The following is a 144,179-nucleotide window of genomic DNA, read 5'->3' on the forward strand; positions in this document are numbered from 1 at the left end:
TTTACAAAAGATTGCAATTGAATTTGGTTAGGTATGTTTTTGTAATTTAGCCATGGCTCGGTCGCAGTAAGAAAGCTCCTTCACGTATACTTTTATTCGTCTGCGTGTATAACACTATATAAACACTGTCCATAGGTTTTTATTCCGATTTTACACACATTCACTCGGCCAGATCAACACAATCCCACGAATCATGTGGAAGTATACAACACACATAATATATTATATTGTATTATTATTACTTATTAGCAGTACCTAATCAAATAATGTAATGTAATGTAATCCTTGATTTGTTTTTTCCACGTATGTGCATACTTTCTCGTTAAGTTAAACAAGACCTTAAAGCACTAAGTAGTCACTAGTCACCCACCTATACCCACCCACCACCTACAAAAATTATGGCGGCGCCACTGAGCTAGGCCTTGGCTAACGCACCGTCTCTGCTCAGAATCGTTTTTCGTATCCAATGATTTATCATTGAATTCAAATATAATACACAATCATTACAATGACATACTCGGCAACTACTGTACAGCAGACCCACTTGTCCACCTTTTTAATAATTTTGTTTATTTACAGTTGTCTTTAACAGAAAGAAGTATTGGTACAGTTAATGATATAAACGGCAAAATAATAGAAGATGAATATTCTATTATTGTCGTACCACTTTCACAGGTAAATTATCTAGAATTATTTAAACCAAAAGTTTATTTATATTTATTAAGTAATTGTCCGTAGAAACTGAGGATGACGTATTTACTATTTATGTTAAATAAAATATAACTTTATCTATAAAAAAAAAGGTGAAGAAGTATTTATAGATATATCATAATATAGGTGATCATATTATTATTCAAAATCAGAACTTGTTTTCTCATTCCCATAAACTCGTTATGAAATTTTTCTTATAAAGTTAGTTGCTTAGGAGTACTTTTTTTGTTGTATTAGTCAAAAAGCTAAGCTTCTCATTAGAATAAAAATAATTAAAATTTGCTTATTAGATCGAAAGTATGTCAAAAGAATATGCTAATTTTACTATTCGTAAGAAAAAAGTAAAAGAAAATTATAAGTACCTATACTGTTGTCAGAGATAGGTACTTATAGATTATTTTAGTTTGAATATGACAACTATTGATGTATTTTTTTTAACCACAAATAAGAATGAAGGATTAAATATAAACTGTTGGACACAGATAAAGTTTTTGTGGAATTTTGGTAATTCTCCTATAAATATTGAGGGAGTATTATAGTTGTCCCGTGCAAAACAGTTTTTGCTATGTTATACTTTGTAAGACAAAGACAACACATGTGGATGTAGTGTCCTCTTAAGAGGACGCCACACGGATATTTGTTGATTCCGTCTTACAAATCCGTATATAACATAGTAAATTTACGCTCAGCAGATCACGTTTAGCTACGTTAGTTTAAAAATTAGAGTGAACTAACCTATTATGAAACTTGATGATATAAGAGAATTATCTGTGTTCATATGTTGGTTTTTTACGATACTTCGATTCTTTAGCAAGTTATGCGTATATAATATTATAATATAGCGTAAATTAAAAATGCTTATAAGTTATAACTCACCTAAAAACTGAATAATCATAAAAAAACAACAAACGAACATAGATAATGTTCTTACCATCAAGTTTTATAATAGGTTGATTCACTCTAGTTTTTAATCTAACGTAGCTAAACGTGATCTGCTGAACGTAAATTTGTTATGTTACGCACTTGTAAGACGGAGACATAAGTATAGATTCAAAAACAAAAAACAAAAAAATAAATATTAATAATTATTATGAATATACTAAACTGAAAATACCTACTTTCTCATAATATATACCTACTTATTAATCTCCATTATATTTATAAAATATAATTTGTAGAAATTCTTACATATATTTATCTGCTTCTTGTCCGTCACATGCAAATGGCACCTCGCCCCCCAACGTACATCTGTGAAATATAGTCGTATATCCGTATAATATAGCCAACTGATATCAGCTCACTGCACAATGACGGCATTCTAATTTTATCGTGCCTTCGGTAATACAGCGCTGCTAACATTTTGGTTAACACCTTCCTAAATATAAGATTCAGCCAATCATAATACCATAGGTATATTTTTTTTTGGAGGGGGGGAATCACGGACTTATTGTTTTTTGGGAGTGTGAACTGTGAAGGTTATTTTAATAGTGTAGTAATTATTATTAAACATACTAGTATAATAATGTTTTTAATATTTAAAAATATATTAATTTATATTTTACGGGCGTCGGGGTGTGAAGTCGGATGACTGTTTTTCGTAAGACAAGTGGTTAAAAGCCTTGTATGTTAGGTTGCATTACAATTCATATTGGGCGCATAAATTATAATGCAACGTAGCTTACACCTAACCACAAGATGGCGTCATGAAATCCATAGTCACTAAGTACGTCATAACCGTGGTTTCACATGGACAAAGAACCATCATGGCCAATCTCAGTTTTCCCAACTTTTCATGGTGAACAAAAAACTGTTTTTTTGTTAGGAATTTTGAATGTTGGTATTATACCTTTTGACATTAGTTAACTCTAAAATGTTTCATCTTATTGTCAATAATAATTATAATATTAGTAATACTAATTTCATCGAATTGTTGGCTGCTGACGGCTCTCTAATATTGGTCGCAGTTCCAATATTTTTAGATTGGCCATGATAACATAACATACCACTGATAACAATTTTAGATAGGCCATGTACCACTAATAACAAACGATATAAGATAGACCATGATTTGGAATTTTCACAGTGAACCTAACGGTCAAACTTCAAAACTAATCACCTGGTCTCACGCGTCTCGAAAATACTAATCTATTGATATATAAAACGCATATTTGAATTTTTTTGAGATTGGCCATGATGGTTCTTAGGCGACGAAATACTATTTTAAGGGCGAGTTCCGCTTTACTTTGCGTTTACCTCGTCGCGGAGTTCTGCATAATATCGCAAGTATACAATATACATATATCGAAGTATATTATATACTTGCTTAAGTTTTTGGCAAGGCTGGGCAAGTTATCGATTTTTTTTAACTCGTTAAGTTAAGTTATTTTTAAGTAATTAAGCTAAGGTAAGTTAAAAGTTACTCATATTTTTTTTGTTAACTCGTGAAGTTAAAAGTTAACTTTGAAAAAAAAGTAACTTAACTTAGTGTAAAATTAAAATTTGCTAATTTGCAAAAATAAAAAATTCCAGACCCATAATATGATTTATTAGTGTTAGAAAATTACTGGGGAAATTTAAAATGATACATCAAGATCAAAGTAAAAACACATTAAAAAATTTGAATTATTCTTCGGACAAAAATTAACTTAATTTAGATATTTTTGAAATAAAATTAACTTGAAGTTAACATGTTAATCTTGAAAAAAGTAACTTATGAAGTTAAAAGTTAATTTGTAAAAAAGTAACGAGTTAATAACTTAATTAAAATTGACTTAACGTTTCAACTTAATTTTAACTTTTAACTCGTTAATGCCCAGCCTTGGACTTCTTGGTGATATTCTGAAAAGTACCAAACCACTCAACTCAGATACTTGGAAGGCCAGGAAAATTTACAGCCGTCGCAACGAAGTACTTAAGAAGGTCGCCAGCCTCCCCGTGGTAAAAATTAACATATTTCAATTATTTATATTCTAATATTAATTAGCAGTTAGCACACAATAATTCGTATGGGTTTTTTCAAGAATGATATATTCCAAAAGTTGCTTGATAAGTATTTATTTTTTATTAATAAATATATTGCTTAAGACACATTTTGCATGGTTGTATTTTGTTGGAAATGTGGTGGAAATGTTGTTACCCCCGTTTATTATTTTTATTTCTGGTGAAGGAGTGTTTAGATTTAAAAACTATGTTTGATAATATTAAACTTAGGGACTTGAAAAGTTTCACAATTACTTACATATACTATTTATAATAAATATTATAATCATTATTATTAATAACTAATAAGTATCTTTAAGAACCTATGCGTTTTGTTTTTGGCAAAGATTTGTCCAACACTCCAACCTAATAAATAAATAAATTACTAATAGTATAATATGAATAAATTATAAAATATCTTTAGAAATATAAAAGCTAACACACCGTTTCAGTATCGTTTTTTCATAATATGTAATAACTAATAACTATCATTTATCTATGATTGAATTCAAATTTAACACATCTATTAAACTATAAGTACTGTCTTATACTCAATGACGAGGTACTCTGGAGGTACCTACATTTGAAACCTACTATATCGCAGAGCGACTACCGCGGTTTATTTTTAATTGATTTTTACCTATTACATAACTTGCAAGATGAATGATTTAATATTCATTTGAGCATATTATTATAATATAGATTGTGTCCATCGGCCATCGTCACGTGCTGCCACATACACACGATTATAGTATTACATTTTGATGTTAATAAGCGCCACCAATCACTCAATTTATATACATACAAAATAAATAATCCTATTTTATGTCAACTTAGCTACGTTTTACTGTGTTATTTAGTGTTAATACGTATTATCCAAGTAACTGCAGATAGATAAATATTATGATTTCTTTATTTTAAGATTTCTATTTGTATAGTACCTTTGAACTACGTTGTACCTACATATATACGGTATCTATACTTAATGTCCTAATATAATGATAGCGATGGGTCTTACCTAAGTATTAAGAATTAAGATTATCAAGTTATTTTATTTATAATCCTTTTATAATATATATCAACTACTTTTAATTATGTTAATTACTTAAGAATTGAATGTACCTAGGCAGTAATTTAAATTTGTCGATCCTCGTGGATTTCAAAATTATGTCTTCTTAGAATAATATTATATTGAAAGAAATATTCCACACTACACTTAATCATATACTGAAAATTATAAAAATGTTTCTAATGAAGGCATGAGATTACTGAGTTTAACATTTTATAAATGTAAAATTGAAACTAAAGTATATGGATAGAAATAAAGTGATATTATGTTTAAAATTTTACACTCGTCCAACGAAATATAATTAAATTTAACACAAATAATGATAAAACTAATTTGTAGGTATACTATTATACGTATAATTAGTAATTACCTATGGTAAGTGCATTGTGATTTATTTATGCCAATTTACAATGCAGCTTATTATAATATTACTAACGAATAATGATATAATTAAAAATGAAAATGAAGTGTATTTTGTTGACCGTTCTATAAAAGGTTTTAATAAGTTATATAGGTACCTAGGGTACATTTAGTTTTGTTCCAACTATCAACGTCATATCTTCTAGTCGGTTCTTTAACATAACTGTAATTGAAAAACAACTACTGTCCCTAATTAAATAGGTACCTATATAGTATATATACAATATACTGTCAAAAAAAACCGTATATTGTAATCATTTGGTACTTTAATAGTAGGACTTCGTCAACATGATTATAACATTACCTATGTAATTTTTTATAGAGATCCCCTATATATAGGTAATCGTGAAATAATTATGATAATAACATTATTAAAATATTGCTCCAGGCTCTTTATCTGGAATCTTTTTTGAACACTTGAATTAACATGGGACCACCTGCTTGTGATTTGTGAATGCATCATAATTAATATACGTAGAGGTGCCTCAATGATTTTCGAATAAAAATGTAAATGATACTTGTTATCTCATATATTATAATATTTTATTGTTTCGACATTAATAAACAGCTAAATAAATATATTGGAAATCTGAAATCATTAATTAAGTAATATTATTCAAATAATTATCAGTACCTAAATGATAAAAGAGGGTAAATATGTATAGTTTTTGTAACAAGGTTAAAAAAAGGATTGATCTGTGTTATTATAATTGCATTTAACTAGAACGGTATAGAACTATAGATAGATACCTATACTTGATTTTTTTATAAAAAATATAGATATTTTTAGATATAAATATACGTACTATATGTACTAAAATGACGAGTAGTTTTTGTTATGTATATTTCCTATTTTGTAACGTAGTCTAGTTACAAAATGTATATAAAATGTTTACCTTATATTTTCATTACATATAAATTATAATATAGGAAACAGAAAAACTAGCATTTTAATATGTATTTGTATTAAATACCAAAAATTGGTATAAATAGGTACCTATATTATAGCAGAATAAGATAGATACCTATATTTGTTTTGGTTATCACTTATCTTTATTGATTATCAATCGTCGATTTATTTTAGTATATTATATATAGTATATTAGTATATTGGGGAAACAGATTAACAAAATGCGCTCTGGTGGAAACAATTTGTGCCTTCCGATTCGGGATGTATGGCTGATATAGTTTTATATTGGTTATTTTACTTTTTATAATAAATGAATTTTGGTATAGAAACTTTATACGCTTTTATAGCTAACTGTATACGTTGGTAATAAGTATAATTTCTACTAATATTATCAAATACATTCAAATACAAGGAAAATATATGCGAAATGTCGGGAAAATACATACAATCTCCCAACTCCACGTAGGGAGGAACCCGCCTAACCATCAGTACGATAGGCGTCGACAACGCTCTCAGTGTTAATCTGTCTTCCCAATACACTAAAAAGTTAAATGTCTACAGTTAATATAATTTGCCGGTCGAAAATTGTTAATGTAGGTACAGTGTACACGATGTTATAGGCGCTATATTATACTTACGTTTTTAAGACGTGCTGTATAAATATAAATTCTATTAAGTTAAGTGCACTAACTATTGAGTAACCAAAGAAATATTATTTTAATTTTAATTTTATTTAGGATATATTTTACACATATTGTAAATGCAACACTCAAACTATTAGAATATAATATATGTGTATTGTGTATAAATAATTGAATGGCTCTAAATTATCGAAACACAAATGTCAAATTCTTATAAAACTATAAATTTATACTTCAAACGTTAAGATTAAACTACTAAAGAGTTCGAGAATTGTTCTAATTATTTAATAAACGTTGGCTGGTATACTAATACCCAATAGAAAAATTGCAGATCGCATTATTTTGCATTCGATGCACTGCTGCAGCTGCAGCGGAGATCGCAACATCATGCTTGTAACACATATTTTCGTAGAGTATAAAACGTCGCCTAGACTGGACGGATTGGCGTATTTTTAATTCAATTGGCGACTGTGCCGGAAACGTTTATAGTTTTTCTCTGGTCTGGGAGAGGATTTTCTAATCTAAATATTATATATCAGTCATATTTAATATAGTTATAATATGACACATATAGAATAACACAGCAATGATTTAAACTTTTTATTATAATATGTCTATTGCTGTAGCACAAGTTAATATAACGCACATTGATAGTAAAGGACGCGCCAAGTGTAATTTTTTTATTGTTTCCTGCGAGCTCGTATAATTTATCCTGAATGTCATTTTCAACGTTCGCATATTGCCGCATATAGAATATGATTAAATGTCCGTTTAATGTACTTTTAGCGTTTAAATGCCTGCAGTATAATGAGGTTTAAATAGATAACAATAAGCTTTTAAGTTGTAATGACATTATTATTTTGTCAATATCTGAAAAAATTACGAACATGATAATATTATTATAATTTATGAAATATAGATACTCAATGTATTACTATTGTGTCTATAAAAAGGTTCAGACGCGTTGATCAATAATATACTATATAATATATAAAAAAAGGAAACTTTAAAATTGTTAAATACTTTCTTTAAAAGAAAATCATTTGGCATTATTTAATTTTGAGGTTTTTAAGAGATTCTCGACATTAATTCTAAAACGCGTACCAACCTATAGGCAGCACAATATACCTAAAATTATGTTGTATAAGTGACACGACTAATATAAATCACAAACCATCGGTGATGGTATCATACAATAGTACTATATTAGGTATACAGGTATACTACGCGGGTACCTGTTTGAGTGATTCTCATAAAGTTTAGTGAAGTGTATAACAGGAATAGTAAAAGTAAAATCGTTTAATAAAATACCAGTTCATTGTAAAATGTGAAGTTTTAATATGGCTCGAAAATATTTGTATTTAATTCAAAACAATAATATTGTGAATGTTGCTTACAAAACTGAGCCCCTTAAATTATAATTTGCTATCTATATTTACTGTTCTAATTAGTATTAATAAATAGATAAATAGTTATAATTATTAGGTAATAGTAGTTATATTATTTTGTTGTATACCTATATAGTTAAAATGTAAAATGTTTAATTACCTTATATACCTATTTATTGTTAGAATTTAAATAAACCGTCTACCTATGTATACATTTAATCATAATTGTATCATTAAACTCACAATGTTTTAATAATGATTTCAAATTCCTATATTTAAACTTGAATACAAATGAATTTTGCTATTCTAACTTATGAATATATATTTTATAATTTATATTATTTATTTATTAGGCGAAAAATATAATTACAAAAATACAAGATCTTTTTTTACTATTTATATAATATTTATAATGTATAGGCATATATTGTAAGATCCTATATAGGTGTTAATTTTATTTGATGCGCTAACCATCTTACCTATATATATAAGTATATAAGTTATATGAATTAAATGTAAAATAATATATTGTACCGTAATATTAACTGTATTACCTTTTTGAATTTTATACAAGGTACTTATTAGGATAAAATACCTATATATGGCTAATGGCTATATTATATTTATTATGTAATTAAATAGAAATATAATAGTGAAAATTAAAACATATTTCTACTATATAGCTTTTTATATTTGTTAATAATGGAAATTAGATGCTTGAAACCGATACACAATTCGGCAATGATATCAATGTAATTTTGAATGTTATGGAATTGAAGATTCATTTATTAACTTATTGTACGCAATTTTGTTTTAACATTGAAAAATTATGTTCTTCATATCTCACATAATATTATAATACACCGAACTACTTTTATACGTTTCTTATTTTGAGGCAGATGGGATTGGAGCGACGGCTATACCTATAACAATTTTTCTTACATACATTTTATTAGAAACATTTTTATTTTATATTCTCACAAGTGCTTTTTAAATACACATTACGGCATTTTATATATTCTTTTCAGTATTCCGTTTTCAATCACACTTTTAATTCACATTTTTATGTTTATTTGGTACCTATACATATTATAATATAATTATATAATACTGTTTTAAAAATGCCTTGTGGTTATTTATATAAAGGTAGATGTAGTTTCTTGTTTAATAAACTATTACTATTTACCGTTATAAATTGTTTTTAGTAATTTTAATCAAATTTAAAATTAATGTGGTAGTATACCTACTTAATTATTTTTTACTATTTTGTTATTTTAATAGGAATTATTTTAGTATTTTTGCGCAATCGTTTTTGGGAACATTATAAACATTTTCGGAATTAATTCGTATAGTATGTACTAGGTATACATACTTTTACCAATAATGCTCTGTTAGGTACACGTGTTTTAAAATTATTACTAAAGCACATCATGTTGCTTATCATTAACGAACAGTGCCCGTGACAAGTGACTCCGGTAAAATCGCATCACTGTATATCGGAAGGTCAAAATGGCAATAATTATTAAATAACGCAAAAAATGTAAATATTCGAGCGGGGTAACACAAACTGGTTTAAAAGAAGACTTACGAACTGGTTGATATTCAAATAAGTAAAAACAATTTGTAGGAATGTATTCGTTAAAATGTTTTTTCTAATTAAAAAAATAAATATATATTTTAGTGTTTGTGAATTGAAATGTAACCTATACAACGCCTACGCATATGGAAACTTGGGAGTATATCTTATTTATAAAAGTATTTTATATCAATACAATATATAATAATATTATATATATTATAATCATTACATAAAATATACTGATGGCAATTGCGTACCTACAGCCTATAGGTATCTATTGATTTATCCGTTTTCTAGGTACAATATTGTACAGGCACGGCCATAGCTAAACAGTTTTGCTATAATATTATAATATTATTATCAACTGAACCATTTTATGAAACAATAACTACCCATTTATAATAAAGTATAATGATTACTTAATTAATTGTAATAATTATAATACATTATAACATACATATTATTATGTTTTTAAATAGTGGTGCGACGTCTTTCGCATGTTTCATATATTATATGTAATAGGTATATAGTTTAAATGTTTAATATAATTTATCTAATCATAAACACATTTAGTAATTCGTTAGAAAAGTTAACGATTTATTCATTATTGTACCTACCTATATAATTTTATAACATGTGAACTATTGATCTGGTAGGTTGCAGTACAGTAAGTAAATTGATTAATCTCGTTAAATTCCTTTAGACTTGAGTACCTATACCTATCCATTACGTACAGACACAAGTATCATTTTCCAGAATCCCAGACATTTTTCAAATGCAAATACAAGCATTATTCACAGTTGTGTTCTTTTTTAGTTTATTTACCTATTTGATCTCGAATTTTTGACTTCTCTACTACAGTTTAATATTATACAATTTTATTACACAACGATATTTCGTGTAATTACTATGTAATTTTGTCTAATTGACAAACTCAAATACAAAACAATACCTACTGCAGTACAGCTGTATAATAATAAGTAAGTACTTACTTACCTAATAACTATAGGTGAACAATGTTTTTATTCGAAAACCGCGTTCATCACAACTTATTAAGTATAATTTATAAAAATCAATTTAAAAGCACTTCGATTTGTATAATTTAATATACATAATTGCAGAACATAATGCAATTATCGTATTGTTCTTATTTCGAAGACTACGCCATGGTGTAACAATATATTATTGTCGTTTTAAAAAATTAAATTATAAGTAAATACACCTCAGTAGTAAAGAATATTTAAAAATAATTGAATCGTTAAATCTAAGAATAAATGTAAATTTAACCGGCCATTGCGTACCTATTTAATATGACTCACGACGCACGTAATACTATATAGGTAACTAATAGTATATTAGTATAGGTATTATGTAAAACACGGACACCATAAAGTATATTATAATAATACTATTTTTATTTCGGTATCTATTTATAAGAATAATGATTGACTTGAAAAATTAATCAACAGTCGAATTGGAAATATTATAGCAGTATAATATTATAATATAGTAAGTTGTTCGTTTATTCGATTTCGTAAATCGAATACGATCGCGTCGATAGTCGGTCCGACGAACGAGCAGTGTATCCGCTCTGTGCGTGTGTGAGTGTGTGTGCATAAAGCGCACCTGAAAATATAAAATGTATATGGAAAAAACAACGAATTTTTATTAGAAATCGTCACGTGTGCATCGGGTGTTGGTGGGGTGTCGACCGGGTAGCCGGCACTCGGCGCCGGGATCCTGCCGCTCATTCTGGCTTCATGCGCCGCAGTTCAAAAATCCAGTGCGAATCCGTATATTATCTCCGTACCTCGCTCGCGTCTCGGATAATTCGATATATTTTTTTTCGACGTTTTTCAGTGCGCGTTTATTAAATATACGACGATATATTAAAGTGTTTTTTTATTATTTTTTTATTATATTATCGGTTAATTATATTTTATTTTAATATATTATTGTATTATGTTTCGATGGTTTTTCATACCTAACCTACCTACGTTTCGAATACGTAAAATACTATTCTAATTTTTTATAGGTTAATGTTAATTTTTAATTGTTTTGGAAAAGTGTGATAACAGTTTTTCTGAGACGATGACGAACGTTTAAACGTAAGTTAAATATTAAAAATATATTTAAATTCAAGCAAATTATATTTCATGACGACAAAATAAAATTATTAAATATATATATATATATATATATATAATAAAATAATAACTTACTCGGTGGTCAATATTGAAATTATGAATGATATTTTTATTTTTTAACCAGAAAAATTACATGTGCGTTTGCTATATTTTATGGTAGGTAGGTACAAAAAAATAAAATTAGGAGAACATTTTTTATTGACATAAATATGTATTTTTTTTTCGTAATATTCTGTTTTTATCGGGTGTTCACAGTCGTACAAGATCGTATTCCCTATTTAACCATTAGGTTCCTATACATTGTATTTTAATAATAGGACGCCTGTGTACGTGTTTGAGCAGTAAAATCGGCAGGTATATACGTTTGTATAAAAGGTCTCTTCTCGGAAAAACGGAGTAATACTGAGAGGATCAATTATTATTGTTGTGTTGGAAACGAACGAAACCCAGTTGTAAAATATGGCAAAATTCTTTACGCATCACGTATAGGACCACAGCACCCGTATTTATCTACAATCGCTGCCTATTATACTTGCTTTCATACACTATAGCTACGCGCCATTAGATCTAAAATACAAACAACTGAAAAATGCTAACGTGTTTTATTAAAAGATATTTTCTTGGTATAATATTGCACTTGTATTTGTTAAAAAAACAGATGCTTATTCATCAATTCATTCAATTGAACAGTCAATATAAAAAATAATATTTAAAAAAAAATAGAAAAAACCAGGTTTTAGTAATAGCTTTAATAAGTGACGTCAAAACGAAAAGCGTCGGAAATAATCACGAAAATTCGTAATATTTTATAGTCTGACTTTATTAGAACAGTATTATTTTTGAGAAAGTCTTAGGTCCTATTTTTAAAATTATCTATATGGAAAAAACGGAGCAGTACCGTACAGAGTTTTTTTTATATGACAAAAGCTTGAAAGCATGAAATCTAATAGCTTGAGATTTGCAAAGTTAATTACAGCAGTATCATGTTTTTAAAGTTATAATGTTAGGCGAAATAATTTTGGTACCTACTAAAGTACTAATAAATTATTGTATATTATTGTATACAATATAGTCCTTTTAATTATTATTTGAGAATTTTTTGGTTTTGTGTGACTGACTATATGAAATTTTAAATTATTTAATTTTAAATTTGGGTATTTACTGATACTGTTTTAAACAAAAAATATGGCTTATAAATTTATAATCAATGACAAGAGTAATATATGATCCAAACGCAACCCATAAGCGTAAAAATAAAATTACCTTTTTAACAACCCAAATACCCAAATAAATAATTATATATATATAAATGTTTATTGAATTGAGTCAAACACTTAAACAATTTTTCAAAATAATAATAATAAAAAAATCTTAACTATTATCGACGATATTTTTGAATTTTTCTTAGAAGTAATAGTATTTTGTAGCTAAAAAATGTAACATATTATAGCGCTTATGAATTTTATAGAATCATTAAAACATATTAGTTAAAAAAACTGTTGCTTATTTTAAAAGTATTATAATATAAAATTTAGTTTTATTAATACCAATTATAAAACTAGTTTATTGTGTATATGTTTATACGAAATATATTATATAGATATTAGGTATAATTATTTACGTCGTTAATCTCCTATTGAATACATTTTAAAATCAAAATTATATGTACAATGAATTCCCTTCCTAAAAATCAAATTTAAAATTTAAAACTGAAAGTATATAATGAGTATTTTAATTATACCAGATACCTACCTAACTAAATTAAATTTTTGCTTTTGTAGTGATTTGTACCTTTTCAGGAGGATAAAAGCGAAAGTAAATGTTGGTTTAAAATCTGTAAAAAATCATGAATTTCACGCTTTTAAAAGGCATTACTAAAAAATATCAATAAATATGCGCAAATCCGTTTTTTTGTACCTATTTTAAATTGCAACTCTAAATTACAACCATACAAATTATAATCTACTTTTTAAATATTATTGAGTTAATCTAAAATCTAAATAATATTATAATATCTTATAATTTTTTAAATCCATTATACGCTATACTCACTTGAAAATTAAAATAATAATATTTTGCTTGTTTGATGTATCGTCATTTTTAAATAATTACGAATAATTCATAACTGGATAACAATTATAAATAAAATAATTGATAAAACAATAATAAATCAGTATTGTGGTTATTTATATAAGTATAGGTAGGTCAGTTAAATAAAATTGAAAGTTACGTTATGGCTTTCCGCATATTTAAATTGAAAACAATTAATTATACAAGGAAGTGTTCCAAATGTATAAACGTATTTACGAGCGGTACTCAATCTGACATAAAATAATTCCTTATTCCATATAGAGGACTGACGAACCTTGAATTTATCCAATATATCCTAAATGAAATTATCGTCCCGAATGTCGACGCAATAACATAACACTAATTTAATCATTAATCGAAACGAATTGCATAATCAATGGTACCTATTTATAATAAGTTTATAATAAGTAATACAATTCTAAGCAGCTTGCAAGTTTGAATATTAATATCATCTCTCTATCAAATTTTCCTCTTAAATCCTATTATTATGTATATCTGCCATTTTATTTTCTCGAAGTTGAATGGCCAAACTTTATTCTTCAGCAATAATAAAAATATAAACGTATTTAACTTTCTTATCAGCAGAGAGTTCATCGTCGGCCTCAAAAGATTCACTGTCATCCACAATATTATTCCAATCCGTTATATAAAAATGAAGTCAAGATATTATTTTATTAAAGGTTCGTTTTATCTAAGATTTATATACCTAGGTTTAGTGAAAGTTATAATGTTTACGAGGTTTATATAATTAAAATGTTTAAAATTTAATAGTATAATACGTGTAAATAATATTACTAAACATTTAAAAAAAAATGGTTTTTGCATATAGCAATATAATTTATGTAAATAGACATAGTGAATTTTTGAAACCGTTTTGATCATTATATTAGGTAGGTAGGTACAATATAATACGCCTGTTTATAATAATGATCGACGAAAACATAACGTCGACGTCATAAATCCAAAGAGTCATAATATAAATGATATACACATATTAAAGCGAAATAAAAATCATTTCCCAGACGACTCGAAACTGGTTTTCTGTTATTTTCGCATGTGTTAAGTTTAATAACCTCATTTCATAAGTAGCTGGTACCTATATACCTACAATATAACCAGCTCATTCGGTAAACGCGCGGTTGCCTTTGAATATTGTGCTTGCCGTCAAGTTGGACCACATGCTGTTATCAGCCGTGGATCTATTCAAACATTATAATAAAACCCTACTAATTTTTTCCTCGTTTTCCTTCTTTTTTTTTGACCGATGCTGTACTATTATTACTATTGTACCTATACGTGACTCGAATTATTCTGTAAACGTGTAAAAATAAAATGATATGATATAGTTAGGTATACTCTATAATATATATCATTAGGATCATTATATATATCATTAGGATACACATTAGGTACACATACACCGAAATATTTGTTAGTGTTTATATTATTATAATAAAAGTACACGGCTCACGTGGTGGGTATAGGTTTAATATTATGCTTATTTCGTAACAACCGGCGACTACAGTGGTACATCAAATAGATACATAGGCCAACTTGGCTTAGCCCCCCATGGACATTTTTTAGCCTCTCTGGTTAAATTCAAATCATTGCATAAAAAAACTGTCATGTTTTCAGTGTGTAAAATATTTAATAATTATATAATTATTATATATGTATCTATATAAGGCTATACCTTAATACCTATATAGTAAATTAGTATTGTAGATGTATACCTTGTACGAGCTTATATTGTATACATAGAATCAAAACAGATTTAGTGATCTGGCCGTATAATAAATACATAGAAAGAGAATTACCTAATAACATAATCAATAATGATTTATTATTATACTAAACTTATTTTATTTTTACAATTTATTTTTAAAGACAGGAGGAGGGGGTACTTTTACTCTATGGTTCATTTTCAACTTTTGTTTTACAGCACCCCTATATAGCTATAGTCTCTGTTACACTAAACTCTAGTGACGTATTCATGATGGGCTTTGAACCACGCGGGTTATTTTGAACTTTGCTTTTCTAGACCCTGTAACTATTAGATCCTATATAGTTACGTCCATGAATAGATAAGACCTTTATATAATAGGTACCTATAAATTTATTTTGTCGACTGCAATTGGACTTGAGTTTTGCCAATGCATACTTATGTAGGTATATATATTATAGACTACAGTAGGTAATAGATGTATATTATATTATTATAGTTATAGCCAGTTAGGTATACTACTTCTGTAATCAAATCGACGTTTATATGATTTAGGACCGAAATTGCTTTTTTAAATTTGAAGTGTTAATTTTAAAAATTTTACTAAAATATTAGGTACCTACCTATATTTACAATAGGTGCCCTGCAGGTCTTACAAACCAATTTCAGTTTTAAGCCAAAAACCTCTAGTTGCACCTAACAAACGATTGTAGCAGTACGCCTAACGAAGTTGATTGCCCTCGGTTTATATTTAGACTATATCTATGATCAACCTATATAATATATTATATCTTATGTAAATTCTATATAAACTTGGTCACTTTTCGCTTAACTGTATAAATATGATTATACAGATACACGTGAAAAAAAATTAGGTAGGTAGGTACTCGTATGCTCGTATCACTATACTATATTAATCGTTGTGTCAGTATCTGTTATCAGTTATTTTTTTTAACGCTCACCTTATAATATAATATGTACCTTTGACCTAAAAAAAATTAAAACATTAATATACCACACTGGCGAGCTGCGATTTATTTCTAAACACAGTATAATATATGAGTACAGGGTGTAACAGAAAAAACTAGTAAATGTTTATAAGTTCCTAACTACACCGTTTATTATATCTAACCACTTTTTTGTTTTCAAGTTTGGATTAGAACTGTGAAACTCAATCATATTTGCAGTCAAATTATTTATTATATGATGAATCTCAATCATGCTCACTCTTATTTTTTACTTAATTATTTCAATAAGTAATTTATTCAAGTTCTGCAGATATTTTGAATTCTTTATTTTTTTTTTTATTGATCCTCAAGCCCGGCATCAGGGTCATTAGCTGTTAGTAGGGTTGTATTGTGGTGGTGGTAGGGTTTTGAAGTGGTAGGTTTTTACACGTGAGTGTTTGTGTTTGGCAGAATTTTTGATTGGACACCCGTAGGTATCTGCCATGCCCGGGTGGGACTTGTTCTCCGGACACCGTGACTTGCCCGAAGAAAAATGCCGCCCGTGACCAAGGAATCGAACTGACTTAGACCGCTCGGCCACTCTGTCCCCCAGAATTCTTTATTGTAGGTCTGTATAATATACTATTTTACTATACCGGTGTAGTACAGCGTATTGCCGTTTCCGTATTCCTATATAGTTATTAGTTATATATACATAAAAACTAAAAAAAATACTTAAATTTAAATACTTCCTCAATATTTAAGGAATGTATCTGAAAAGGATCTGTCTTGACATAAATCTTTATTTTCAAATGAGAACCATCCTTTATTTCTTGTAAATTGCTAAGCAAATTATTTTTATATAAATTGTTGAGATAGGTGCCTATATATAATATATACCTACGTCGAAATTCGAACGAGTTAATTTTAAGTTTAGTTAACTATATAAAGCTGATATATGTATAATAATTGTATATATAGGTAGGTACTAGGTTTATATACTAATATAGGGGTAATATATATAGTACACGATAATATAGGCTTTGGTACATATTATGGATATGGGGGTTATAATGATTTGAAAATAATAGTAACTATAAGGAGATATTTAGGTATAGGTACTTATATTAGCATTGTATGTTTGTAAGAATTATCTAAATATTACATCCATTTTATGTTTGTTTTAAAACCATTACCTATTATTATTATTACCCTGCAGTCAGCACCTATACATAATATTATAATGTATAATAATTCAAAAACTTGTCGTTCGAATTTATTGATTTACCTATACCTATAATCAAATCAATATTTTCAAAAGAAACACGTGCTTATAACAATTCTAAACTCACAGCAAAAAAAGGTGATTCTCGTTTGGAAAAAAGTCCACATTACATTGTCATTCCTTATAAAAAATAATGTTACACAAAAAAATCCAAGTGTCTGCAATAATTGTGGTATTTAAGTGCATAACTATACGTCTATACGAACTACTTTAAAATTCCAAAACTTAGAATTTATAATAAAAAACTCATTTAAGAATAAAAACTTGAAGGGGATTTGGTGAATCAACCTGTAAACCTATGTGTGGATGCGTTTTTCCTATTGAATTGATAGATATAGGTGTGAAGGTTAGGTTACCCGATTTTATATAAAGATATTATATTATTAAGTGCAATATTTTTTATTACACAATGATGGACATTTGAGTGACGAGTAAGGCGGATTCGCTTAATGCTTATCATAATCGACGATTTTTTCGCCGCGTAAACTGCGAAGTCAACATGAACCGCGACGACGACAGAGAGCCGCCGAACACGCGACGGCCGCGCGTAATGGCAATCAGCAAACCGGCCGTATAATAACGGACGAACAGCCGCAGCCGTTCATTGGTACCCCACCTGGGCCCGGTGGGTATTCGCGACCAATCCTTCTCCTCCGGCGGCGGCGGCAGTGGTGGTGGCTGCGGTAAGAAGGGGTGAGGGCATCATATCTAGTGCGCGTTTATAATAATAATAATATGTGTTACAATATTATTATTATGATTATTATTATTTATTATTGCCATCGACTTTTACTTTCGGCGACGCGGGACCTCAAGGGCGCCGCAAGATGCGATTTTCGAGACGACGACGACGACGACAACGGACGAACCGCGCGCGCGGGTTGACTCGTTGCCAAAACGAGAGACGACACCATCATAATAATAATATTATACCGTTGCAGTATACGATGCTGCTCTCGCGCTGAACATCAATATATCAAATCGTCGGGGAAAGAAAACGAAAACCGTAATTCCCGCACACGCGCGACGATAATAATAAAATATTATTTTTATATACTTTTGTTGTCGTGTATAGCGGTCAAATTTAAAACCGCGTGATCATAAATATAGGAGAGATTTCGCTCGCGATTTTTGGCGGGTCGCCCGAGACGATCGTTATCACGCCGTCGCGCGGACAACAATATACGGCGTGTGTTTGTATATTATTATAACATAATATTATATATATACAACTACAACTGCAGCAACTGTCGTGTATAGGCACAATAGGCGAAACACAATGCTTGTGATAATAATAATAATAATAATATAGGCGCGTACAAAATATAAAACCTTCCTACTTCCTGGTTATACTATAGTACTATACGCATATTATATAATATAATATAATATGCAGTTCCGTTTTTGCGGCGATTTCGACGACATTACCTCTATACATAATATTATATATTATTATTGTTATTATTACGATACGACGTGCGACTGCAACATGCACCGCGCTGCAGCCGGTTCACGCGCGGTCCATTTGCACCAGACATTTCGACCTCCGGTTCTTATTCAGGGACGATTATTGGTTACTGTAGACGTGCTCGCGAACCGTTTATATGCAATTTATATAAATATATATACCAATAATACATCTGTAACCAGTGAAGCAAATCATTTTTTTTACGGGGGCAAACCTAGAAATATACCAGCTGGCACCCACCCACCCACCTTCATTATATATTATATTATGAGCTAGATACTTTATAAGTTAATCATACAATACCTATATTACATTTAGGTACAGTACCTAATACCTATAATTGTACAAATATAAAACTTTTATATAGGATCCACCATACACACATACCTACCACTATATGATTTTTATTTGGTGGGGGGGCAAGTGCACCCCCTGTTACCAGGGATCTGCTCTGTATCCTCTGCATGGGTAGGTATTATAATTTATATATACGGTGTATAAGTTCTGCGGCGATATACATATAGTTCGTTATGCATCTATATAATAATAGACCTATTATATACTGTACACAGTACACTAGTCACTAATCTATACAATATCTATACAGGTCAAATTTTATACATCGAAAGTGAGTAGGTAGTAGGTATACCTAACTACAAAAATATTCTTCTTTAAAATTTGGAATAAGGAATTAAAAATGCATGTTGCCATTAAAAAAGTATCTAATATAATTAAGAAATTATAACGATAAAAAAGTAAAAATATATTTTTTTAGAAAGACTGGTTTTAACAAGTCAAAAGTACCTATGTAAAAAATATTTTCAAAAATAGTTGTGGAATACGTGATTGTCTTACGTTAAATGAATCACTATCGTAATATCTTTGTATTTTACTGCAGTTGGCCGCTGTTTCGTTTTGCCACTCGTCCCGGTATATATACATAAGTATAAGCAATATATACCGTACGTATACGTATATAAGACCGGAGGGAGATTTTTTTCGCGACGGTTTCATAACGTATTGGCGTTGCCTTCCGGGGCTTTTTCCAAAAGCGTTTCCGTTAACATTAAATCCCATCCGTGCGAGGAAAGAAAGAAATCGCCAGTTAATCGGACCGAAAAACAATAATCATATATTCGTTTATATTATATACATATTACAAACAGTATAGATTTAAACCGCTGGCCATAATAATTTAGTGTAAACACTTATAGTAAAAGTCGTCCTGTCTGCATCGGAAATTGCACTATACCCATACTTTTTCGGTTTACAATCTAAAAATGTCCCAAGGGTAGAATCCGAATGGGTTTTTTTTAGGAATAATATAATATATTTTGATTTAATAAACTATTGAGAAGGCATTGAGATTTTATTGAAGTTGTTTAATATATTTAATGTTTTTTAAACATTTATATCCTTGCTCTTATATATAATAAAATTTAATATATATATATATATATAATATGTATGTATATTATATAAATGTTCCTAATACCTATATATTTACCAAAATCATAAAGATACAATAAGTTGTTCTTATATTTATATAATACATATATTATATATACATATTTTGTCGAAACCGGTTCACGTGTTTTACATAGCCGACTAATTAAAAAGTGTTTGAAATATTTATTGTAATTATAATTTATATCGACCTTAAGTGGCAAAAATATTCGTTGTAATTAATGAAGTAAATATATATACATTTTGTATCGTTATTATTATTATTGTTATTCCTTATAGGTATATATATTGGACGTAGAATAGTTGTGTATATATTTTCATAAATGATAATTTAATTGATTTTAGCACCTTGTTATACACCCGTGATGGATTATATTTTAAGAATGAAATATTATTTATGAAAAAATACACTGCGATTTGCCCCCTGGGCATGCCCATTATAAGTAGGTACCTATATATGAATATATAAACATTAAACATGCAACCTGTATATTGTTGTATTATATATGCAACGTTATAGCGGCTTTTATACAAAGTTCTATGCCTGATAATAGATTGTTTATTTTTTCTCGACATTTAATGTGTTGGTAGATACTGTAGATAGGTTCGCATCATCATATTGTATACATTATAATGCGTATCCGTATTTTTAAAACAATAATTAATAATATTCTCTAAACACATAACACTGCACGTTGCGGGCCTCATATAAAATATGAATGCACTTAAAAAATTGCAAATCGATAAATCTGACGCCAAGAGAAAAAATACCTTGTGGCTGCGTATTATTAAATGGACTCTTTACTATTATCTTTACCCTGTGAATCATACAGTAAAAAATATAATTGCAATTAAAATACACATGGAATAAATAATAAGTATAAGGATTATTATATTATTAACGCTTACACGCGGTGACATAACTATGTATATGTGCAAGAATAAACAGGTGAGTCCGCTGCAGGAATTTTTAAGGGGGTAAACCCGCATTTTCCATTATACATACCTATACGTTTTTCGTGTACATCCATTGATTCATCTACTAATATTATAAATTTTTTTTTAGATATATCTATATTGTATATTGGTAATTAGAGTTCCATCAAAAACCAAAATCGATTTTCTCGAAAACGGATTTTACGTAAAAATTTCCGTTTTCCCTTAAATTGTCTTTTGTTTTTCACGTCGCTTTTGAAAACTACTGGGAAATTTGACCCCCCAAAGTACAAACTAGATTCACTTTCCTATCAGAAAAGATACTGTTGAAGAAAATCTAAGTATTTTTACTGTCCTAAAAGGTGATGACACAAAAAAAAAACACACATCATTGTAAAATCAATACATTCATCGCTCTGCTCAGAATCTAAAAATTTAAATCAAATACTTATGAACACAATTTATTATAGTTAGTATCTTATGATTTGATTTCTTAATTCTGGATCTATTTTTTATTAAACAGTAAACATCACGGATAAAGACGATAACCAATCTTAACGATATTTAATTTACGTCAGATTTGTCAGAATTCGTTGAATCTGTCTCCATTTTTTTGAGTTTACATCAAAAATATGACTTCCAAAATTAAGAAGTGGAAATCATAAAATTAATGATTGTAATATTGTGTTTGTAATTTGTATTAGGTACATGTATTTATTATGTATAAACTGTAGCAAAATGAAAACGATAGAATGATAGATTAATTATAACTTGTGTGAATAGTTGGGTTATACTGCAGCTAGTATAATGTATCTATGTATTATTATAATATAGAAATATTGAATATTATGTAGGTACCTAATAGTAGGTAAAGTACCACCTATATAATATAAAAGTGGTAGCAAATTTAACGAATTATTTATTCAGTGCATAAATACACGTCATATGCATAAATTCAGTGCATATTATATACGTCTTTTACAACGTATATAATATTATGAAGTAGATATAGGTACTCATTTGGGTGTGGTGAAACAATCTAAATCGAATAGTTGCAGAGTCTTATGCAGCATAATACACTTTATATCAAACAGCCATTCATCGATATTTCCGCGTTGGATTCGTACATGTATGTAGTATATATTATTTAAGTATAAAGTCTGTATACACATGTTTTTTTTTATTTGGTCATGTACAAACTATAATACAAAATAAATCATTTTGGAAGTTTTCGACTAAAATTTATACTATCTAATAGATCCGCCCTGATCTATTGTTCCACACCACTGCTGCAGTACATGTATATGGTATAATATGTATATTCTTAGTACAAAAGTTCACTATTTATGGAGACATATCGTCCGCATTAGTTTTATTATCACATGTGGTTAGTCTGATGATAAAATATTGCGCGTATACACCATCGAAATAGACTAATGTTGTCGCGTTATATACTTAATATATGTACCAAATACTGTTATATATACTACTATACACATTACACACAATCTATAAAACATTCAAAACGTATGCGTTTTGATGGCGCGCTGTGTTAAGTGATTAAAATATTGTTAAAAATCTTCTTTAAGCTAACACGGGAGCGGCAGTAGGTACCTGTGTACTTATATATACTTATACCTGTATAATGTATCGTGTTGTGCAGTTTACCTGCTGCGGCCCACCCACTAATACGACTTAAATATACCGGCTATAATTTTACCGACAGATGATCGTCTCCTGTAAATGGTCAAGAAATATAAAAATTATTGAATCTGTTAAACTCCTGTAGGCATACCATAATAGTTGCACACAAATTATAAAATATTTTAACGTTTTTTTATTTAAATTTTTTTAGTAGGTAAACGATGAAGATCAAATTCAGTTTGTTGTAAATAAAACGTGTGAAATGTGGTAAAATAATGATAAAAAAAATATTTTGGAACAAGTTAATTTTTAAATAAAATCGTCTTCTCTACAATGTCGATTTTTATTTTTAAAAATAAAATAGTAAATGCCTTAAATATAGTAATACAATATGCAGGGCATGTTATTATTACCTTGAATACTCATTAATTTTAAATCAGAAAAAATGCAAGTCGTTTGAAAGTTTTTACCTTGAATAATATGACTTTTTATGACTATCCATTCATTTATCTAAATATTTTTACAACGGCTTTACACATACGAAGCACATAGCACATAATTCCGTGCTAAACTAATTCATATTTAGGACAAAACATTTTTGGTGGTATTATTGAATATTCAAAACCAAAAACGTAATTTTGTATACATTTTTTTTTAATTATAAATAATGATATTGTATTGAACATACATATAGATATACATTCCATATATTAAATATTTGATTATATAAATATGACGTATTAATTAATTTGGAATAAATTACAATAATTATTGACTGGATAAATATATTTAACAACAAAAACATATTTTTATATTTTCATAATAAGAATTTGAAGCGTGTTACCAATAATGGATAATTTCCTCACGTGGTCATCTCGATTAATATCAATAATGATTTTATTCATTGTAAATACATTTGTAAAAATTATGAATAGATAAAAACAAATTTAATCATTTTATTCCTGAAACTATAAAATGTATAACTGTTAAGTATCTCCAATAAATGAAATGTTTATGATTTTATATTATTGCATCAATTAAATATAATAATATATTAATATAATACAATATTATTATTTATGTTCATCGCTTTTATAATTTTGTAGAAATCTTTCGGAATAATATAAAATGTTGTACTATATAATATATATTCTATATTATTATATATTATTTGATAAATTTTAAAAGTTGCAAAAGTCGGTAAGTATAGTATACCTAATAATTATGTCAAATATTGTTTTTTTCCACATGTACGATGTACCTATAGTTGTTAAACATTTTCAGCCAGTCAGGCTAAGTGACTGGTGAGGCTATATAGTTCCAGTCTGACCCTCGTAATTTAGTTCTGAAAGTAAACTAATTGTACGACATAAAAATGTTGATTAATGCATGTTATTAGCACGGAGCTCAATATAGCCAGGCGACACTATAGCTATATAATAGGTAGGTAATCTATAGGGATATAATTTTGGGTACTTATTAGTTATTTGTGAGTATACTTATAGTATTTTTATTTTTAAACGACACGGACGAATAATATTTCTTTTACCAGCCCCTTGTTAGGTATTTCCATGTATTATGTTTCTTTTCTTTTACAATACACCTTCTCATTATATACATGATGTGAACACTGAACATATATAAATAAATCGTCGGCGGAAAGGAATAAATATTGCCTTTGTTTGGCCCGATAACAACTTCATTGCCTCAGTACTTAATACGCATTATTTAGGACAGTTATACAAGGATAATATAGTATAGAGGAATATAACTAGGTATTCATTTGGGGAAAGTCCTGAGGCTAATTGTTTTATAATTCATAATATACATATTATAACGAAAGGTGTATTATTATCGGCCGATTTTTATTATTATTATTATTACTTTTTTATAACAAATATTTTCTTCTATATGCTGTCGATCTCGAATCACTGTGAAATACAAGTGAACGTGCGAGACAATTTACATGATAATTGCATTAGTGGTACAGAGGGTCTTAATATTTATGTAGTACATAGGTATATTATTAATAAAAAATGGGAATTCTCTGCACTGATGGAGTCGTTATTTAAATATATCATCTAGAAAAGGTTTATACTTACCAATAAAAAAACATAATATTATATTATATTACTCTGACATTTTGAGGAATTATACTATAAATAATAGTGAACTCTCCCCGATTTGTATGATCCACTAAACTTAGTATTAATTACGATTGTATCAATGACATATTAAAACACACGAAAATTATTAGGTATCAACATTTATAAGACCTATCTATAAAAAGTAAATTATTTTTTTCTTCGTAGTTCATATAATCATATTATACCAAGTTGGTTAGGTTAACCTAACCTGGTATTACCAACGAGTTTATGATATAAAAATCTAACCTAATCTACCCACCTATTTATTGATAAACTTTTATTATTTTCCATTGGATTATTATTATCACCAAATCGGTTAGGTTGAAATTCAAGAATTAAAAAAATCGAGATTTTTAATTATTGATTAGTTAAATTTAATCAAATTATTAATTGTACACCTAAACCTAATTTATATACCGTTTGGCGTTTGATTATTATAATATATATGTAGGTATAATATATCACTATATATTACTCTTCTTCGTAAAAAACTGAAACTATTAACGTTTGAAAAATTAGTTTTCATAAGTTTATCAATCAATCAATCAATGATTTTTATTTACTTTATAATTTACCGTACATATATTTTTTAATTTATTGGTTCTCATTTATATGTAATATGTTATATATTTATTATAGTATACAGTATATATTATATTGTATGTATAATGTATGGTTTAATAATAATTATTAATTATAGGTAGTTATAGAATTAAAAATATAACACACAATCGATTATTTGTGTATTAAATATTTTATTATTTTTGTTACAGATGGACCGGTATTTTTTCAACAAGACGAATTACGAACATATATAACCAGGTAATATTTCTCGTAAATCATTTTAGGACATTAAGACATTAAGTTCAAAAATAGTATGTATTTTTATTTGCGTGAACTGTTGGTTCTTAGCCAATAGAGTGAAACTTTTAGAATAAATCTTAATCTTAAATGATGTTGGTTAACAAGAAGTTATAGAAGTATAGCAGGTCCCTTTTTGAATTTTTTTTATGGGCGTGAAGTATTTTTAATGAATTCTCTTCTGTTACATATGTTTGGCTTAGCTGGTGTGGAAATGTTAACAACATTAAAATAATGGTTTTCGAGAGAAAATTTATGTAACCATGATTGATATTAATTTATTGTTGTATATTACCATTATTAGTGACAGTGTATATGTACTGTATTAGTGAAGGGTGTGATGGGACTTTGATTTATTATTATACTTCGTTATAGCTAACTGATTAAAATAGTGTAAATAAAATCAAATTTGAGAAACTAGAGGCATTATTAATAATTGTATATAATTATAATGGCGATTATATAAGTTAAAAACAAAATAAAATAATAAATAACGAAACATTTTTAAAAAACAAATAATATCATTATCATCATCATTAATTTATTTAAACATGTGATTATTTCGTAAGTTTTTATGCAAATGAATTATTTTGTAATACAAGGTTATTAAGAAAAATAAGAACTTTAAATGTCCAACATTTATATTATAAATGTATAGTAGTATGTGATAATTAATTAACTTTAATGATATTGGATATAATCAATAGTTACTATAGGAACCTTACCTATATATAATATTATTGTCACATTATAAATTATTAATATTCTTAAATGTTAATGTTTGTTCCAAGTGTGTCTGCAGAAATTTATCGAGAGGGGGGCAATGCAAATATTTTATTAAAGTATAATGATGATAACATTAAACTTATCATGTTTCTGGAATGCAATAAACAATTATATATTTATTTAATAACTATATTATATGCTAGAATTATATACTATCGATTGTAATTCAAACCATTTTTTTTGGCGAAGTGTGTTAAGTGATGGTGGCAATAACTCTTCGAGTAATGCTATAGACCTATAAATAAATATATTAATACGTTTTTTAGTCATGCTAGTAGAGGAAGAAGATCTTATATCTATATGAACGTACAGTATGGGCCAATGATCAGTAGTTTTTAACTGGGACTTACACTAATCATGGTAGAAAAACTGTGGCCCATGGACCACAACACGTTCATTCCGGTGGTCCACGGCGCTATCAGTGTTTCCGGTCATGGATGATTGGTTACTATTTTTAATACTTCCGAATTATCATTACTTTTTTATTTTATAATATCTTTAAACGGTAGAATGTACAATGAATACTAGGCTGAAAACCTGGCGATGACAATAAACTGCAGATTTGTAGGTATAGACCAGTGTTTCTTAAACTGCGTTATTAATCCTGGGGTTCCGTGGAGTTCACTTCAGGGTTCCGCTAAACTTAAGTGATTTTTAGATTCTGAGCGAAGCGATGAATGCATTGATTTTACAATGATGTGTGTTGTTTTTTATTTTTTTTAAAATTTTTTATTTTTGTGTCTGTCATCACCTTTTAGGACAGTAAAAGTGCTTGGATTTTCTTCAACAGTAACTTTTCTGATAGGAAAGTGAATCTAGTTGGTACTTTGGGGGGGTCAAAAGTAAAAATTTCCCAGTAGTTATCAAAAGCGACGTGAAAAACAAAAGAAAAATTAAGGAAAAACGGAAATTTTTACGCAAAATCTGTTTTCGAGAAAATCGATTTTGGTTTTTGGTTAGGTGACCGTAGGGACATGAAATTTTGACTGAATGTTTATATTAGCATTTTCTATACACCATAAAATTTTGAAAATATTTTGACTCTTTTTGAGCTGTTTACGGACATTGTCAGTTTTCAATTTTTTTCTATAAATATCAATAAAATGTTATCTGTTGAGTAAAAAAGCTTGAAAATTTAATAGAAAGCTCCTAAGTTATTGTTTCAAAGGCAGATGAAAAAAATTAAAAACCCTTAGTCACAGTTTTTATTTATAAGCATTTAAAGTTCAAATTTTGACAAAATACGGAAAAATCACGAAAATTAGCAAGTTATTTTGAGTTGATAATTCATAAAAATTTTTCTTTTAAAATCTAAGATTTTAAAATGTAATATAAGATTACTCATAAATTTGTCTACCTTTATCAAAAAAAAAATGTCTACAAGAAACTTAAATTAAATTTTTATGAGCGTCTGAAATTTATATTTTTACAACATTTGATATTCACTCGATGTCTCATGTAACAATTTTCTTATTATATTGTAATTAAAAAACGAATGACTGTAGATACTTGATACTATTTCGCTGAATGTTTATATTAGCATTTTCTATACATCATAAAATTTTTAAAATATTTTGACTCTTTTTGAGCGGTTTACGGACATTGTCAGTTTTCAATTTTTTTAGTTTTTTTTTCTATAAATATCAATAAAAAATTTTTTGTTAGGTAAAAAGCGTGAAAATTTAATATAAGGCTCCTGATATATTGTTCTAATAGCAGTTGAAAAATATTAAAAATACATAGGCACAATTTTTTTTATAAGCATTTAATGTTCAAATTTTGAAAACATTTATCAAATTTATAATTTATTAATTATTTTGTAGTTAAAAATGTATAAAATGTTTAACTTTTATGGCTAAGGATTGAAAATTTAAAACAATGCTCCACGTAAATATGTTATATATAAATTACTTTATTCACAATAATATCATCAAATATACTTGGTAATATCATAGGCTGACTGATCGTTTTCGCTCAGATTCGTTTTTCTTATACAATGATATTATATCATTGAATTCAAATCTAACACCATCCATTACAGTGACCCACTTGTAAACTACTGTACAGCAGAGCGACATCCACTTACCCACCTTTTTCAGTGAAGGATTTATATTTGTGAAGTTCTGTTTGTCTGTTAACTAAAATATTTTTTGACAAACATTATTATTATATAAAATTATTATTATTTTTATTTTTAATGCAAATAATCCTTAAATAAAATGTCACATTGAAACTATTGAAACAAAGTAGGGATTTTAATTGTCGAGCTGTAATAAATTTGGGGTTCCACGATAAAAGTGGACATAAAAAAGAGTTCCACGGATAAAAAAGTTTAAGAAACGCTGGTCTAGACAAGTAACCACGTCGTTGTTCGAAAAACAAATATCTACAAATAATAGTTATTATTAAAAAAAATTTAAAAAAAACAGTACCTAAATTAATTTTCATGATATTTTTAAATCTACATTTATTAATTTATTATAGTTTTTTATGTTACTTTTTAATTGATATAAAAACACTAACTATAGATAGAACATCATAGCTCTACTTGGGGCTTTATATTATACTATATTACTATAATAATATAATAAGTATACGTATTTTTACTGATATCGATTTTTGTGGTTATTATTTTTCATGAATACAATCGCACTATCATTGTCATCATAATTCATTAACAACATAATTTTTTTGTCAAAAAATTCAAAAACAAAATAAAATGTAATAAATAAGTAATGGTACTATAATAATGTATATTATATATATTTTATTTAAGAATTAATATGGAATAGTTATAAAAATATCGATTTATATAATTTATTTGTATATATATACATATATTTTAGATTTTTTGGTTACAGTAGATATGAATTACTTATGAGAAACTTTGTTTCAAAACAATTAAAATTTTAAATTCTTAGCTATGAAAAATGAACATTTTATACAATTTTAACTACAAAATAGTTTACACATTTTCGTGATTTTGATGAATTTTGTTAAAATTTGAGGTCCTGACGGAGTCTGGCACCGAGAATCTTTCATTTGGAATAAGTTAGCTGCAGATTAGTCGTTAGGCGATGGCCGATGGACTAATAGCCAGAAACATCTGCGAGAAGCGTAAGGCCGTATATATAGGCGAATATGTACTCACGAAGAGTTTCTTATTAGTTATTACGAATTAAATTATAAGACGAAGTAAACGATTCCTATTATAAACAAGCTGCCATTAGTATAATATTATTATTCAACGGTAATAATTGTTTATCTTCAAACAAATCGCTTTTTATTCTTATGTCAAACATGACGGTTTGATTTAGCGGAAAAACTTAAAACGATAAGGCGCAAAAGTTTATATATATACTACTGCGAGATTATTTTTGTATGCTCTCAAAGTTGCGCACAATATACGTGGTTAGTCGTGTTGCCAGACGTGTAATTATTCAGTTTGATAGGTTGGAGTACATGGTAGACGAGTCTCGACAGCGCGTCTGCACATGTATTACGTGTCCGGTGAATTAACCGAATGATGTTATTTTTTTCATTTATGATAGATTTCTATGCGCAAAACTTCCAAGAAATCGGTTAATTTATTTATTCTGTTAAAATACTAAAGAAAACACAACAGTGTTCTATGTAGTTTAATACTTAACATACGCAGGGTGACATAATAATAACACGTAATTTATGTATCTATACCTGTACAGCTATAATGCTATATATAGGTACCTACAGTGCGATTCACCAAGCTTATTCTTCACACCATTTTATGTCATTTAATACTAAATGTATTCAAATTATGATTTTTGGAATTTTGAAATATACTTTAAGACCATATTTTTAATTTATTGAGATTTTTTATACTACTTATAAGTCCTGTGTCCTGTGGCAATACATAAACTTCTGTATTTCAAATTAGAATCCCTCAATTTTAGTGTAAATTATTCAGTCGATCATTTTTTTTGAAAGTTTTGATAAATGTCATTAAAAATTCGAACGAGTAATTTTTCAGTTATTGAAATATTTATATCAAAGGTAATAGTCTTTAATAATGGTTTTACAAAAAATATAAAATACATAGATGTACCTAACATCGGATCTATAAAGTAGATATTTAGTATTTACTATTCTCAAATAGTTGGATAATTTTTATAAATTATATAGTGATGGATATATATAAACTACTGAAATTGTCAGATTATCATATCCCCGATATCTTCCAAACCCATTATCATAATGGACCTATATTATCCTTAATACACAAAGTTAAATAACTTAAAACGACTAGGTATTCTTTTGAATTTTTATTTTGATACAACATTGTCAGAAAAATTATTCACTAAATATAATTTACACTAGAAAAAGGAGGTTTTCAAATGAAAAATAGAAGTTTGTGTCGCTAAAAGATACTCCTGTAGAACTATAAAAATCTTAAGAATTTGAAAATATTGTCTTAAGTATATTTTAAATGTCCAAAAATCAGATTTTGAATAACTGCATTATTGAAGAAGAAAAAAGGGGTGAGCATGCTTGGCGAACCACCGCCTATTTGTACGTGTAAATTTATGTATAAACGTTCGTAAAAAAATTTCTAACCGCGGAATGTGATCGAATTGTCCCATTATTGGGGAACAAAAGACATAAATCCGGTGGTTGTGCGTACACCATAAGTTTTGCTGCACGAAGACAAATTTTGTTGGCGCGTGTCCAGTTGATATAGGCTCAACCCTATTCATTATGGACCTCATCTAAATACACGTCGTAAATTAAGCAGGGGTGTATAATAATATAATGCGCATTATACAGCTGAGCAGTTCAGAGTAGTATATAATAATCATTACACCAAGTACCAATATGCCAATATTATTGTGTCGTCAACGCTAACTTTTTAAGAATTCAAAACGTTTTTATAAAAATGGTATTTGAGAATACCTAATTATAGTATTTTGGAATATATTTTTTTTAACTATTAACTATTTTCTCAAAATATTCTTTTTAAAAGTACCTATCTTTTACAATACTGTTGTTGAGTATGTGATTTGGCGTCTCTCTTATTCTAAAATCTGTAAAAAAAGAAACGTCCTTAAAATACGAATTTATTTTATTTTTTTATTATTATATTCCGCAGACAGAATTCGTAATAATAATAATGTATATAATGTATATATCATATTATAAATGTTTTACGACGTGTTCTCTGCAACTTTTTGGCGTCACGGTATATGTGCAATGTGCATACAGTTGTTATTTTCAATTTAAATATATTATCGTTTTGGTTGCGATATTGTAGATATAGAGCTATATAGTGTATAAAGTACTATAAACAAAATTTATAATTTTACAAATGCTTTAGACATTTTGATATATGCGAACACATAATAATAATATATAATATTGAATTATTTGAAAAAATATAAACCATGTGATTAATTCATCGATGTAATAATATCATTCAAGAAAACACTGCGCTGCCACCATGCTCGATCATCTCATGTTTGTATTACATATTATATTGAAAGAAATTAACGGGGTTACAATTATATTATTAAAATTTACGAGTTCTATAGTAATATAGTACCTATATCATACACTTAAACTGGTGATACGAAAAAAAAAAATGACATATCATGGATATACAGTCGGGTGTCAGGTGTCGGGTGATTCACCTATACAATCATGCATTCAGCTGAGCTAGACTGCTATCCCAATTTTTTAATTTAATAAAAAATGCATTAAAATTCTGATTTTTGGAATTTTAAAAATACTTAAGACCATATTTTTACTTTAGAAATTTTTTGTGGTGATACAAACTTCTATTTTTCAAATGAGAACCCCCCCCCCTCCCCCCACTTTTTACTATAAATTATGTAGCTGATATTTTTTGAAAATGTTAGATGTATCAAACTGATTCGAAATTAGAACCATTGGTTTCTTAGTTATTAAAATGTTATAGTTGCATAGTTTAAATAAAGGATAATAGTCTTTAAAAATGGTTTTCCGAAAATATAAAATATAATAATTTGTAAAATCAGAACTAGTATATGGGCCATTTTTAATCACGTATATGCAATATGCATAGATTATTATAAATTACTTAAGTTTTCAAAATATAAAATCAATAACTTAAAAACGCTTTTGAATTTTTACTTTTTACTATTTTCAATATGTTCAGAAAAATTATCCGTTAAATAATTTACAGCACAAAAGAAGGAATTCTCATTTGAAAAATAAAAGTTTGTATCCCAAAAGAACTTCCTAAGTAGTATGAAAAAATTTTAAAATATTATGATCTTTATATAGGCGTAAGTATAGCTAATATATTTAAAAATTCCAAAAAATCAGATATTGAAGAAAAATGGCGGTTGCTTCATGCTTGATGAGTCACTACATGTGTATATTATATGTGTGGTGTTTGTAATTTTCAAAATCTCAGCTGAACTGCAGCGAGCGCTATATAATTGAAATCACAGTTTAACCCGGTTTTATTTACCTCTTTTGTGATCAAACAACAACAATGTACCTATACGTCTGGTTTGTATTGTTGGTGTTTGCTCGGCGCGTTCCATTAGCGCCAGTATGAGAATCCATTTTCGACCATTTACCATATTTTCTCTTAAACCTATTGTCAAAAATGTGCGTTAGGTATTTTATTTTCTCGGGACAGTCTAATATAATATGGTACACGTCTCGTAAAAATATATTTGTCCGTGTGCGATTGCATTTTATACTATTATAAACTATAATAGAGGTTGTCGAGGACGTCCGGGACGTATATATGGAGCACGGGCTCCGGTACACACATGTTGCATATTATAATATATATATATATAGCTGCAGATGATAATTATTTTTCATACATTATAATAAACAATAAAAATATAATATCGTACCATAGGCATACAAGAATAATGTCTAATATATTGTGTGGTTATAACCAATTTTAAACTAATCGAAGGTTAAAACGGTCGGTTAACAAATCATGTAATTGGATGGAAATGGAATTAACTGTGAAATTCCCGTCACAGTAGTGCAGGCCTCTTGTAATATAATCCAATATCGTATATTCGTATACATATCTATATAGAATGTAAATTATCCCCGGGCGCTTTAATACTACACACATGGCGCCTCAATCATTTTTTTATTGACGGTATAATCATTATTATTATTATTTTTTTTTATATATATTCACAAACTACGTAGGTACACAGGTAGGTTATACCTTATATTATTTGGTCAATATTAGCATTATGAATACGTATCACGTTCGTCATAACACATGTGTCTTCGATTGCGTATACAACACACTTTATTAACAATGACGTTATCTAATATATAATAACTACTCGAAAATACATGTCGACTATAATAAGCTTGGTAAAAAATGTATTTTTTTCCGTTGTTTGAAATGGCATTTTTTTTAAATAGGTACATTGATTGTATTGAGTAGTCGTGTTGCCTAATAATATTTTAATATTATCATCGTTGGTAGAAAAACTATATAATATACCTATCTTAGTAGTATAGTTATATATTACACACCCACTAAAAGAAAAACACTAATCAAAGATTTGTTCGCAATAGTCTGTTTTTTATATTATAATAATATCCTCAACGGTATTTCGATCATAAACTATGTCGAACAAAATGTGAAAACTGACATGGAACACTCAACTGTTGCATCTATAGCTAGTTGTACCCATGCACAAGTTTTAATCGCATTTCGATCAGATAACGTTAAGGAATCAGCCCCATAGGCATAATATAACGCGTAAATTACACGTATCCGATTAATATAAAAAGTATAGTATCGTCCGAGTTTATTTTAGATTATTTCTTATAGGCAGGCATACCTGAGATTGGAAGTCCGACCTCCACGCGATCGGGAATATGATTTCTTATAATAATTCCCGACTGCAATATTGTTACTACGACACGGTGAATAGGTGCGTGATACAATAATAATGTTCAATAAAAAATTATAACATCAGTTAATATGTATTATAAGTATATCGACAAGGTTTTTATCGGAGATGCGAGTGAAATGTAGTCGCGGATAAGAGAATATATTACACCCACATTGTATTATTATATCCTATATAAGCAGATTTACCTAATTGACTCCGTATCAAGCGTATAATACAAGTGACTGGTATTAAATTATATTATGTGTACGTAAACACTAATTTATTTCAATTATATATAAATTGCCGACCATTTTAAAGATAATTGCAGGTTATATCAGTACCGGTTTCAGTAGCAAAATATTACCGCGGTTATAATATTAGACTGTATAGATTTACACGCTAATATAATATGCAATAATCTGTAAGCATATATTATACATTTTAAGGCATCACGTTATTTATGCAATTTGAATCTATATAATATATGGTTAGTTGGAAATTGGCGTACAAATTGGTTTACCTACTTTCGGAGTCATCTCTTGGAGGTATTATGGTTGTCACCAATAATTATGGACTGAAATATAGTCTTCCGTTATTATAGTTAACCGATCCGTATCAAACTTAAATTAGAACCATTTCGCGCACGAATACTATATCTGTCTGTATCTCTTGATTGTAAATTGTAATAACTATTATATATTATTATCATTTATAATAATGTTAATATTTTTTTTTTAGTACTACGACTACGGGAAATTAAAAACCAATAACAGTATTGCAAGTATAGATACCTTGTATAATGTATATACCTTATAATTACATCGTGGTATTTTATGTAGGTACATATAGTATACATATTAGTCACATCAGTCGTACATCTATGCAGATGTCTATCACGTGTTGTCGTGTTGTGTTGTGAATTGTGCGTCAAAACTCAAATCTAAACTAAAAAATAACATTATTATATATTTATATCCTATAATATGTATCGCAGTGTCATATTATTATATTGAGTTATACAATTGTAGCACTAAAACTAAACCATATAGGCTCTGCAGACTTGGGTAGTATTACGAATATACAGTATTCAGAATACTGATATTTATAATACTTTTTAAATACTTTTAGTATTCAGTACGGTATTTTGAATACTTTTTATGAGTATTCTGAGTACAGTATTTGGAATACTTTTTTTCTTATATAGTTATAGAGGTATACCTACTCTTATACATTACTAATTATTACTCATTAATTATATTAATTTGAATATAATTCATAACTAATAGTTAGTCAGATAGGTGTGTATTATCGAGATTATAATAATGTTCATTTTGAAACACAGAATTGAAAAAATAATATTTTTGCTATTGAAATCTAAATCTAATAAAAAAAAGTATTCGAAAAATATTTGGAATATTTTTATCATAAAGTATTCGAATACATATTCTGAATACTTTTTTTAAGTATTCGGGATATGTATTTGAAATACTTTTAAAAAGTAATTTACCCAAGTCTGAGGCTCTGTGTGATTTTAAATACTTGTGTCTATTGACATTTCCAAAGTTTATCTTTAAGTTGATTGCACGTCATATCAATTATAAAACTGTTTACAAACTTTAAAAATAAGAGAACATCCCTAAACAATAACCGAGCTAGAAAGATTAGTTTTTTCAGTGCTTCCTATGCTTGCGTTTTTTATACGGTAACGACGATGATTAAGAAGGTTTTCTAGTCAAATTAAATTTATACTATTATTACGTTATTACCCGGGAGTATATCCGGGTAAACTTCTCAATCTGACATTTTGCTCGATTTTGTATGATGTGTACAACCTATACGGCCATACATACTAGCATCATGTTAGAAACATATACCTAATTGAAATATATAAATTATAAAATAGATAAACCACTATTAAATATTAATAAATAATAACTGTTAAACAGAACGGCCTGTATTTTGTAAATATAGTCAAATTCGCGTATAACGATGCCGTATATAACGATATTCCGGGTAAAACGATTCCAAGCAATGTATTTGGTTGGTTTTATATGTTATGTGTAGTACTTTTATTCGTATATAACGATATCGATTATAACGATAATCCGGATATAGCGTTATTATTTTAAAACGAAAATTAGTTTTTATAATCACCTATAGCGATTAATAATATTTGTATATTGTGTAGTAAATTCGATATATTATAGGCATAGTTTAACTGCCGTCGAAAGGTCACACGGCACGATGCAGGTTATTACGGGCGACCGCCAAGTTACCCCTTTTAATATTATTATGTGACCCTCGGCAGATTATCGTTCTCCACCACGTCCAATGCGGTTGTTAGTATATGATATATAATAATATGTATATTGTAAAATGTAGTGTCCACGTGGAATGTGGTGAAAACATTTCACACCTCAAACTAGTCTTCCTTATAATTACTATATTATCTAATAAAACGAAAAAAGAAATTACACACACACACAAATACGTATAGGGTTACAAAAAAATATAAAAAATGTGACCCTTCGAGCGCCGCAGCGATGGACGGTTGGATAACGTCGGCCCAGTTATTATAACTATGTAGGACGAATACCATAAAACGAGATCGGATTCGAAAACAACAGTGCATGTGTATATTATTAATAGGTAGGCTAATGCGAGGGGAATAGGAAATGCAGGTTGTGTCTCAATATACACTTGAAAAGTTGAAACAAAAAAAATAAAACTAAACCGGGTCCTGTCAGTAGACAAAACCGCGCCGACTTTGTATGATCGATTGTGGAGATCTTGTGTACTGATGCAAAACATATTTTTGATGATAAAACCGTGACCGAATCAGAGAAATATCATTTTTATGTGTGTTTTGTGACGCGCGTTGATATAATATTAATAACAATTATTATTGAATAGGATCGTTCCTTTTTTTTATCGTCTCCTATATTATTAGGCACACCTATATAATATTATGAATTATGATATGACATACCTACCTAATATATTTTCTTTGATCGAGGGGTGATTCCATAATATTCATAATATTTGTTCTCTTTGACTTACTGAAACGATTGTTTATTTATAGTGACAAATATCTGAAACACAATGTGATATTCATCATCTGTATACCTATTTTAAAGTTTGGTATCTATATTAACTTATTTTTATACTTATACTCCAGCTATTAACAGTTAGGTAGGTATTTTATTGGAAACGAAAGTATCACATACCTAACTATCATACCAGTTTTTATCAAACGTGTAATACCTATTTTAATTTTAAATTATATACGCATTAAAATCGTATTTTTAACAATTGAAAACGTTTGATGATAAAAAAATATGAAAAAATTAAAATGAACATGATTCATTACAGTAGTAAATTATATTTGTGAAATATATACATTATAATAAAGTGCAAATGTGTTTAATAAATCTTTTAAGTATCTTGTTATGCAATAAAAATGCTGTATGTTAATAGATAAATGAAAGATTAAATGTCTGGAATGTATTATTTATTTATGTTTTTGTACACAAATTTTTAAATATATGTATAAAAAATATAAATAAATATTTTATAACTCAAGCATTTTTATTGCTTAAAATTATTAACTGTAAATTTGCGACGAAAAAATGAATGGAAAAATTACAAAATATTAAGTTGAATATTAATGTAGGTACCTATAATAGGTATGCAAATGTAATAATAATCAAATGATAAAAATGTAATAGGTATTAAATTTGTCTGATTTATTTAAAATGTATTTTTTTTATTCAACTTTATAATATTTTTAACGTCACCCATGCATCGTTGTAACAAGACATCATCATAGACATAATATTATAAGAATAAAGAATAGACAATATAGACTACATAAAGTAAATATTTTGAACATTACTGTATCATTTTGTCCATCAATAATTCCGTTCGTATAATTTAAAATATTGTTTAATGTTTATAACCAAACAATTCGTCTTAAGACGCCGTCTTCTCCTGCAAACTCGTATCAAAATAATTTTCTGGTGTGTTGAAGAAAAAAGTAAATAATTGTTGCTCTGCACTGTCGGGACATATAATTTATGAGTTTTAAAAAAGTGCAATCGACAAAACAATACGGTTTTTGAACTGAAAGTCGTAAAATTGTAGGTAAAAATATAAAGATGTTAAAACACTTAGTAAATCAAACTCCATGGATTTTATTATAACGTATTATGTCGGCAATAAAACAAGATATACCTATAGTGCATCATTCTTCTTTCGTTTTTTAACGACAAGAAAACGGCCAATTTGGATTTATTACATATATATTATTACAGGCATCGTAATATACATATAAAATCTATACTGTAAATAAGTGTTCGGTTGGCCAACCTGTGCAGTAAGCTAGAGTATATATATACATGTATTTGGATACTAAACGTGTTAAGTGCCAAAAAATAGTATTAAATAGATTATTTAGATGACAATCTTAATGTTCACATTTAATGCTTTCCTAGAAAGTGTTAGCAAAATATTACTCTTGAAGGAAAATAGGATGAATAATCATAAAAAATAATGTTCTTATACTTACATAGTACCTATAGGTAGGTATAGGTAACTAAAACTATGCATAATATAATATTATGAGATTACTCGTGTAGTTACTATATTTATTTCCATAGTTCCATAGAAATATAGACAGATATTATAGGTAGATCGCATAAAAATAATTTTTACTCTATTTATCTAAATACTTCATTAAATCATTTTTAATAGATATTTTTTAATCTATTTTTATAACATTATGGTATACCTACTTACGAGTAATTTCAATAAAATCAGTAATATAAGTTTATAATAGTTGTAATTTTATTTATTATACCTACTGCAGGTATGGTAAATTGTTTTAATAGGTATATATTTTTAAACTAAATAATTAAGTAAAAATATAATTTTCAGATACCTGTTTAAAATTAACCAATGTTCTAAATTGTTAAGTACCATAAAGAAAGTTGCTAATTTTAATATTTATAAATTACATTTTATCTTGTCCCAGTATGATTACGTTCTATAGATTTAAATTTTTGATGTATTAGTAATTATAATTATTATTAATATTTACTAGTGCTTACTGCTCACATATATTGTAAACGAATTAATTATATAAAAATTAACTTTATAAGAAGATCCCATTATTATAAAAATACTTATTTTTTTTTGTAAAAGTATACAATTTGAATATGACTATTATTTTGGTTATAATTTTGTTTGTTTAATTTAATAGATATTGAATGTTGAATAACTTCGTAATCAAACCCATTAAACCTAGGTACTAATATTATTGACTATACAGAGTATCTAATACATGTCTATCATTTTATTTCAATACAATAGCATAACGTAATATAAATTATAATAAGAATACATATCTAATATCTATATTAAATGTATTGTTTGTAATTTGAATTGTAGAATATAAAAGTTCTTAAAAAACAACCATTAAAATATTACAACGCAACGTTTACTTACCTATGCATGTGAATAAATTAGAATATTAAACATTTATAAACAAATATTTTTTTTTGAAAATTATTTTAAATTTTGGTATGTATAAAATGCCTAGGTATTACACTTATTTAACTTTAATAAGACAAAAAAAGAATTATGAAAAATATTTATCTTCCCCTTTGTGACTTTGTCAATTGCATTGGAGTCGCATACATACATACATAAATACATATATATATATATATATATCCCTGCACTATCACAATATTTTAATATGGTGTTTTTTTTAACTATATGAAAGGTCTAGTCAGTATTATAAATATTTATTTTTAGCGCATAATTATTAAGCAAATGCAGTAGTTATGTGTTGACACCACAACGGTGTCAAAATAACATACAACGTCACTTCTTTATACTATAGGATAATAATAATTATCCCGTACAATAATTCTATCAGCTTTATAAAACCAAGTCTGGTTTCCATTAAACCATATCCGATAGTTGGCACATTAAACTATAATATTTTTATATTGTTTTATGTTTAATTTCTCCTAACACCTTATCCACCGCGACACCTGTATAATATAATTATATACTTTTTTGAATACTTGAAACGCTCCCCTAAAACTTTATCAATTCAAAACCTATAATGCAGTGTTATTTTAATCGTCGAAGATGCCTGAAAAGTATAATATATTTGATAGAAAAAAAAAAAATTACTTTTAACACTTTGTATATAGCTGTTATATTTATTATTTTATTACATTCATACATACATTAGTTCTATAACATAATTTTCTATTTAAACATTGTGGAGCAGAATGTAACAAACAGTATTGTACATTAAAACATTTAATATTACTTGCAATATTAAATTTAAAAAAATTAGATAAACTTAAAATGAAATATATATCATACAATACATATTAAGACAATAGAGAACTATTAAGTATTAAATGTATAGTTAAAAACATAATATGTTTTAGGCACCAATAACCATTGGGATTATAATTTATAATAATATAATTTGTATTTAAAAATATTGAATAAAATGGTATTTGTCTCTTTTTGTTTATAATCTCTTATATTAAGATAATTAATTTTCAAACTAATTAAAGTCTAAAGACAACATATCAATACAAATGTACAATCAATGAAACCTAATATAAGCAAGGCCGGATTAAGAACTTATTGGGCCCCGGGGCTGAAATTTCATATTGGCCCTTTCGACAAAAAATGCTTTACAAAGACGCTCACTACGCTCGCAGGAACATACATTTTTCTAACTATTTCACAAATTGACAATTGCATTATAAAATTATAAAATTAATAGGTAAATTTAATTTATGTCTATAAAGCTACTAATTTTACTGTAGTATATGTAATAAAAGTTAATACTTCGTATTTCATTAATTTAAGTTCAAATTTTCATAATAACTTTTAAATTTATTAACAGTATACTAATTTTCAACAAATATCAAATTAAAGTTAATACATAAAACAAAAACCAGTTTATCAAATATTTTTTTTTTGTTGCTTTACTAGAAGCCAACTCTCTTATACTTAATTTAAGTCTAATGATTTTAACAAATCGTTCTCAGAATATAAAATCATTTGCGTATGTCTAAGTTTTCTTGGGTTTGACTATGGTTATATACTTATTTTTAATTTTCACTATAGTTATTTTGGAATGATATTATTGATATCAATGAAAATATTAAATAACATCAGTGACGCAACTAGGGCTGAAATGTTGAGGGGGCTGTAGCCCCCACCTGACATTACATGAAAAGTAACCCGTGGGGGCGATGCCCCCACACCACCATATATGTTCACTTAAAAAATCATATAAACAAAATCAATTATTTATTTACTCAAATATTTAATTATGCCTTATTTTTTAATATTTATATTATAATTTTCAAACATTAACAATAATATTTTTTGCTTAATACCTTTATATTATATATTATAATATATCCCCGAAAATATTACGTATCCTAATAATATTTTAAACGATAATAATTATTATTAGAAGTAGATTTTACAAGTTTTACTTAAATATTTCGAATGATCAAATATATACGTATATATAAAATACATCAAATATAATAAATTATTATTAAACAAACAGTTAATGAATGTAGGTACCTAATCAGTAGTCTTTAAAAGAACTATTAACATATGTTGTTTCACATCGTGATATAAAACAAAACAATATTATTGTTAATTTTTGAATATTATTTATTAAATATAAATTTTTTTTAATGAAAAGTATACCTAAATTATATAAGTATAATAATATATTTGTAATTAAATGTTAATAATGTAATAATTATACTAATTAGGTTTTAAAAATGCCATGTGGTTGTCAGTAATATTGTAGTCTGGGGGTTATTTTTCCTAGGGTCGGGGATTTTTTTGCAGGAGATTTTTATTCTGCTATTGCCAATCTCTATGTTATAGTTCAGTGCATAGGTGTACCTACTGTAAAATGATGTGTAATAATCTTACCAAATACAAAATAATTTATATCATTATATAACCTTAAAGCGAATATAAGCATACAGCGTGTGATATTTACCATATTTATCATAGTCAATATAAAAAAAAAAGTTTAAATTAAAATTAAAAAATTAAATAATTAGGTACATTTTTTTCCAAAAAAAAATAATAAGAAATACAGTTTAATATTTAAAGATTTGTTAATATTTTAGGAAATAATTGAATAATTTATTTCGAGGGGGTTATTACAAGTGTTGGGGCGGGTAAGCCCCTAGCCCCCCCCCCATAGTTTCGCTTATGAATAACAGTAAAATGCGTCTTTTCTAACATAATGCTTTTTTAGGTATTTACTATTTAGATGTTTCTGTCGATAAAAAAAATGGGTTTTAAAATATAGAAAAACTTTTTTTTTAAATCACTTAAAAATGTGTATCAGCTTAAAATAGTTTGGGCCCCTTTCATTTTGGTACTTGAAAGGGTCCCGGCTAGACCCCCCCTCCTTAATCCGGTTTTGAATATAAGTAATAATAATTTTTAGAGAAATGTAGATATAGAAAAAAAAATACGACGCTCTCCATAAATATTGAAACTTGAAAGTGTAAAGAAATTCAAAACATTATTATAAGATTAAACGAACCTTCACGGGAAGGTCTATGGATATTACATTCAAACGAAATAAAACGCAAACAAATATTTTGAACAGATTATAATGTATTTGATGTCAGAGTAACGCCTTCCTAGCGGGTGCTGCGTGCAGCGGCGTCCGCGTTGGCTATCGACCACATTGCATAATAGTACAGTCGAGAATGCTAGTCGCACAATACATTAATACAATTTTTTTTTATGATAGATATTTGTATACACAAATATTATGTAACTGCGTCCAGACGAGGGTATTTTGTATTTTGCGAGCACTGCCAGTTTAAATAAACAAATAAGACGCGTTTAATTGCGAGATGAGTGGATGAGGCGGTCGATCTGAAGTACGCTGCAATAACCAAGTATTATTAGAGATTCTTTTAAGCTATTGTGTGTGTGTGTATTTCTCACATTTGATATATTTTGTTTACGGACTTGAAATCTTTTCCGGCCCCGCGCGCGTTATATCGAGTGACACGCAAGTAACTGCACTTACTGCATAATCGGGCGCACGCACTGCTCGCGACGTTATTAATCGTCCAATCTACGTGATTTATAACGACGCGTTGCATTGAAACCGGATAAGATGGAAAACAGAATGCAGAAGCACTATGCAGTAAAACGCATTTGAATTACTATGTATCGTATGATTCTAATAGTATATATATATATATATATTTATATATTATGTACATTGTACTAATAGCAGCGTTACGTCGGCTTATGTTAATTATTTTGACGATAAATACTATTCATTTGCGGAGTGAGCTGTGTCGTGATAATAAGTAGCGTCTATCTATGTGTCCATTTACTATTTGGTACATACAGCGATGACCGTGTCAGCGATGTATTGATAAAAAATATACTACGATGTTTACAACTTGTATCTGTATGTTAGGTCTCGATAACGCATTATATGTAATTCTTAAAACCTAAATATAATTACAATATTACATTATATTATAATCTAAATTTTGTTCAATGAACATCAGGGTTCGGACTTATCTAGATAATTATTTGTTCATCTTTTATCTTATCTAGATAAATAGTTACAAGGTATCTAAACGTTCATCTTAGATCATTTTTTTACTAATCTAAATAAATTCATCTAAATACATTTTTTATTGATAAAAATCGTGAAATTGTACAAACGCATTTTAAATATTTATACAGATTCTCGAACCAAGTTTATGGTTTATAAATAATGTAATTATTTTTATTTATATCATTATTATAATTATGTTCCTAGTTCCAAATAAAGTATACCTAAATTTAAAACACATTAAAAAAAAAAATTGTATCTTTTTCTTTATCTAGATAAATATGAGTTAAGTTATCTTTTATATCTATCTAGATACATTTGAGTTCTATTATCTTTATCTTTATCTAGATAAAAAAATACTTATTTTATCCGAACACTGATGAACATTGTTAGTAGTCCATGTAGTATTGTAGTCTCAAGTCTGTCTTGTACTTGCTGCATTGTACCTACTATAATTAAGTAGGTACCTACCTAAATTTGTTTTGATTATATTCAATTTTTTTAAATGTTCAACAAGCAACTGGAATAGTAAGAAATGTTTAGTAAACTTTCCTTTTCTTTACTATTGAAATCACAATTTGATTATTTTCACATAATCTTACAACTTTTTATAATTATTACCAAAAAGACATTATAGGTATTTCTCATAGTTTCAAGTGACTTCTTTAATGATTCAACTAGTTTATTAGTTGTTTTGCAGCTTATAAATAAATTAATATCTAATGTTTGTAAAAATACACTAACTTTCAGTACCTACCTATTGGACATAATGCAAGGTCTAGCGTATTAATCTTAATATAACAATTACCTATAATTGAATATATTATTATCTATAATATTATTATTCTAATAGATGCATATTATGTAGTATTATTATTATTATGCAAATGATAAGGTTTTAGAAGTAAATTTACCCAATTATATATGACAATATTAATCAATAAAAATTTGATGATGGTATCAAAAATTTGAGGGGTGCTAAGCATCCCCCAATTTACGCCTGTGGTTTTGACTGTACGTACGTAATTGATTACTAACCAGTCAGTTAGTACTTCTTCTTTTATGTATGTTATAGATGTTCTAATGTTCCGTGGTGTTTGTAATGTTTGTATGATAAATAATAATATATTATATGCAAAATGCAATATGCGTTTTTTAAGTAAGTACTTCATATTCAGTCGTTTTATTTATCTGTGTTAAATGTAGGTACTTATTACTTATAGCACTACAGCACTATACATATTTACATTTTAAATTATAATTTAATAAATAAAAAATAATTAAAATAATCATAATGTTTGTGTTTAATACATATTAAACACAATGAAGAAGTTGATTTTTAGTAAAATATTGTTGAGATAATAAATAACAATAACAACAATCGCGGAATGAATAAATTATATTTACTGGTATATCGTCGGCGTTTGTATATTATACTGCATGTTTCAAGTTCAATAATAATACAAGCCTCATGACTTATAGTATATATGACATTGTATAATATACCTATATACGACGAATGTTTTATATACGCATTTAATTTGTGTACACGCGCCATAAATGTGTATATGTATATATATGATATGATATTATAATATATGAAAAAATTGTCTGTGTGGTCCCGTATGTGTTGCAGTTTATAAATATATAAGTACATAATATTATATATAGGCGTATATAATATAATACATACTAAAGTTGAGATGTCAAACTGCACGCGTGATATTAACACCTACTTAATAATAATCGTGTATGTGCCAACCGACAAAGAATGCGTGTATACGTGATTATTATTTTAATAACTACTATTACTATATAATATATATATAGATATTAATCGTTATTTTTTATTTTTGTTTATAACGCCGCGCTGCAACCGACAGCAATACAATGTTACAATGTGTAATATTGTGTTTATTTTTAAGCAACGGTAATGTTCGTTCTCAGACCACTATTTTGAAAATCCGCAATTATATACATTCCTTTTCTCTCGACGTTTCCGAATGGTACCGCGGATCAACGATGGCGTACATTATACAGAGTAATTTTCCAAACATGATCCCTTTTGAATTTATTCGATACTGATTTTTTTAATTTTTACTATGAGTGCCTATTTGAAAACAATGTTTTCAGGCACTTAGATCTTTTATACCATTTGAAGTAATAATCCTGTTGCGACAAAAAACTTTTTTTTTAAAATTAAAACTGTTGTTTTATAGGTGAATTGTAAAGCGTTATGTAGGTATCTAATTCAAAATTCAAAGAGTTGTTTCTTTGTTATTCAACTCTATGTAGTTAAGATTGATCTTTAATAATAGTCTAACATTAAAATATATAAAATAGATGAAATATATTTAGTAAAGTAAACTCATTAATTATTATTGGTAGGTACTCGGACAATTTTCACAAGTTATAAAATGCTAATATAATAACATTATAATTACTGTAATTTTTAAAATATCACCAAAGCCACCATAATTTATCTTTAAACCTATATTTTAAATGTTTAATAATTCAAAAACTACTCGTTCATATTTCGATTTATATCGGTAGGATCAAAATGTTTATAAAAAAAAATCATCTGTGTAACAATTTAGAGCTAAAAAATGTGGTTTCGATTAAAAAAAAACAGTAGTTTGTATCGCCAGAGGACACTCGTCGAATGGCATAAAATGTAAATGTGTATTTGAAAATAGGGTCTTTAAGTATACTTAAAAATTCCAAAAATCAGAATCTGAATAAATTCACTGTGTACACAAAGGGGGTGAGCATGCCCGGTGGATCGGCCTAGATAATATGGTATATTAGTATAACGCCAACCTGATATTATTATTATACGTAGGTAATTCGTCTGACGTGCGTACTACTATTTACCGACGAGGACGGACTACGGTCATCGTCATCGTTCGCGCATCTATAATATACATATTATTATAAACTCGCGCCACACACATCATCAAACGAACCGCGGCGCCGGGTGGGCATTAACGGTATTATTATACTTTATCGTTCGATAAACCTACTTGCCGGCTGCATAATAATAATAATAATATTATGTAGGTACCCTACTCTAACCGTCACGTCAGTCATCTGCAGACCGGCTGCAGCAACACTGCTGCAGCACCGCGGCGCTCACGATCCGACGATGATGATCGATGGTCATAGATCGGTTTCGCAACGTGCGTCTCGCGTGTTATTATACATGTGTTATTGTTATTATACACGACGAAATTACAATAATAGTAATAATAATATACAGATGCCGGTTGCATCCGTGACAGGTATATAATAAATTGCATTCTCGCGGTACAACTGCATCAGTCGATATTGGCGCCAGTTAAATATTATATATAAATAAGTAGCTTGTTACTTACACACACGCGCCCCTGTTTTGATCCCACAGCCCATAATAGTACGAATATTATATATATATTTCATGTTATTACGATAATTTTATTATAAGTACCTATACTATTTATACGGCGGCGTCATTGGGATAATATGCAAATTAATAATATTACATTACGCGGCGACACCACGTGCGTACACACACGTAATATATAATATCGTCTATTTATAGTTGTGTGGGTGTGCGTGTTTCGCCGTTTTGAATAGCGGTCGTATCGGTGGTACACATAATACCATAATATTATTGTACAGGTAACCGCCCCGAGATATTGGTCGTCGTCAGAAGCGTGAATCGTGATCCGTGTTTTTGCACGCGGGCATATTTTAAACACATAATAATATCATGGTCGACGAACGCGTTTGCTTTTTCGCGAGATGTGTAGTATAGTAATTGTAACACGCGATTACAGAAGGTGCCACATTATAGAACGTATTATAAGCAGTGTTGGGAATCATCTAGATAAAATTATTTCTTTAATTATCTTATCTAGATAAATGTAATGGTTATCTGTGGTAATTCATCTAGATAAATAATATAATAATAAGAATATTTTTAAATACTGAAATAGCCAATAATTTACGAGAACCGATAGTAGTGATTCCAAATTCCAATATTATTATAGTTAAATAAAAAATAAAAAAAAAAATTTTAAAAACACACTTTTCCATAAAAACATTTAAAAAAAATTTTAAAAATTGCACTAAAAAGACAAAAATAATTCTCTGTACTTAAAAATAATGAAAAATTTATTGATGAAAAATTTAAAAGTGTGTGGTGCTCATACACTTGACATATATTCCCAGTCACTATCTTATAAACATGATTGAACAAAGAAGTGTATGTGAGACTTTCCTTGGCTTTTAAATTTTTCATCAGTAAATTTTTCATTATTTTGCTCTTATACTTGACATATACTGCCAGTCACTATCTTATAAACAGGATTGAACAAAGAAGTGTATGTGAGACTTAGCTCGGCTTTTAATGTTTTGTATGATGCACCACACACTTTTAAATTTTTCATCAATAAATTTTTCATTATTTTTAAGTACAGAGAATTATTTTTGTCTTTTTAGTGCAATTTTTAAAATTTTTTTTAAATGTTTTTATGGAAAAGTGTGTTTTTAAAATTTTTTTTTTTATTTTTTATTTTCTACTTTTTAGTTGAAAGTAAATATTTTTATTAAACGTTTAAGAAATATGTTATCCGGTGTTTTCGGTACCTATATCAGAATACCGGTATAATGTTATTTGGTAATAATTACCGTTGTTACCATAGATATTATAATAATGGATAGGACACGCCTATACTTGCTTCGTAAGAGGTTGCGGTTTTTTTTGGGGAAGAGAGAAAGTTCAATATCTGCGAGAGATATTACGGCGACGTCGTGGGGACAATCCTTTTTTTTTTTTTTGGTCCATGTCCCAAAATGACAACGGATTATTGTATTGTCATCCAAGACCAAGGTCTATACCAATTTTCAGAATTTTTCATCTTCAAAAAGTGCCTCAAATCGAGCGCGCAAGATTTGATCACAGACAGACGTGAAACCAAACTTAAGAAAAGTGTTAAAAAAGAAATGTTTACTGAAATATTGTCAGTTTTATTTTGTTATTTTATTTTTATTCAAGTTGTATTAAAAATTTAAATTGTATATTATTTTAGTTGAGAAATAACATTAAGGATTTATTAATTAATAAATATTATCTAATTAGTAATTACTAATTAATTACATTATTTATAATATAATTTTAAAAAAAATTATCTATTTTTTTATCTAGATAAATGTATGTGTATTTTTATCTTTATCTGGATAAAAAAAATGATGTTATATTTTATCTTATCTAGATAAATTTTGAATGAATTATCTGTTACCTATCTTATCTAGATGATTTTTTTGGTTATCTTTTCCCAACACAGATCATAAGTATATTATATTTTTTTATTTACGCCGACGAGCAATAGGTACCTATTTATGATTTACAAGTTTCAACGGTTGTGTACAAGGGAGATATTATTTGTAGTTTGTACAGTTTATACGATTACTACATAATAAATGTGCAAAAACAAGTCGTAAATAAGATTAGGCGTCAATCTGACTAGCATCTGCTCTATCGAATTTTTCCCACAAATAGGTTGGCGTTGCGCAGTAGATTCACATTGAATCAACGATGTATGGAAATAAATTTAATGACACTGCGCCGAATACAACATAATACATTGGTAATACATGAAAAAACTTTGTTTATGAATTCAAATAATAGCTTATAATTTAATTTTAAAACGAAAGTCTTACGATCCGAAATTTACGACAATATGCCTCGCGAGTTTGAGAACGTGCAGACAAGATAACCTTTAAATTTTCAAAGTATGCCTAGAAGTGTTATTATTTTATATAGCATCTCGAGAATATTAATTTATAAGAGATCGGGTCCCGTCAGTTTTGTCGGATTTTTATAAGGAATTGATCACAAAAATTCGGAAGTCCCTTACGCGCGTTGCACCAGATCGATTTCCGATTATAGAGTTTTGCCGGTCCAACCAATCCTGCAGAAACGCAAACTCAAATTGTCTGGAAACAGTTATTATTCCTGAAAAACGTCATCAGACCAGTTTTGGGATTGGTTTCAGACAGTCGGATTCGGATGGAGTCTAGGAGTCAGGGACACTGTAGTTATCGTGCGAAACGCGTTCCAACAGAGCTCCGAGTCCATGATCCTTGCACCTTAGCGCGTGCGCAGTAATTCGCAGTAATTCAATCACCGATCAGCCTGCAACTATTCCCCATAATTACGTAAAGAAACTTAATATTATTTTTAAAAATAACACCAAACACGTGATAGAAATATAACATATTGTAATACAGGTATTATTGGTGTGCGATTAAGTATTATTCACTGGTAGGTTATTATATACATTTTAGTTTATTAGGACGTATCTCAAGCGCGAGTGACAAGGGGTGGGTTTTATTATATTATGTACCCTCGGGTCCTCCTGGTATACCGGCAATCTTGATCATCAAAACGTACCGGTGGCCGGCTATCGATATTTTGTGTACCCACGTTCTTAGAAAAAAACCTGCAGAGATGCATTCACGCGGGTCGATATTTTCCAACTCTTTATATATTCGTACGTAGGTACATAATATTGTTTATGACGAGTAGCCACGATAACCGCTGTCACTCGCGTAAGATTGTCTGATTGATATCCCCCGCTTGTCCCGTTTAAATATAGGTATAATATTATAATCGTTTGACATCGAGTTATACGTCTTATATAATATTCTTGAACCGTCATAAACGCGCGGTGTCTGAATAATGACATATTCTGGAGAGGAATCCTTTTTAGTAGAAACATAATAGGATATTAATAATAATATATTATTCGGTGTATAAAACGTGAAACTGTACAGATATAATATGCATATATATAATAGTAAATAGTAAACGGTAAAAAATATATAATAAACTTTTGGAAAGCAAATTTAAAACGACATTGTTCCTATACATAAACATTTTAAACTATACTAAGTATTTGAATAATACAATTATAAGGCATGGGCCTATACCTATATACTAGTATATACATATGTATAGCCATGTAGTAATATAATATTATGTTTTATTATTTTCACATCATAACTTAGGAGTGTTTTGTATTATATATGTTATGTCTGAAATGGTATGGGGTAACTGTTAAACGGACAGCCCGGCTTATTTATTTTATTGGTTCTTTATTTATGTAAAAGTATATTGATGCAAATGGATATTACCGCGTCTGTGTAATAAACTTTTTATTAAACAACTTTTATGAATAATAATAAAAAAATGCTATTGTTTTTGTTGTCATGATAATATTATTCTTAACCATGATCGTTGATTTCATAGTATTATCTATTTTAATTTAAAAAGTATGTATAATATGATACCTACTTCCATAAAATATTTACTCATTTATTAACAATTTATAATATTTATATTAGAAATGTATATTATGTACCAATTAAACGGGCTTTTTACGATTTGTATATAATGTTATGTAATTATAAGTTAGTAATATTGATGTCTTACAGACTGTATAGTTATAGGTAAACATAGGTCATAGATTATATTTAACGACGGTTAATGTGCAGAATAGCGTATATAGTAATATAGTTTGATAATCCGAACGAGTTTAATTATAGTTTATTCTACAACATATAATATAGTATATTATAATATAATCGTCGTATAGACTATATAGACACTAATTCACACTGTAAAAAAAAAAATTTAGAAAAACATTAGATTCATATTTAAAGAAATAACACCTAATTATTTAAACTTATATAATCAATAAAATATGTCAAAGTAATAATAAATATAGCACTCGTATGCTTATGTTTAAATGTTTTTAATGTGTCAGTTTCAATGATTAAAAAAGGAAATTATTGTGTTTATTTTTTTAATTCAAAATGTCGGAACGGTTTACTATACGGAAAGGTGATTTGGGTTTTATGAAGTTTTTTTTCTCCGTGGAAGTATATCAAAGGATACTTAAAAACTCGTAAATTGGGCCCAAATTACTGTGTATATATAGTAGTATGTCAATGCGACGATCAGATTAGAACTTCCTCAATGAGACCCCTGCAGGTGAAAATGTGAGAAAACGCCTAGTCTGGGGGATGAAAAAACCGGTCGAAAACAGCGTGTGTGTTCAATAAAAATTGTGTCGAACACAACCTTAATCTTTTTTAGCTAAGATATTTAATTCAAGATAGGTAGGACCACACACGTTAAAGCGACGAATTAACATGATAATAACACCATTTACGATAAAAAATACTAGTCGGTCGTTTTTTCATATTATTTATTCAGCATTGTTCTTGGGCGTTAAGGTAATTTATATCCAAGGAATTCACATTTTGTTTTTTTTTTTTTTGTTTCTCCCCGAGGAGTAATTTGTACAATAATTTATAGGGCATTGAAGTCTCCGACCGGAACGAGCACGTGTATAATAAAATTAAGCGGTAACATCGCGCATGCTTGTGTGTGTAAACGGTTGAGCACAATAATATTATAATCTTCACAATATATTATGTTAACTGCAATTTAGTGAAAATCGTAAAGGTATCAATCCTCAGCTATACACGAGTACCAAACCTACGTCATTAATACACAAATACACAATTATAATATACCAATAACCAATATATTATGTGTATATAATGTGGCATAGAAAAATTTAACAATCCGTAATATTAACGGTTAAATTTTGACTAAAAAGTAATAGGTACAGGAAGTGGTTTTAAGATTTTTGAGTTTGGGTGATTCTATATTATTATATAATACGAGTAGTTGGTATTATATTTAAAATGCATCATATACCTATGCGTTCCATGACTATATAATAATACCAATAATATAATATTATTATCGCGGTATACATATATTATTAAATCTGCCCTTCCCAACAAGAGCACGTATATAACAATACATATTTAAATGCATTCTGATGACTTCCTCTTAAGTATAATATATAATTATATACAATACGGGTAGCCATATATTAGATATGAATAATTATTATTTATTACTACCTAGTTTACTCGTCGTTCTGCAGTCGGGCTGCAGATGGCTTTTAAATTTTAATAAAATATAGCTATAGCAACTTATTTTACTGCAGTTTAAATTGTATGTGTAAGCTGCAAATATCTTGGTATGTCGACTATTTTTTATAACAGTTTGACAACTTAGGTGTTATGACATATACACTTATCTGTATATGCTAATAATAATTAATATGTGACAAGACTTAAATGATTTTTCTTTAACATATATCATCTTGAGATGATAAGACGTTATATTCTGTTTTTAACTGTAATTTTTAAATAATACATTTTTATGAGTATGTAGTATAGCCGTATAGTCGGTATACAATTGTTTTGTCGACTATAAACGTAATACCTATAGGCTAAAACGACTTCACTATAATAGCTAATACGTCCTGAAATAAATGTTTTTATTTTTACCAAGCTATATATTTTGAACAATGCGAATAAATAGAACAATGCTATTCAAAGTTTATATGTATTTGAGCCCAACACTGGTTTAAATATTGTATTAATTATTTATGTTCTTGTATCGTTTTAATGTTCTACCTCGGCCCTCGAGTGTGAAAATTAAATCTAAAATTTTAAAACTTTCTACTATTTTTAAAATCACCCAATTTGTTCAATACAAAAATAAGTTTTTAAAGAAAATGTACATTTTAAGTACCTATATACTTAAATTAATAGTTATTACGATTTAATACTGACGTTTTATTGTATAATGTGGCAAATCTTTCATATAATTCTGACTAACACTATAATAGTTTTAGAAAATCATTCAATATATTTTATTATATTCATACAATATTTTAAATACCTACGCACTGACACTGCGTCCTTCTGATCGATTATAGCCTATAGGTACATTTTTATAAAACTGATGATTTCAATCGATGTGTTCTCTCTGAACGTCCTTGCTAGTTTGGCATAATTTTTGTAAACAAGTAGATTCGTTTAATTGATTATGTAAAGTAATATTTATTTATTATTTATTGTAAGGGCACTAAGTTTATGTTCTGCATAGTTATTTGCTTATAAGCTATAATATATGAATGAAATATTTGTCCATAGATTTGTATAAGATAAAATATAAAATAATAACGCGTACATATTACATTAATAACAATTACCCATACTATTGAATTTTGTTGTGATGTTGACGTGGGAAAAATGTCAAAAATTTAATTAATGCAAACATATTCCAAAAATATTATTATTATCAATATCATCAGAAAATGTCTTATATTAATTGTTTTTATTATTATTATTATTATTATTATTATTCAACTTCTTGTTAGTGGAAATAAATTAAATGAGTTTCACGATAATCATCATATATACGTATCACATTTGTATGGTATGACATGAAAACAAATTGACATAATTATTACCTGTTGTATATTATGTTTTATTTATTAAATCAAGGTTTTCCATTCGAATAACATCATAAATAAATATAGAAGAAAACATATAAAATGCATTTGCAGAAAATTAATGTTGCATTAAAATTCTGTAGGTTGGTACATAAGGATCACGGAATTATAATGACGTATATTATCACAATCATATAGCAGTGAAGATAGAAGTTTTAAAATGCACTATATCGTGGTTTAGCGGTTGATTGCATTGGAATGAGTAATGAAAAAAAAACGTTAAGGATAATGATTATTTAATGTGTAACAGTAGCATTCGATTATATTACATAATTGTATATTTATGGAAGGTAAACAAGAAGCTGTTATATTAAATCAAAAATTTAGATAAGTTAATTGAATTATTGCGTGTTAATAATTATTATTGTAAACCTCTGTCAGTTAACCAGAGTAAAATGGGACGGTGTTTCTTTTTAGAAAAAAAATTATATACCTATATAATATTTAATATTGGAGTCGAAAATAAAATGATAATTTATTATAGTTGGGTATGTATGTACGTGTGTATATAAATACATCGGTATATAATAATATGTTAATATTCGAATAATAATAATAATCGATTCCGGACGAATATTTGGCACCTTTAATTTTAATTTTCGACTCGGGCTAATAAACAGGTCCCCGGACCCCGATGTTCAACAAATTTATTATTGTCGGATAAATCAATCTGTAGCCGACGCCACGATACCCACGCCTTCGGGGAAAATGTCGTGTATATAATATAATAGCAATCGATTTCAAAATTCAAACACCACACTATGGCTGCAGTAGGTACACATAGGTATAGGTGCCTATAGGTTCCTATACATAATATATATCTGTGCGCGAGTGCAGTAGACGTAACGGAATACGAACGTAATATTTCATATTGATTTAATGCCAGGTCGGAAAATTTTTGCATATACCAATTTATTTTACTTAATGCAATTTCCCACGTATATATAATAATATTATATACCTAGACCGTGCATAAATAACAACAAAAATAATATAATAAACCTGCAGCGCATTTATAGATTGTTTTCTCTTGTATATAATATTATGGGTACATCGAAGGTATAGGGTAATGCTTTACGCATACTGCGACGGAACAATTTATACATGGCACCGTTAAGTAAGTACACTTTATTTATCGGTGTAAACATGACATTTTTTATCGTGAAACTTATATAGGTATAAGTACCTATATACTCAGCCGTAACTGTGATTTATAGCTGGGTGTTGTGCTTTTGTAAATATTATAACCGCGGTGTCGGGGCTTTTTTCTAATTTTCCCATATTATGTAGAGCAGTCGACGTCGTATGTACATTGTACAGGGTGATTCACCAAACATGCTCAACCCTATTTTTCATATAATAAGTTATTCATAATCTGATTTTTGGAATTTTAAAATATAATATTTAAAAATCGTACTTAAAATTCTTGGGATTTTTTGTAAGTACTATACAGTGATGGTAAGAACTTCTATTTTTTCATAAGAGAACTCCTCCCTTCCCCCTTTATACTGTAATTATTTAGTGGATAATTTTTCTGAAATGTTGAAGTATTATAGAATCAAAATTCGAACGAGTCGTTTTTGAGTTATTTAAGTTTAGGTATAATAGGATAATATATAGGTCTATTTGGACGGGTTTGGAAGATATTGGGACTTTGGTGATTTGAAAAGTTAGTGATTAATATTAATCTCTAAACATTAATAATTTATAACTACAATGCTTCAATAGTATGATAAACACTAGATCCGAATACATCTACTTTATATTTTTGTAAAACTATTTTTAAGGATTATTATCTTTAGTATAAACATTTAAAGAACTAAAAAACTAATCATTCGAAATTTGAATTAGGTACACCAACATTTTCAAAAATAATATCCACTAAATAATTTATAGTAAAAAGGAAGGGGATGTGGGCAGTTCTCATTTGAAAAACAGACGTTATTGCATAACCGCAGGACACTTTTGTAACTAGTAAGTAGTACACACTACTTAAAAAATAAAATTTGAACGAGCATGGTTGTGAATCACCCTGTATATATAGTTACAGTGCGTTATCCGTCTTCCGGCCGACGATTGGACGAATGATCCGCTTGTAAAGAACCAATACAAGACAACATAATATAGTAAGTAGGTAACAATAATAATGAGACGTGTACTTTTAATGGTATCGGTGGTTGCTGGGTGGTTGACGGCGGCAAGGTTGCAGTAATATAAGCGTTATAAAATAATGCGTTTATAAATACGCATTGCCATTTGCCGTTCTGTCGAGCTTAAATAACCGACAAGGTTAGATCGACGTATGGTGGCGAATGATTTATACGACTGTAATTATATTATTGCGCCGGGCCATGTTACATATAGCTATTACAATATTATTGTATATTACTATATTATCGCGAATCAGTATTATAATATAATAATATTATATAGCATATGTAAGGGAATCTCTCTCTCCACCGCCGGCCTGGTCAGACGATTTCAATTTACTCTGCAATTTGTGGGTCATACGCGATGTCGATACGGGAAAATCGAGGTTTCGAGACGGCACACCTGTAATAATTTATTGATCGTCCACAAACAATTAACATCAATTTATTATAATCGCAATGTTCACGTAATAATTTTAAATTTACGATGTCATTTCCAAGTGTATAATATACAATGTTTTGGAAATTCTAACACACTTATTATAATTACTGAAAGTCTGGAACTGTGTAATAAATTATTAACAAAATATTAACACAGTAATATTATAAATTATAATATTATATTCTGCATGTACCAATACTGCCGTAGATGCATAAGCAAAGTTAATTTTATACGAAATATTATTTTTTCTATTCATCACATTTTGTTCAGATTTTGAAAGTTGCTATATATAATTACTAGGTATACACCGTTACCTGTACCTATGAAGACGCATTGAAATCAAATTTCACAGCAATTTTAATTTCCGAATTCGTTGTGTTATTATTTTCTCATGCATTTAAATATTTGCTGATATAATCGATATATCTTATTGTAAAATATAATTTATATCAATGGTGTTAAACTGTTAAATAAATTATTAATTTTAAATATTAGCTTAGACGCGATTGACAACGAGTTAAAAGAGAGGCTTTTTTTAATGAACCTATGTAATATAATACCTACTATAATAAGCGGTGTATAATTTGTATGACGTGTTTAATGGCGAAAATTATATGATTGTTATAACTTCTAAGAACTGTTATTTTCTCCAATAAGCTGTTTAAGAAAAATAATACGTTATTTTGTAAGTATTAAAAACTATCATCTCTGGAATAGGTTAGGTACCTACTGCCTACCTATATTTATTGAGAACTCGTGTTTACCATAAAACACGAATAATCAAAAAATACATTTAATAATTGACACTAACTGCTCAGTTAATTATAGCACGTGTTTCAACACAAATGTATATTATAAAAAAAACTTTCTTTTTTATCATTTGTTTGTCGGGTTTTACTATAGATATAGGTAGGTATATAATATTATAATATTCTCTTAGAAAGCGTTCGGGTTACCAAAATTCAAAAACGTATTATTTATATCATATGCATACGATCGCAATAAAAATAAATATACATATTAACACGATCAATTGTTCCGAGCGATTTACATAATCGACACGAGTATTTAAATTAAAACCGTGCATCGATATATTATATTATTATGGCGCAGTTTAACGGCGAAACGTATATTATCCAAACAATATAATATGCAGCACGTGGTTATAACTTGTGCGCACGCACTTATAATATATAATATACCACATGTATTGTAATAATATAATATATATCGTGTAATCATTCCACACACACACACACACACATTTATACGCATATATATGAGGTCAGAGACTCGGAAGACGGCGGAGGTTTCCTTTGACCGGGCCAAACAGCGGCTCGTCCTTGATTTGGGAATACGGTCGCCGATAGGACACGTGTCTGCGCTATCGTTGCAGCGGGCGGACGATTTGTACACTTTGATAAGGATAACATTATTGTTATGTCTTGTTACTCGCGGCGAGAGAGACGTGTAATAATTTTATAATATAACAACATAATATTATAATATGTAATGATATGCGTGCATATTAGGTATATACATATATATTATATAGATGTGGACGTGGGTCAGGTCATCGTGAAGTACCTATTATACATAGGCATAGGGAGGATGATCAAATATATATATTTTTTTTGAGGGGGCAGAGCTGAAGCACCATATTACATATTTTTTAACTTCTATCGACCATCGGTCGTACAATAAATTAAATATCATCGCCTCTAGGTGATAAAGATGGTGTTTAAACATCAATGAAGATATATTATTATTTATATTATGCTCTGACGTGATGATAATATAATATGAAACATGATTATGATATAATTATAAAAGTGATGATATGAGTATTATCGCCATTCGCCACGAGTTAAATACATTAAACACAATATAAGCAATAAATATTGTTTTTAAGCATCGTGTCAAATATTAATGAGTAAATAATATTTTTTAAATTAAGATGCCCTATTCGCACTAAGGTGCTACCGCCCCCCCCCCCCCTCTAAGCCTCCCCTAGATACCCTATAGTAGATAATATAATATAATATCATTGTTTATATAAATCTCATCAATGCGTAGTGCAGGAAGTGATCGTAATATTATACTTAATATTTAGCTGTTAAACCGGTCAAACCCTTATTCGGACAAATACTTGCGCCCGGGCTGCCAATACTGCCGATATAGGTAGACACTGATATTATAATTGTACTCCCGATGGCATCGCTTTGACCTTATGAATAAAATAATTAGAGCCGGTTATATACAATCGCCGACGGTCTATTATTAATAATATACACTCACGATCGCGCGCAATGCAACTGAAGCATTACAGACGAATGAATATTATATGTACCTATACCTATTTATATATACCGGGGCATGTGAATTCGCATCACGTACATTTGCATATTGTGATATGTATAGACGTACAGTGACGGTGTTGTGATATTGGTGCAGTTGCATCAGTCAACGTCATCACGGTTGTCAAAAACAAAACATGTTGCGCATTAGATTGCGGAACTTAAGCACTTAACGATTCCCGAAACGTTTCTATGTAATGACCCGCGTGTTACCTAACTGCAATGATATGGCGTATGGTGCATTAATAATAGGCGGCGATGATATTATATGAGTTAAATTCAGTTAAATTTTTAGTTTGAATATTCGAAACCCTTCTTCCGCGTGCAAACACTAACCGTCCATATTTGATTTTAGAAAAACTAGAGTGGAAATGCGACGCGTGAGCGTACGACTATATGGGAATAAACGGGCGGTCCGATAAGGTATAATTTTGTTTAATTTTAAATAAATTAAGAACGAGAAATTTTATTGTTTTCGAAAAACGATTATATTCTAAACGAAATTCGATTCGCACAAAAACTGTCAAGATTATTTGTTCCGTTTCTTCGCCATTCGTTTTTCGCGAAGTTCTCGAAAGTCACCGCTGAGACATTCGATAAACTGTGTGCGGTCTAAAGTTTATGTTCAATTTCTAATCTAGACATATGTACATACTATATAGTGGCAACGTTTTTGTTCCGAGTCGTTTCACGAGACACGCATTATCATTGTAAACTGCAGATCAGTTCGAAATCTAAAATGATTTATAATAATATTACATCGAATTAAATGATTTAATCGCTTACCGTATTTTTTTCCCCTTTAAATCTGAATTAATCGAAAAGAATATAATAATATGTTTTGTATCATATAAAATATAAATAAAAATGTATTATGTAATACGCCTAACCTGTGATGCATCCTGTATTCAATATCTAATCGAACTTATTTCATATGGAGTATAAATTACTGTAAACTCGTTTTTCATAAGTACCTACTTAATGTAAATGCAATTGTAGGTTGATACACTCACATACACATAAACTTATCCAGTTCTTGAGATGGCATTTCGTCCAGAGATTATATTAAATACTGATGCTCATTCTATATCACTAAAGCGGAAACTGTTAAGTGTACGTAGTACCTATATGTAGCCGAGATATTATATAAGTAGCAACCTAAGCAAGCATATTGTATATATATTTTAATCAAATCATATTATTATTGATATACCTAACAATATATAAAGCAGACAGGGGTCTGCAAATTTATTTTATAGTTTTCTTTACGTATAGAGTAAAAAATATTCATTTATCTGTATGTTGATAGTTGATTTAGTAATAAATAAATATCTGATCAGACAGCGAAAAACAAAACAATAATATTTTGTCATGAAAGAGTTAAATATAATAACTGCGGCGGCAATTTCAGCATATTATATACTATAATAGACAACATATTTACCGCGTCATTACAATCATAGTTATGCGTTCTTGATGTATTTTATTGCGACGTTGGACACTCGATACCTATAGGTAGAAGGTATACTATAGTATAGAAATAACAAAAGTGACTTTCAGGCAATTAAAATTTTCGCATCGAGGGAAGTTTCTAAAAACGAATTCTAGTTTTTTTTTTGGATGGATGTTTTCATAGAAATCGGAAAAAATTAAAAAAAAAAAAAAAAGGGAATATTAATTATGCGATAGGTACTATCGATAGGATACTAATTTTTGACAAAATCGATTTTGTTATTTTATTGTAATTCGAAATCAAACAATCATGGATACTTGAAATTGTCACCATATATTTATAATATAATTTATGATGTAGATCACTTTTTAAAAATATTTTGGCTCTTTTCTAACTATTTCTAGATATTTGAAGTACTCTCTAGTTTTTTATTTCTATATAAATGTTAATGAAATTGTAGGATGTGACAAAACACTTGAAATATAATATAAGTTTCCCCATAAATTGTTCCTACAGAAACCTATACAAAATTCAAAAATACATATTATGTAAATTTTTTTTCATATAGGTAGGTAAGTTAAAATTTGATATTTTAACTAAAAATAACAGTTTTTAATTATTTTGTTGTGATTTGAAAAATATTAGAAACTTTTCACCAATGTGTTATTATTAAATAACAGGATACATATATAATAGTATTTTCAAAATATTTGTGTAACCTATGCCCATCGTATTATTAGGTATAATAATAATATAAGATAAGTATATACACTTGACAACTATATAAATTACTAAATACAGCAGTTAGAGTTCTCTGGTGTTCTTGTATTTTATATTTCAGTATCGTGCAGAGCACAATATACCTATTCATATTCATATATGGTTTATTTATACCATTCGTTGGTCCGTTTTTTATTTTTTAGCTCTTTATTCGCCAAATATTATCATAACCGAAGACATTAGGCTAAGTTATTAGTCATAACTGTCTTAAAAATTATAACGTATGTTGCGTTAGTAAGAGAAATAATATGAATAAATTGACGTATAAAAATATTATGTTTAATGTTTATCCGGGAAAAATATGTGGAAAAAAAATACTTAACATCATTAGTCTATTGTTAGCACGTGGGCGCCGTGTGGATATGTCTATCGAGTCTGTACGGTTATTATTTAATGTGGACAGTTGTTGTGTCTATATTAATAGTACGCAAATGTTAAGTAAGCTCTTAATTCATACGGATTACGGACACGTCTTTATACTAAATAATAGCCTATTCAGCAAAATCCGGAGATCGTGGAATTTTTTTAAGATTCTGAATAATTTATATTTATTTTTTCTTTCACACACACATCTAGTACAAAACATTTAACTTTGTATGTTACTTTTTAGTTTTTACCATGAAAAACTCGAAATTTCTTGGCTGATATTATTATTATAATAGTACCTATATATATAGGTACAAACAATTCATCTTTATATCGTTTATCTGGATCTGCTCTAAAGTATAACGATGTATAGAGAAAAACAATAATATAGTAGGTAGGTAGGTAGGTGGTTTTGTATAATATATTTTATTAAAAATTATGGTTTATTCCTAGGAGTTGTTATTGTTTCGGACCTAAAACAAAAATTAACATATTTACCCTATAATCACGTCGAATCAAAATTGCCTAATCATGAGTAGGCTTATTTGTATTGTACCGTTATACTTGCATCTAATTTAATTATTTAAAAAAATATATAGGTACCTAACCTATTCGTCGTTTTTTTTTTTAATTTTTAATTAGACATAATATTTTTAATGCGTAGAATAGAATTTCGAACGCAAGCACTATTATTGGGTCCGACTAGCGCCTACGTCTGTTTTATTAATTTTGCATTAATTGACTATTGCACTATATTTTTGTATATTTTTGTGTATACCTAAGTATATATTATAAATTCAATAATTTATAACTAGGTTTCAAAATGTATACCTCTACAAACGCCTATATTTTATTATATTCGTGCCTGGTATAAGTACATTTTGAAATGTAAAATTATATCACGCGTATTACAGTAGTTGTACCTATAATAGGTATTTCCCGCGCACGTACATAACCATCGTGTGCGCCGGTTTAACTTAAATGATATTCGGGTAGGGCAGGTTTTGTTAAACGAATTCCAATCTGGTCTTTATACTCGTAGGTATATTGTATCGAGTCAGCCGTTTTGCGTCCGTGTGAATAAAATATGATTATTTTTCAATATTTGCTTTGCACTGAGACATCATATTATTATTTCGCTTTTAGTATTGCGCGACGTTTGTTATTTTTATTAAAACAACGTATTATAATATTATATCCATATCAGCGTTTCCTATTCAGTGTATATATAAAATGTCATCGAATCAAACTTTATAATTTAAATATCTGTATGCAATAAATGTATGTATATTAACATATATACTAATCTTTAAGTTATACTACTTATACATATATATATATATTGTATAATGTATATATAAATAAATATGGGATCGTTAAAAAATACGAGAAAAAAAAATGTCAATAAATTAAATGTTTAAGAATAATTTAACCATACCATATAATTTATGGCTATACAGTACATACAGTAATGGCTTACAAAGCATAATAAACACGTTTTATAATGATTATTATTTTTTAAATTTAATTATTATAAAACTATGTATTATTTTATATATTATTATTATTGTTATAAATAATCCTAAATGAAATTCAATAGGTTCCCGACTCGTGTAGATAAATTTGAATATATTTTATTTTTGGCCCATGATGGGCTTTCTGTTATACTAACAGTATGCACCTAATGTCCTAATAATACCTTATATTTGTAAATTTAAACCTCGACGCTCGTTGATCTATTTTAATTTCTATTTTCTATAGTAAAAATTATCAACAAGTTTGAAATGTTCAAAAAATATATCCTACATAATATTACGATAAAGTCGTTGAACTACTAACCGCATATTCTTCAGATTGATAATATCATTGGTTGATTGTATATACTTATATAATATGTGTAATTAACTATTAGTTCTCCTCTATTATAGATATACGTGTTATGTGTGTGTGTGACTTTTTAATATTATTTCATACTTTAATGGCTTTAGATAAGTCGCTTATAATATATCATAAATATAATATATATGAGGGTATGCATGTGTATTAAGAACGATTTAAGTGCGTACGCAAGTACATTTTTAAATGTTGTAATATTAAAAGGAATTTTAATCATACAATTATCTATATATAAATTAATTAAATGGATAGCAATTTGCACTCAGATTATGTCTTATTAAGTAATATTTGTTGTATATATTTATATTGAATAATAAATTATCCAACAAATATTATATGTAAAATGTCAAAATTAGATTTGTGTCGAGTATGTTTACATATTATAATTACAAATATACAATCTTGAGCGTTTATATAGGGCTTATTATATTATAATCACACGAAGAGTTTTAGCGAAAGTGTAATTTAATCTAATAAATTATGTTAAATGCATTACTATAAAATACTTACATAGTCATATAGATGCGTCTGGATAACAGTTTATATATTATTGTATTATATATAATATAATATTATTTACGCTTATTCGTACAAATATGTTATTACTATAAACTGCGGTGGCGTTAATACTGCAGCGTATTTGTATTATGAGAAAACAGAAGTTGCCACTTAAATTTTGTTTGGATACCAAAAGTTTATTATATCCGATACGTGATGTATTGCATTAGAGAATATTGGGAAGTTTAGTAAGATAATATTCTTATGGTGGCCGGAAACAATGATGTTATCAGTTGTAACGTACTAACGTCTTGTCTTAACGAAAGATATAATATATTATTTATTACCACTTTAAGTGAACGGAATGCTAAAACCTAGTTGAAATACGTTTAGAAAACTGCGAGTCAAAAACGTCAATCAATGCGTCCATTGGTTTCGGACTTAGTCAATTTAAATTTAGACGTTTTAATATAACTTTCGAATTCCATTATTAATATGTGCATAGACAATAACATACAATAATACTATTATGTCTATTCAAAATGTATCGACTGCAGTCAATGATATTCAATCTGATTAAATTGATATTATTTTGTCTTTCAATTGCCAATACATATTGTATAATATAATACGAATAAAACGACACAATAATATCATACCATTTAATTTTTCTGTCAGTCGTCAGATAAGACAATGAAACCGTTTAAGATTTTTTCGCCATATCGACGCTATTAGGTTAGGTTATATTATATTGTCTGTCTATACTCTATACTCTATATATTATATATCAAATTATTTAGTTGAATTTCAATTTAAAACGTGTAGTTTAATGATTTTTACGCGAACGAGTTTAGCTATTGTTTTCGAAACCAAAACAGCACAAGTATAATATTATAATATAATACGTATACCTACGCAATATATATGAAGTAAATATTATATGTTTATTTTAATTTTAATATTTTGTACGTAATTTAATAATATCACATCGACTTGCTGTGTAGTAAGTATTCAATGTTTTCGTGGAAATTGGTATGGTAAAATTACTCATGTCCAGCATATTTTAAAGAAACCGTAAAATCGAAACACATTTAATGGATAAATCATATTATTATCGTCTTTTCGTGAAGTGGATGGGAATATTATAACGAAATTAAATCCAGTACAATAAGCCTATATTATGGTCATATTATTTGAACACTCTTGTCCCTTTCATACTCTACGTATACTATTTAAATTTATGTACAAGAATGACAATAAATATTCTTTATTATTGCTATAATTATTCATATTTACAACTGCGTGGTGGATTTTATGTTTATATAGCGTCGTTGCCATCCATATATGAATACATATTATAATATATATTATTATAAAAATAGGTAGAATCAATAACACTACAACAGTCATCATCATCCCATCAATTAATGTATTTTATATTTATAAGTATTTCGTTAAGTGGATACGACGATGACAATTTCATGAGGTGGACAGTTTTGGTATGGAACCAAACGCCACGTAATGAAAATATCGAATAAACAGACTATAATATACAACGCATGGGTAGTGGATCGTGGATGTGCGACTTATTATTATTTATTTATATTATATATTTGAGATATATTATACATAATGTTATAGTGCGACCTATAATAGCTGTCACTAGAAACGCGCATTTTCGATTATATGCAAATTTCAGTGATAAAATTATGTATATACTATAATATAGTCTCTAAAAACGTCCACTCGTACAATAAACACAGCCAAATAGGTTTTTCTATTTCAAATTGGCGCGAAAAATATATTAAAAATTTAAAGTATTTTCGTTATATGTATAATACTGCACGTGGGGAATAAAATACTCAATATCACCGATTTCAACACGCACCGTAGTAGGATAATATGTATCCAAAACTGGTTTAAAGCAATCGCGGGGTATGAAAAAAAGAAAACGTCAAAAACTTTAGTCTGTTGAGCGTCTAATAATTAGTAATAACTAATACCTATAAGTAGGGTAGAGGACAAAACTACAAAATATTCTGCGCTTAATATATGCGCACTTAAAAACCCTAAAATATATGGTGTAGAAACAGACTGTTTTTTTAAAGGCTATAGCCTCCCACTCCTCCCAAATTATACGTCTATATAGTTATAATATCGTACCTAATCGAATTCATGAAAATACGCAATTTTATTCAGGTGGAGACGTAGTGGAGTGTATTGTGTATACATATACCAAAATCATAAGGGGTACGTACCTATAATAGGAACGTCTTGTGCGTTTCTACAGAATTTCTTCTATACGATGACGATGACCCTGCCGGTGAGGTCTGATTTCCATCACAGGAATTATAAAATGCACGGTCGAAATTTGGCTATTTTTTTTTTAATGTCAACGCAATTTATAATAATGTCATGTCGTGCACTCTGAACGGCTATATATTATTATGGACGCCACGGTGTGTCTCATGACTACTATTTATATATATAAATGTGAATGTAATGTGTGTGTGCCCGCGATGTATTTATTATGTGAACGAATCGCAGCTATAATATTGATATAAGCGTAATTCGAGCTAATGGTCGGCGGAGGATATGACGGCGGACACGCGCACTCTATTATAATAATAAACATGTACGTACCTATTACCCGGCGCATAATATTATATATTATTATGTTATTAAAATTTAACATATATAATATATTATAATATAAATGTATGTACGCGAGCGATACTTCGGACGATAATATTGCGTACAATAATAATTTATGGATAGTCTCTTCAACAGAATACGCGTAAAATATATCGCAGGTATAAATAATATTTAATGTACTTACCTAATGTACGTACCTACCTATATAATATGGGTTAGCCTATACCTATACGCGATAATAGAGTTGTTGTACGTTATATTATTATTATGTGTGTTGGTTTCGTCTGACCGACAAACTCGTTCCCGTCGCATCGTGGATAATAAGGAGGGTATTACAAAATCGGATTTCCATCGCTCATATTATTCGGTATAATAATATAATATAATATACGCGGGAGGTGTACTGCGATATAATAAATTATAATCGTTCGATAAAAATTAAAATCGTATAATGCCATCCTCCAACCTGCAGGTAATAAAGATTGTACGAGCATTGTACATATATTATGTATTATTACGACGGCTAGACTGTGTGTCAAAAAATACTCGTTTAGGGATTAGACAAAAAAAAAAGCGTGTACAGTATACCAATATAATATTATATAGTATTAGGCCCTATGAGATGATACTGCAGAGCACTTTCTAACCGTACATATAAATCTACATATTTATGTCGAATTATGTCATATACATATTTTATTCGTGAACAAACAAGTGGAGCCCCGAACAGTTCACAAAAAAATCATAACACATTATAAGGAAAATATATGAATCATAATTCATAAATGGTTTTGTTAATAAGTAATAACCATGTCAACGAAAACATCTATTTTGCAAAATTGGTTAGAAAAAAATATATCTGTTGGTAGCCTAAAACATATTTATGTTAAAAAATATTATAACTCATTAACTCGTTGGTATATAAAAGAACTTGTTCTGACTGACTGATTTATCAACGCTTAGCCAAAACCACCGAAGCATAGCTATGAGTATGACATATTTCAGTAGTTTCCTTTTATTATGTAAGCACTCTAAGAGTTTATTTCATAGCTAAGAAATGATTTTTCCAAAATTCGCATTTTTTAGAGATCTTCAAACAAGTATTTTGAGATTCTCGATGGAAATTGAAATGTTTTTCGTTTACAGGTAAATTGTTGCCATTGGTTATTGGGTTAGATTAGGTAAAGTTATACATCATCAAATCGTCACGCTTACATGGCCTCATTTAAAGAAACTATATCTTAAAACTAAATGTATGTTTGTAGCTTATATATACTCAACAACTACTCAATTGATTTTGATTTTTGACGAAAATCTCAGATATTTTCTGATAATTTTTCTAAATATTTTGACATACCTATCAAAATTATGATTTGAATTAATAGCTAGGTAGCTTATTTAACTTTGTGTACCAAATAATGATAATAGGTTTGGAAGATATAAGGTACGGGCTTATTGATGTGTAATAGTTGAACATTTTAGTAATTAATATTATATTAATCTATCAAAATTTATAATTTGTATAAATGATCAAAGTAAATGCTAGATCCGAAATGACATGTATTTTATGTTTTTATTAAACTATTTTAAGGGGCCTGGAGTCGCTAATGTGTGCTGTGGTCAAACATCTCCCAGATGGGCCATGGGGTAACCACTAACTAACCGTGTTTTAGCGATAAATCCTCACCCCACATACACGTATTACTGAAACCCAACTGTATAAACCCCTACAAAATGCCAATGTCCACATAGTTGCCGATTCTTTAGACCAATCCTATATGTATCACCACGGGACATTCTAAAAATCAGAATTTGAATAAATTTATAATTAAATGAAAATAAATACAATTGGGATGAGTATGCTTGGTGAATCACCCTATACAACACATAATATACCTACATGGGTACTCTTGTATACTCGTGTATGCACTCGAACTTGAAACGTTTTAGTAAAAATATATATTATCTAAAACGAATAAAAATAATAACTGTTCACTATTTATTTTTATTTAATCGTGTGCGAAAGATTGTCGAACATAAAAATTAATAACATAAATTGATATAATATCGAGTACCTACGATATACCTAACGTGTACCTTGATGGTTAACAATATTTACGTATCAATAGTCGGCATACATGGGTGCTCGCAGCGAGTTGTAAATATTATAATTGCATGTACTCATAATATATAAACAACGTATAAGACTTGAATATAAAACTATCATTCTTATATACGTATTTTTTTTTACATATTATAACCTGACCTAACGCCGGTGCCAAAATAAATCGATAAAAAAATGCATGAAAATGTATTAGATGTTTAAAATATTTGCATAGCATTTTATTACTGTAGTAGTGACTGGTAGTAATGCCGTAGTATTATACACGTTAACGATAAAACATTAGATTTGTGATCGGTTTCGAATGTTTTTTCCATCCTTGCCCTACCCATACAATTTTTATGTATCGATTTGATCTGATTATGTCTTGCGATTACCGACTAAGTTCTATTTTTACCTTTTTTTAGTTTCAATATTTGTTCATCGATATTTATATATTCAATTTGACAACCACGCCTGTAATAATATGACACGCGTAATCCTTACCTTATAGGTATGAGGTAGGTACGTAGGTACTCGCAGTCGACGAATAATTCTCATTTTTAGCGCGACGCCACAACACTTGATTATATTGCAGCCGACTAGGATAAAATAATGTAGTAGAGTAGGTAGGTACCTATATACCGTTTCAAGTGGTCGTCTTTACGGTTTCTGTCCATACCAAAATGGTCTTATTTAATTCTCACGCGATACATACGGACCTAACATTATAGTGTCTTAAAACATAATATACATTTAATTATTTACTATTGCTTTTCACTCGTAAGAATAATCGTAAAAAACCAAATGTATATTCTCAAATGAAACGTTTCTTCGTTCAAAATATTACCAGTAAGTGCCAGTGTAGTCACCCGATACACAGCTGTAAACAGTATGAATAATCATATGATCATCATCTATGCCAGCGGTTCTTAAATTTTTGAAGTACGCGGACCTTCGACGAAAGAGTTATTTTCAAACCGCGGACCCCTCAGGTACCAATTTTATTTTGAATAACCTTTGGTTTTGTTTTTATACATTTTTTACGATAAATCTCGTGTTGTATCGTAACCAATCGTCCATGGCCGAAAACACCGATAGCGCTGCGGACCACCGGCATGAGTGTCGTGGACCACAGTTCTCAGTTCTTACCACGGTAGTGTATATAATATATACCACCAGTGGCGTAACTGGATAAAAATCTAGGGGGGCAAAAAAATTAACCTCCAGTTCGGCCGTTCCTGTAGTCATAATCGCGATTTCAAGATAATAACGTGTTCACAAATTACGGATAATAATAGTCACGAATAATGCGATTATTGAAATAACAGTAACACTGACAATCTGACTACGTCAACATAATATTATTCAACAAGAGAAACCGAAATAAATATAAACTTTTATAAAGTAATTTGAGGAATATTAAAATATTATGTTAACAGTCTTGTTAAGAATACTTTTTAAATGTGGATTATTTGGAGGGGCAAAATTATACTTTTGTCCCCACAAACATTTCTGCAATTACGCCACTGCATACCACTGATCATTGGAGCATACTGTACGTTCAATATCTTCTTCTACCTTGACTTGCGCGACTTAAAGAGTTATTGCCGCCATCACTTTATACACTTTTTAAACTGTTTAAATCTTCTTCTACTAAGTATATCTGTATTTTCTTTAGTCTTCCCTTAGCCTTAGGTCTACCTATATTTTTTTTTAGGTTTCCATTTCATTGCCGCCTTAACTGTTTCGGTTTCTCCTCTCCTAATTATGTGGCTTACATCGAATTCTTTGGTTTTAGTTCCATCATATCGTTCAACGGGGAATAGTATCACCTTTGCCATTTCTCCGTTGATTCGTCAGTGGTGCGGGTCCACAAAATATTTTCCTACAAATGTTGTTCTCGAATGTTCTCCATCTTCTCTCTGCCTATTTATTCGTCGTCCAAGCCTCGCAACCATATGTGAGAGTTGGTCAGGGGTCTTATAAATTATAATATAATATATTATATAGGTGTACGCCGTACGGGTATTATACGATGGACGGTGTCATGCCAATAATGTCATAACTCATAAGTATGGTTTAGGATGGTACTCTTAATAAGTTGTTTTCATGTTTTTGTATATCTACATTTCTGCATTATATTATTCATAATAAAGTAATGTATACAACACATGTTTCAAAGTGTAGACTGTAGGTAAATACCTATACACCGTTTTATTTATTTTTATCTTCGTTATTACATATTATGCTATAGGTTTATGTACATATATAGTTCCATTCATGTTTTCGATTTACGGATATGTATGTGTTTATATATATATAAACTGGTTTGCATTACAATCGATCAGAGATAACACGCATCAAATACGTGGTAACCTTATTTTACACTATATATTTTTCTTTCATTTACCTATATTACATTCATATTTTCCACATAACCGCTTTTAAAAAAAATGCAAATTTCTTATATAAATGCAATAATTGACTCGTATTATTCGTGTAAAAAAAAGCAAAATAATTTTATTGTATTAACTAATATTTGTATTTTTTTTTTATTACTCTACTACTACTGCAGCAATACCGTATAATATTATATCAGTGGACATATTATTTGAAATTATAATATTATAGCAAGACTGCAATATTATTATTTTGGACTGCGGCGGTGCTGATTTAATTAAATTTTTTCTCCTATGCGTATTATATTATATTAACATGGTGGAATACGTGTTTTTGACCACAGAAAAAACGATAAAATCGAAATAAAAAAAATAAAAAGAATACGGCAAACGACATCGCGTTGTGTGTGGCATTCCTCGTGTTCGGTCGATTTATACGGGTCGTTTGATAACGGGGATGTAGCGTACTATAGATTATAATATCATAATAATATATTACTCTACACCGATGATCCACGTCCGTTGGCCCAAAACAACAATTAAAAACGGACGAGGTTTTTTTATTTATTTTTCTCGTGGTAAAATTATAAGACGCGTATGACATATTATTATTATTATTATGGGAATGTGATTTCGACACAGTAAAATGTTTAAAAAATATATATTTTAAAATCTAATATAAATAAAACGTTACGTCGCTTTACATCGTCCATTACATTGTAATATCCATCGTGCGCAGCTATGAGCGTTCGAAAAACACATCATTTGTATAGCCATTAGTTATAGAAGGTAGCTGCTAAACACAGGTATCTAACCTATTCGTACGGCCGTGTTCGATTCGTGTACGATTACTATTATATTTTATTATTATGTACGCGTTAAATATAAATAGGTTTATAACCAACCGACCAATGAATCAACTTGATATATAAATTCTTAATAGGAAATGTATTATTCATTCTCGTATAATATATATTGCGGCAATAAGTAATAACGTACTTTTAGGTGTATCGCGTGTATATGAAATATTATATATTTTCTATACATATAAATATATAATATAAAATAATGTTAGAAAATCTATCTCGTGAAGTTATAATTTGGTCACCGCGGAAGTCGTATTTTATGTCTCCCATACGGGACGACGAAGAAAATCGATTTTAAGAGTAACTGCGTTTCTAATATTTATTAATTTATAATACACAATTGGCTAGACGAGATAAAATATTGTATACGTATCAATTTGTTATTTTGGTCTCTCATATTTTTACGTGGTTATAGTCATTTTTTTTATTGTGTAACGACTTGCGGTTTAATGATTTTATTATTATTTCTTAGATAAAACAATGAGAATTTCAGATTAAAATGAAGTACGACTTCGTTATTAAAGTGCAGCTTATTTGTAGTTGAGCTGATCTTATTTATGGTATTATGTTTAAAATGTATATTTGCGATTTTTAGATGTATACATACCTAGTTAATTGCAATGTTAAGATCTATAAAATACATTTTTAATACGATTTCGCACCTGAACAAATACCTTAAATTCAACACAGTGAAAAAATAAATGCAAATCAAGCCGATAACTCTCTCTGTATATAATATATATAAGTCGTTGATTAATAGTAAAATATGTTACTAAACTTACGAATTATAACCTTCTAATATATTTTTCTTAAATTTTGTTATAACTGTTTTACATAAAATGAATGGCAATATTTACATAACCGTATTTCACCACAATCTCGTATGTAGGACTTGATTAATTAGACACATTATTATAATATCGCAGTGGAACGGTGTATAAAAAAAAATCTATAGCTATAGTTCAAAAAATGTATTTCATTAGTTATTTAGGCATCGTTAATAATTCTTTCCTAAAATTTGGGTATACGCATATACCTTATATATATTATATTCATAGCAGTCAGTAATGTTCTTCATTAACAATATGTATATGATTATAATATAGTTTAAATTACCTACACCGGTGGGTTATAATAAATTAAATGACGTGGGTATCGTAGGCTGTAGTATTATTTAAATATTCAAATTTATTATATAGTGACTATACTAGGTGGATTGATTTAGGTTTGAATGCATATTATTAAGACTAATCCTGTATGCACCGAGCCACGTTTTGAAAACACATTTTAATTGCTCATTCTGAATTCCTGCAATTGTAATTAGGGAAGAAAACTATACATATAGCTCGATCGTATAATAATAATAAGACTCATCCGATACTTTCAATAACGAACAATAGTGTTTGTTTTTTCTTTCGTTTCGTTTTTTAATTGTTGTTATTATAAAATGTATTATAAAACAGTGTCTACCGCCGCCTTAACCTTTCACTGTATACGATGTCTATATATAGTTAAAATGCAAATGAAACGTTCGCTATAATTTCTTCTTACCTCGTCTACCCTCCCAACACCCCGTTATCATAGTATATTATGCCTACGAGTGTTTATAAATTGTAAAAAAAAAACCTGTCGATACCAAATCGTGATAAATAATTATTGTTTCGTACTTAATTGAAAAATAAAACTGTTCCAGGTGCCGCCATGGGACTGTCAGTGGCGGGAGACGGGCCTTCGTAGATTTTACGCTGCGAAGGACACCGTCGATTCAGCCAAAGGCATCGCGAAGACTATGCTAATTGACCGGTTACAAAGCTTAATTGCGGTAAGTTTTTTCGTTCATTAAATCAATTCCATGTATTTTTAACAGTGATCTCGAATGCATTTTCTTGTTTCAAGCACAATAAATTCATAAATATACATGTATAATACCTACTACAGATTCGAAACAGTTATTTTTTAAATACGATAATTATTGCAGCAATAACGGCGCAAAGAAAATGCTTTGACGTCCAGACAATATATAATATATACTAGGTACCTACCTAATTGATTTAGGAGCTATTACACGGCAATTATTAATTTCTTCGCTCTCAAAAAGTTACGACCAAGAGCGGTACCTATCGATTAATATGTTGATCAAAGTAATTATTATTCGGAATCGACAAAATTAAATATAGGTTTAGGTATTAGTGGTTGTAATCTGGAGTGAATGTCAGTGTTCTTGAGAAAGTTAGTGCGGTCTGGTTAGTGTTGTTTCCCTCAAGAGCTCCTTTCATGGCCAGATCATATATTGGATTGGTTAAAGCGGTTGAACATTTTTGGTTTATTTTTTTACACGATAAAATAAATGTGTGTTTCATAACTATATTTTATTAGGTATATTATTATCAGCTCTATTATATATAAACAATAAACAAATAAAAAAAGGTAGATAAGTGGATATCGCTCTGCTGTACAGTAGGTTACAAGTGGGTCACTGTAATGGATGGTGTTAAATTTGAATTAAATGATATAAAATCATTGTATAAGAAAAACGATTCTAAGCGAAAACGATCAGTCAGCCTATGATATTACCAAGTATATTTGATGATATTATTGTGAATAAAGTAATTTATATATAACCTCTTTACGTGAAGCCTTGTTTTCAATTTTCAATCCTTAGCTATAAAAGTTGAACATTTTATATATTTTTAACTACAAAATAATTATTAAATTATAAATTTGATAAATTTTGTCAACATTTGAACTTTAAATGCTTATAAAAAACAATTGTGCCTATGTATTTTTAATATTTTTCAACTGCTATTAGAACAATATATCAGGAGCCTTATATTAAATTTTCGCGCTTTTTTACCCAACAAATAAAATTTTAATGATATTTATAGAAAAAAAAACTAAAAAAATTTAAAACTGACAATGTCCGTAAACAGCTCAACAAGAGTCAAACTATTTTCAAAATGTTGTCGTGTATAGAAAATGCTAATACAAACATTCAGTGAAATTTTCAAGTATCTACAGTCATTCGTTTTTTAATTACAATAAAATAAGAAAATCGTTACATGAGAAATCGAGTGAATATCAAATGTTGTAAAAATATGAATTTCAAACGCTCATAAAAATTTAATTTGACTTTCTTATGGAAATTTTTTTTTTGATAAAGGTAGACAAACTTATGAATAATCTTGTATTACATTTTCAAATCTTAGATTTAAAAAGAAAAATTTTTATGAATTCTCAACTCAAAATAATTTGCTGATTTTCGTGATTTTTCTGTATTTTGTCAAGATTTGAACTTTAAATGCTTATAAATAAAAACTGTGACTAAGGATTTTTAATTTTTTTCATGTGCCTTTGTAACCTAGGAGCCTTTTATTTTCAAGCTTTTTCACCAACAGATAAAATTGTATTGATATTTATAGAAAAAAAAACTAAAGAAATGCAAACTGAATATGTCCGTAAACAGCTCAAAATAAGTCAAAATATTTAGAAAATGTTATGGATAATTTTATGGTGTATGGAAAATTCTAATACCAACGTTCAGTCAAAATTTCATGTACCTACGGTTACAGTACTACAGCAAGTTTAAAACCAAAATCTTCTCTTAAAAATTCACGTTTTTTCTTAATTTTTCTTTTGTTTTTAACGCCGCTTTTGAAAACTACTGGGAATTGTTTACTTTTGACCCCCCAAAGTACCAACTAGAGTCACTTTCCTATCAGAGAAATTACTGTTGAAGAAAATCCAAGCATTTTTACTGTCATAAAAGGTGACGACAGACACAAAAAAAAAAAAAAAACACACATCATTATATAAAATCAATACATTCATCGCTTCGCTCAGAATCTAAAAGGTGGACAATTCTCGACTGGATTCGTATCATATAAGGAGGTACTTAGGTGTTTATAAAATGTGTAATGTAATAAATCATAAAAGCTTATTATGATTTAGTGCAATGGCCATAGGAAGGAATCTATTACTTTCTTAGTGCCTAGTACCTATATCTATCTCGTAGCGTTGTATATAGATATTTAATCAACATTTATTAGATATAAGTACAGTTTTATAGATGACAATTTTTTCCCCCGATCGTATACCTATAAACTAATATACTATAGGTTCCGACTAAAATCGTATCTACAATTAAGTTTTTTTTTATTTTAAAACATTGTTTTGTGAACTTTTGCAGTGACCGCTGGGCGCTGACTATTATATAATAATAATAATTAATATCCAATAAAGTGAGTATAAAGCGTGAGTGCGAGCGATTTGAAAGTCACCACACTCCATATTATATTTACATGCCTACGGTCCCAGTACTTATATAAACAGTGCTTGCCTTTTTTTAATGTCAATGTCCATCGGTTTTCGATGAATTTGATTTAGGCCATTCACTTTATAAAAATTAGATTGTCACTTATAATAGTATATTATACTGAATCCATAAATAATTATTAAAAAAAAAACTTTCTGAACTAATCCATAATATATATGGAAGACATAATAATAATATATTCACGCCATTTAAGATCAAAGACAGACAGATCAGATCAAAGATAATATGATGGCATTATTAGTTTATTTTACAGTTTATATAAATAGAAGATTTTAAATACTGCAATATTATCCAACAAAAATATTTCCACAAACGTTAATACTTTTAGAAAAAAACGAGTGTTCCTCTTTTCTAAGAATCACCATGTGACCAGTGCCTATGTGTACCTATTATAGGTATATATTACATAAGAAATAAGTTAGAAAAAAAAATTACATCCTGCTTAGACTCACGCTAAACGTTGACGATCGGTGTTAATTTTTCCGTATTTTATATTGACTATAAATTATACATTCTTACTTCTACATCGTATTTGGGCATTTTGGGCATTAGTTATATTTTTTGTGTATTAATATTTTAAACGTTTATTTTATTATTTTCCACTATAAACAATGACCATATATTACCGTTCCCTGTGTTCTGCTCTCTGCAGGACGAAACCCGTTCGGTCGGTATGGACTATATATAGGAAGGTATATAACATTGTGCACGTATATACATAATATAATATCTATTTACATACATATTATCATGGGACTACATAGGAGTGGCGCGATGTGTGATGCTCGGAAAACACCCTACAGAGGTGCCTCCAAATATATTATATTATATATAGGTACCTACGTCCGCAAATTGTTCGACATCTACTAAACTATGTTTTCTAAAAGAACATATTATAATATATCGTTGTTCGTGGAATATTGCCAAATTTTTACGCGACCATATACAACGTTTCATATTAATAATAATGTAATATACGCCTATCGGTATAGATACTCGAACGCAGTTTTGTATCACACGCATTATGTGCCGCCGCTCGACGTCAGGCGATTTTCATCGACACAAATTGTAATAGACGTACGTACCAAACCATACCCACCTGTTGTCTAAACCTACCCACTATAATATATTAATGTGAATAATAAATTTGCGGCTCATTATTAATTTGTACTTTGGCGGTAACAGGATTGCGAATGGTGTATATTCAAGCACGTGTGGCAAGCGGTATAATATACAGACATTACATTATTGGGTGATTCACCGAGTATGCTCGATCCCGTTGTTCATTTAATAATGAATCTATTAAAATTCTGATTTTTTGAACTAAACCAAAGTTCTAACGAGTAGTTTCTGAGTTAATATAAATTGTATGTTTTACATCAAATATAAAATAGATGTATTATTTTAGTATACTTATTTTACTTGGATAATGTTCACAAATTAAAAACCTCCATAGCTTTTAAAATTATTATCCTTAATACTTGAGCAGTAACTAAGTATAGACTCGTTTGAGTTTTGATTATTTTATACTACTTTAAAATTTTCTAAATGAAACATCTTCATAACAATTTACAATAAAAAATTGCCCCTATCTGGGGATACTGTGCCAAAACTCACATAAATAAAATTCAAGTCTTCCAGTCCAAGATTTTACGCATAATATCCAACGCGCCGTGGTTCGTCAGAAACGAAGCACTTCACACAGACTTCAGACTCCCGATGGTTAAATACTACATACAGAATCTCTCAGTCAACTTCTTTGGCCAACTAAACAACGCCAAAAGTGCAAAATATTTCAAACTCAACGACAAGCCTACCTCAAGCGCGGACGTCCTCATGATGCCCTTTCTCAACGTCAATAATATATGTATATATATATTTAAAAAAAAAAAAAAATTGTACATCTAGTTTAACTAATTATTACGATGTCACATTTTATTATCTAGCTATTCATCTATGTAAATAACTGTAATTTATTGTATTTACTTATTTATTTATAACACCTATTGCATGTTAAAAATTGTCTTTTTATCAATAAGTTAGATGACCTTGATGTCAGTAACACTTTAATAATAATAATAAAAAAAAAAAAACAATAAAAAATAAGTTTCAGTACCGATACATGGATACTTCTTAAATGGCATAAAAATATTTTGAAAATATATTTTACTCCTTTAGTATTATATCGTTTAGTAGTATTATATTAAATAGTAGTATTATTGTATTATTATTATATCTACCCGCTTACAAAATTCCAAAAATCAGAATTTGATTAAATTCATTAGGTGTTAAAGTTATACATGAGGGCTGAACATGCCTGAACCACCCTGTATACTATATTATAATAGTGGCACGCGTGTGACGCAGCGTTTTAATACATTATATGATTTTTTCATCGCGCTGGTCAGAAGCTGCTGTCGTGTGTACACGGTATATTTACTATGTAACGCGTATATTATAATATGCGAGTATGCGCGCAATAAAAATAATATGTCGTGTACCTACGTTATATATATATATATATATATAAGAGATGGTGATTGAGAGAGTGAGAGAGCGAAAGAGAAAGAGTGAGAGAGAGAGGACGGTCACGTGTTGTACATGTTGGGATGCGGTTTTTGGACGGCATCCAAGAGCCGCGCGGATTCTTCTACTAACAGGTGGCTGAAAAAACAAAAAAAAAAAGAATCCGTATACATTTTTTCGTTTTATTATTTTCGTTTTTGTCACATTTCCTTTTCGCCACTACCTGACTATACATTATAAACATATATTTTAATAATATAATAAACGACGACGGATAATATCGACCACCGCGTCGACGACCCTCTCGCGGGGGCCCGTGACGCACCGAGAACACGTTTCAGGCTCATCGGGAAAACGACGCACGTTATATAAGGCCATAATATATTATATTATCGTGATATTATACACTGTACAGATTAAGTACAGGTATCTGCGGTATAAACAGTATGAACCACGGTACAATTTGTGTTCCTCCTCGTCGCCACCGCCACTTTCGTTATGGTACTGTGTAATATGCGACTTGGACGACGAAACTATCGACACTTGCACGCTCGAGGTGGGTTGGAATATTATATTTGGCGCGTCCGCGGCAAGAGAATTCTTCGAGGGCTTGGCGGTGTCGTCGTAATGCGATGATGATAATAATATTACAAGTCTTGTCGCGCCCATTAATTTGCCCGGGTGTAAGATACGCATCGCGTCCCCCGCAAAACATGCGTTTATTTTATATTGTACAAAGAACAGATCTGTATCAGCTGCAGCGGGCCCACCTCCCCCTATAATCGTCGTCTCGTATGAATAATATATTATTCCTCTGCGTGTGTTGGTTACTGTATCATAATATATACCATTATTGTTGTTCTTATACTTATAAGTATAATATAATACGTACGAATCGCGATGATGTATAACCCAGCTGAATTTAAAATCTTAATACGTTTCAATCAGCTGGTAAGCTCCTATACGTAACTGCAGAGCGAATGAAGATTCACCAATGGAGATATTTATAACCTCAGTTTTGTCCTATGATATTTGGAAGTTATTCCAAATCCGATTTTTCATACCATATTTTTAAATGCTTGAATTATTTATACCATTAAAGGTCAGGTTGCTTCTCCTGTAACGATTTAAATTTATTTTTTTTTTGAAGAAGAAGAACCACCTTTTCTACTGTAATTCATTAAAACCAATTGATTTTTTTTTGAAAATGTTTTCTCGTTTAAATTTAAGATTCTGTCGTATTAAACTCGATAGTATAATTTATAGTACCTATACAACTATAGTCCTTAATTAATGGTTTTACATAAAATATAAATTAGATGTAATGATTAGTCTCGGTGGTGCACACTAAGGGTATGTTCTACCACCCTTGACTTTTCTCACTACCAGCTGTATTGAAATGTAACATAAATATAAATATATATATATATATATATATTTATTTTTTAACCATAACCCATAAAATAGGCCCCATTTCACATTTCTGTGTACGCCATAATCTAGTTGTACTTGTCTTATAATATTCGTACGAATTAACTGTTAATGAATTAATAATTGTAATTTTTCAAATCTTTATGGAAGAGCCTCATATCTTCTAAACTTTGTATTATTGTGTAGACCAATGGACTATTATCTTTAATACCTAAAGTTCAATAACATGTTATGTACGCACAATTATGGAAACTAATAATCGTTAGAATTTTTTATTCATTCTTGTTTGAAAAAAAATCATCTCCTTATAGCAATTTATAATTAAAATTGATCGTATTGTCATTTGAAACAAAAGATTTGTGTCATCACAAGACGCTCCTTAAATTAAGTAAATAATAATATAAGTATTTGAAACATAAACATGCATATAAGTACAAACATTATAGTTAAATATCCTAAAATTCCAAAAATTTGAATTTGAATTAAAAAGAAAACTGTGTAGAAATAAATGTTCGTGCAGAGCATGTTTGGTTGATTCACTCTGTATATTATAATTTTCGCGAGTGCTATTCGAACGACGTTTTTCTATTATAAGTAACATATTATAGAGGCGGATAAACACGTTTATTGGTCGTTTTGGAAACAATTCAATCGATGATATTTTTTTTTGCTCATTTCTAATAAATATAATATTATATACCTATACTAAAAAACATGCGAATAATTTAAAATCGTGTTCAAGCCAATCACGTGCAAACCGCATAATTTATGGATTGATATCGTGTATATACTATATATATATAGTTTTTTTTATAGATATTTTACTGAATAAATAAGTTCTAAAAATAAAAACGTCGTCAACTGTTTATTAAATATTATATTACACTATAATACGCGCGTATTACTCATAATTTGTAATTCAATATTTTTTTGTATAAAACCTTAAATATAATAATTGTAATACTATTGTGCCTGGCGCCTGCCATCGAAAAGAATAAAAATTAATGAACATATCTGTGAGAAATACATATTATTATACTATAAATAATACATTTTTAGTTTACCAACAAGTATATCCAAATTTAAATAAAATACGTATTTGTGCTTCATTACTAAATAATACGAATAGGCCTATTAACCAGAAAACACGGATTATACACTTACAAAAAAATTGTCGCCTACTCATATTATTATGTTTATTTTTACGTTCGAATGATTTATAATTATTGTTTAAACAAATAAGAGTATTTAATTGAGACTTGACCTATTCTCAATCGTAAAGTACAAAACAAGTAGTTTCTTTCAAGTATACCGAGCTATTACCTATAAAGGCAATACAAATCTAAATTATTGTTTATAAAATATTAAACACGTTGCAGCGACTTCCTTCATGCATGAAACCCGAGCAAAATGAATATCTTTTTTTTTTTTATATAAAGCCTCTAGTATAAACTATGATAGCTTGACAATTACATACAAATATGAATATCATAATATATAATAAAATATTATTATTATTTATTTATTTTCTATGATTTATTGTCGAATATTATAAATTTGATATCGCTTCCGAATAAATGATAATAATATAATCCTAATACAACACGCCTAATCTAATCTACATAATATGCCTATATGTACTATACAGGGTGATTCATAAAGCGTAAAACACTCATTATCTCAAAAAGTATTAATGTTTTTGAAAATATTTTTTTACATAGTTTCAAGTTGTTAAAAAAACTATGTTTTTATGAAAAAATTATATTTTTAAATATTTTTTATCAATATAATTTTTTAAGTTTTTTACTTTTTTGACTGACAGCATAGAGTTTTAAATTCATATTCCAAAGCAGAATATTTGTCTAAGTATTTTGATTCATAAAAATCTAATTTAGGGCGAGTAGTCTATGAGGTATAAGCATTAAAAGTTTAGATGGGCGGAGTGGAGTGGTGTAACCCCGTAAATGTGTGTCCACTAATCTGCTTGTCTAAACCTTAAATACTTATAACTCATAAACTACTCGTCCTAAATTCGATATTTATGTATTAAAATACTTAGAAAAATATTCTGCTTTGGAAAATGAAATTAAAACTCTATGCTGTCATTCAAAAAAGTAAAAAAAATAAAAGGATAAAAAATATTTAAAAATATAATTTTTTAATAAAAATGTTGTTTTTTTAACAACTTGAAATTATGTAAAAAAATATTTTCAAAAACATTAATACTTTTTGAGATAATGAGTGTTTACGCTTAATAAATCACCCTGTATTATGTCTGTTTGCATGTGTAGATATAGTACTTAAATCATTGTCTATATCGTATGAATAATTTTAGTGATGCAAAGTATTACGATAATCCTTAATTTAGTACGGTTATATCATATAGATATGGTGTGCGCATGCGCGTTATCGTATTGCTACCTATACGATTAATTTTTTTCCATCATTTGGTCTCTGCTGGTTTTCATTCGACTGCATCATAGTTATTGTCAACTCAATGAGTCCGGGACAATGTGAAAACCTAAAAAAAAATCATACATAATATTATACATTTCAAACGTTGTTTTTACTTTCAAAACGATATAAATTTCGAAGGCGGTACAACTTTTATTGTTCAGAGTAATATTCGTATTCCATTCTTCTGTATAATATATTATTCTTCAAACAATCGTGTGTCGAGTCCAATCTAGGAGTTGCAGTCTAGGATATACGCATACACATACACCAAACAATAGAAAAGTCTACCGAGATTGAACAATTCAAAGTAAAAAGTTTTTTGATAAACTTTTTTTTATTATTATATACATAAAAATATAATACTGCTTATTCGAGTGAATACGTCATAAATCATTTTCGTCACAAGACTATCGGCAAAACTTAAACTATTCAATTTTGACGATGTATATAATATATATATATATATATATATTATCTTTTATTGATGTGTACAAAATGGTACTTCTGTTTTCAATTAATGGTATATTTATTTAAATTTTTCACTTATAGAAAACGAAAGTTAATACTTGAAGTATAGACAAACTATACTTTTCAATGCAATGAAATAATGTTACAATCAATAAATATACTTATAAATAATCAATCATTATATTAGAATTACGACTGTTAGAAATTTTTTGCACCACATGTTGAATCAACAGTTTTGCATTTTATAACAATTTTCGATTTTACATATTTATTTAGCAAGTGCCTAGAATGAGTCAACCATTCTATAAATATTATATGGTTATAATGGGTCGATGTCATTTCAACAGGATTTCATGATTGCATTGAATGATTAATATAAGAAACACGCACTTATACATTTTTTTTATAAAGTTTTCTAAACGAACAAATCCAATTAAATACATATTATACAATATAACTACAGTGTGTTAATATTTTAACCTCGACAAATATAATATTATTTGCAAACATAGAAAATATACTATGAGTATTGATTTAAATCTTAGTAACATTGTTGACAGCGTAGTTGACAAGTTGTTAATTAATACGAATTCGTATCTGAATTTATTAACGCAAGCGGTGCATTATTATTATCGATGACATATTACGCTATAGTTAGTATTATTTAAATTAAATTTCGCCAATATAAGGCCCATTATATTATAACATAACATTTAATTATCTTAGGGCATATAGTGGTAGTTTGTATTGTTATCCAGCCGATAAATAGTTGACCAAATGTAGGGTTTATATCCATATGCGTTACTATTTTGTTGCAATCTAGGACTACGGCGTAGTTACACGCCTTAAAGTCGACTACCCACAGTTTACCCGGTTTTATAAAAATCCTATTTGGTCTAAGCGAAAAAGAAAATTTACTATTATTACACACGCAACGGGTTTTCATTTTTAATATGATGTGAAACTTTATATACTGGCAGAAAACGTTTATAAGACATGAGATATACATTTCAAAGATCCCATATCAGATTAAAATATATTTGAAGCAAAGATGGAGTAGTTTATTATTTTGACTACAATATTATTATACATAATATAATCAATGCGTGTGGTGCATAAGTCTTATAACGGTATGCGTTTAAAATAATAATATGTAAAACATAATATATTATTACTTCAAGGTATTAATATTATATTGAATTTCTACTTTTTTATAAGTACAAAATTTATTTGAGTATAATATTATAAGATGGTGGTATAAGTATGTAACAGGTTTCGAATTTCGAAAAAAAATACGAATACAATCGATTATTATTCTAAACGTAAATTTAAGAACACTCGTAACAATATTTTTTTTGGAAAAAAAAAATAAAGAATTATAATAATAAAATTATTAGACGTATCTAATATTAGGTACGTTACATGTACCTATGATAAATATAATATGATATATATATAATATTATATAATATAGTCGTTCAAAGCGTATATAGGTATACTAAACCTATATAGGTGTATATATAATACATACCTACTTCAGATGGTCTTTTTACACATTATACAGAGTGATCCAAAAAGCACGCAGACTTCCATTCTTCTTCAATAAGGAATTTATTCTGATTTTCGGAATTTTTAAATAAACTTAAAGACCATTATATTTTCAAATTCTTGAAATTGTTTGTACTACTTAGGTAGCACTTATGAATAGTGTCCAGTAAGAATAAAAACTTCAATAATGTTTCAAATGGGAACTCTCTTTTTTACTGTAAGTTATTTAGGGGATAATATTTTTGAAAATGTTGATGCACTTGCCTAATTCAAAATGTAAACGAGTATAGTTTTAAAATATTTACACTAAGGACAACATAGATGTAAAAACGGATCTTGTATTTATTGTATTTGGACCATTATAACAAATTTTAAATATTGATAGATTAATGATGTTAATTACTAACATTTTTCAAATCTTCATAGCAGCCCCCATGTCTTCCAAACCGATTACCTTGGATCTATTATTCCTATACACACAGCAGAAGTTGTTTCTCCATAGAACACTGTCATTAAGTAGCGCAAAACGTTTGAAAAGTTTGAAAATATATGGTTTTTAAGTAGGTAGGTTTATTAAAAATTCCGAAACCAGATTTTGAATAACTGCATAATATTGAAGAATAAAGGGGGTGACCATGGTTGATGAATCGTTCTGTATAATATATACGCAGGCGCCTATCTTTTAGTCGTGCGTTTAAATCCAGGATTATTACGAACCGAACGTTTACAAAGTGCAAGTCGTATACCTTCGAATTTAAATACATATATAATGTACAAGTGCGTAAGAAAACCTTGGTTGGCCTGTTACAACTTGGAGGAGATATTATTATATATTATATATTATATTATTATGTTCGCGCCCAGCTGCCACACGCGCTCTCGAATATTCACGCGACGGTTTATGGCGAGGGATTATAATAATTATATATTATATTATATAGGTATTTGGTATATGTGGTAGGTATTATAATACGCAAGAGATTATATTTTTAAATCCACTCGTAAATCAGAATAAGCGCGAAATTTTGTACCCATTTTCCAATGATGCCCTTTTATTACGGATCTTTTTTTCCTTTTCAGTTTTCGTAATCAAATTTATCGTACATATTTCGTGGCTCAATTCAGATATATTTTATTTCTATATATAGGTTAGGTTAGGTGATTTATCATTTGCGTAACTTAATATTAAATAATTGCTGACATTATACGTATTATTATCATAATGGTGTGAAACGAATAACTGCACACTGATGCATATACCCGCGTGTTAATGACGTAGTTATATATAATACGCGTTATTAGGTACATTACGACAATGATGACAACTCAATGGAAGGGTGTTATTGTGAAATTGGGATTATAAAAGATTACGCATTATAATAATAATAATATGCCTACCGATGCTTATTGCGTGCGTTGACATCGCAATCGATTGAGATGATTTCTTTTTTTACTACAAAGCGACTACCACGATACGCGACGTACTACGTCGACAGTTGTACAAATAGAAACATTTTACCTATATTGTGTGTGGTTTCTTTTTTTTTTGCCGAAGTTTTGCGGACATAATATTGTCGCCTGTACAAATATAATATACGCAATGATAAAATACGAACGATCGTCGGAAAACCGACGAGGCAAGTTTGACAAATATCGTACAGATTTAGATGCATTGCAGGTTAACAGCTATATATATATAGGTACCTAACCTACTTATTGATCACCTTTATAACCGCAGCGGAATATAATACGGGTCGATTCACCGAGCATGCTCATCCCTTAGTTTTCTTCAATAATGCAGTTATATGAAATCTGATTTTTAAAATTTTTAAATATACTTACTAGTACTACACTCAGAATCTAAAAATGTATCCACTAAATAATTTTCAGTAAAAATGGGGTGTTTTCATTAGGATAACAGAAGTTCGCATTACCTGGACATTCCTTAAGTACCTTCCTAGTACACAAAATCTCAAGAATTTTAAAATATGATCTTAAAATATTAGTTAATAAAAAATATTTGTATTTTTAAAGATAATTTATTTATATCAGTCACGATTCAATATATAAGATTGCCTATGTATTCGAAATTGATATACTATTTACGGACAGCATTTAGCCCCCACAGGAGGGACAGCTTTCCACCCAGTCATTCCCATGCGCACGACTTCATATTATAATATAATATTATCTACTAATTTCAAGAGAAAGAAGTCACAAATTCATCAGCGTATTTATACGCATATTTCTTAAGTTTTGTCTTCTAGATCACGGCACCTAGTCCTTTTCAAGGCGGCGGGAACATCATAAGCGCATCTAGAGCTTACATTTTGACTTTGGGGGAGCTTAATGTACCAAACACGAAAATATTATGATATTCATTATTTTCAACTGGGAAGGCTATGGATATATTTAGAGAGGTTATAAACATCCTAGTTGAACCTATGGGCGGGAGCTAGTAACCAAGCATTGAAATATTATAAAAATTTGATATCTATTAAACATTTCTAATAAAATTATGTTAAGCCATCGGCTACAGTATATCATCAGTTACGTCTATGGTAGGTGTATTGGAAAAACTCCAAATGTTGGAAATGTTTAATTGTAGATAAAAAAAATTATCGTATTTTATTTTATAAATAAATAAATAGTGTGTGGTATAATAAACGAACCTATATAGTAAACTAAGTACCTACTACCTATACATAGGTAACCATCAATATAGAAGGTTTATTCACGATTCTTTCCAAGCATTGAAGTTTATCTTTTAGCGTGTATATATAAGCATCTACCCCGTGTGGCTGTGTCTCACAAAAGTAAATAAAAGAACTCGTTTTGTTTTTGCGATAACAAATTTGATTTATCTAATATTTAATAAAGTTTTTAAATAATCGTTTACATTTATGAAATAAAGGTGTGATGATAGGAAATTAAGGATGTAGTTAAAAAGTCATAAATATGGAATTTTATTGGCTAACGTCATAAAATATATTATTATAATCCTATACAACTTCATTATTCCGATAGTACCTATTTAAGTTTACACTGGTACTCGGATAGCGGCAGATAGCTCTATTTTTTATAGGTTTACGCTTTTTAAGCCTCATGTGGTTAATAATAATTTAAAGGATTCCATATTATTATAATGACGAATAAAATGTTTTTTCTGGATTACATCTGCATAATATATCCCAGGTAAAATAAAAACTAAAAATACACGGTAAGCTGTGTCGATAGAGGTTAGGAAAAATAAATTTCTAGGTGATGATTTTCTAGGTCAAAGTACTATAATTTATTTTTATACAATATTAGTGTTATACATATACGGCATGACAAAATGTTTTGAACTATAAGCTCATTTGTTATACAAGTTTATAAGAGTAATTGTTCGTGCTCAGATAAAATTGTATTTTTTGTATGCGTTTTATTATCAAATTATTATTATTTACGTAAGTATTTAATTTTTCTAACGAAAAATTGTTAGAAAATAACTAAACTGAACAAACACAAAATATTAACAACATTTATAAAATATAAAAAATTATTGTACAGAAACATATTTATAATATTTTAAAAATGTTAAACCTCTTTATAAACTTAGAAACGAGCAGTATACCTACCAACCACGGTCACAGAGTTTATACCGAACTCAAATATTTTAAATATCACCTGTTGCCGGGTCATCTAATATTAATGATTATATTTTATTTTCTTTCAGGTGCTTATCACATTAATTGGCGTTTTGCTTGCAAATTCGGCTTCAGAACCTATATTACCCACGGATTTTTTGAACGAAACGCATCGTCAGAGCAACAACAAAAGTCTGAACAAAAACTATCAAGACTGGTAAAAAATTTTTAATTTTTAAAAAAAAGCAGTCGTCGTTAAGTATCTCTGTACATTACTATACGATCAAACTAATACGACGTAATAATGTATAGTCATTTATTTAAATTATCGTTTAATTTGGCTATAGTCTTTATATAGGTATCGTATAATATTTTACTCGATAACTATACAGCCACAGCCACAGCAGCCGGTATAGACCGAAAAACGATGTCGCGTAAATCACCGGTTAATATTATTATAATATTATTACCGTTTTATATTTATCCGCTTTTAACGAAGCTGCTTTGCATAACCCGTATGGGACGTCATATAGGTATTGGTTTACTCTTGTATAATACCGGTAGACTAGTTTCTGTTCATGCCAGTATTTTCTTTTTTTTTTCAAAATTAAAATGTTGATACGAGTACCTATGTGTAATCCTATGTGAAACGATCATGATTTCAGACGGTCGAAATTGGCCTATACTCAATCCACTTATTAATAATATTATAATATAGTCGCGCATGACGCAAATAATAATATACAATATTATTATATTATATTATAGTGACGCCGGGAGAATCTCGAGATTTTTACGAGACAGTAAAGCGCTCGTTTGTGATAGCGCTCTTTAGACATTTGCATAAAGTCGTTCAAAAAACCGTCTGCGTTATAATTTTTCGGTTATTATTTTCTCTCTCTGACGTGTTTATACTTTTTTAACCCCCTCGTCACTTAATATATAATCCGCGCCCGAGGATAACCACTATTCGTTCTATACCTACAGGTATATGGGTACGCGAGAACCGGCTAGCTATGTTTCATTAATAAATAATACACTTATAATGCTGTGTGTTGTACACAATATTGTCACACGGACTGTATATAGATGTTTGGACATCGTTTCATCTGGCCAGCTCGTTATTTTAAATGCTGTAATTGACGGTTTTCAGGTTAGGCGGAGAAGAGTCGTCGATAGAAGAAGAGGTAGCCGACCACCATTGGCTGTCTAGTCGTAAGAGCCAAGAATATCTAGTCGCTGTCGGTGGTCAGGAAGACTGTTGTCCGTCACAGATGGAAATGATCGAACCGAACGGCGGAAGTAACCCAGACGGGCTGTACGTTGAGCTTTTCAGGTAATTATATTATCATACCTAAAGTCTCGCATAGGATTGTAATAATAAATTACACGTATATTTACACGATAAGTAATTAATACGTCGAGCTTTCATTAAATATTATAATAAGTGCGATGGTAAAATAAACTATAAAGATAAGAGAAATTCTCGAGATTTAATCACTGATCTCGTCACTAATATTGAGCACACGTCATAACAATTTACTTCGAGTTGTATAAAAAAATGTATAGAATAGGATGATGAAACATTTCATTTCGGTCTGTGTTATTTGTCTTAACGTGACGCAGTTTACTTTTCATGCGATACAAAATAATTCAATAATTTAAATAGTAAAATAGGGGCTGCAGGTATTACAATATTACTTACACGTGCATACAGCATACAAGTATTCTACGCGCATACTATATCTACTATGAGAGTACTGTATGTGACATTAAAAATGTAAATCTTCATGTTTTACGTATAGAGCAAAAGAACCATAAATTAATATTAATTTATGAATGCAGCCGCGTGTTTCGAAAATTTACACAAATTGGAATGATGATATATAATGTGGATGAATTGTTAGTAGAAAAACTGTTGATTTGTTTTCAGGGGACATCATCCAGACGAACTATCTAGGACTGTATCAGAAATTTCAGAAATTTCATACGATCGGTAATTACCGACATTTTTATATGGAAAAAAAAATGCTTTCATTTGTTGATAATTTAATATTTAAAACGATATCATTTTATCTTTATTTTGATAACTTAAAATGAGTTTAACTTAAACACACATTTTTTTGTCATGGTATAAAGTATGCATTTAGATTTTCCGATTTTAGCATGATTTTTAATAGTAGATAGTTTCTGAAAATTTAAATTCAATTTTATCAGAAATTTGCTTTTTGTTATAAAAAAAAAAAAAAAAAAATGGTTTCATTTTATTTACAAATAATTAAATATGCTCTCTCAATAATTTTATTATTGACAACTGCAACAAAAAACCTCATCGACACACTACTTTGATTAGCGATGACTGAGCCAAACTTATAAATGTATTATTTTACTACTATACTACGCATTCGATGATATTCAGAAACGTCTATATAGTGTGAATATTTTGCTGTTTTAATTTTGTAAACAGTAAAATCTACGAGTAGGTACCTATCTCACGTGATTATGACATATTTTGATATTTAAAATATATAAATCGTAAATTGTTTATTAACTTTAGTGAAGGTATTTTAAAACAATAACTAGGTGTACCTACTACCTACCCAGTAACCAAATATTTAGCTTTAAAGATGTATACATTGAAAATAGTGTAGCTTCAAATTCTATAGTAATTAATAATAGCGGTTAATACGCTAAACTTTAAGTAAATTATTATTGCTGTGCTTTAAAATTTTCGGCTACCTAATTCTAAGTTTGGTTTAATTCGTATCATTATTTTGTTTACCATCTTTGGAATAGTTTTTTTTTTAAATAATTATTTAAGTTATTGTTTTAGTTGATTTATGACTGATTATCTTTGTAGTGCTTTCAAAATTTTCCCATCGCAAATGTTCTTAATATATTGCTTATACTTCTATACATTTAGGGGCCCAACTTACGTTTACAGTAGGTACTTACTGAATTGATCTGAAAAATGTAATATTTTTTACCCTAGGGCATACAAATTCTAATCTTCGCGGTAGGTATAACACATTTACACACAAACACCTCCTAAAACACCCCAACTTTGAGGAGTTATATCTCGTCAACGGATTAACGAAAACTGAAAATTTAAACGTGATAATTCATAAGAAAAAAAGCCTTACTAAATTATGAAATTTTTAGTATGGGTTGTCATTTGAAAATCAAAAGTTGATGGTGGTTTACCTAATAAATATAAGGGTGAAAATATTAAAAAATTATATTATTCTAGAACAGCGTAGATCTAAAATTTTGAAAAAAAAAAAATTTGAAAAAAGTGAATACTTTTTGAGATAATGAGTGTTTTACGCTTAATCAATCACCCTGTATGTATCTACGGTACGGTGAGGGCTGATTAGAAACGTGTTATTGTTCAATTTTATTATATAATAGTATATACTATATTGTGTTTAATAGATTGAATAGTATTTTGTGTAGAATTCTAATATTATATTCTAATAATGATTAATGAATTATTACCCATTTTTTCCGGCAGTAAGTTTACGATTATAATATTATGTTTTCGAAAATGATTAATGAATAATACAGCTAAAATTATATAATATTATGTACGTTAAATTTTATATTGGTATACGCGCTTAAGATTGATTTACATAAATATCATAGACTGACATACTCGACATACTTATGTAGTTATTAAGTTATGTATATATCGCTGTTGTACTTATACAACGGCGTTTTCATCGCGTACCTAAAGTTTAACACTTCAAAATAATATTATACAAATAAATACGTGATAATAATATGGACCATAAGTAATATTATTGATAGTGAACAAATTAGGGATATTATATAGTTTTGTTCGTGTTTTTAAATTTCTCGGCCATTGCGATATCCTTCTAATTTATTTACATTAATTACCTGTTACAAAATCGAACATAATATTATTTACTCATGCCATATTATAGTATACATAGTTTCGACGGCAAGAATGTTGGCTCTTAAGTACCTACCTATATACGAGCGGCCGATACCGCGCGCGCGCAATTAGTTATCTACAAATTGATTTCGGACGCAGCGAATGCGTTTAATACGATATTATAATATATTATGCATATTAGTATATTATGCCGTTGATAAACGTATATTATAATATAGTTAATGTATAAAAGATAAACGTCGGAAAGAGCAAAACTAAAACCACGAAATAAAAAAAAGAATGAAATTATTCAAAACCGAAAACCGCGACGACCGTCGTTTACATTTTAAGCGTATTATATTATTAGGCCTGCCGAGTTCAAGGCATAAGCACTGTAGATTACAAGCCTACAGAACCACAATTGACCACGGATTTACGTGTTTTGTATTCAAATATCGAATTAAAATATGTTTACAAAATACAAATTATCTTTTAATTTTTTTTTTTTATTTAGCAGTTTAATAGTGTAGGTAGGCACTTGCAGGTGGATTAGATAATAATATCCGCATTCCGCACATTAAACCGTGTAATTCTCGTACTGCAGTCGTTTAATTGAAATTAATTCCATCAGTCAGACTAATAATACTGCAGTACCAACGGTGGGGCATTCGGTTTTAAATTTTATATAGGTACGACTTTAATATAAAATAAACCCTATATGGTACCTACGGAGTTTTATTTAATTTCTGTGTTTTTTCTTTTTGTACATATAATTTAATATAAACAAACAGAGAAATAACCAAGGGCCCCAAATTGTTCGCAATTTATACGATGGACACCGTACGTTTTAATCTGAGACTGCGGTAGTGTGGTATCGATTTTATCCAAAGGTAGGCAAGTTATTCAAAATAATTAACTCAACTTATGTGAATTTACACAAGTCCGTTAAGTTAAAAATTAGTAGGTAGTTAACAAATAAAACATTTAACTCTTCGAGTTTAACTTAACTTAATTCAGTTTCAAAAAAGTAAATCTACTCTTTTAGTATACGTCGATCACATAAATAGCATTTTGCACCTATATAGGTATGTCGATTATACGCAACATTCATTTATCAAGAACATGTTCAAAAACCGATGCTTGTTTTTAATTTTAAATCAACTGCAAAAAGCCAAGTTGACTATGTTCGTATAAATTCTTAAGTTAATCGGAAAATTAACTAACTAGATAATAATAGTTTTAAAAAATTGAAAAAAACGACCCTTTAACTCAACTTAAACTTTTGACTACCTAGTGGGTGGCTATAGTATTTGATGCCTTTGGACTTTTATCCGAGAAAACAATATCCATGATAATATCGTCTCGGCATCCTACCGACGGCGCGTGCGCGAATTACTACCATATTATAGTTACGGACGCCTATAGCCGTTCCGGTTCTCCAAGGTACGTCCTCTCCACGGTCCACAGCATAAGCGTAAGCCGTAAAGTCATCAGCTGCTCATTATTACATTTTTTTCCCTCCGATCACGGCGACACGCGAGTCGTCGGGCCATTCAACAATGTCCGGACCGGAAAACACGTTAATCGCACGCGCACACACATAATAATAATATTAGGTATAGGTATTATAGGTACGGTACCAACACGGGTTCGAGTCGATAATGTTTCGCCGTGTACACTCGCCGCACACATATTATGCGCTAGTAAAATAAACATAAATAACGTGCACGACGTGTTTAAATATAATTTTAATACGCGTGCCGTGTAAGTGGTGCTAGCTAATATCGTATTATTATTATTATATAGGTAGGTAGGTAGGTACTTACGTATCGCGGTAATAATATATATGATTATATATTTAATAAAATAATTGCCTAAAATAATTTTTTATTATAGGTATATTATACTTATTACTTATTGCATGTTATACGGTGGCGGCGATACGGGTTTTCGAATTTTTATATACATGTACGGCTGTATTACGCACACGATATTATGTCCGTTACATACACACTAAACGCATATATAGTTGTAAATATTAGTAACTGTAAGTAAGATGGTTTTCTCATTGTATATTTTAAATTTAGAAAAAATTATTCAAGACCACCATGATGTTTGCCGAGATGCTCTGTTGAAATTAATAATTTGTCCCTATTATAATATGCAATTGCATGGAATATTGAACGTGAAAACAGGAATCTACGATACTTAAAAAAAACTATGTTAAAAAACCTAATGGTTTATAAATTAAAATACAAACATGAAACATAAGTAGTATATATTATAGTATATTATAATATGTATTCATTATACAATAGTTGATTATTTTAAAGGTGACCATTCGTTTTCTCGGAAAAGTAGGTACATTGATGTTTTTATAAATATATTTTTTTATATAATTTTAACTTATTACAAAACGCGATTGACAAACACAAATTTGGTTTTTATGGACAATAATTTTTAAGTTTTGTACTTTTTTTAATGACAGCATACATTTTACGTTTCATATTCCTATAATAAGCATAATAATTTGCAGTGTTTCTATTATTTTTCGATTCCATATATTAAAATCGAATTTCGAACGAATATAGTTTCCAGTTAATTAATTATAGATACCTATAATCATAGAGTAACTTATTTAAATAGTTTATGAACGGAGTTACGTAATTAGCCTAACTTAATCTAACCTCTAACCTAGGGAGCTCGGAAACCAGTAGTCCTCTACTCAGCTCATATTAATTAGATATAAATTCGCTTAAAATAAAATAAAAACAATTTAACGATTATAAAAATAAATGTTGGCTACAATATAGCTTTAAATTATGTTAAAAATAATATTTCCAAAAACGTTGATAAACTTTTTGAGAAAATGTGTGTTTACCTTTAACAGAATCGCGCTATAAGGTGTCTATGCTTCAAACATGTCGGTATAGCACGCTAAGGTCTGTAGATTATAATTTATTTTTGATCTACAAAAATTACGAAAATCTACGCAAACGCGTGTTCGCCTCGCGTGTGGCGTACATATATATAGGTACCTCGGCGAGGCGTGTACCCGCCGTGTTTTTACAATATAGTAACACTATACGCATATATAGTTTCCATATTATACATTACACTCGAAACGGGGTGGATGGGTTAGGCCGGGACGTTATACATAACGTCGACAGAATTGTACGACGACAAGTGCGTATTTCGTCGTATATACCCATCATGTCGACCCACCTCGCCGGCAGACGTGTCGCTCCGCGGACGCTGTTTAAAACGGCGACACCCATATAATAATATGTACACACAACCGTATGCAAATATTATAACATATTATTATTATAATACGAACACACGGTCGACTGTCGTGCTCGCGGATCGAGTAAAATAATGTACCCAATACTACTATTATCGTATACCTACCGTCGTCGCCGTCACGCTGTGCGCGAAAACGTGTACGCAAACCCATACCTGATATATTAAATTATTATTATTATTATTATTATTATTGTCATCTTCGTATCGTCGTGTTATTATTTATTATTGTGTGTACACACGGTCGGTTTCGTCTCGGCCAGTTTTGCCGACGCTCTTAAATCGTCGACCATTTCAAGGCAATAAGCGGACGGACTGCACAGCAGAGTATCCCGCATCGGGATGAGGTTGCCCGGCAATAATAAAACCGCAACGACACAGCCTTCCTATATAGCTATATGTATGCATACATTATATCAGTAGCGGATTTCATTCGTCTTCTAGGGGAGAGGTATCCTTTTGGTCCGAAAAATCTACTTTTAACTATTTACCCACTTGGGCTTATAATATTATATTATTATTATTTTCAGAGGGAAAACATAAGTATCTAATATTAGCATTTTTAGTCCGCGATTATAAAATTTATATACACTCTGAACTTCTATACAGATTTCTGAAAGAAATTAATATTTATAGATAGTTTATGATGTCTAGGGAGGGGGGGGGCACCAAACCTAAACGCCACGCCTGCATTATACGCTTTTCGGGCTGTAGAGATGCACCGCAGTTATTGTAACAATATATTATACGGGAGCGCGGATTTAAAATATAAAAATTGTAATTTTTTCTGAATTTATCAACAAAAATAAAATAGTTTACCAAGCACAAAATTCGGTTCATGCATCAAAGAATTTAAGCATGAAACTTTTATTTTGCATTTTTGTATTTTTAATAGTTTTTTGTTTATTTTATGAGAATGGATAAAGTTTGATAAACTTATCCACTAAAATGAAAAAAAACTGAATAGATATTATTTATTTTACGTTTTCTTATTATTTTTATTACGTATTATGTTTTAACATTTATATATATATTATGCACCAGACAAAAACTGCAGCGACTGCAGAACGGCTTAACAAACAAAATTTTTCTTACGTTCGCGCAGATATATTACCTATATAAGTAATAAGTATACGTTTCAATATAAATAAGTTTCAATAAGTAAGTCGTAAATAGGTTGTTTTATTTAGAACTTTCATAGATCGGGATAACGCCAAATCACGTAAGATTAAATAATATAAATCGATTTTTGTATCATTTTTATTTAACGTTATATTAAAAACAATTTTGAAGGGCATTATTATAAATGTAAATATATTGCTGGCGAGCATTAAATAGTATTTTTAAAGATATTTTTCTCGTTTTTTAAGACATTAAAAGCCACGTCTTGTAGTTATAACTTATAATGCACAAATATATATTTAAGCAAACAAACCAAAAAATGTATCGTTAACATAAACAAAATATTGTTAATTTATCGTTATCATAAAAGTGTTTCGAATCTTTGTGAAAATCATGTATATGTAGATATTATTTCTACTTATATGAAACATTTTTTTTTAAAAAACATTTCAAACTTTTTGAATCTCAACCTGGGGTCTGCAGTATACGTGCTTGCAGGTAATGTCTTGAACCACGGTGCTGGTCGTACTTTGCAGGTTTATCATCGTGACCAGTCGAATATCTCTACTCCTATCTCCACGTTATATTATAATGTCAGACGTCTTAAAAACGAAAAAAAATCATTGGAGATTTTAACCAATCCGGCGGTGGGACATACGACCGAAGTTTCTCGTGGTACAAAATACGTATCATTTTGGGTCGTATCGTTATGCGACATCAGCTACGGCAATTAAAAACACTAATAAAACTACCTTTAACCTTATTATTTATAATTTATTGCTCTATACATATATACAAACATTTCCTGTATAGCGGTATTATATAGGTTTCTATTGGAAATAAAATCACCATACTAATCGTACAACTCTGCAGGAAAGTGCGTAATGCAAATATTATGAAGAAAACCGTCTTATAGCTCACAGGCCGCGGGGACGGTTATTTTTAATTGATTGTGAAATAGTAATATTATGCAGAAAATATAATAATTATATTACTCGACAAACTGCCACCGCGGACGATATTATATATTATTATCCTGCAGCGAGCGTGAAAGTTCATCGCCCAAGAGATATCGCGCAATTTTATCAGATCTATTCGTTTTTCATTATTATAATATACATATATATATATGATACGGTCGTCCGACGAGAGACGTATAAATTACCTGATTTGTATAATATAATATGCTAATATTTTAACATTTTTAATTCATATACCTACCTCTATTATACTTGTTTGTACCTATATATACAATATACATATTATAAAACGTTATTATTTTTAAATCTAATTATTTAAATTATTTGTAATACCTACATATAGTTGGTAGTTAAATATAAGAACGACTTGGCGTTTCTCCGGCCATATAATGAAATTATAAATTCATCTGCGTGTGACCAAAGTTTTCTGATTTTCTTCGCGATTTATAAGGGAAATATTCAGCAATAATAATTGGAAGTTGATTTTTGGTTGCACTTTTATTTTTGGAAAATCTCGCTTATAAAGAAGACTCCGTCGTGATTTTCGAAAAAAAACAATGACACCTTGATTGGCTGAATCTTGCGGTTAGTACTATACCACAGTGTCTTATACCTACGAGCAAATAGGTACCTCAATATATTGAGCGTACCAGAATGTAGAATCCTGCAGCAGGCTGATATCTTACTCAAGTCATTAATACTCATACGTTATATGTTAACCAGTTACCACTTATACCATTCTGTCCATCATAAAAATAATCAGATGAATCACTTTACCACATTAAAAAAATTACCATAAATTTCAAAATAATTTTTTGTCCAAAATCACGCTTTATCATCTGCACGGTGGGGTGTTAGTGGCCTCAAGACTACTGTAGTAGTGACACCAGATCGATATTTGTCAATTATTGCGGTCTCACACGTTTTCACTTTAGGGTCACAGCGGCAATCCATTAAAAATATATTATATTTTATTCTAAACGGTGTGAATCATTATAAGTAGGTACCTACATAATATAATGTGTTACGAATTTGAAAGTTACAAAACAAATATATAGGTACTCAACCAGTTATTAGCACGTAACGTATTAATAATATATATTCTTAGTTATTCTTGGAGTTCAAACATACACATACATTATATTATTATTATAAAAGTGTCTATCATTTTTATTTTATTAAAAAAAATAAAATGTTTTCAGCGTGTATGTTAATACTTGCGTGTAAGCAATATCTCTCATATTATAATAATATATTATTTTATTTTTCCGCCTTAGCACCTATAGCCATATTAATTTAATAAATAAATGTGTACGTCACAGTACAATGTCAAATGTTTAAAATACTAAATAATAATTTTCATTTAGATTACACAATACACTACACATACTTACGTACGTATAAATAAAAACAATAAATAATATAATATTATTTTTATATAGGTACTATTCTACATATATCGATTTTTTTTTTAAGCCGGAGTGGAAAATTAAATCAATATGCGTTATTATAATTTATTTATAATCGAGACGTAGGTATAATATGTGCATGTAATATTTATGTACCTACCTATCTTATGTTATATCGTTAATTATATTTGTCTAGTATTTTGAAACATTTTTGTTTCCATTAAAATATGTAGGTAGATGCACGCAATAACATAATTTAATAAATAATTGCGCGATTGAGGAGTGTGCACAAAGTGTGGACTTGGATCGGTTGAATTTTCTACGACCGATTTCACGAAGTCCTTATGAAAGTGATTTCCAGCCGAGTCGTACATCTTACTCAATGTCCAATGGCATTATATTATTTATAAACAAATAGAACATTATTATTAATAATTTATGGCCATATAGCTCACGTTGAACGCATATTTTCTCGATTCATATAATATGTACGTATACATATTTATAATAACGTATGAATTTATGGTACATCGCATAAATATGTTTTTCCTTTTGTGTATGAATAATATTGATATAATTTATTGTTCTTATATTATTATATTATATACCTATTCGTTCGTTGTTGAAACGGAAAAGTGTGATTTTAACTGTTGACTTATTTATTTTTGAAATTACTGCAGTTGGACATGAAATTAAATTAGTACTCGTATGATACATCAATTTAAATAAAATGCAATTAAAACACCATTCTTATTTATTACAGTGTTTCACAACGTTTATCATTCCATATTATACACTGTTATTAAACCGGATCAGAAACCAGTATCGAGATGTTTCCATCAATGCTATTTTTCGGTAAAACGTCAAAGTTTTGATATTTATCTTAACTGGGTTGGTTTTTCTACATCTTAATGGCTCCAAACTATTTTGTCATTATTTTTCCAGTGTTAGTTGCAACACGGATACCTACGGTGGATTATGCGTCTGAATAGTATTATTATTAAAATAAAATCACAAGATAGTATCAGCTGATAAATTATTCCCGAACCCGCGGTACAAATGAATCCGTGATGTTAATAATAATAATAATAATAATAATAATTTGATTATTTTAATATATATTATGTTTTTATTATAATATTACTCTGAACATAAAATCCAAAATTTATAATATACAGGATGATTCACCAAACATGTTCACCCGATTTCTACGTTTAATAATACATAGACTAAATTGTTGGTTTTTGGGATTCTCAAGTAAAAGACCTGGATACCTATTAAAATACTTAGATTTTTTTATTCCATTTAAGGAAACTGTCCTTTAAGGCGATACCAAAATCAATTTTTTAAATGAGTTTCCTTTTCCTGGTAATTATTAAGCAGAGGATTTTTTTTTAATTTTGATGTTAAATACATAGTATATTTACTAGTAGCTAAGAGGTATTTTTTTAACTTTCTGTACAAAGGATGATAATAGGAAGATATACTATGGGGATATGACAATTATACATTTATAGTGAGGTATCTTATCTATTAAAATTTATAATTTGTTAAAATTGTACTAGTATAATCAATACTAAATTTAATATTATTTTATTATATTTTAAAATTTTAGTTAACAATTTTTAAGGATTTATGTATATCATCCTTAGTATATTATACGTTTTACTAATTCAGAGACAACGCGTTCTAATTGTGATTTAACTATATCGAAATACCTATTAAAACATATCGTCTGCTTAAAGATATTTTGTAAAAAATGTTAGTTTTCAATTGATAAAATTAGTTTTTATCGCCACAGGAGTACAGAACACTCCTATTAAATGGTAAAAAATATCTAAGTAGTTTAAAATATGGCCCTTAAGTACGCTTAAATATTACAAAGATCGTAATAATTTTAATAAAAATCAATGAGTAAATGAAAAATGGAGGTGAGGAGCGTGCTCTGTGAATCACTCTGTATAGTAATATGATTGGTATACCGCGTGATAGAAATCGACGGATTTCGATGATCATTGCGCGCGCGCACGACGACTAACACGATTTTTCTAAATCCACGTGGACGCCACCCGTACCCGTGTCCGATTCGATTTTCATTTGTCACAATTATTCACGATTAAGCGGTATACCTTGTTAACAACCACATTGGTATATTATTTTACAACACTACTTACCGATACACTATACGGCCCGCTTGTATTATAACGGTCGTGTGACGTATACAAATGTGTACACCGGTGCAGTGCAAGCGATGTCCGATACGGGATTTCTGAAAGTCCCATCCGCGCGGTCGAAGTCGCGCTGACCATTAAGTTATTCAACGATATTATAGTTATCGAAAGTCAAATGTATTTTATTGCTATCAGTCGTTGACACCATTCGGCGCTTTTCAGTTTCCGGTTATGCTTTAACCGGTTTCGGAGTATATTATGTACGAACGTTTTATTTTAGTTTATCTTTATTATTTCTCCGATCGCCACCACTATATTATATGCTCGCAGACACACACACATACACACACATATTACATATGTATGGATGGAAGGTAAACTCCGACTATAAACGAAATTCGGTTCATTTTTATTATCAATCAATAAAAATATAGAATAATATATTTTAATTTTCCATTTGCAATTCATTTCGAATTTGTTATTCAAAATCTGAATTTTGGAATTTTTAAATATACTTGAGGACTATATATTTTCAAATTCTTGAGATATTTTTTTCTATTTGAAGAGTATCCTGTGGAAGTATAAACTTTATTTATATCTAGTATATATTATTATACTTGGATCAGAGTTAAAAATTATAATTTTTAATAGATACAGTTTTCATCTCACCACAACCCCCATCCTCGAACCCAAGATTATGAACTTATTACCCTGGCTATCGAAAGATTGAGAACATTTTTACTAATAAAAATTCCGTTCTCAATCGTATTTTACCGATTACCCTGAGTACCTACATTGTATAACTAAATAACTACTGGTTTGAATATTGAATACTATCGTATTACGATACTAATATCTATACTATTCGTCATTGTTTTTGGTAAAATTATCCACTAAATAATTTACGGTAAAAGAAAGGGTTCTCATTTGTAAGAAAGGAGTTTGTATCTCCACATGACACTCCTTAAGTAGTACAAAAAAATCTCAAGAATTTTAAAATAAGGTTTTTATACGTATAAATTTAAAAAATCGGGTTTTGAATTATTAAAGAAAAAAGGGGTTGAGCATGTTTGGTGAATCTCCTTATTTAACATAATTATACAGCTGCAGGTCTTACAATTACTGGGATATTTTGTTATTGTCCCTCTATCATTGTTTTAAGAATGGGTTTCAAAAGCTTCGTTTCTATTATGCGGGAGTTGGACGGAACATACCTAAATAGGTATTCATATACTCATGTCTATATAGTATCGTCAATCAGTGGCTGGCACAAAAAAAAAAAATATTTTCTGGGAGGGGGGAGTTTAATTTAGAAATGTATAATATTTTTTTTAAATTATGACATCTAATTATACATAATACATATTAGTTATTTATTATTAGTAAGGTCGGTAAAGTAAAAAAAGGTAAATTAAAATTTTTTTATTGATAAAAAAGAGGAGGAAAGGGAGGGTGTCACCGCCATCAACATATTATACTCATCTACCTATAGGCTATATTATATAACATCACAACTCACAATTTCCTATATTATATATCATAAGAAAAAAAAGGCTTAAGACATCCACGAATCGTATGCACTGCAGAGCTGGGTATAACGAGAATATTATAATATAGCTGATTTGATGTATCTATTATAATATTATGATTGCAGTCGTGGTTACGTAATACCGTACGTTACCTGGTTACCTACTCATAACCGGATCCCACAATCGCGCGATAAATATTGAATTTTTTACGCTTAAAATCTAACTCGATGAATGATAATATAATATTGTGATGTACCTACACGTGTTTAGTGGCTCTTCTATGCGTACATAATATCCATACGTTTGAAACATACATCACTCGTAAATGATCACACTAAAAGTTCACAATAATTGTTATGAATTTTTTTCTGTTTTTCATTTGTACCATAATATAATCTAATAAAACTTGTTTGTATTAAAAACGAATCAACTGTACGACTAATAAATCAGACCTCGTGGAGCGTAGAGAAAATGATTTTAGCGTGGGAAAAACATGGTCATTTTTGAGATAATAATCGTGATGATCGAAGTGGTTTTTTTTGTAACCACTGCATTATAATAATATTGTATGTGTGTGTTAGTGTGTTTCGGAGGCGCTCAGCTTTAAAATTCGATCAATTACCGCACAACAAACATCGAATCGTCTGCGAATGACTTATTTTATCGATCATCGTATTATTTGAATCATTAATCGTTTTGGTCGAAAAATCGTGATTTTCTCCAATGTAGGCAGGTACACTCACATAAACCCTCACATCGGGGATCGGTGAACATAACATTATATTTTGTTTTGCAAAATCTCACCGTGTTCTCGAATTTTACTATAATTAATGAAATCAATTGACGCGAAGGACGTACATATATTACCTACACACGAAATAAAATATATTCAAAGTTCGGCTAACAAAGCGATAGTATAGATAGTAGCTCAACGTTTTAGGTAAACATAATGTAATATTTTTTTTTCTCCGTAAATAAATAAATAAAATAATATTATATTTTATATGTTGTTATACCTACACGAGTGTAGAGTAACGTGTAATAATAATAATAATAATAATATAATAATTAAAATGATAATAGTTGTTTTCATTATTATCCGTCATCGGATTATGACACACGAGGTGTGCTGTGACGTATATACATTTAATAATACATAAGGTGTTTCTATAATATTATAAAATATACACTATACGCAGTCTAACTAGACTTGTTTTACCGTACAATTAATGATTTATACTGTAAAGTATTTATACTAGTACATCTACTTGTTGATCTTTTTTAAAATGTCAATGTTTCTGAATCAAAATTCGAATTAGTAGTTTCGTAAGTTATTAATGTGCATATTATATTATATATTATGGTTTTACAAATATATCAAACAGAACGTAATATTGGATCTAGTATATTTTATTATATACCCATTACAAGAACTTTTTTACAAATTATAAAATGTTGATAGATTCCATCCAAACCCAATACCATGAACACATTAATCTTAGTAAGTACCTACACCAATTTAAATAACTCAACATCTACTCTTTTTCGAATTTCTACATAAAAATATTCAAAAAAGTCATCCGATTAACAATTCCCGTGGGAAAACCTGCAGGGAGAAAGACGTGTGATTTTCGAAAGTCTGTAACTTAACTCAAGATACTCGTCTTAAATGGTATCTATATATAAACAATCTAAATAATAAACAACCTAACTTAGAAGTTCAAAAAAATCAGAATTTGAACAAATGCATTGTTAACGGATGAAATGGGAGTGAGAGTATACTTGGTGAATCACTCTGTATATACATAATCTTGCACTATATATATCACGGATATTTGGCTGCAGGACGAGCAGGTATTGCACTCTCGTGTGAGGGACTCTGTATAGTCTGTATATTAAAATTTATAATATAATATTATCATGATATTGCATATTATATTTTATAGACACAACAGCGTTAATAATAAATTATATTATATATACGATATAGCTGAATAATACGCTCGCTCTCGCTGTCATTATACAATAGTCGCGCATTTTTATTTAATTTCATTTTTTACGGCTTTTCAATTAAAAACGCATATTATACGACGTGGCGTGGCTGCATAATATAATATAATATTATCGATATTCGTTATCTTCTACGCGAGTTTATAGCTGATAAAATATTATATTACACACGCATTTGCTTACCTATCAAGACGTAGAAGTATATACGACTGTAGACGAGGACCGATGAGCGGACTATACAAAAATATATACGCGTGTGCCTACACAATCGTACAGGATCTGTAAGGCGACAGCAGTGAATAGGTAGGTAAATACCGGGTGATCCATTTTACGTAAGTGTATGACACTCATTATTTTAAAAACTATTAGTTTTTGAAAACATTTTTCTAAAAAAAATAATTTAGAATTGTATTTTTATGTATTTTTTACCGTTTTTATCGTTATCATTTTAAACTTTTTTCAAATTATTCAATGATCAAATGCATTTTTAATTACTTATTCCAAAAACGAATATCATTTGGGATAGACACTTACTTGATACATAGAAATCGAATTTTGGATGAGTATAGTTTATGAGTTATAACTTTAAATATCTATAACTAATAAATTATCATATATTTTGTCATATACTTGTCCAAATTTTGTAAGGATCAGAATACTCTGAAAAATATTCTGCTACGGAATATAAAATAAAAAATGAATGTTGTCATTCTAAATAGTAAAAAACTTTTATAAAAAATAAAATTTTTTTTAAAAAATATTATTTAGTAATCAATTAAAATTATGTAAAATAAATATATTCAAAAACTTTAATGTTTTTTGGAATAAGGAGTGTTTTACATTAAATGTATCACCCTGTATATAAATTCTGACTCTAAAACAAACGACGGACGACGACGAAGACGACGACAACGATATCTCGTTTCGAATTATTTTTTATATTGCGTTGCATTTCCGAAAACGTTTTGAACCATCGCGCGGGCTTTCTATATAATATTATAATAAACGCGCACGTCATGGCGAGCGGACGGACAAAAAACTAAAAAATCGTTTTTTATCCTACCGTCGACGAATCGTTTATAATAATAATAATATCTATATGTGATAGTAGAATGCGTTCGGGAAAGACTGTTTTCCTTCCGGTTCTATATTGTTATGGTCGGAGCTAAGAGGATGTCGCTGTTTCTCAGTGCACTATTTTTTGGTTTCTTTCTCCGACCCACGTGCAACATGGCAAAATATATTTTTTCGTTATTTTGAGAAATAGGATAGGATTTCAAAACCGTAATATATTCTACATAATATACCTAAGTGCTAATTTGCATAAAAATCTAAATATAGTAATAAAGTCAAAATGCGACCACATATGATATTCTTAACTTTAAATTTGATAATATAGATAAATCCACTGTAATATTAAAATCAACAGCGCGGTATGCTGTACTCAGTACTCGAATAGTTGCCATATTGCGCGTAAGGCAGAGAGACGAAATTCACATTTTGCTGACATCCTTTCAAGTGGACATTTTCCTCACAAAATATAAAATTATGATTGTTTCTGAAGCCGTTACAATATTTATTATTTACGCCAATATTGACGGATTCCTATAGCATCGACCGTGCAGAGTGGTTAGGTTTGTTCATATAGTGTCGCGTATCAGCAGTCAGCACCTGATATTATACGATATATTATATCATCATGATAATATAGACAAGCATTTGAAGGGGTTGAGTTTTAAACAATTTTTGGGGCAATTCGAACGCATTAATTATTATTATCCAAATTCGTACAATACGTCCATACCTATATACAAATATTTTGTATTTTCGTACTGCATACATTATGATGTCGAGTTGTACTTCACAGTTCACACCGAAATAGGTGGAACTGTGGAAGATATACATATTTGATGTTTTCGCGTACATAGGAAATCCGAAAAATATATAATATTATATATACATTATACATAGTATATTATACTTAACGGACATCTTTGCAATTAACGAAAAACGCGTACACGATGCAAGTGTACTACTCTTAGTCGTTATATGGTTATAGCCATTGCGATGAGTAAATTCGAATATTTAAGAAAGTCAAAATATTGCAGCCATGAAAATATAGGCACGTGACTTTCCGTGTTGTATTATGTCGCTAATTATTATGATTATTTTTAGATATGCGGTGTCGGGTCGCACGACAATTGTGCGATGGAGATTTGACGTATTTGTGGGGACAGTACATGTATAATACTAATAATAATAATAATAATATGCGTTTCCGAGGATCCGGTCGGTTCGAAAAGGATGTTTGTGCGATCCCACACATATTATATTATACATTTCATATATTATAAATATATAGGCTGCAGGTCATAATGTTCAACTTGGCAGCAGACTATCATCATAATGCGATAACGGGTCGGCCCAAAATTTGATAGTGCTTCGTGTGTGCAGTGACCGAACTCATCCAGTGACTATAATTTAACAAGGCGTCGAGATGATTTTCGGGGAAATAATAATTGGTATCCTCCTGACGTCTGCTGAGGTTAAGTTAGGTTAGGTTAGGTTTTCATCGTGACGATTTATAAATCTTTATCATGATGGAGTTAGTGTCACTTCACCAACCACATACGGAGATTTGTGTTTTATAGTCACGGGGCGCGTGTAGATACATAGGTACATGGGGATGGACCGAGAATAGTACACTTGCAGCGTATAGTCTCTATATTATTTGTAGATATTTGAGATTTTTTTCGAAACCCAGAGTTCTATGTCACGTAGAGAAATATTGGCTTTTGATAACATTTTATGATAATATTATTTATTATATACAATGTAAGCTATTGGTATTCATTTTTTAGTCATTTATTTACACACACTACGCGAAGCAGATTGAGATAACTCTATTCCCGTTCAAGTGAATCGCTCACGTGACCACGGCTCAAATAAAATACAACAATATTAACGCGGTATACTCGTATATTTTACTCTATTAAATTTACCCATTTAATTTTTTTTGCCCATGCAGAGAATGGCGAGAACGTATTGTGACAATACAGTTCACTGTAGTTCTACAGTTTCACGTCGTGAAACACTACGGTGTATACGTAATGAACTGTATTGTCCCTACGTTTCCTCATACTCTGCGTGCGCAAAAAAAAAGTGTGTAAACTTACGGGGAATATCATATATTAGTATGAGTATGAGTATAATATCATTAAGACGTCATCTGATAGATAATAATATAATTACTACTCTATTTGGGTTTCAGCGTGTACTAGGTCTAAAATTTGTTGATAGACAAAAGTCAATAATGGACTAAATGTTTCGTTGGTTGAAATAAAACGATCATGTCAAATGTATACAACTCGTCCAATTCATCTTGGAACTTAGCAACAGTTACGATTTTAAAAAAAACGGTGGTCCGAAACATAATGTAGATTTTGCCCACGTTGCTGAGCGCGAAGATCAATTGGACTTATCTAATTTATTGGGTAGCCTATAACGGTCATTCATCTGCAGTTACCCTCAAAACTAATTTTTTATCCCCCCCCCCCCAAACTACCTTCAACATATTGTAACAAATGACCATATCAGTATATCACACCTGGCGTAATATAGGGAAGGTAAATATGTGACGACATGACATCATGCTGCAGGACGTGGTTATAGTGTTAGTATTCAATAATGAAAATAAAAGAATAAATACAATGTTTTCAATGATAATAATAAGCGAGATAAATTGTATAATTTGTCAAAAAAGAAAAATGTTTGCGTCTAAAATTACCCTCTTTATACCAGGTGCGCCATTAGACGTGGAGGGCTGCAAAATGGTTTATTCGGATGAGGGAAACTGTTACTTTTTGTAAATGCCGAAAACAGCCGATGTGGGCAAAGTGTCAATACCCGTGGGGGAGGGGGCAGTGATTTAAAACGGTCGAGGGGGGATGATACAACACCAAAACACCCCCTGGCTATACGCCACTGCAGACGCACCCGTTAAGCTTTAATAAAATTGTTGTGGTCATTGTTGTTATATCGTCATATTAATGTATTGTTACAGTGACGGGGCCGACAAGCAGAGGTTCTACGAGGTGTCGTGCAAGCCGGGCGTCGAGGGCAAGCCGTGTCTGTTCATGGAGCGCAAGCTGCACGGGCATTCGACGTGCGTGCAACGGTATTCGTATTCGTACGCGATCGTGCGCGAGGAGAACGCCCGGCACCACCACGGCGTCAGCAGTGGACAGTACAACAGCAACGGCGGCAAGCAGACGTTCCAGTCGCTGTTCCCGAACGACAACAACGTTTGGAAATTGGATTACATAAAGGTGCGCAGCGGGTGTGCGTGCATGGTGCAGACGCCCAAGAAAAAGCAACAAAAGCAGAGGCGGAAGAACGGTGGCGGCGGCGGCGGTGCGGGGGGCAGCAGTGGCGGCGGCAAGAGCAGGTCACAACAGTGAGCGATGACCAAGACGACGCCGACGACGACAACGACGACATTACACTATTACAGCGGCGGCGGCGGCGGTGATGACGCCACTGCGCCGTCGAGCACGGTGTGTTCCGCGAGTCCTATTCAATAGACGACGACGACCCTTTTTAATTCGTGTCGTCGTGTTCCCCCCTCATCGCGCGCCTACGCACAATAATTATGATAATAATAATAATATAATGTAATATTACGCCGTACACACACGTTATGAATTAAATTTATTAAATATTTCACCTAATATTTTTATCGTGTTCGCCGGCACGCCTCTCATCCGTTTCCGACTCGACGACGATTGTTTTTTTTATCCACCCATAAATTTTTAGGTATTATTTTTGTTTTTTCTACTAAATTATAAAATATTGTTATGATATTATGCAAAACAAAACAAAAAAAACCACAAGCGATATTTTTATACTCGATTTTTTTTATCGTTTTTAGTTTGTTTTTTAATCAAAGGAAACACACGTGCGAACTTCATGCCGCGCGAGTCTTCTTCTTCTTCTTCTCCGTTTTTTTGATTTTTTATTTCATTCACTCTCGCCTCAAATAATACGTTCACCGCCGCACTATAGCGATTTCACGTAGACACCGCACACACTCGCAATTTATAAAGACGTTAAGGAAAAAAAAATAGCATTAATTTATACGTCGCCACGAACCGTTTTATTAATATATTATATATATTTTTTTAATCAAATTTTATAATTCAATATAATATAAAACAATATACATATAATACACGACTATATTATATTATAATATATTATATATTATAGTGTAGCGAGCGGTTATAATAATAATAATAATAATATATAAAATATTATATTATACTGTTTATAGTCATTCGAATGTTACCTTAGGCTTATGAATAGGTAATATTGTTAAGTAATTACGACTGCTTCGCAACGATAGGTAGGTAGGTAGGTAGGTAGGTAGGTATATACATACTACATAATATAATAAGTGCATATTATAATATTAAAAAAATAATAATAAATGTTTTTTGTTTTATATTATATACATACTCGTTACCTCGATCTATAATTATCATCTTCGGGATGAATTACAACATGTTAATTTTTTTTTTTTTATCAAACAAAAGCGCTGCGTTTCACTACTTATTATACACACACACACACTCGCGTAATCTCTCCTTATAACTTAATGTGCTTCTAAATTAATATTATATATTGTATATTATTATCCTCTTCTTCGGCACCCGCATTATTAACTTATTATTTTTTTTTTCCTTCGTCATTCTGTTGTACATCATAACCAATAATACTATAATATATGTGTGTTTTTTAATCTTTACAAGTGCGTACGTTAAAATATATGGTATGGATATATAATATATATATATATATTGACATATTATTATATGTGTATATTTATTTATTTTTTGTTAATATAATATTACCGTGTCGATAATATAGTAGGCATGTGCTTTGTACAATTTGTACATAGATACACATACGTATTTATTCACTACAATCTTTGTACATTTTATGTTGTTTATTTATTTACTACTTTTAATTACATAATTTATATATAATATTATACACCACATACATACTATTATTACCTATGTATAACTATTATAATAATTTAACTATCGAATATTTTTTTATTTGTATTTATTGTTTTTTTTGTCAATTTCAATTTTGGTCCGTTTCATATAATATTATTATACATTAACGACCCATTAAGCTGTTTTTGCCACACATAATTGCATAATTTTAAACGTTACCTAACATGGCCGATAGTAGTTACATAACCGATGTCAAGCGCACACACACAAGTGCCCACTTAATATACCTAATATTATATCTTTATACAAATATTTTTATATTCGAGTTTGTATCCCGACAACGACTGTGTACTACATAATATAATAATAATATAGAATAGCACAAAATAATAAAATATATTTTACTACGTAGTGGAATAGTTTATGCATAATATTACACTTCAAACCTATTAATATTGTTATATAATAATACCTCGCGTGCTTCTGCCCATGTCATATTATTATTAGGAATCCGTTCAAAATCCCGACAAATCAAAACCTTGACAGTTCAAAATCCAGACGAATTTTCATTTAAAATATAAAATTATATTATAAACAATATTATCGTTGTTAACTTAAGCAGGCATATAAGTGCACAAACATACAACAATAATACATGATATATTGTTGATATAATATATAAATATCAATGATACAAGTATATAAATATACATAGGCAAACATTTAAGTCGGCTAAGTCCCCCTCCAAAAAAAAAATTCCTAAAGTCCAACCTAATATTTCCTATCTTGATCTCCCTCGTCAGTATAATAAAATTAATAAAAATTCATGACTTTCCAAGTTAATTTATATTTTAAACCATATTTAAGCCCATGTCCATTAGGTATACAACTCGATTTAATAAGTTTTTGATTTGTCGGGGTTATGACCAAGACCCATATTATTACCTATTATTGTACTTAAGATGGTTTGGCGACGATTCATTTCACGTCGATGTTCGTTTATACTGTTCGATTGACATATTTTTAATATTATGTTCCGAATGTCGTACACGATTCGTTGCGAACAGTTCGAATTGTCAATAAGATAATATATAATATAGTATAACAAATTACTATACATTTCTATAATAGGTAATAAATTAGCCGGATACGAATCGCGTACGACATTCGAGCATGTGCTTATATTATATACCTAAAACAATATTATATTATATTTTATAACTGTCCGAATTTTTTTGTCTAATGAATAAAGAAACGACGAGAAAAAGAATTAACAACAATTATTATTGTAACGATTATCGACATTATATTGTTAGACGGCGTTTTATGTATGCATTTCAATCGACATTTATGTGCCCTCTATAGTGTTTAGATGGTTAGGAGCAAAACGCAATAATATTTTGTCAGAACGCAAGAAAATAATGTGTCCGAGTGCGCCTTTGCTGATGCTTTATCGGCAATAATATTGTACATTTTTCAAACAGAGTCCGATTTATATATACATAATATATATAATATCTATCTGTATGTATTTATAAAAGTATAAATATGCACAATTTAGATTATTGTTTGATGATCGAAACATTTAAACGCACTTTTTTTATGAATTAATAAAGAAGAAATTATACCTATAATTAATTGTTCTAGTTTTATTTTCAAAGTATCGTTATAATGCTATTATAGTTGGTTACTATAGTCGGCGGAACAACCAACTTTGAACCTGTACGTGGAAAAATGTGATCAGTTACTTTACTGACGAAACTGGATAACACAATTTTATCAACAAATAGCAAATCATCACCAACTAAATTAAATGTTTACGGGTTAAAAATTAAAAGTTTTTTTATGACATACGGATGCTTACACCATTACGCATAATTTGGCAACATCGAAATAATTTTAAAGCGCAATCGTACATATATCTTACCCAAAATGTATGTTATATTGTCCTGTAAAAATGTGCGCAATCGCATTATGAAAAAGGTAAAATTTGAGCAATCGTACATTATTATTTATTATCATACCTACCTATATTTACCATAATGTACCACACTAATATACCACATGCAGTCACGCTGCAGTCTGCAGAATACATAATTCAAATATCATTAATGGACAATGATTTCCATACAACCTATACAATTAATAGTCGATACTCAGTAGGTAGCAACATTTATCGGAATTTCACCCTCCTGCAACACATCATTACTTGATCCTCACTAAATTTTAGGACGGAACCATTGTCCTCCAAAAATGAGATACCATTGTCCTCCACAAAAAGGAGGAGGAGGAAATTATTTTCCTCCGAACACATTTTTTTGCTAAAATTATGTCCATTTTCCTTCAAATATTAAAATATTTAGCCGATATTTTAGCAATTCATTTTATTTGTATTCAACATAATTTGACAAAAGAATAATATAATATTTATAAAAAAAATATAATTCTTAATAATTCATAGATATTTTTTTTTGTTTTGTTTATATTATAATATGTTTTATATTTATCATAATATTCTAAATTCCTTTTGGAGAAAATGTTCAAGATTTTTTTTTTGTGGAAAATGGATAAGTACTGGAGGAAAATGGCTACATCTAAATTTTGTTTTGTTTGGGTAATATAATTATTAATAGATCATGTTAAACTTACCTTTTCGACTTGATCTTATGACGCTTATATGAAAAATAATATGTAAACGTTATAAAATAATACATACCTAATAATAACTATATTTTTTTAGCACGCTGTTAACAATTCGATTGCCTGCCATAATTGCACTGATCTTGCCATAAACGCCTTGCAGAGCATCATACGTGTTTCAGTAGTTTTATGAACCGGGGCTGGTTTTTTTTTTAGTGTTTCTGGCATAGAAAATATGATACTCAGTCAACTTTTCAGTCCACGGAATGGTTATATTGTTCGTTTACTGTACTGGTAACAGTGGTATCGATAGGGTAGTATTTGTAAATAACTTCGGGTTCGCTTCTCCAAGAGGAAAGGGTATATTTTACTATAGACAGCTTATCTATGGTTCTTTATTATCTATAATTTTGGCTATTGACGACTATCGTTCATCTACAACTATATGCAACTATATAGATACCACCCATATAATATAATATTACATATAGATATTATACGTATTTTTATTGCCAAAAATAAGGAGGGGAAGGCTTGAAAGGAGGCCCAAAAGTTGGGCTATTTGCGTCTATGCCTATTTTGTTGGTATGCTCCGAGCCGGGAACTATATAATAATCGAATTCAGTTTATATATTATTAATTATTTACACGGAAAACCGAGGTGGCTCGTTCAATCACATCTTACTGCTGTGTTACAATTATTATTATAATAATATATTATTTTACAGTCACACTGTCGCGATAAAGATGGCGATATTTATTTTAATCGCATTCGGGAAGTGACATTAATATATTTTATTTTTAGCGTCACGTTTTCATGATTAAAATCATAATATTTACTATATTTTATAGTATTATATTATGTAGTACGATCACGGAAATATGAGTTAACGATATTTTATTTATTTATTATTTGTTAATCGCTTAGCGCACACACAATTTTACACGCGGAAAAAATGTTATTAGTTATTCTTATTACCTATTTACCTATATTTTATCAACAATCTCATAAATTTTTTTTCTCGTCCCGGAAGAATATAAATCGATGTGTAATCTGCTTGTCACCGACTTAATATTATATACATTTTTAATTAAGTAGGTATATATATATATAGGTACGTGAAAAAACATTCCGCATCTATAAGTACCGATGAGATTAAATTAAAAACCGGCCTGCGTGAACAGTATATTACACAGGGCCACCACAGTTAGGGTATTCAAAATGATTTGAAATGCTTCTATTTTTTTAGGTTTTAGGGTAAGATACAAGAGCAATATTGTATTATGATAGATTAAATAAAACAATAATATTTTTGATTTATTTAATGGTACCTATATAAATGTTTTATGTGGTTTCTCTTGTTAACACTAACAACAACTAGTCGGAACTCAAATACATTCCATGCATATCCGTTGTAACTTTTAATATTGTCTCTGCTTATTTTTTAGCTCCTCTGTCATTGATGATGATGGTGGTACACTGAATATCCAAAATAAATAATCACTAAGTGGCGTAACCGAGCTTTATTAAAAGCAAAATATAAAAACATATTATTACTATCGTATTTCACATATACCCATTCAAACTCGATAAATATTGATCGTTCCTGGCACCCCCCCCCCCCCCCCCGCCCCCCACACACATCACATTTCGGATCCCTGTACTAAATATGGTTTTACAGGCCCTATACAAAACTACCAAAAAAATACAACCAATTAAAAACGAAATGGGTGTCCCATACACGATTACTAAGTAATAAATGGGTAACCCACAGCTTAAAATAACAAAATTACTATAACATAAGTATTCCTATTAACATTTCAAAAATGACAAATATATTTCAACGGGCTGAAACCCTGCAGGTTCGTGCACTATAAACTTATATTATACAATCTTTATATTTTGTACATGGCGATTCACTCTAGCTCACCCTTATTTTTCCTATTTATTGTGTATTCACGGGAAAAAAAATTACCATAATATTATAGTTAAACAAATTATAGCAAATATAACTATTTAATAGGTAAAATAACTAAAATGATTTACTTATTATTACTATATAAATAAAGTTATTAGTTATGGTTAGGTTTACTATATTTTATAGTTAATGCAGTTTAAAGTTTGAATTAACTAAAAAATATAGTTAAAATAGCATATTTCAGTTCGAATAACTATAATAACTTGACTATACTATTTTAGTAAATCTGATTAATCTTATAGCTATCCCTATAGCAATTATAATGTACAGTCAATCCTACTATTTTTATAGTGCAAACAACTGTTTTGTTTTTTCCGTCTTTATCCAAATCGTAATTTTTGGAATTTTTAAAGGAATATTCAAATGTCAAATTTTCGATTATTTAGAATTTTATACCATTTGAGGAGTGCGTTCTGCAGTGGCGATGCAAACTTTTTATTTTCAAATGAGAAACGCCCTTTTCTGCTAAGAGTTTTTAATCATATCTCTGTTTTGAAAATGTTAATGGCTCTTCCTGGTCGAAATTCAAATGAGCAGTTTTTGGTTTATGAAACGTTGTACATACCTACCTATTATAAATTAGAATGATAACAAAAATCATAAAATATAATATGTCTGATATGTAAATAATATTTTGTCTAGTATTTATTGTATTCGAATAGTTATTACAAAATATAATATACAATTTTAAATTATTATTATAACTTTCTTATATCATCGTAGCTCCCGTAATCCACTTGTTTAAACCTTATTATATTAAATCATCGACTATCATCCTTATTCCTTTTTAGTCTTTATAGCTTAGAGTACCTGTATTCACAATAAGTTTAATAATTCAGTAAATAATCGTTCAGATTTTGATATAAATGCACCAAAATGAGAAAAAAATCTGCTTAACAATTTATGGTAAAAAGGGAAGTTTTCATTTGAAACAAAATGTTTATGTAAACTAAATATTAGAAAATACGTGGTCCTAACAAAAATATATGCATTTCGTATGTATGAAAACTGTTTATAAGGTCTATCATATACATATAAATAATATATAATACCTACTTAATATATAATTATACTATACTATAGTGTAAAGATAAAAAAAAATACTACCTATTAGCCACGAGGACGATGATTTTATGGCGAGATAAAATCGGGCAAAAACCCGATGTAGAGCAACTAAAACGAAATCACGGTATTTAATGGATTTTATTATTGTACAGTGGCACCGCGTTTTAATCCGTGCATAATAATATTAATTATGTACCTACACCGCCTATCGCATTATTGGTGTCTGTCAACGACTTTCAATTTTATATAGCTTATTTTTTCAACTAATAGGTAATTTTCTGTTAAAATAGTTTGCTAAATAATTGAACTTTGCCTGGTGACTTAGGTTAAAAATTTAAAAATACTATTGCATAATGAGTACATAATAATATAGTCTATTTATATTGAAAAAGGTAGTGTATTACTAATCAATAGTGTTTTAAAGTCGGCAAGCCAAATTTCATAAGTTGCAATATGCAATAATATACTTATCCAGAAACTGCCCCCTGCTCAGAGGTACCATTTCGGCTTGTCGCAGAACCGATTAAAGTCGATATTGCGAAAGTATTGTGACTTACCAGCTTCTCGGGTCACTCCTGCAAAATCATATGCAAATCGCATATCAAACGACTGACGCCACACGGACGTTTGCATTAAATGAGCAGAATACCTGCAACGCCACTTGCAAATAATATCAAGAGAATATGCCTAACCTAAAATATGTACCACGACGATCTATGGTATACTAATCGCGGTCTCGATCGTACGTCTGAAAGTAGATGGTTTGACCATGAATAAATTGAAGATAATGTATGTAAAGATCGTATCGATTGACGATTACGCACTCGGATATGTATAATATATAAGATAATATATGTCATATCGAATCGTCGTGAGACACGCGTGTATAGTATGTATTATAATATATATAGTTATTATTTATAATAATATTATGTATCATATCTATCGTGTAAAAGTATCACCTAAAGGTATATAATATATTTACGCGAGTATATAGGTACTGGTCTTCTTCAAAACGGTAATATAACACGATATTAAAGTGTACACCTCGACCGTTTTATTTTTATTACTCTGTGTACAGCATAATATTGTGTACTTAATACCTACTGGTTATATTATAATATTACATATTATTATAAATAATGTAGACGGCAATTGCAGAGTTAGGACGATTTTTTTTTTTTTTATTTTACGACAGAAGTTAACGATAATTGCCATTGCCGGTACACACATATATACCTATATAATATTATTGCCGAGCGCGATGTTTAAACGTTTTATTTTATTTGAAACGGGTGTCGTATATAAATAAAAATATAAATTTAGATTAAAAAACGAAATATATGTCGAATCGCGAAACCGCGAATTGGCGCAACGGCTTGTGTTCGGCCGGGCCCGGGTGCAAATAAAATATTACCAGTAATTTTAATTCGTATATTATATTATAGCCTATAGGTACGTGGATAACATCATTAAAATTTCGTGTTATTCGTTTGGGCGCGTTAAAATATGTTATAGCGATAAACGTTTTTTCCCCTCACAAATTTACCGCGTACCGGTTGGCCAATATAATATATTATTATCAACATAATGTTATTTACTACGACATTTTAATATTTTCATCGAAAGACGTGCGCCGCGACGAAGAATTGCACGGCGTTTTTGCACGCAACCCGTGGTACACGACGACAAGTTTTCCGGGGTTCGTTTAAAGTGACTATACTGACTACCTATGCCTATCCAAAAACTTTCGACGAAATCATGGTCGGATTAAGAACCCATTGGGCCCCGGGGCAAAAATTTCATATGGGCCCTTTTCACAAAACATGCTTTACAAAGCTAATCGCTACGCTCGCAGGAAGATACATTTTTCTAACTATTTCACAAATGGACAATTGCATTATAAAATTATAAAATTAATAGGTGTAAGTAATTTATGTCTATAAGACTACTAATTGTAGTATAATAAAAGTTAATACTTCATATTTCATTAATTTAATTCAAACTTTTATAAAGATTAATAACTTTTAAATTTATTAACAGTATACTTATTTACAACAAATATCAAACAAAAGTTAATATATAAAACAAAAACCATTTTATCAAACAATATTTTTTTCTTGCTTTACTTGAAGCCAACTCTCTTGGTACTTAATCTAAGTCTAATGATTTTAACAAATGGCAGTATTACCAGATATAAATAACATAAATAAAATTATTAACTATTGATATTATATTATTGATATCAATGAAAATATTAATTAACAGTAAAATACGTATTTTCTATAGGTACCACAGGGCTTTTGTAGGTATTTACTATTTAGTTGTTTTTGTTGATAAAAAAAAATACGGATAATGTTTTTAAAATATAGAAAAACTATTCTTTAAAATTAATGAAAAATCAGCTTAAAATTGTTTGGACCCCTTTCATTTTGGTACTTTTGACCCCCCGCCCCCCTTAATCCTGACTTGGTCAGAATGATCACAAGTCAAAATTCATCGTTTTGACGTTTTCATACACTGCCTGCGAGATATTATTGACGTCGTATATTAGTTATATACTGATACACTATATAATATACAGTCACTTAGTTTGGATTTTTTTTTCTATTATTATTTTCGTGTCTGCCAACTCCACGAATATAATGATAATAATAATAAAAAAATACGAAATAAACCCGACTTGACGCTTGCGGTTTGTAAACCCTACGATTCGATATTTATCGCGCTAATCGGGGATCACGAACGACCTAAGTCTCGAATGACAGACGGCCGCCAATGGTCTTCAACGAATGCGCTACATATTATTACCAAGGCTGCTGTGGCATTCTTAGCAAAATATATTTTATGGGAAAACGGGGGTGGCAAATGATGGCGAGGGGTAGAAGAATGGAACTGAAACTCATTTTACAGCCAAGCGATTTTTATGTATACCATAATAACATAATATACTACTGTGCTGTATAATAATTGAATTCCTAACGCAAACGCGTATTATTATTGTTATCGTACATGTTTTATTATCGTCTTTGTCTTATATTTTGTCCTACACTATGTATATACTGCACACTGTGGCAGATATGGCAAAATCTAATCTATTTATGTACTGTTCGATTTTGTATTATCCGGAAAACTCGAAAATATTGTTATGTGAGTTTTTATAATATTTTGGCTATAATATTTTAATTGTGGCTGTTAAACGATATAAATTTAATATATATAAATTATATAGTAAGACATTTTTTATTCAGTAAATTTATTAATAACCAAAGATGTCGAAGTCATTAATACAAATAGTATTTAGAACTTAGCACCTTACACACTTACACACTATAATGTTCATTTACGGTGTAGTACCTACTATATTTACATAACCTGCATAGTGAATGCAGAAAATTACCTGTATTGAATTTCTGAAAAACGGTCGATATTTAATCCTTTTAACTGGGAATATTAAAAAAAAATTATATGATGATTTTATTTATTTATTGATAATACAGGCTAGGTACTAGGCCCTGATGGTGTCAGTATACATTACAAACAAACAAGTATAGATAATATTTAATAATATTGATATAGATTAGAGTAAACAATTATTAACATAGAGGCAAATGAGTTAAGGTAAAGTTAAGTTAATTAAAACCTCAAACTAAGTTAAGTTTATAAGTTGAAATTAATATAACTTTTAACTTAATAGCCCGTAATTGTCCAGCCTTGCATAACACTATTAATAACAGCGGCCAACGAGCTAGACACGAGTGATACAAAGCAAAAAATATGCAAAGACAAACCAATCGCGTTGAACACAAACCATCCATCAACACTTTTTGAGCCGAAGGTTAATTAAAAACCAACTGTTGACGACCAGGCGACCAGCACACAAATCAGAAATTTCAGAAATTTAATAAATAATCGCAATCTTAAGGTAATGAGCCGATAGGGTATTAAAAACTGACGAAAGAAAGATAACGATCAGGTCGACAAACCGATAAAATATAAATTGGGACACACGAAAAACAATGAAAATACAATCATAAATATAAAAGCAGAGGATTATCTAAGTTTATTGAAACAATTCCTAGTTTTGTCTTTAGGATAATAAAAATTAATAATAATTAATGAAAGTATTTAGATATAAAATAATCAACTTTTTTAGTCTATACGACCTTTAAGGTTATAGAAATTAAGATTATTTCAACAAATCCGATTAATTCTCTGCTTTTTTTATTCATAATGGTTGTTTATGTTTCATTGTTTTTTGTGTGTCCCATTTGACAATTTTTCGGTGTGTCGATTTAATAGTGTGTTTTGTAATTGGTGTATTTAAAATGTATATTTGGTTTAGGGATTTCAATCAAATTTTGTTCGACGTAATGTATCTTGTTATGAACAATGAACATAATACGTTATGCCGCCCCTTAGTTTATTAGACACTGGAATTTCGTGGTTTGAAGTTACTAAGTCAATTGTTGCTGGTTCGTTTTTGAGTTCTAACTGTATATAATATAGCTATGGCCATCATTCATGGATTTTCGTTGCCCTAATCGAGTTTCGCTTCGTTAAATTCATGCTGACTATATTTTTCCCGATTACCCCAATTTTGGTTTCGGTGACCATATACAATGGTGTGTGAGCATGTCGGTACATCCACCTTGTATAAAGGTTTCACAGTATACTCGTTATAACTATCATGCATTATAATAATTGGCAAAAACTACCGCGAAACACATACTAACCTAACATATGGTTTTAGCGTCAATCGATTATTATAAATTATATAGTTGCGCGTTTCCATAATGACGAAACTAAGCGTAAAAAAAAATCTAATCAAATAACGGTTTACACGACAAAACTGTTAAAACTATAAATTATTGAGTTCCGTACGCATCAACAATACAATATTATAGAACAGTCTGAACGTGCCAAGTAAATCGCAGTGAGTTATAATAATAGTAATGCTCGTTGCATAATATCATAATTCATATAATATTCAGTTCCCTGCGGCAGCAATGGCGTATTTGAGGGTGCGTGGGCGTAGGGCAGAGGTATATTCAAACTTTACCCTCCCTCGGCTCCTTTGTGTGTTCACAATATTTTTACGTCTCTCAAATTATTACGAACAAATTAAAACAATACGGATACAATATTATAGCCAATATGGGTGAGGTAATCATTGTCGTTTCCATAATCGCTATAATGATTATAAATATATATATATATATATTAATTATAGTTGACCTACATTCATTTTGGTTTACGGTGCTTTCACAAGACTCCCTTCGACAACTCTTGCGACGTACAGTTTGAATACCTCTGCAATAGGGCAACATTTGAATTGAAACGAAGACGTCAACCCTCATAATATCCGTCACTGCGACACTGCTGCTGCTACAAATAGTTGTGTAGTCAGTGGTGATTCAGGGTATTCTTAGAATCAACCATTTGGGCCTTTTAGCATTAATTATTATTGTTATTTGATATTCGGTGACAAAATATTCGCCAACTATCTATAGAGTAGATAAATAGTAGAAAAATAGTTAAGGACCCGCATCCTTCCATACCCTACTCCCCTTCTCTCACCATACGTACGCCACTGATAATAATACACTGATGTCTTCTAACGATTAAAAATTAAGTAAAACTCATTGGCATATTATATTATAATAATAATAGTACCTGCTCTGCATGCCATCGTCAAACGGCAAGACGAACCGCAAAGACTCGACGTCGAACTTGCTTCGGCTGTTCCATGGCGGGCGGGCCGATCATCGTGTGGTCACCAGACAAGACCTGACCACGGATTATCCCGAAAATGATGACAGTCCGCGGACTTCGAACTCCGATGGTGGGATCGCCATCAATAATTATTACACGTGGAACTCGTCCAGAACGAACTCTTCCATACACAAGTATGCATATTGCACGCGTACTAGTGCTGATAATACTACGATAATTATTTAATATTTTAATGCCGTCTTACCAGTGGCGTGGCGAACTTCACTAACTTATGAGGCACAATAATTTATATAAATAATAAATTATAAATACTTATTTAAGTAATTACGTATTTACATAAATGGTAACTGAGAATGATTGGCTTAGTCTTAGTACACACTTAATAAATTATTATAATATGTGAAATGCCTCTAGTCTCCAGGACATCTACCACCCTTTAAACTGAGGCACATGCCTCAAATAAAGTACTTCGTTAAGGCACTGCGTCTTACCGTGGCAATGGTTCGGTATATAGAGATGAGGCATAAAAATTCCAAGAGCCGTTCGTAGGTGTTTTCAAATTATTTTAGTATAGGAATATTTATTTAAAAAAAAAAATTAATATTATCTTAGAGGAAATATCCGTGATAATATTATTATGTGTAATTACTAGTTATAGTTATTGTTAACCGAAATTCGGGAAAATTCAAATAAATGCTCACCCCTTTTATTTAAAAAATATATTATATATGCACTAATGCATTATAATAATAATATAACCCCTCTGTCTCCTCTTATAATATTGTTAATGAATCCTCGACATATCTTAATTCATTCGCCAACCGTGGTATATCGTATAAAATATCATGTTTCGTTATACGTATTTTTAATACAATAGTTCAAAAATATTATATTCCTACAGTACAGTGCACACACTTAACTATTCTTCTGGTCGTTTAAATTAAAACTGATGCAAGGCCATTCCCAGCTTAGAATAATAGTAGGTACCTAAAACGTTTTCTCAAAACGCATTCTACATCCTACAGACGCGCGACACATCCCCTGCTGCTTATCTTTACAATATAAGCATATTTTATATTCTTATTATGTATTTTGTTAAATAAGTTTGAATATATTTTTAATGTGCCCTTATATAAGACCTATTATTAGTTATTGGTCTGGTGGCCTTCAGTCGTTTAGTTCATTCGTTCAGTTGTTTAGTTAGGCTAAAACTGTATAGTATTCAGAGCAATTTCTTGAGCTATATGTGACTATAAGTATATAATATATACTATTATATTATCCAAAAAAATTGATAAGATACGATATAATATGTAATACAAAATATTATATTGTGTATAAAATAAGGTTATCGTTATGGCTAAAGGTTATATTATAACATATATAGTATTTACCTATGTAAATTGATCATGCTTTAACAATGCAATTGCCCACATCAAACTTCTTTAGCGGACGCCACACGGCACACCCTCGCTTTTTAAGGGGTAACATTAATTAAAATAAGCTTATTTACGTGGTTCCACTATCTACAAATGCAAACTATTGTTGGTTATTGTGTCATTGCAAAATTATATCTAAAATATAATCAATTTAAATATAATACATTTATTATACCTACTGTTAATATACAAATTAGTGTGTCATATTTTTTGTGATATTATTCATACTAATAACAATAAGAGTTATAACTCATAACATAGATTAATCATTATAAATATTTAAATAAATGTATATTTTACATATTAAGTCACCAATTACCACATACCCAGACAGCATTTTGTAATGATAATATTATAATAGTATTACAATAAGGTTATACTAATATTATTCGTTATTACAATGTTATAATAATATTATTAATCAAAAAATTGCTGTCTGGGTATGTATAAGTCATAAATAATTAATAAAAATCGTAAAAATAGTAATGATTATAATAATAGTGACGAGTCAAAATATAATCATCTAAAATTCTAAAATATAAATTTAAAATCAATCAAATCAAATCACCTCTTTATTATTATTTTTTTTTGTCAAAATCCACTAAATAATGAGCTACGTTTTCTACGTAATTATCCATAGATATTTCATTATTTTTATATTTTGTGTACAATACAGTCACGTGCTGGAGTCACGGAACGCTTGGTTTAAAAATATTTGTTTTTATTAAAAATCCATTTTTGTACCTGAATATGTGTACGGGCGGAATTTATCTTTTTTTCCTGGATATTTTCCCGGACGGATTTTACCATAGACATTATTTGTACCTATTCACTTCAGGCTGAATTTACAGTCTCCCATAATAATATATGATATGTCGGCGATGTACAGGGAGAGGGCGGAAATCGTATCAGCACTGCACTCGGTCAAGTCAGCGTCGGAGCCGCATCGCGGCCTGGCGATGAGCAACAGCTTCACCAGATCACACAGGTTGAGGGAAATCATGTCAATGTGCGCGGACCGCCGGGGCGATTTTTCAACGGACGAGTACCACCGCCACGACCACGGTAACAGCGGTAACGACCAGGACGACGACGACGACGACGTGGCTTCGGCCTGGTCGACCAGCGGAGCGACCGCGGCCCGACGTAGTTGGTCGTCGTCGTATATCGGTGGCACGTCACGTTGCTGGTCGTGTACAGCCACCGACCGCGAAACTGACGAAGATGACGACGACGACGACAACAACAACTTGACCGCGGACGAGGCTCACTGCCGACGGACGGCTGATAGTCGTCAGTGGTCTTGGGTACGAAAGTTGAACCGGAAGTTCAGAAACAGTCGAGACAGCAGATAACATGATAAACAACTGTATTATAATATACAAATATACTATAAATTATAATAATATATTATTAATATAATCTTATAAGACGAGCGTGTACTGTACATTCGTGCAATCGTACTATAATAATAATAATCGCAATGTCTGCAGCGAGATGAAAACAAGACCCAAAATAGCATAAGTTATGATAACAAAGTAAAACTAAAAAGCGAAATCTAAAGCAAAAAATATTTATTTTTATTTAGAAATACACACATTTTGCAAGTATTTTTTTTTATTTTATATTTTATTGTTATTCTTTATTTTTTTTAATATTTCTATATTCTGCTGCTGCTGTTAAAGTTATTATCCTTAAGCCTTATTGTAAATGGAATTTTTCGTACAAATAAGAAAATAAATAATAGGTAATAAAGAATTATAGCCATCATTATTAATTTTAATATTTTAATAATTATCTTTTTTTAAATTATAATTTTTTTTAATGATATATGATGGAAGTTGTAACAAAAAATACTTGTTGAAACAATTAACAATAATTATACTATTATTACTAATTTGTATTGTTATCATTTTGTTTTTAAAGTCTTTCTAGTTTCTATTTCTTTTACAACTTCATATATTTTTAATTTCATATTCTTAAGCAGAATATTTTTCCGAGAATTTCAATATATAAAAGGTGGGTACCACTCTGTTATACAGAAGCAGGTGTCGTGTCACCTGTGTTTGACACTGTACTGTATGTGATGAATTTTGAATTCAATGATTTAAATTATAATGTATTAAACTTAGTGTATACGAAAAACGATTCTGAGCGAAAATTGTCTATAAGCCTAATATATATTACTACGTATTTACTAAGTATATATTTATTGATATTGTTTTATACTATTATAGAAATTGATGTTACTATTGTCTATAAGTAAGCATACAGTAGGTAGGTTAAATTAACTTTTGATGAAAACATTTAATTTGAAAATTTCATTGTGTGTAATGTGTATAAAATAAAATAATATACTTTAAAAGTTAAAATCTTAGATATAGAAAGAAAATATCTTATGATTTCATAACTACAAAATAATTTGAGCATTTTTGCTATTTTAATGATTTTTTTATGAACATTTTTTGTTCACATTGATGATGAAATTAAAATATATTGTCTTTAAAAAAGTAAAAACTTTAACATTTAAATCATAAAAAAACTTCAAACAAAGAAAACAAATATTTCCAAAAACGTATGATCATCGACAAAATGAGTGTATATGTTTCATATTATACCCGCGTATAATATTACGCTGCAAATATTTACCTATATTATGTATTTCAGCTATAAACTGTAATGTCGCGGTCAAGCATGCTAAGACGATTATCTGATGCTGTTGCTGCTGCATGGGATAACAGTGCAGTACTGCTTTTTACTTTTTAGTTTCTATACTTAAATCTTAAATGTCGTCAATTATAATATATAGGTACCTACTCAAAGTCTATCTGGTAACATTTCGATCGTTTTGAAAATAATAACAATAATTTCTCAACTTTGAATACACAACAAAATTTAATTATTTATATTTTTTCGGTCTAATATTATTAATTTTTAGTAAGTTCTGAAATTTTACCCGGGTACAGGTACTGTTTTTTGGTACGTCCTTACATCAATTATAATTATGACTATATAAAAAATTGTCACTAGCTTGGTAACATTTTAAAAATTACTACATTAATTATACTAGCATTATTGCCAAAATGCAGTGGTGCGCATTAAGGTCGAACGCGCAGCAGGGAGTCAAAACAAATTTTGGCTTCTCTACTCCTAAAATTAAAATCTAAAGATAGTGCAAAATTAATTTAATACATGTTCATGTTGCCCGGAAAAAAAATTATGATTGTTCAACTCCTTTTGGGTGTAACATGAGCTGTGGAATAAATGTCTTTTTGAATGTATAAATGATATTTTATTTTAATGTATGGCCATCCCGACCGACTTTGTCCGTGAGATTCGCAGCAGTACATTATCAGGTATAGGCTATCTACTTGCGGTAGATCGCGGACCCCGTGTGGTTTGTACGTAAGTGTATAATTTAACTCTTAATAGTATCAAAGTTATACCAAGTTTGTCGTTTTTATTTAATTCGGCCTACGGCGGATTAATACAATCCATTAATACAAAATTCTAACCTAACGGTACTAAAATCCGATGAAGAAAAATAAAACCAAACATTCATATGTGTAATAATAATAAAATATTTGTGAAGTCGTAATACAAATCTGAATCATGTTATAGCAACATGCAACATCAACATGTATATTATAGTTCGTTCTGACGTAGAAGGAAATTGTATCTACTTTTTTGGTGAATAATCACGCAGTGATAATAATAATACCTAAATGGGGGAACCAATTCGAACTGTTGTATCATACTTATATTATATGATAATAAGTAATTTTTTCGGGAACCAACACTTTAATTTGACTCGGAAACCGATTCTCCGTATTTTCCAATTAATCATGAGTTGCACCGTGACTGCGATCGTCGTTTAATTTTTTTCATTCTCGCGCATATTATATACGTCCTTCATAGTTCATACCGTATACATTTTGTATGCGTATACTTCCTATATACAATATAAATTATAATAATAATTTATAGTAGTAACTAGTAAGTAGGTACGCGAACCCCATTTGCATATTTCGGACGGGTCGCTGCCGACAGTAAAAATAATCAAAGTACCTACCTATAATATAATAAATAATATAATATAACATGTACCTGCACCATAATATTTAAGTTTCAGATAATATGCGCAACAGTATGTGCTAGACTTTAGTATACAGGGTGATTCACCGAGCATTCCGACATTCCTTTTTCGTTTAATATTGCATTTATTTAAATTCTGATTTTTGAATTTTTCACCTGTATACCCGCCTAAACCTCATGTTTTAAATACTTAGATTTTTTGTACAATATATATCAGGAATGTTTTTTGGCAATACAATGTTTGGTTCTTCAAATGAGAACATCCCTTTGTTACTGTAAACTGTTAACTGTTTAGTAGATAATTGTTTTGAATTTTGTCGTACATAAATCAAAATTTGAACGAGTACCTATAGTTTCTGAGTAGTAAGTTGTGTATCAAAATGTTTATAAGTAGGTCCTTACCTAACTACTGGCTTCTAAAGATATTGATCCTTAAAAATGGCTCGCAAAAATATAAAACATATTATGATTATTATGTAATATTTAATTTAATTATTAGATACTAGATAGGTACTCAAGACAAATTTAACCAACATTTCCTTGGTGTACTATGTTATTCTTAATGCATAAATACATAATGTTTAGTAAGACAAGGACAAGTAATAACTCGAAAACTACTCGTTAACATTTTTAAATAGACACATAAAAAATGTCTAAAACAAATCACCTGCTAAATAATTTACAGTAAAAAAAATTATGGTTGTCATTTGAAAATCAAGTTTATCGCCGCAATACACTCATTAAATAGTATAAACAAATCTAAGTCATTAAAAATATAGTATTTTAGTAGGTATTATAGTAAGTACCTACCTATATATGTATATAATATTATACTTAAAAATTCTAAAAATTATAATTGTAGTATATTATGCATTATTAAATTAAAAAGTGGATGGCGAACATACTATTGTTTAAACACACTGTATAAATCAAAATAATATATATCGCTCTTTAAAATTTCTTAAAATTGTCCATAATATTATATGTAATATATTATAACTATATAGGTGCCTAGGTACGAGGTACCTATATTATATTGAGCGATGAGCGCACATGGCATATCTTATATTGATTGTGAACGGGTGGGTAGCGGGTTTTTTTAGCCACGTAAACATAATAATTTATTCAATATTCATAGTATAATAATATAATATATTACCTTTGGGCCTTGTGCCCGTTATATAAATAAATAATAATGAAAATATTATATTATAATTATACATTATTGCATGAGAAGGCTGTCGTCGAGCGATCGACGACTAAACGGTAAAAAACGCGTTTTGTAATTTCCGAGAAACCATTTCTTTGGCGATTTTTTCTCCATTTTAGTTTTTAGACGGACTCTTTTTTCGAAGCATTAATAATATTGTACCAGGGAGTCCAGGGGCGTCATTTCAATTTTTTTTTTGTTTTACCAAAATGTTTGCATGCCATTCAGATCATATCCAGCCCACATGGAAAACTTTTTTCTCGAGGGGTGGGGGGGGGGACAAGTGGGGACAAAAACTGTAGAATATTTGTATAATTTATTTAATATGTCACTTATATTAGTATGAATATATCACAATATTATTACTATTTTTGACGAATTAAGTGTAGGTACTTTTAATGTATTTATTTTATATTGTGGATATTTACACTCGGTAAATAAATGTATGGGTATAAATCACCTTTATAATAAAATACTTAACCAAACCTAACCTACACATTTTTTCTCCGTACATACTCAAAATATATAATATAACTAGCATAGTTTTCACAATGTTTGTGTTATAATTTTATCAACAATTATAATATTGTGGGACGACCAAACCACATCAAACATTCTTGGAAATTAAACATTAGAACTATACACTTTTTTTTTTAATACTGAAAAAATATAAAATATATGTATTATAAAACACTTAGGTATATCGGCGGTTATATTTATTTTTGGAAGGCCAAAGAAGGCGTTTTAAAAAAAAGTTGGTACAAATGTACACCCTGCACCCCCTTAAATGACGCCCCTGCCAGGGACTGGAACCTTTTGAATGTATTTGCATCGGTTCCAGTACGTGTTCTCCACAAATAAAATAACTGTTCCTCTTAGGTTCTGGTTTTTTGATTAAAAAAACATAAAGGTATCAGTTTCAGATAGTTTCGGCACCTGCAGTTATAGTTAATTTTTAGTATAGATAGGGGAACATGTAGCAGGGACAGGATGAGTATACGAGGTAAGATGCAACAGCGTTTTCCTCCATAATTATTAATAATAATATGGTTAAAACCTCTTTAGAATATTTTATGGAGGCAATTTAGATGATTGTTGATCATAATTTTATGATAACTGATTGATATGGCATAATATCAGTGTTTTTTTTATTTTCGTCTCAAAATGACTTATTTTGATAAAAATTCTACCCTATTTTAAGGCAAGAATAATTTATTAATTCTTAAAGAATACTATTCTAATATTGACTTATAAATGGTACACAAATTCAAAATTTTTGTGAAAAATTCAACTTACTACAACGAGTTGAACATTAAGTGTCTCGTCTTTCCCTTGTTCCCCTAAATTAAATAAATATTGTTATTCTTAATTTGTATTAATAGGTTAGGTACCTCTGTCTATGCAGTTTTCTTAGAAAAATATGGAAAAAGTAATATTGACCTACAGATTTTGTATACTATACCATTATAAACTGTGTGGTTTATGATACGTGAACATCTGATAACTATAAAAGAAGTATGCATGTCGCTTATAAAAATATTTGACCAAGTTATCAAGATGTTTTATCAATGCAAAAATAAAAGTTAGTGGTCCAATATAGACCACTCTCCCAAAGTCCCATTGCTTCAAAGTAGTCATGGTAAAAATAGATAATTATAAAAAAATGGTTAGGATTTTTTTATTAGTAGGTAACATTTGTAACTGTAATACTTAATAGACGTGCAAATAAACTCCTATCAACGCGACGGATTCGGCACAGCCGGTCCGAGTTCGATCCTCGACCACTGGGCGGCATTTTTCTCCGTGCAAGTCACGGTGTCCGGAGAACAAGTGCCGCCATCCCCCCACCCCGGGGCACGGCAGAAACCTACGGGTGCCCCATTAGAAATTCTGCCAAACACAACACACACGTGTACCAACCTACCCAATATAAAACCTACCAAACCTACCCAATATAAAACCTACAGTGCCCTCCCCACACCCAATGGCCTATGTTGCCGCGGGTTACCCAATAAAAAAAAAAAAAAAAAAAAAAAAAAAAAAAAAAAAAAACTCCTATCAAAACCTATTGCATAGGTTTAAATAGATTTTGATTGCTATGAATTACAACAGTAAAATAATGCACTAAACATATTTAATACTTATTTTATTTGTTTTAAATATCCCAAACTCCAAAGGTTTTACAGTATAAAATAAATTAAGATCTTTATATACAAACAATATACATATCTACATTATACGAACATTAATCATTATTGATTTAAACTAGATACATAATTACAACAGCATAATTGCAATCAAATATATTTTATAAGTAATTTATAAAGAATGTTGATTTAAACTCCTTAGTTATACATAATTAAATATATTTAAAACAATTTAGCCAAAATTATTTCAAACAGATATTGTCACTAATTCTTACGATAATGAATTTTAAAGTCTTATAATTAAGTAGCTGTACCTACGCGTATTATAACATTAATAGTTAATTATCATACAGCATATAAATAGTAAAATGGTTGAACTTAATATTAAAATATTAAAAAATATTTTACAGCTTAAAGTTCTTTGAATTAGAAAATAATCAACATGTATCTAAAATTATAAAGTATTATTACTATAATACTACAATATATACAATATACCACATATAGCTTGTACTGAGCCGATTACAATACAATTTAATACAAATCAAATTAAGACAAAAAAAATTAAATTAATGATTAAGTTATAATATATAAGTACAAAAACAATTTTAATAAAGATGCACATTGAATTTGACAACGGTTAACAGAAGAAACGATAGTTTTCATTACTTCTAAAATTTTAAAAACTAACCCAATAGCATATTATCAACTAAAGGACTTTTTAAATAATTTAATAGCAGATACCAAGTTTCTATATGAAAGAATTGAATAAAGCAATTTGTCCTAAAACAATGTTATGTTCTATACTTCATTGTAAAAGCCAAATTCATAATCCATAGATACGTATAGATGCAAGCAAAACCTCTAAATAAACATGTAAATCATTTTTTTTGCACTATATTTTTTTCCCTTTATTAAGTTGAAACTTCAACATCCGAGGTAATTAGCCTGGGTTATTTAGCAGGTTGTATTATAGTTGGGGAGTTTTATTACCTTATAAAATATTTTGTCATTGTTACACATACGACGTACCTATAGAAAATAGGTACACAATGGAAAGGACATATTTTGACTTGAAGCCATATGACGAAAGTGCCCCAAGGTAAACATAATGGAAACTGTATGGTATGACTTGGTTAACTGACGATTCCTGTTGCAGTGTTGCATCTTATTGGGTTATTATGGTAATAATAGAATATTATTGTATTATTGGTCAAATAAAAATGTTTTTTAATGATATTTTAATATTAATACCACTACAATGGTTTTAACCAGAAATATGGTATAAATGGGTTCTTCTGGCTGGTTACCCAATGTATGATTTACATTGTACTATTATTTATATATTATCTATGCACATTGCACATACCATACATTTAAAAGTAGAATGATATTATATTATTTAAATTTATAAATATAAAATATTATTATTTACAAACTATAAGAACGGTTTTAATTATAGATGTAGAATACACAATACATATTTTAATCAACTACCTACATACAATTTATGCTTTAGTATGGGAGGTTTTTCCAGAATTTAATTTATTATTATATTAAAGCTTATTTTGTATATTTAAATATCAACTTAATTTTTTATTTTTACTTTATATGGGTAGGTAAGTAGGTACCTACTTTTCTACCGTCACATATGTTTTTTCCAACCTTCTAGAACCAATAATATATAGTTATAAAAGTGATATGATAACTCGATAAGATTACTCGAATACTCTTAATAAAATTAAATAATGTTAACATTATTTTTGTGACCAGTAACATTATAAATTATTAAATTTGGCAACATCAAACTTCTCGTCCCACTTTTTTCAGACTTCGAACTGACAGGATAAAATATATTATCCTGGTGTGGTTAAAAATCAAGTTTCACTGTTCTGTTGCATCATTCATCTGGTCAGGTTAAATATTTTTATTTTTGTCATTACCGTCTCACTATTTTATACCTACCTATTATAAATAGGTATCGTAATATTCTTTCTTCATATTTAGAATATCTATGGGGATCTATTACCCATACCCCCCTCCCCCTCCCCGTGTGTGTACACTCATACATATTCTTTTTGTTACTTTAACTTTGCTACTACTTATTTTAATAAAGTTAATTGGTGATGTAGATGTAACTCTTAACTTTTTAATGTCCTGATGTTTTACTATCACACATTTATTTTGTGTTTGTTTTATTGTTGTTTTAGAAAGATTTATTTTTAAATACGTTATAAGTATTTGTTTCAAATTGTTTTAAGACATCCACAAATTTCATGTATGATCGATGAGTGTTAAAATAATATGAATTAAAATACTTATGAAATTTCAGACATTAGTTTTAAAAAGCAATATGATACTTATAGTGGTATAGTGGATGTAAACACGGAAGACCAAATTAATATTGTAAACATTTTCCGACAGGACTTTTATATTAATTAAACATAAATATTTGTTAAGATAAGTATTTATGAATGTAGTCGCTGTGTCTCATCTCTCACAACAGATATAGATATTAAGTTTCCCCATGTTGTTGCCAAATGTATTAATTATAAATAATAGGTACTGGCCGCAAACAAGCATTATAACCTTATTTAATTTTATTGAGAGCAATCGAATTTAGTTCAGGTCAGTAACTGTGATGGAATAGTAAACAATCGGACTTAGTTAACTCAATGCGAAAACCCGACCAAAATGTTAAAATGTTTTATTTCATTTAAAACAGTATAATATTTATTATTTATTTATTATAATATTCAAATAGTAACTATTTATTTTATTTTTTAATATTATCAAATTTATAAAAGTATCAATTTCACGACTTGTTTTGTACTAACAAGAAGTATAAAATAGATAGTTCAAACACACACAGCCACAGCCGCCGCCGTAATTGTTTTTAAATTTCTTGTCTACTTCTTGACCAAATTTAATAATGTCATTTGAATATTTTTTTGGAGTATAGTATTCTTCTGTATATGTCTTATCTATTTCCTCTTCTTCTAATTTACTAAAGCTTCCAATTCGGATATCAAAAGCTTCATTTGTATATCTTTCATCTTCTATCACGTTAGAAATTCCATCATTATCGGCTTCAGCAGTTTGTGGTGTTGGCGATCTGTTATGTAATTTGTTCCGAGGTTCGATTATTGGTTTAAATTTTTTGTATGATACATAAGATTGAATATTTGCTTCACCTCCTTTTAATGCTTTTAATTTACGTTTAATGTTTTTTTTTTTTTGCAATAACTAATTTGTTCAACATTACAATATCATCATCAATGGTTAAGAATGGACCATACTGTTTTATGTAAAGACAAATGTGTCGAAACCGTGTCGATACCACCCATTGTCACGTTCACAGTCCCTACTTATCAAGACAAAATTGAATATTCCCTTACTTCAACACAGAGTACCTATACAAAACTCTTTAAACTCGCGGAATAATTACTATCAATTATAAAATGATGATACAGAAAAGTAAAGGTACAATTATAATATATAGTAGTGTTTTCATTTAATGTAGAAACAGTATGCTTTTCAATCCGCACAAAATATGATCACCACACGTCTCTTTTAAACAAACTACCACCATTCAAACCAAAACGTGAAAAAATCTATTTATCTGCAATATATAGAATCTGAATTCAAGACGTACTGGCACACTTCAACTTACACTAAATCACCGCCGTGAACTGCTAGATGTGACCAATCAACCCCGATCAGCATCAATGGTACCAAACTAGAATACCTATACTTTTTTTTCATCCATACTATATTATAACTACATATACACCTAAAGCAACTACCAACGTGATTTTAAACATTTTCTATTTTCACTAAAACTTTAAGTGTTTTAAAAAAATCACTAGCGAATTATTTGAATATAATAAACTTTGATTATTTGTATTATTTAAAATTACTTATTTCAATTCAATTTAAATTGCAGTTACCAGTTTGCTTCAATACCCTTGCATTTATTAAACCGAAAACCTAATATGGTTATTTCAATTTTTTCATTTAATTCGTAGTACCATTTTTAGTAGTGTGAGAAACCGTATCTTAAATTGGTTCCCATATAACCGGACTACTCGTAGCTAACAATTTTCTCACAGCCGCCGTTGTAACATGAAAAGTCTTTCGATTTTCAAACTAGCTCCATAGAACATTCGCAACTGAATATTGTTTGGAAAATCAAAAGAATACCTACACTCCTACAATTAACAAATAGCTCAAAATAATGGTCATTAACATCAAAATATTAACATTTTCAAACAATAAATGGAATATTAATTATTTATTTGACGTGCTATATGACGTGCCGGAATTAAAGTATAATTTATTTTAGTGTTGTACAGCATTATTAGATAAAGGCTTAAAACTATCATCAGACAAAAATAAATTTCAAGAAATGGACAGATAGTCTGTACATCTGATAGACAAGGAAAACTATTTAAATTAAAGTTTAAAGTCATCACACCAAATATAGAAGAACCACACGCAAATATTGTTATCAAGGACACACTAAGATTATGGCAAGAAAGGCTAACTGCTAAATCATCAAAATATAAAGTATGTCAATAATATATTAGAAAAAACGTAATATAAAATTAACAGATAACGAAGCTAACAAACGTGAGCTGTTTGGTGATGCTTGGTGTTGAGGCGTCTGCTTTTGTTAATGTTTCTGGTTGAAATTAGTCGAACTGGATGGCTGACGGCGGCGATTTTGGAGCTCCTTGTATACGGTGCAGCCTTTATAGTTGGCACGTTGACTTACATATGAAGTTGTTAAGGCGGATTAGTTCCGTAATTCAGAGAGTAGTTTTAAGTGGTTTAGCACGTCTTTTATGAAAATAGATGGTGGCAATGAGACATTCGTTGGCATATTATGTGTAGTGGTATCAGAGAACTTCTGACTGTTAGTCTCAGATTGATCCCCGATATCGTCTTCAGTGTCGACGAGAACGCCGTAGCAATTAGGAGTGGCAAATAGCTTTTTTCGATGGTTCATTAGGCGGTATTGTTGGTGTGTTTGGTGATGTAGGAAAAGGTCTTTTAATTAGATACGTTGAATTCTTGTTGTTTTTGGTTACAATCTGCTAATTAATATTGTAATTGGCTATATAGTTTTATCAGTATTTGAAGGCTTGTCGCGCGACATGGTGTTAGTGGGCTATATAATCGTAGAGAACAAAGTTCACCGCATGTGACGGTGCCTTGGAAAACAGATAATTAAGATATTGTAAGATAAATTGAAGACAATTTATACCATGGTTGTAATATAATTTATAAATTTAAGAAAAGAAAGTAATAACTTTCTATTTACTATCCTCAGAAAGGGGGCAGTATATATGACTCGTAAATTCTATAACCCAACGTTGGTTTGTCACTGTTTGTGTCAATATGTTTATAAAAATCATCGGTTTGACAATATACAATAATATTTTCTAACACACTAAAGACCGAAATCGCTTAAAATTACACTTAGAATAATTATATTATTATTGATTTCCAACACAATAATACCTAACTAATAAGTAATAACAGATCATTTTTCGATATTTTAAATGATAATTGATTCGTGAACGTTTGATCTTATAATATTGTTATGACCATTATTTTGAGCTATTTTAGTAAATTGTAGGTATGTAAGTATTCATTTGATTTGCCAAACAATATTCAGTTGCGAATGTTCTTTGAAGCTAGTTTGAAAATCGAAAAACTTTTCATGCTACAACGGTGGCTGGGAGAAAATTGTTAGCTATGAGTAATCCGATTATATACGTACTGATTTAAAATACGGTTTCTCACACTACTAAAAATGGTACTACGAATTAAATGAAAAAGTTGAAATAATCATATTAGGGTTTCGGTTTAATAAATGCAAGGGTATTGAAGCAAACTGGTAACTGCAATTTAAATTGAATTGAAATAAGTAATTTTAAATAATACAAATAATCAAAGTTTATTTTTTTTTTATTGAGAATAAAGGCTTCAACAGCTAGGTAATTAGCCTAACGAAAATTCAAGAAGGAATAATTGGAATAATCAACCTGCCTAGAACAATCGTCGTAACAATCAACCATCACACAACAATCAGCGAACTCCGAATAACAATTGGAACAATCAAAATAACCAACAATCACAAGGAGAACGTATAGAACAGTTAACCACGAAAGTAACACACAACGATGAAAATACTAACACAATGACGTTAAGTCATTCAATAAATCAAATACAGACCACGAACAGTTCAGTGAGTCCATACATACAATGTACAATTGAGGGCGAAGAAGTAACACTGCTAGTAGACACAGGTGCCACCATCAGTGTACTAACTAAATAAGATATAGACGTAGGTAATAACGGAGGAAAACAAAAAAATTCTACAAATTCCATTTACGTATTTACAAATTAATAACGGTCTTTATTAGCCGTTACCGAATAGGGTCCGTGGACACTCTCTCATCCCTCGAATAAAGTATTTTTCGTCTTCGAGTGAATATGCCGTGAACCATGTCACCGTCGTAGCCATCGTCGCCATCGCCGAAGCCAGTACGTGTTACCTCCACCGCTAGCAATACCAAGCCGCTGTCGGATGGAGTCAGTTCAATCGCCGCCGTGAGCCACCGTCGCCAAAGCCAGTACGTGTTAACTTCACCACGAGCAATGCCAAGCCGCTGTCGGATGGAGTCATCAGTTCAGTCGTCGCCGTAAGCCATCGTCGCCACTGCGGCCGAAGTTAATACATGTTTTCTCCACCACGAGCATGCCAAGCCATTTTTGGAATTCAATCATGATATTCTACTGATTTAGATTTTACATCAAAGCGTCTCAGATTTGTGAATTTTCCTTCATCAACAATGGCAATTTTTCTAAACCGTCCATGTTAACTCCTAATAACAGCGTTGTGCAATCTTGAATTTATTTACCACCACTTCGCCGTTTTCCTTTAAAAGCTAGTATTTTGCCCAGGATATAAACCTGTAAACAAATCTGTTTCGTATGCATAAAAATGTCTTTGGGATTTTTTTCTCTTATCATTTGTTGAAATTTTATTTTCCAATCATCAAGCACTTGAACATATACATCACCACTTTCACCAATTACGGTTTTAGCACAAATGCCATTTCTTTGCTAAAACCATCGAACAATCCACTTCTTGCCTTATAATTGTGTTTTTCTAATATTAAATCTTATTCGATTAATTTTCGAGTTCCCATTAAGTGAACCTTCTGGTTATCCTGTGCTAATAGTAAGCCCGTATATCTGTCTTTTAAATGTATAAATAAAATTGAAAATATTCGAGTTATACACGATTTTTTTGCATTGCTTAAATTGAAAATTTTAGGGACCGGGGAAAAAGTTTGAGGTATCTACGATTTTAAGTTTAGAAAGTTTGAGTTAATCAAGTTCGACAGTAATTTTATTATTAACGCCTAATATAAATCACTGTGTATTTGATTTTTTTTTGTTTAAGTGTATGAATAACAATAACTTTTGAATTATGTAGTTGAATAAACGAGATATTATAATATGTAATAGCTTAAAAAATAAAATGGAATAGTTCTACCTAATCATTCACATATTATTTAGAATATTTAAGAAAACTAGTGTGTAATCATTATTGTTTGCGTATAATTGATAAAAATAAAAAAATCAATTGAAGATATATTTTTGCTTAAAAATCAGAAAGTGAAAAGGGCCTAAATATTATATGGGTTTTGTGTTTCGTGTCTGAAAACAATTTTAGATTTTTCCCTGTTACCTGTTTTTTGGAGAAAAGAGTTTAATTTATAATTATGTATGATTGAGATTTCATAACAATTTGAGCCCTAATTGGTAAAAGTGTAAAAATTAAGTTCACTTTGAACTAACTTACAATTGTTTTAATCATATTCATCTACTTAAAATCAAATAACAATAAGTGAAGTCCATTACCATATTAAAATATTAAATAAGATCCACAGTTCCTGTTGATGTCAATAACACAGGTTATAATCATTTCTTGTTTAGTTGGTGAAAACGATTTCATTTTTTTTCTTTCGAATACGTTTTTACGCCCTAAAAAACAATATAATAATGTTAAATTAAAATTTATTAATTTTCGGAATACTTAATGTTAGCGGGAGCATGGAAAGTACTAATTTCCGTTATACTTCCAAGTTTTAGTGCAGCTCAATTATTAATGCGTTCAGGGTACTAATACATAAATTAGTGCTCCATCCAAACCCGAGTTATCTCCCCGCTAGTTTTAATTTATTCATGTCCAATACATGAAATATTGAAATTCACTAATTCCCAGTTCCCACTATCACACAAAATACCAGTGCTCAAATAATTCTTTTAGAATATTCTAAAACTAATATTAGTCCAAGTAATCAACATAATAACCATGAGTATCTAATAAAGTATATTACTTTACTAAATTATAATGTATTAATGTGCGTAGTTAATTTCAATGTTGTGAATAAATCCAAAACATTATTGGTCTTAGCTATATTCCAGTACTTGGCTTATAAAATATAAGAATTAGTGATTACTGCAAGTAGTTAAGTTAATGGTTGCATCTAATACGGGAGTAGAGAAGTATAACAAGAAATTATTCAAGATCTTCCAAATAGCCACAGTTAATATTATTACTTGTAGCTATATAACATACATATTAGCGAGTAAAGAAAATAGTCTACGGCTTCCTTATAAGTATTGCAAATTTTTAACATGTAAATTATTGTTCTTATAAATTGTTGATTTGACGGCAGCGCCGTTCTATAGTTCTGTGGCGCAAGCAGTTCTAATAGTGTCATCGATAACATGGGGGAAAAAAGACAAAAAAAAGCGGGTTAGTGGTTGTCACTCTGCTACACGATAGGTTACAAGAGTGAAGTGGGTCACTGCAATAAATGGTGTTAAATTTGAATTCAATGATGTATAATATCTTTGTGTACGAAAAATGATTCTAAGCGGAGACGGTTTGTCAGCCTAGGATATTTTATATTATATTTATTTTGTTAATATCAATACGGTAGCCGGTAAGTTGAATTAATATTATTTGTATATTAACTTTTTATATATATTATAATAATATACTTTAGAAGTTTTAAGTACCTACGAATAATATTTTAAAATTAATAAGAAAACAACTTAAGTCGTTATTCTTATTTAATATGTAATTTCGTTCAAATTTGAAATTAAAATAACAAAAAAAAAAACTGTGTTTATATATTTTTTAGATTTTTTGGTTACAGAATTGATTATTTACGTGGAACCTTGTTTTATTTGAGCCCTTCCCCCCCCCCCCCCCCCAACAATTTGCACCTATGCCAAAGACCTTACCGAACATGCATATAGAAACTTACCAACATTTTCTTAATTGACTCGAACAATATAATTTTAAAGCAGTACTAATTTATTATTTTTTAAAACCCCGAAAGCATTATAATGTAGCAGTTTTGGAGGAATTAATAAATTCCGTTATATTGCACCGTGAAGTTAGTGGGAGGATTTTCGTATCGTAGATAAGTACGAATGGAGCACTCATTTTTAATTTTTGTACATCTATAAATCCCTAATAAGAGAATTAGTGCTTTTCATGCTCCTGCTAATTCACGGACTTGAAATAACTTATTTTTGATGATATTTATTTAAAGTTTTGAACATTATCATTAATCAGTATAAAACAGTCTTGGGTATGTAAAATATCTTACTTTTGGCAGTATTAATCTATATTATCCTGTTATGTACCTTGGATAATTTAATAATTTACCTTTGCCTATACTATAGGATATGGCTTGTAGTTATCGCAAGTCCATAAATGTCTATTACACAATTATTTTTTATTAGCTATTATATTTTTAATGCTAAAATAATGTGTTCAGAACTAGATTTGATTAAAATTCTGATACGAATCCTGATATCTACCTCAAGAGCGCTCGATTTCTTATGAGTTATGATATATGAGTAAAATATGTTAGCTCCATTAAATTTAATTTACCCTCAAATATTTTCATAATTCCCTGAATATATCACATACAACTATAAAAGAAATTATGTACCTAATTAAATAAGTCAATTACATTTTTTTTAAATTGGAAATGTATAGCTTCTCCATTACAGTTTTATTCGAGAAAAATAAAATTAACATGTCTAAATAAATTTAAATGTAAAACGTGTTAAATATCACATTGTATATTTGTATTTAATAATTAAATGGCATGTGAATTAAACCGTAGCGTTCTATTATGAAAAAAATGTCTCATATATACTCTTTTTCACATAAGAATAAACCGCTTTCCCGCATGCAGACTGACACAGTGACACCCCAGGCGATGGCTATGCGTTCTGTGATTGGTCGACAGTCATCGCCGGTCATCGACGGTGGCGCTGCCGTTTCGTAACGGCCGACACCAACGCTCGGAGCGGTGCCCGTTTTGTGGTGGGCATGCGCGAACAAAACGAGTTCTCGTCGGCCGAGCGGTTCATTCTTATGTGAAAAAGAATATAGTATGTACCTACCTATGGAATTAATATAAAATACTCCAAACACTCAATCAAAATTCTATTTTCAAAGTCAAAAAATGCACAATGCACATTAAATGAAAAATAAATAAAATATAATTTTTAGTTAAATCATTGTGTGAAGGTAGTAACTTGTTGAATATTACACAGACGAGTTCGTTTGTGCGGTGTACTGTCCAATGACGTAACGTAGTTATTTTTAAGTCCACAAATATAAACCATTAAATGTAAATAGAAACGTGATTCCAGCTCTATATTAATTTTTTTGTGATATTTGCCACTTTAATTGTGTGCATTTTTAAAATAAGAGTGTCGAATTTACTAACTTGATAATAATAGAAATCACTGATGTAGCCGAACATCATAATGATTAATGGCATACAAAATTCTTCAAACGTAGACTGCGGTGGTGCTTGGATAGATTTAACCAATGGCTGTCGATTAACTTTATGTAATATTATCCTTATCTAATGGTTTCTTTCCATATTATATCGACGAAATATTTGTTATTTTAGTCTGTCATGGCCTGGGTCTTTTTGAATTTTCAATTTTGAGAGTCGCTGTTTATCATTTTGTCTGGTAGGTATAACCCAAGTTATGATTATAAATGCACTGGAAACAAATAACAAATTAGTAAAATAGCGGTGATTTTTAATTACACACTACACATTATAATATAATAGTATGAACTATGAATAGGTAAATATTTTAAATACCACTGTAAACGGAATTTCTGACGTGACTAAAGAAATTAGGTACTAGTATACTACTATCTACTGAGTAAATGAATAAAATACCTTATACAGGGTGTCCCGTGAGGATAAACCCATTAGCCGTAGAGGGGGGACCGCCGTCCGGACAAAAACCAATTTTTTGCCTTTTCACCTATAAACTGAAAAATTATGAGATTAATGAAAATAAAATGTTGAGAAGTCAACATTTTCACAAAAATAAACTCTTTAAAATAGCTATTTTCAATTGTTACAAAAATAAAAAGTAACTTTTTTACTGGCTTTCATTTATTGGTTGTGGGTGAGTATTGCGGCCCAACAAGATGTTTACGATGTCGGAGACCTGCAGTGAATTCTGGTCCAATAACCTTTTATCCGTATGCGGGTTGCGGCCTGAGGAATATAATTTACCGGGCCCAATTTCCCCACTATAGTATTTAGGCACAGTTTATTGCTAGCTGCAACCGTACCACTAACAGATTTGAAAGTTTTCAATCAAAACTAAATATTTCGTTCTACACTAGCCATCCTAACATCTATAACTTTTGTTGATGTGTTACTTGGGGTTCAATCTGAGATTTACATAAAATGCAGCATTAGGACTCAAATCAAA

The 144,179-nt window shown here is 29.5% G+C and overlaps 2 protein-coding genes across 2 annotated transcripts; both read left to right on the plus strand.

The window, feature by feature from the left end:
• The first annotated feature begins 11,440 nt into the window (after positions 1–11,440).
• Positions 11,441–111,852, plus strand: LOC132952846 (uncharacterized). The gene is made up of 6 exons (XM_061025306.1): positions 11,441–11,805; positions 26,326–26,374; positions 74,863–74,991; positions 89,651–89,778; positions 90,715–90,897; positions 110,047–111,852. The coding sequence occupies exons 3-6, from the start codon at positions 74,959–74,961 to the stop codon at positions 110,441–110,443; spliced, it is 741 nt and encodes a 246-aa protein (XP_060881289.1). The 5' UTR covers positions 11,441–11,805; positions 26,326–26,374; positions 74,863–74,958; the 3' UTR covers positions 110,444–111,852.
• An 11,523-nt stretch (positions 111,853–123,375) lies between these two features.
• On the plus strand, positions 123,376–126,220 carry LOC132951857 (uncharacterized). The gene is made up of 2 exons (XM_061023864.1): positions 123,376–123,599; positions 125,755–126,220. Exons 1-2 carry the CDS (start codon positions 123,376–123,378, stop codon positions 126,218–126,220), a joined length of 690 nt encoding a protein of 229 aa, XP_060879847.1.
• The last annotated feature ends 17,959 nt before the right edge of the window (positions 126,221–144,179 follow it).

Source organism: Metopolophium dirhodum, chromosome 9 (genome assembly GCF_019925205.1).
Source record: "Metopolophium dirhodum isolate CAU chromosome 9, ASM1992520v1, whole genome shotgun sequence".
Taxonomy (NCBI): domain Eukaryota; kingdom Metazoa; phylum Arthropoda; class Insecta; order Hemiptera; family Aphididae; genus Metopolophium; species Metopolophium dirhodum.

Coding starts and splice junctions, on each gene's coding strand:
- LOC132952846 (XM_061025306.1), top strand. CDS start 74,959: ATGCTAATTGACCGGTTACAAAGCTTAATTGCG. Junction 89,779..90,714: donor AACAAAAACTATCAAGACTG/GTAAAAAATTTT, acceptor GACGGTTTTCAG/GTTAGGCGGAGAAGAGTCGT. Junction 90,898..110,046: donor CTGTACGTTGAGCTTTTCAG/GTAATTATATTA, acceptor GTATTGTTACAG/TGACGGGGCCGACAAGCAGA.
- LOC132951857 (XM_061023864.1), top strand. CDS start 123,376: ATGCCATCGTCAAACGGCAAGACGAACCGCAAAGACTCGACGTCGAAC. Junction 123,600..125,754: donor ACGAACTCTTCCATACACAA/GTATGCATATTG, acceptor GGCGATGTACAG/GGAGAGGGCGGAAATCGTAT.